This window comes from Alnus glutinosa, chromosome 10 (genome assembly GCF_958979055.1).
Source record: "Alnus glutinosa chromosome 10, dhAlnGlut1.1, whole genome shotgun sequence".
In the NCBI taxonomy this organism is placed as follows: domain Eukaryota; kingdom Viridiplantae; phylum Streptophyta; class Magnoliopsida; order Fagales; family Betulaceae; genus Alnus; species Alnus glutinosa.
Window position 1 is genome coordinate 12,208,110 of NC_084895.1, and position 144,179 is coordinate 12,352,288.

Genomic DNA, 144,179 nt, shown 5'->3' on the forward strand with positions numbered 1-144,179 from the left:
CAGCTTCCAGATATCTTATTTATGTTTAACTGATGTCTCAGTTTTTTATGCATTTATTCTTTTGCCTTTATATAACTGCGAGTTTTTCTTGATATCTGCAAAGTTTCCCAGTGGCATCCATATTAGATAGTTATTTTTCTCATACGATGAAAAATATGCACTATCCAAGGCTCCCATAAGGTATTTTTTTCTCCCTTCTGACTTTTAGCTTCTGAAAATTTTAAATGAGAGAGATTTTTTACTAAGATGGTCAAATTGACCAACTCGCTAGTTGAACCTAGAACCCATAAATTCTGGCATTCCTTCTAGGTTGCAACACCAATTGATAAAAAGCATTAAAAACTGTATAAATATGAATAAATAAAAAGATCCACTACTTACATGCTATAAATCTGTTCTTGAAATTGTCCCTATATAAATAGTCAGTGACCAAATCATTACGGAAACAGACGGTCACTAAAGGACGATGTAAAAGAAAAAGTGTTGCAGCTTAGGGGGAGTGTATTAGATGAGGGTGGCTAAGCCCTAGTAAATAAGGTTTGACTTTTGACTGATCTAACATTGATTTTCTCTCTTCTCTAGAAAATTCGGGTGATTTAAGTCATATCAGTGAAATTCATACCTTTTTGAGAAAGCCTTCACATACACACGCATTGCTTGAGTTAAGTTTACTATTGAAAAATGTCTTTCTGCAGGGAAATTTTTGTGCTTATTGACTCTTAACTCTAAATTATATCTTGGTATATTTTTGAAATGCTAATTGAACTGGGATATCATCTTTATATACATGTGTGTTTTGGAAATTATTTGAGAAATATTTTTTTCTACTATTTTTCCTCTATTTTTTAGATTTTTTAGTGAAGCGTCTGGAAGATGGTTCTGGCTATCTAGACGATAAGCTTGATTCATCCGGACGTCCCTTATCCTTGTCTAGACGGGCGTGTTTTTGCGATGTATTACGTGACACTACGTCCGGAAATCACTTAAGTTCCGTCCGGATGGTGAACCCTGTAGGGTTATATCGCATTCCCCCCGCATCGCAGCCTTCTCATTTCACCTTTTTGGTCCGTTTTGCCGTCTTGTGCGTCATTTCTGTGCTTTTTATGCGTATTTCTCACGTGCACATGTCATCTTTGCAATTTATCTCCACCCCATGTATGTTTTTATACTCTTTTACTAATTTATTTTAAGTTTTTATGCTTAAAATAGTTTGTTTTTGGGTTTCTATTATTTTGAGTTTAATATATATTATTGCTCAAAATTCTTTATTATTTAGGTTGAGATTTTGCATATTTGGTTCTTGATATTGTTTGAGTTGTGTTTCTTGTTGTTGTAATTTTTGGGATAGTCCATTTTACAGCTGTTATAATGCCCAAATGTTTTTAGTACTAACAGGAATTAATTCTTTCATGGATTTGTTTCTATGATTTTTTTTAGCCCAGGAATTATGTCTTCAGATGACTCTCCTCCCCGAGTCAGGCAAAGAACTAAAAAGTCAGTTGCTGATAAGTTGCACCGCATGCAATCGCGGCAGGTCCTATCGGAGCAGAATCTTCTCCGCGCAAATCTGAGGGATCCCGTTCTACTCCCCATTGTTCAGATGCTTCTAAAGAACCAATAGGAGTACCTATACAATTGTGCCTGCCTGGCATTTCCCAGACTGGTACGGGAATTTTATGGCAACATGATCATCATCCAGGATGATGACAGAGGACTGATTATGCAGACTATAGTCAGAGGTCAGCCAATTCAGATTGATCAACAGCTTATCAGTGCTGCCGTTGGAGTTCTTATTTTACTAGTCTCAGGCGTTCCTTTTACTAGACACCCAGCATTGACTTTTTGCATGACTTCTTCGAGACGAGACCACAGAGAGAGGACAAGTCCCACTCACAGATCAACATCAGTGCTTTTGCTCCTATGTACCGATTTTTAGCAAAGGTTGTCATGACAAACCTTTGGCCTCAAGCTTGTCGAAGTGAGCTTACTCTCAAGAAGGCCACCCTTCTCTATGCCATTGTGATGCGGACTCCTTTTTGCTTGTGCAAGCACATCTTGCACACTATGCTCGAGGTTCGAGATGAGAAGAACACGAGTATGTCTTTTGGGTGTTTAATCACTCAAAACTGTCTGCAGGTCATGACAGATATTTCAGACTCTAAGCCCAAATCACGGATTCCAGATCCTCTTGGCATTCAGACCCTCATGAAGTCAAATGCACAGTTGTGGCATGAGGCTCAAGGCGGTGTTCCTCAGCCTCCACCAGTTCCCCCACCAGCAGCTGCATCATCATCACAGGCTGTGCCTCCTACATTTGATATAGAAGCTGCATTTACTCAGCTTATGTCATCCATGGGAGCTCTCCAGCTTGAAGTTAATCTTATAGGAGAGTGTGTTGAACAGTGTCAGATTGACATCAGGAAGTGCCTGCAGTATCATCACCCCAAGCCTGATGATAAGGACTGATTTTTTTATTTATTATTGTTTGTATTCGAACAATTTTAAATTTGTGCTGACATTTTGTGTAATTCATTAAACACTTTTGGTTTTAATTAATACTATGTTTACCCTTTGTCATTGTGTGACAAAAAGGGGGAGTATTTTTTTTGGTATTATTTTGGTATTTAGACCGGGAATGTATTTTCAAACTGGTCAAGTGGTTTTGTCCCAGAATGACCAAAGGGGGAGTTTGTTAGTATTTTATATTGGCTACATTCTGGATAACCAAAAACACTTTATGTAATGGTTGCAAATTAACATGATGGTCGGTTCTCAATTCAAAATCTTCATGTATTCAGACAGTGTTCAAATCAAAGCATGTGACTGATCAAAACCTTCTAAAAGATGTCCATGAAAATCCTAGAGGGCCCTAGGCTTGTAAATTGTACAAAATTCGGTGTTGAATTCTCTTAGCTTTGAGAAGGTGTTTAGGGAGAATCAAAGATTCACTAGCTCTCAAGCCGTTGCCGGTGTGTGCTCAACAGTTCGTGTGAAGTCTATCTTAAGGTCAGCCCTAAGGTAAAGGAATCCATCAAAAACCCCTTTAAGTGGAAGATCTGGTTGGGAAGCGTTCACGATAGGCTTTGTGTTAGAGTTAATGGTATGACTACTGCATAAGGGTATATGAGTACAAGTGTCTTGTAACTAGCTTTGTTTTTGGATAGTGGAGTTCCTGAGTTTGGCTGCCCCGGAGTAATTTTTCTCTTCATAGAGTTTCCACTTCGTAACAAATATCTTGTATTATTTAAATTCCGCATTTAAGATATTTGGTTGCACACAAACACACACACTTGGTTAAATTAGAAGTCATTATTTATTTTCATACAATATTTGGCACTCATTAAATACCCTCAAACTTACATTTTGCTAGTCCCTTAGCAAAACAAAATGAAAAACAAAAATCAAAGCATGAAACATAAGTCCGCTGTCGTGGGAGAGACGATTGCATTTAGCATATGCAACAAGCCTTTTTCCTAGGACTCCCTAGTGGACGAGTGAAGTCTAGTGAAGGTTTGCCAAAAATGATACCCACAAACATTTTAAAGCACTATGTTGTTGACAAACAATGACTTTTACACAAACACATGGTTCATATATCATGAGTAGGTTTAACAAGATGAACATCACAATTACATCAGACATCACAAATCATGTAACTCTCAGCTAGAAAATTAGGACATCACATGCTCCAATAAGTGCAAAGTGATATATTAACACAGACTCATGAGGTTTCAACTTTTCTCAAAGTTTGTGTACCAAAAAATTCATAGAAATCTTATCAGATGAAAACAACCAAGGCTTAAATCAAAATGTGCATTTTTTTTATATTCTTTTATTATTTTTTTGTGTAGGCTGTGCAATGCTTGACTCTCTTAAGCTTTCTAATTAACTTATGTAAATTCCTAAGGGCTTAATTACTCAAGTCAAAAAGGCTACGAAGCCAAACTAGCCATATAATCAACCAAATTGATTTTTTCATCTTTTTATGTGAACACTCAATGCTTAATGAGGCAAGAGACTTGGTTACTCAATGAAAACTCAAACCGGTAATTTTTTTTTATTATTGTTAATTTAATTTAAGCCTAGGTTCCATCAACAAATCATCTTACAAATCTTATGATACACATTCCTTAATTCAAATCTCAGACCTCATAAATCCTATGCTAATGTGCTTGTGATAAATAATTCAAACAAGTGAAGTCTCTCTCATCCAATAGATGAGTCAAAAGATTCAGATTCCTAATGGCATACAGTGTTCAAGATGTTAAATAAACCAATGATATGCAAACTACAGTAAGATGTAATCACGCTCAATCAACAAAATATCAATTTTTTTTTCTTTTTTTACAAACAGACTATTTTTTCATACCCCTAAACTTGAATCACACATTGTCCACAATGTGTAGTATAGAAATACATTACCAGGAGTAAGGAAACATCAAAGTGTGAAAAAGACCAGGGCGTCCCCCAAACTTAAACACGAGAACACCTATCACAAACTAACATCAATATTTTCTTACAGAAACACAAATCACAAGGTCAATTGCTTTTAGAAACAAAAGAAAAAGACACAAATGAAATGAAAAACGACTAAAAGAAAATGTACGGAAAATAAAATGGAAAAGAAAAGTTACCGCACTTTCCCCGATCATTGGGATGTCCAACTAATCTCTTCCACCCTTTCTTCTTTAGAATTTGATAGCCCTCTTGCAGAATGTTTCGCCATCTCAAGTAGCCTACTTGCTTGCTTCGAAGGATCTTCTTAGGAAGATGATTCCTAGATTTGTAACCTTGTGTGCATAGATCCTTGACAAATTATCATAAGATGGCACTTTGAGACATTGAAGAACTGAAGCTTGGGGCTCATGAAGTGTCTCAAAAGGGATGGTGATGAAGGAATGAGCTTCAGTACTCATTTCCTTGTCATTGGACAAATTTAGAGTTGAATTTGCTCCAGGTGCTCAATAGACTCCAAGTGCTCCTCCTTCTCTTCCTCCTCATTGTTATCCACAATTTTCTCACTCTCAAGGATGATTGTGGCAGGGACATGCTTATATCAGAATTGCTAGCATCATCATCATCAATCATGCTCGTGTAATGTGTAATGAATGGGCATTTGTGTGCACAATGAGAAGGATTAAAACAACAAGAACATGACTTAGGTGGTGCAATAGTGTGAGAAAACGGGGCATGGCCAAACCTAGCTGCCATGAGTTGGTTTGCTCTCCCAGCTAAGTCATCGATGTGAGAAGTTAGAAAATGTTCCCCACCCTAGTGGAATCATGTTACACCCAATCAACAGAATAGTTATTTCAGTCCGAGTTGTAAAAATTGGAATTTGATTCAAATCCCAAGCCGGAGAAATTGGTGTTCATATTTGCTCATACGAAAAATTATAGAATTGTCCCTAGGATGGACAATGACTAGAACTATGATAAGGATTGGAGCAATATGAACATGGTCCATGTGAGTGAAAATTTTGAGGGTAGTTGGTAAGAGCCGCCGCCCTACAATTATGTGAAGCATGTTGTAAAGAGAAATTATTGAAATCGTTAAATGGAAAATTCATGCTTCACCCTCACTCATTAGCATGCAAATATCCCACAAACTGGACCAATATATATCTTTTTTTTTTTTTACTAAAATTTAACTTAAAAAGAAAATGCAAATGGGGTAAACAGAATTATCCAAGGTGCACCCAGGTTAGTTCTCAGGAAAGTGAAGGGGGTTACAAGGACACTCTTAAACCCCAAGACTTTCCTAGCCAGAACTTGCCTAAACATTACATTCTTGGATAGCGCCGTAAGCCCACACTAGCAATTTTTTTTTTTTTACAAGATAAAATAATAAAAAAAAAATAAAAATTAGCACAGAAGCATAAACAAATACACCAAAAATTAAAAACTAAAACTTAAAAACTAACAAAATGGACTAAAAATAATTTTTTGGCAAAGTTCTATTGATCTGCCGCAAGTGGTGTCGTTTGCGTTGGTAGACTCAAGCCCAATTTCTTGGATTATCTCACCAAAGCTGCAAAACAATGATAGAAACTCCTTTTTTTTTTTGTTAGACAATAAAGCAAAAATAAAAATAAACAAAAATTGCAAGAAGAACAATAAAACAAAAATCTATCTAAACTAGTAAAAAAATAAAATCAATTTAAACAAAAAATCTATTTTCACAAACAAAACAATTCCTCGGCAACGGCGCCAAAAACTTGTTGTGAATTTTTAGTACTCATAAGCACACGAATCGTTTGCAATATAGTGTGCGTGCAAGTGTGAGGTCAAATCACAGGGAATTGCATTCCAATTTTTGAGGTTTTTATGAATAAAATAAAATAAAATAAAGTAAAACAAAAGAAAATGTACTAAGGTTTTGGAATCCATACCCACCAAATCGTAGCAAAAATTAATTAAATCATTCAATGAATCCGTTCTTTGCACAAATCACAAAAGATATCTAGTTTAAATCAGATCATCAAATGTATTTGTAGAACGAAACACAATGAATATCCAACGTTTTGATAAATAAAAACCCAAGCAATCAATTAAATGAAACTATCCTAAATCATCACATGTATCCGGAAATCACAACAAATATCTAGGAATCATCTCAATAATTGACTTGAAGTAAAACAATTAGAAATAAAAAACGCATAAAATCAGATAATATAAACTTACATGAAAATGTTGTTGCTAATCAATGGGGAGGCTTGATCCTCAACCTTAGTTGAGAATTTAGCTACATATGATAAAAAAACACCGAACAAACTTGTAATGAAAACATAAAAATAAAATAAACTAAAGAAATGAAAAATATAGAAAGACAAAAATTAAACTAAATTACAAAAGAAAGAAAAGAGCTAAAAACATGCTCTTGAAAAATGATGTGTATATACAATGTTCTGAATGAAAGAGTGGTGCCTATAATTGGGTTTTTTTAACAAAACATTAGATTAAATCCTGTATTTTCAAAATGGCACCTCTACCCTTCAAAACCCTAATAGGAAAAAAGAATGCTTGGGTTTAGGGTGTCAGTGGCCGTCAGGAGAAGAAATTCGAGTCTGTCTACGCCTGCGCGATTGCGCTCGAGCGACTTGTAAGTGCGCTCGAGCAACATCGCGGTGACTCGCGCAATGCATGCGTGTCTCTACTGAAAATGACTCTCTCTCATTCTTTTATTCCCAGTCGTTGAAAATGTGTTTCCATGCACTCAATTTCGATCTTGACATCCAGCCTTGCTAGCATATATGGGCTCTAAAAATTTCTTTTCTGCTTCTGTGCAATTTCATAGAAAATACTGTTATTTTCTCTCAATAATCTGCAAAATACTAAAACACCAAAACCAACCAAAAACGTTAGAAAATAGCAAAGGTAAAGGTTTAGCAAATGCAAATTATGGGGTTCAAATATACAATATTTAGCACTCATCAATAGACATAACAATCCCATAAATCATGGTATAATATTTTTCACCATGGGCGGCATAACGGCATAAATATAAATAATTTCTATTTTATCCTTTAATAAAATTTGGCAGAATAACGACATTAGTATGACTAATGCTTAGAAATATTTTTATAATTTTGGGCAGCGTAACAACGCTTTTATAAAATACTTAAATTTATTTGGGCATTATAACAGCATATTTATTAATTAAATACACCATTTTGAAAATCTTGTTTAAATAAAACATTAAACATTTAAATAAACCAATAACTTATAAATCACAAAAACTAAATCATGCTTTAAGAACTTACCCAAAAACATCACAAAATAAGATTGGGATATTTTTAAGAGGACTCCGACCAGGTCCGGCCGAAACAATGAGGAAGAGAAAAGTTATTTTCTTTTCTTTCTATGGGCTCGCCAAGAGAGACAAAGAGGAAGGGAAAAAAGTTGATGTTTCTTCAAGGAGGAAGTGAGTTTGTTTCTACTTGTTTATGAGCTACTGGTTGTGGGAGAGACAAAGGAGAAGAGAGTTCTTTGCTTTCTATTTTTCTGTTTTCTTGTAGAGAGCTTGGAGTTCTTTCTTTGCTGTTCGAGAGAGAAATAGAGAGAAAGAGACGAGAGAAAAAGAGGGTCTTTTGGAGGACTTCTCCTTTCCTTTTTCTATTGCAAGTCGAGACAGAGAAGGAAGAGGAGATCTTACTGTGATTTAAAAGAAAAAGAGGAAGAGAGCTTTTTTGGTTTCTCTTTTGGGTCGGCCATGAAAAGAAACAGAGAAAGGAGAGAGTTTGAGAGAATTGTCTCCTATTTTCTGTTAAAGGGGTACATGCTGTGTAGCATAGAGAGAACGATAGAGCTTGTTGTTTTTCTCCAAATAGAGAACGAGAATAGGAGAGTTTCTGCAGAAAATAATAGAGAAAGAAGAAGAAGTGTGCTGAACGTGAGGGGTTGCACTTTTATATATAGTGCTATGGATGATTTAGATCAGTTTGAGTCATACCTGATCAATGGCTGAGGATCTTATTCATGGGCAGCAAGTTGGGTGTCGATGAGCTGTGTGGTGAGTTATTGCAATAACAAAAATCTGCTATCTCTAATGAACTATCGGTTAAGTTTCCATTTAACCAAAAGTTTTCTCTTAATTAAGTTAAGTGGTTTAACTAATTTAGATTGATTTAGCCTTCATAATATTTAGGAGTTAGATACTGATGAAATGGGTTCATGCATGGAGAGAAAATCATCAAATGGGTAGTGATGGTTTTGATAAAAATCGGATGACAGTTGTTCGGTGAAGTTTTGTTCTCCACAATTATTTGTTGATCGAGCGTCATACCGTGGGGATCAAACATCAAGTAGATCGAGTGCCTATTTATGGGGGATCGATCTCCTTGTGGATCGATTTCCATATTGTGGGGTTCGATTGACAATCTCCAGATTAGTTATTTGTAATATTGTATCTTAAAGTTTAAAGCCCGTTAAACTTATCTAATCAATTTGGAACCGTAAACGTGCCTCAAATATTTATAATATTTTTATATTTTTGAATTTACTACCTGTATTATTATTTAATTTTAAATTCTAATTTAAAAAACTTATTATATTCAGGATTTAAAATCTGGGGTTCTACATTCCTCCCCCTTTAACGGAATTTCGTCCTCGAAATTCGTAAACTATGCCACGCATAAAGTTTATACTAAAAGAAACTTAAAGTACTTCTAATTTTTTATTTATCTCAATCGAGAGGGACATATTTTAAATGTAGTAATTAATCACATAGGTTATCCTAACCTTTCACATATAGAAATACTCTAAGGAAGAAAAAGGATGTAAGAAAAATAAATCATAGAACCTTAACCACCACGGTCTTTCATCTGACTTTTACCATCCATGTCATTTCTATTTCTCTGCTACAATGTAAAGGTCTTCTCTTGACAGGAATCCTTATTACTTATATGTTCGTGATGTAACATGACCTAAACTATCACACTATCAAAATATACCTCAGAAATTGTCTTTAATTCTCTTTCATTCTAAACTTCAAAATTTTAAATCATGCTATACATAGAGTTCATATTAAGCAAGAATTTCAACCTAAGAGTTATTTACCTTAATCATCCTCGGGTTGGCCATATATATTCATAAATTTGTCTTGGACTCAAACCTATACTATATCATAGGTACTTTGGTCTATGCAGTTTTAGTTTTCGATTATCTTTTCGATCCTTGATATCTCCAATTGGATGTGAGGCTTATAATTAAATCCTACTAAACAGTTTTTTTTTAGTCAAAGTGAATTCCAAAATGGGTTTAATTTCACATATTGTTTTCCAATCTTTGGCTTATACTTATAAAATCAACATTTAATTATTTTAAAGTCTCAAACTCAACCCATATAAATCAATTAGTAAATTCTCAGTTAAAACTTGTTAATATACTATAACAGTTCATCTAAAATGACACTACGGAATATGAAATTCTCAGGTTTTATTATTACTTTTAAACAATCAATTCTTTGGTTGTAATAAAATTCCTACTTCAAACTTTAGTTGGTGATTCTTTTTCTTTTTAAATGAAATCAGAACCATCTACTTGTATTATTCTCCCTGAGTGTCATACATTAGGTTCTAGCAACATAAATTAAGATACCTGAGTGATTATTAGTCCATACCTTCAAACATCACAGTCCTCTTTGTGAGCTCACTATGTTTCTTCGATCACATTTTCTTATGTTTCTTTCTATCTCTTAATATTCAAAATCTTATGAAACTATCAATCCTTCAAACATTTATTTCTTTATCTAGGTACAACACTTTATATAGTACCATGATCTATTTTATGGGTTCGACTCATCAACTAAGGTATGTATGGGTACTAACCTTATATGGTACCATGATCTTTTCCTTGTTGCACCATAAACACTATCCTCCTCAAGAGATAAGTAATTAGATTCTTAATATTGGTCCAATTTAACCTTGCCATTGATTAAATATTTGAGTATTATGGGACATCTCTCTATGCTACTGTATCTTCTACGAGAGTAGCTACTACTATATTCAATCTTAACGATTGAGTACTTTATATTAAAAACTTCATGTAATCAGTGCAAATGAATGAATGTGAAATTCCTAAATCATAAGTAGTATGCCTAATGCTATCGATTTAAAGAATGATACCTGACACTACATCTGTATATTCCTCTTCTTCTTCAGCACCACTAGGGGTAAGTGATTTTACTTGTGCTTGGCCAGGATTTTGTTGTTAAAATCCACCTCCTTTCAGCCTTGATTCTCTACCAAGATTCATAGGGCAAGTTCTCGAAAAATGACCAAACTTACCACACTTGTAACAGTTCAGGCTTCCTATTCTACAATCTCTTGTATGCGGTTTTCCACACGTGTTACAAGGAGGTCTTTGATTTCCTAGTGTGGGTGGATAACTATTGCCTACGGTTGGCTTGGAATCATTTTCTATTGCTGGCCTTTTTGCCGGATACGATGTTTACTGCTTTGATTGCCCTTTCAGGTCGTAGGCTGCTGCCGATTCACGAATTCCCCTCTTCGCAAGATACGTTACTTCCACTAGCCTGGCATAGCCCTTGATCTCGTGGCATAGACTCTCTCTTTGATTCGAGGACTGAGACCATTCTTGAAGTGCTCCGCTTTCGACTCCTAGTCCAGAATTAGGTTAGAGGCGAACCTAGCTAGTTCCATGAATTGGGTGGAGTATTGTCCCACCATCATGCTACCTTGGACTAAGTTTTGGAATTCGATAGTTCTCAGTTGCCTTTGAGCTCTAGGAAAGAATCACCTATTATACTCTATTTGAAAAGCTCCTAGGTAATGGCAGTTTCGTTTCCAGGTTTCGACAGCAACACCTTCCTTGAGGTCCACCATCTTCTGGCTTCTTTTGTCAACTTCAGTCCAATATAACGAACCTTCTATTTGTTGGTATAGCCAAGAGTGTCGAATAATACCTCAATATCCATGAGCCACGCCTCTGCTATAATGGGTCCTTCTACACCTTCAAATGACTGGAAATGGTGACTAGAGAAGTCATGAATTGAGCAGCCTAAATGCTTAGCTCGCTCTTGGTGTCAGCCATGAACTAGGCCAAGGCTGGGTGCACTCCATCGTAGTACGGTGGAGGTGGAGGTGGCAGTTCATCATCACCATTTTCATAGTGAGGTGCCTTTTGGTTAATATCACACAATGGGCGGTGTCTATGCGGCATGGTTCTATACCAAAGCAATGATTATTCCATATTTTTAACAAGTTATAAAAACATAATCAAAGACTATATTAGTAACTGTTTTATATATACTTATTCCTACTTTATTTTATATTCGCAATACATTATATATATGCTTCATACAAGGGCAAACTACAGACTTTACCCAAAAATCATATGTTTAAGGTTCCTTTAATTTTTTTTTTTTTTTTTTTTTTGCTTGACGTGATTTATTATGCTTTCAGACATATTTGTTGTGAACTAAAGTTAATAAACTCAATTTATATATAGTTTCAAACAAAAAGACTTTTATACCCTAAAGCTCTTGTGTCATTTTCAGTTCCTATTCTATGTTGGTCAAGTCTTAAAGTCCTCAGAGCAAAATGCTATGATACCATACTATAACACTCCACCTTTTACAAAAAGGTGTAAGTGTGGTTATATCTAAGAAGCCACGTGACATTACTACATCAGAGACGATAAAATCTCACAGTGGAATATATTTTTTCTAAATCCTTAAAAATTAATAACACATCAAAGCTGACTGAATTAACTCAAAATAAATAACTATGAACAAGGTGTTCTTACATAATAAATACACACTAAATCGATAACATATGTGCCACATGCGGCACTAATACTACGTAATCCATAGTGTTAATACTTTACAACCACAAGAGGAAAATATTACATATTAAAAGTAAAGTTTAAAGGATAAGTTTGGCATATATAAAAGATAGACTAAACTAAGTAGTCCATCATGAAACAGAGGCAATAGTTAGCCTCATCCATAAATATCGAGATTGGCATAATGATTCTAACAGTCTTGACCTTCCTCCTGTCCTGCATAATCATTTATGTGATTGTGGTGATACTGTAATTGAGTGAGTCAACTGTTTCGATAATATAATAATTATTGATTTATTTAGAAGCACATAATGCTCATTGTATGATGGCAGTTTTATATTCAAGTCTTATTTATTTTCTTCTTACACTCCTCTCGTTAGAGCCTTAGTTCGGTTAACGTATTACCTTGGAACCTAAGCTCCTTCAACTATAAAGCCTACTTGTTCGTTGCTGGAAGCCTACTGTCCCAGCCAACTAAAAGCCTAAGGTCCTTCTTGTTATTATTAAATCTTTCACGGAAGCCTAAGGTCCCACAGATAGCCTATGGTACCAGCTTTGTTATTAATAGGTTCATTAGTCACAATATGCAATATCCATTCACAAACATACAATTAAACAAATATATAATTATCATATTATGGAAATCAGTATCACCCTCAGTAAGAAATGTATACTTACAATTTCTTGCTTCCAAAGGGTTTCCACACACCGCAGTACATATGATACTGCATTAGTACAAGATACTAAGAAATCTATTTTAATACTTTTATCGCTTCTGATTTCTAAATAACTTAACATTGTTTCTTAAATGTCGTTTGGACATTATAACTCATATAAAATTAGGTCGGTTGCATGATTATATATTTTCATGTGGGCATTATTACCGTATTTATTAATTAATGCTTAAAATACTTATAAAGTAACAAACATTATAGTAATAGCATTAGTTTGCTAAAAGTACAATATTCTTTTTATGAAAATAGACATAACAATCTCATAAATAACAAGTATAATATTTTTAAAACACATGGGCGGCATAACGGCATAAATATAAATAATTTCTATTTTATCCTTTTATAAAATTTGGCAAATAACGACATTAGTATAACTAATGCTTACAAACATTTTTATAATTTTGGACAGCGTAACGGTGCTTTTATAAAATACTTAATTTTATTTTAGCATTATAACGGCGTATTTATTAATTAAATACATCATTTTGAAAAATCCTATTTAAACAAAACATTAAACATTTAAATAACCCAATAACTTATAAATCACAAAAACAAAATCATGCCTTAAGAACTTACCCAAAAATATCACAAAAATAAGATTGGGATATTTTTAAGAGGACTCCAACCAGGTCCAGCTGAAACAGTAAGGAAGAGAAAAGTTATTTTCTTCTCTTTCTATGGGCTGGCCGAGAGAGACAGAGAGGAAGGGAAAAAGGTTGATGTTTCTTCATGGAGGAAGTGAGTTGGTTTCTACTTGTTTATGAGCTGCTGGCCGTGGGAGAGACAAAGGAGAAGAGAATTCTTTGCTTTCCATTTTTCTGTTTTCTTGTAGAGAGCTTGGAGTTCTTTCTTTGCTATTCGAGAGAGAAACAGAGAGAAAGAGAAGAGAGAGGAAGAGGGTCTTTTGAAGGACTTCTCTTTTCCTTTTCCTGTTGCAAGTCGAGACAGAGAAGGAAGAAGAGATCTTGCTGTGATTTAAAAGAGAAAGAGGAAGAGAGCTTTTCTGGTTTTTCTTTTGGGTCGGCCATGAAAAGAAACAGAGGAAGGAGATAGTTCGAGAGAATTGTCTCCTATTTTCTGTTAAAGGGGTACATGCCATGTAGCATAGAGAGAAGGAGAGCTTGTTGTTTTTCTCCAAACAAAGAAAGAGAAGAGGAGAGTTTCTGCAGAAAATAATAGAGAAAGAAGAAGTGTGATGAACGTGAGGGTTGCACTTCTATATATAGTGCTATGGATGACTTAGATCAGTTTGAGTCATACATGATCAATGGCAGAGGATCCTATTTGTGGGCAGCAAGTTGGGTGTCGATGAGCTGTCTGGTGAGTTATTGCAATAACAAAAATCTGCTATCTCTAATGAACTATTGGTTAAGTTTCCATTTAACCAAAAGTTTTCTCCTAATTAAGTTAAGTGGTTTAACTAATTTAGTTTGCTTTAGCCTTCATAACATTTAGGAGTTAAATACTAACGAAATGGGTTCATGGATGGAGAGAAAATCATCAAATGGGTAAATGATGATTTTGATAAAAATTGGATGACAGCTGTTCAGTGAAGTTTTGTTTTTTGCAATTATATGTTGATCGAGTGTCATACCGTGGGGATTGAGCGCTCATTTATGGGGGATTAATCGTCGTGTGGATCAATTGCCATACTGTGGGGATTGATTGTTGATCTCCAGATTAGTTATTTGTAATATTGTATCTTAAAATTTAAAGCCCGTTGAACTTATTTAATCAATTTGGAACTGTAAACTTGACTCAAATATTGATGAATATTTATTCCTATAAATATTCATATTTTTGGATTTACTACCTGTATTATTATTTAGTCCTAAATTCTAGTTTAAGATACTTATATTCAAGATTTAATATATGGGGCTCTATAGAAATTGGTTGGAATCTGACCATTGCTGCCGAATTCTTGCCTCCCTCGCTGGAATTTCGGTGAAAGCGACGGAATCCTGTCGGCCAACAACAGAATTTTGTCACCGATGGTTTTTCGTCGTTGATAATTTTTCGTAAGAGCCAAACGACGATAAATATTTTACGTTATAACAAACGGAGCATCAATTTTAAAAACTATATCACTTTTCAAAATATAAAAATAATATAAAATCTTGAGGTAATTACCTTTTTCCCCCATCAACTACCAGCCATTGTCAACATGCCCCCATGAACTGACACCTTGACCAAAAGAGAGCATCCAACTACTAACTTTACACACTTTGCCCCCTTCCGTCAGTTTAATTCGTAAAAAGACATAAATGCCCTCAACTTTTTTAAATATATTAATTTTAATATTTTTTTATTAATTACTGTTGGAGGGCATTTTGGTCTTTAAACCAAAATTAACACCCAAAAATAGAATATTCCGTCCAAATTAACGGAATTTCTTGACGGAAGGGGGCAAAGTGTGTAAAGTTGGTAGTTGGATGCTCTCTTTTGGTCGAGGTGTCAGTTCATGGGGGCATGTTGATAATGACTGGTAATTAATGGGAGGAAAATGTAATTACCCCTAAAATCTTCCATATAGAGCTTACAAGCCTGTTCAAGAATAAGTCAGTTGGGTTTGAGTTTTGCTCATTTCCTCAAGGCCTGAGTCTCTATGGCCCTAATCAGGTCTGCATAATTCCATTTATTTTCTTAAACAACACTCTCTTCTATTTCTTCTTAAATTCGTGACGCGGAGTCTATTGGGTTGTGATCTCTGTACCAACAGAAGTCTTGTGCCCTCAGCATCTCCAATTCTCTGCAAATCCCCCCACACCCCCCCCCCCCCCCCCCCCCCCCCCCCCCCCACTTTTTTACAGGGTTCAATCCAACTAAACAGGTAAATGCTTGTTCAATTTTTGACCTGAATTGTGTAAAGCGGCGTTGTTATGAAACATGGGTTTGACATTTTGCAGGCTCATTGGAGTGCTTACATGACCTATTATTCAATTGAAGCTTGAGGTAGACTCTTTGACGATTCCTTAGTAATTTTGTTGCTTTTGTTTGTTTGATGTTGAATTGATAAATTTGCAAGAGCTTTGTGTTCTTCAATTGCTTAGCATTTCGGCTCTGTTAGATTCTAGTTTAAGAGGGTTTTGAGTTTTGGTCTATTGGGTGGGAAAATCAATGATTCAAAATTGCTCATACTGCGTATGTTTGTTGATTTGATGACTGTGAGTTATAGTGGACCTTGAAAACATTGGATGGACAATCTGTTTTGTAGTTGATCCTTGTCATTGGTGAAAACCCATGTGATGGTTTATGGGACTTACCAAGTTTGTTTCTTGAGAGTTGAGAGCATGGTGGAAATTTTTTTATACGGTGATTAGTTTGATGCCTATTCCTAAAATTCTATGATTGAAACTTCTTTTAGATCAGTCATTGTTTGGCAAGGGTTTCTGTCTTTTGTGGGAGAGAGTTGCTGCTATGTCTAATAGAGGAGTGGAAGAAGAAATTTTACTTTCTACTAGCCTTCTTCCACTGCTATCGAAAAACGGGTAGCTTTTAATTTTCACATCCAATACTTGTACCACAAATGTGTTTATCAATAGGTTTTCCTACATTCCTTAGTTAAAATGGGGTGGCCAATTAGGTGTTTTGATATTTGGTTTTATTTTGCTGGAGGTGGGCTGTAACCAAGATTGTTTTTTGTTTCTATGCGTCCTGATGCCGATATATATGGTAAAGAGTTTCTTGACAGTGCTAAGGCTGTGAATATTGTTCATTGGAGATCTTTTTCACTGAATCATTTTGCTGATCTAGCACAGTTTGCCGCATTTGCCTACGCCTACTGCATCTAGTCTGGATCCCTTGTTCATAAAACTAATTGGGCTGACAATCCAAATGTACCAAATATTTGTTGCTTCATTTTGCCAAAACCATCATATATTAGCTTTTAGTGTTGTTGGATTTTTAGATTTTACTCCTTCTGGTGGACCAAAAAAGGTAAAACTAAAAAGTAAAAGGAATAAAGTATTATTCTTCATTCTTTTTTCAATATTTGGCATGTACTGGGAGTTTGTTAATATAGGTTTTTCTTATCCTCAGCAGCTGCTTATTGCATGACCATGTTGCTTTTAGGGACCAGATACTTCTTGTTGTTGAGCGTACACATAATTGTTTTGTCAATAAACCTATAGAATGTAGCCAATGGTCCTAGGATCAAATGGCATCTCCTCCCCACAGAGGGGGTGAAAGGTGAATTCATGGGTTCATTCCCATGCAGGTGCTTAGTTATATATTTACCTAGCAAGAAATAAACCTACAGAATTTAGTCTTATTTTGTTGTCTTGGTCTATAAAAAGAAAGCCTCTTAATTTGGACTCTTTTCCTGAAAATGCAAATGCTTTCTGCAAAAATGTATTACGTCCTTGGGCACACTAGTTACACTATAGAGGTTCTCAGAGCAAAAAAAATAAGATAATAAGGTTATTGTTATCATTTGTACATATATGAACTTAGTCGAAAGGTGGTTTGGATATTTGTTACATTTAGCTGGTCTTTATTAAGGGCACATAAAAACAACAACAACAACAACAACAAAAAACTAAACTTGAAGAACATTGGTCATATCAGTTTGTGAAGAAGATAATCGTTAATTTTCATCTAGTTATTGAAGCATAAGGGCTCTAAGATTGATCAATATTACCATTTGTCCATGTGGGAGGTCTTTGAGCTCAACCCATGTTAGGGGAAGGTTTTGCTATGGGAAGGCTGCACCTGATGTGTAACCCACCATAACAATTTGTTTAAAGTCTCCCCAATAATAAGGATTATGCATTATATCATAGTGATTTGGTATTGTTCTGGTAATGAGCCAACCTTTTGATAGTTACCAGCACTCGGGCTTTTCAGGCATTGTCGATGACCATATAATTTATATGAATGGAGCTATCAACTACCAGCACTCGGAGTTTTCAGGCATTGTTGATGACCATGTAATTTATATGAATGGAGGTATCAGTTACTAGCACTTGGGGTTTTCAGGCATTGTCCAAAATACCCGTGTTTTATTTAGGAAAAAGAAAAAAAATGCAAGAATTTTTAGGTGTTGGTCAAAATTTAATGGAATTTACAAAAATACCCATGCCTGAATCTTTTAATTTTTTATAATTTTTTAAAAAATAAAAAATAAACACATGGGTATTTTGAGAATTTTGACAGGGTTTAATGAAAAATTCTAATTAAGGTTGAAAATTTCATTAAATTGTGACCAACACCTAAATCCTTTAAAAAAAAAAATTTATTTTTTTCTTTTTTTACCTAAAAGAAGCACGGGTATTTTGGAAATTTTGACAGGATTTATCAGAAAATTTTAACTAAGAGTTGAAATTAAAAAAATTTAAAAATTTTTAAAAAAAAAAAAAAAAAAAATGAAAGATGAATACTTTAAATTGACACTTTTTGAAGTTTAAGTACTTAATTACAAAAGTGATGAAAAATAATTTTTTTTTTTCTGAACATTATGATGTTTCTCATTAAACTCTCTTCAAAAGACTATTGATTATCTTCTCTTCGCTTAAGCTTGTAAATGGAATACAGTTTGAACTGTTACATAACATCTAGCTCTCCTTGAAGGGAACATATCTTTGATGACATGATTATACTTGGTCTCTGTTCTATGATAGTTGATGTTGCTGAATCTTGAGAAAGCAGCAAATTTATCAGACCAACCAACTGTTATATTCTAGGATGCCATATATTATTATGTCTCAAGCCATCAGAATATATACGACTCATGGATATTCCTGGCTGAAACAATGGCGTGTTTCGATTTCTTTTGAATTCACTGTTTCCTGGTATTTTGAATTTTCAAATGCTTCTGCAACTAGCTACATAATCAGTTTTTGGTCAAGTCAATTTATGTTAGCATCCTTGAAATGCATGGTGCAGCGAGGAAGATGAGTAGAAAAAAAAAAGGAAAACTTCACTTGTAATTTCTGATCTTTTATTCATTTTGCAATTAAGTACTCAAATTTTAAAATGTGTCAATTTAGGGTATTTATTTTTCATTTTTTTTTTTCAATTTCAACCCATCGTTAGAATTTTTCGTTAAATCTTATAAAAATTCTTGAAATACCCCTATGTTGTTTTTATAAAAAAATTTATATCAGGCATGGGTATTTTTGTAAATTTCATTAAATTTTGGTCAACACAAAAATCTTTGCATTTTTTTTTTCTAGAGAAAAAGGGGGTTGGGCGGAGAGAATTTTGAAAGAAAGACATTGAAAGATGAATACTCTAAATTGACATATTGTTAAAGTCTGGACATCTTTTTTTCAAAAGTAATGAAAGATCAGGAGTTATAAGTAAAGTTTTCAGATTTTATTTATTTATTTATTTATTTTAAGATTACAAAAAGGAGCAAAGAAAAGTGATAATGGCAAATATTATAGTCTTTTAGATGTCAGCACAACCCACTTGTATATGTTGCAATCTTTTACCAACATGCAATTGAGTTTGTACGTTTATGTGTTTCCATTTGTTGAAATTCCATTCAAGTTTTGAAATATAAGTAGAGAGGTTCTGTTCACCCATGTAAGTGGCAATGAAAATTTTCATAACTGCATCAAGTGTTGTTTCTTGTTTCTTGTCCCTCTTTTTTACCAAAGTCTCTTGAGGTCTATTGCTAGCTATTTGGATATTAAATATGTTTGGAGTTTTTATAGAATTTATCTGCTCAAATAAATCTCGAAAAATTTGCTCAATTTATTGGAGTAGGTAACCTCATAAATGCTTTACAATAACAAATTACGGAAGATCCTAATCCTTATTCCTACAACTTTGGTGCCAGATCTTGTCTGGTAAGGACGAGTGGGCACAAGAGTGATTAAATTTCTTTGCGATGTGACATTTGCCAGGGTACATCCAAGACTTTGTATGAAAGTGGGTAGAATATTATTAGACCACGCTTTCCCGCTTTAAAGTAAAGTCCTTAACCCTTGCAACTTTTGACTTTCATGTGAAATTATTCGATATCTCCCACGAATAAGTTTCATATTGATTTTTTTTTAAAAAAAATTAAATACATGTAACATTTTTTTGTATATATATATATATATATAAACTTAACTTCTAACGTTTGATTTTTTTATAAGTACTTAAATTTTTTAAAAATGCAAATTTAAAGTATTCATCTTTCAATTTTAACACTTCGTTAGAATTTTCAGTTAAATCATTTTAAAAGTCTCAAAATACTTTCTTTTTTTAAAAAAAAGAAAAAGACGAAAAAAATTGCAAGGCTTTAGGTGTTTGTCAGAATTTAACGGAATTTACAAAAATATTCATACCAGAATCTTTGAAAATTTTTAAAATTATTTTTATATTTTATTTTTAAAAAAAACATATGGGTATTTTGAGAATTTTGACAGGATTTAACGAAAAATTATAATGGAGGGTTAAAATTGAAAAGAAAAATGATAGATGGATATCTTAAATTAATATGTTTTAAAATTTGAATACTTAATTGCAAAAATAATAAAAAATTAAGGGTTATAAGTGAAGTTTTTCTTTTATATATGTAACATTCTTCTCTTTACATGATCTCTCTTGCTATTATTTTGTCAAACCCTCATTGGACAGAAAATATAGTTTTTTTTTTCATAGATAAATAACATAGTTGTGGTAATTGGAAGTTGCTTCTGTGAAGGTAGTTTGTCTTTATGAGTTTAGATCGCTCTAGAAAAATGCAAAGCTGAGCTTTCTGGCCTTCCCAATTTGGATCCCTTTCCCTTCTTTTCTTTTTCTATTTTATTTTTATTTGGATTGTACAATTTTGGAATTAGATAAGGCTTAGGAGGTGCTATAAGAAAACCAGATTTAATTTCACTTTTTTCTCTATTTCTCATAAAGAAAACTTGGAATTAAATCTAAACTGTTAAACAGACTACAATATATATGCTGTAATTTTATTTTACAGCACCTCCAATTTTTTTGCTATGTTTGATATCCTGAGAAGAAAAAAAGAAAGATTTATAAATATAAAAAATCGGAGGAGACTGATTATATTACCTTTATTTTTATTTAGCACCAATGGTTTTTGTTGAATAGACCTGAAAAAGAGATTTTATTTTATTGCATTTAATAATGTGCATGCTGTCTTATTATTTAAATTTTTTAAATAATGTGATAATATATACTTACTATGCGAAAACATTTTCACCATTGCAAATGGAGAGGTTGCTTATCCAATTTTCTGGTATTGTTTGACTCAACTGCCCAATAAAGGCTCAAATAAATGAAGGTAATACTATTTATTGACTTTTTTTGTTTTTTTGTTTTTTTTTTTAAAAAAACTTCGGAGAACATATATTTTCCATCCCTGGTAAGTTGTAACGTTGTTGTCCTATTCATTTCCTTTGAAAAAAAGAAATAAAAAGAAAAGGTTGTTGTCGAATTCACTACCTTTTCTGGTTTTTACTTTTACCCTTTGAAGATTTACAACTGTACAACCCCAACCCTTTTACCTCTCGAATTTATTCGGACCAAAAACACCTCTCGCTCCTTGTTCCCACCATCAAAACTAAGCCCATTTTAGTCTTTTCGTCAAAATAGACCCCTCTGCTATTCTTAAAATATCCTCTCTCTCTCTCTCTCTCTCTCTCTCTCTCTCTTTAATGAAACCTAAAAAGGCTGAAACGCTCTCTTGGTGGTCTTTGGAGCCATCGAACTAAATTTCGGGCCGAGCCGATCTTGACCGTCCTTTCCTCCAATCTAACGGCTCCTACTAGTCGGCGTAGTTGTTAGTGGTTACCCATTTCTCTTCCCCCTAGTGGTTTTTATCATAAACCCTAGCCGAGAGCGCCACCTCAGTCCCCTCTCTCTCTCTCTCTCCCACAAGAAGTTCGTGAACCCCCATAACTCTCCGATCTTTTTTTCTCTCTCGCGCGCGCTTAGATCTTGTTCTCAGATATTTATTTCTTTTATCTTTTTGATTTTCAAATCTTTTTTTTTTTTTTCTGTATTTATTTCTTTTCTTAATTTGACTTTGTCTCTCTCTCGTTGTTTCTGAATCTGAGTTGATCGCTATGGTATTGCTTTCTTTTTCTTTCTTTTTGTGCTTTTTTTAAAAAAAATTTATTGTAAGGTATTTTTGTATAACTATTTGGCTCTGGATCCGAGTCGGGTCGGTCCAAGTCTGGAACTCGTAGGAAATGGCGAGTCTACAGGCGTTTCTGTTTCCGAGAATTTCGTACACGTTTTCCTTGGGTTATGAAATCAGTGTTTGCTAAGAAGTCAGGCTCGGGTTTGGTTGTGGTTGGGGCTGAGTCGACTCGGAGGTTAACTCGGGGGCTCGGTGAGTTGAGGGGTAGAAGGAGTCGATCGACGAGGCGTGCCGAGTTTTCGGTCGGAAACCGTCCGGCAATGCCGTCGGTGGGGATGAGGCGGACTACAAGGGTGTTCGGGGTGGTGAAGGGGGTAGACGGCGGCGCCAGGGTTCTCCGTTCAGGACGGCGACTGTGGCCGGAGTCTGGCGACGACTGGTTCAAGCTTGTGAGGAACCCTGGGAACGGCGACGGCCTCGGGTGCAAGAAGCCCGGCTGGGCTAACGGAGGCGGCAAAAGAGTCGTGTCATTCCACGCAGGTGCAGATGATCGCAAAACAGAGGTTCCTACTCTGAGGAAAAATACGATGAAGGTGAGCGATGGCGTGGACAAGTTGTTTGGGATTGTGTATAAAAGGAAGAGGAAGAGAAATGTTGCTACAAGTGATGGCGGGTTTTTCTCTGGGGATTCGGATAGAATGTATGGGATTCGATTTGCTCGGCGGCAGCGAAGGAAGGTTGATGGTTGTGGGGGGTTGGTGGTGCCTCTGGCACGTCCGGTTCTTGTTGTTTGTGGTGGTGGCGAGGTTGTAGGATGTTTTTTGTATTCGGTTTTGAGTTACATGAGGAAGGCCAAGCTGAGCCTGACTCAGCTTTCTGCATTCTTGTGCTCGGGCCCAATTGCTGGTGTTTACAACTCGTGCGGAATTCAGTTTTTTCGGGTAAGTAGTTCTGGTATGATACATAAGTAACTGCATTCTTTGTTGGGTAATTAGTTATTCAATTGTTAGACAAGTACTTGGATTTTTCATGAAAATAGTAACTCCATTCTTGTTAGTGTGGAAGTTGGGTCGAATTATGAACTGAAAATTTGAAATTAAACACTTTAATTTATTATTATTATTATTATTATTATTATTATTTTGTTGGGTAAAATCTTGACCGTAACTGAGGTGTATGGGGATTTTAGTGTTTTTTTTTTTTTCAATGTGTAATATGAGTAAAATTGATGGGAATTTGTATTGGATGATGTTATTTTTCTTTTTGTAATATGAAGTTATGTTTATTTGATCTGTGTTTGGAATGTTCTTTCAGGACCCTCCTATCAGTAGTGGCACTGGGATCTGCAATTTTTTTGGGGCCAAGCAGTATATACCCTTGTTTTCTGTGGATTTTTCTGCAGTTCCTCTGTCTTTTATGTACATGCATTACAGGATGCTTCTGAGGTTTAAGTGTAGGCCATTTGTTGTAAATAATTCGATTGATGGGGATACAGATGGTGATATGATGACCGACAGTGAAGACGACGAGAGTGAAGAACACCGTGTATGCATTCCTTCTGAGAGAGATCTGTCTGAATGCATTACCTCAGTCGTAGATCCTTCTGAATGCAAAAACATGGTACATGAAGTTCTTAGTACAGAGAACAGGGCACTCTTACACCCGTCTGTTAGAGCTTCGAAATTAGCTGGTCGGACGCAATACAGGAATGCATTAAATTATCGTGGTATTCGGAAGAGAAGGAGTTCGCTGAGGAGAAGGAGAGCTAGAAATCCTTCACTAGCCCCAGTCTCTGATGCAGCCAGTAATAGGAGAAATGGCATGCCTTTCTCTTCTGCGGTGACTAATAGGAAGCTAAGGAGTTCAGTTCAGATGAGCTCTTCAAAACAAATCAAAGACGTCAGTTCTACCTTATTCGCATCAAGGCAGGACGTCGACTCATCTTGCTGCTCTGCGAATATATTGGTTATTGAGGCAGACAAGTGTTACCGGGAAGAAGGTGCCAATGTCATTTTAGAAGTCTATGCTTCAAGGGAGTGGCTTCTTGCAGTCAAGAAAGATGGATTAACAAGATGTACCCTAAAGGCTGAAAAAATTATGAGGCCGTGTTCTTGCAACCGATTCACCCATGCAATTATGTGGAATTTGGATAATGGTTGGAAGCTAGAGTTTCCAAATCGACAGGACTGGCAACTTTTCAAGGATCTTTACAAGGAATGTTCAGATCGAAATATGCTGGCTCCAGCTGTTAAGAACATCCCGGTCCCTGGAGTTCTTGAAGTCTTAGACTATTGGAATGGCAATACTACTCCCTTTCGTAGACCTGATTCATATATCTCTGTAAAAGATGATGAGGTGTCTAGAGCTATGGCGAGGAGCACGGCAAGTTACGACATGGATTCTGAAGATGAGAAGTGGCTACAGAAATTCAATAAGGAGAATTTTACAGAGAATGAGCTTCATCAGCATGTTTCTGAGAATACTTTTGAGTTGATGGTTGATGCATTTGAGAAGGCTTATTATTTTAGTCCAGATGATCTCCCTGATGAGAAGGCAGCTGCTAATCTTTGCCCAGATATGGGTAGGAGTGTAGTAGAAGCCGTGTATAATTATTGGGTGAAGAAACGGAAGCAAAAACGAACAATGCTGGTTAGGTTTTTCCAGGTAAAGCACTATTATGTTTCAGATATCTCATTTCATGCTGGCAATGTGTTCATTTTTAGTTTTCTGCGGCACATTTGCCTTGGTCAGGTTATTTATTTTGGGTATCAGTTATACTGTTTGTTGTTAGATATGAGAAGAATATTACAGTTGTATTGGAACAAGAGTTCTGTTTGTACCGTTCTATGGTAGTAGAATGTTGTGCTATTGTATGATGGTAGAAAGTTATACGTGTATATTGGCAACTATATCTAAATAAATTTCATCATGTTTCAGCTCCTTAAAGGCAGTGTTTCCTTATGATCTCATATTTCTCACTGACTTGCTCTCTCCCCTTTTTTTTTTGGGGGGGGGGGGGGGGGGGGGGGGGGGGAGGGGGAGTGGCATTGAAGTGTGATTCAATTTAGTAAATTTATGCAGCAATCCTAACAAAGGTTCACTTTTTGGGTTGGATCAAAGTTGAGCTTCTGATCGCAGAATGCAATTATTTTATCCTTTTTTTTGTGGAATGCTTAAACGAGGAAACATAAAAATGGAGAATCTTTGATAAAAGACGAACCTTAACCATAACTGCCTCATTCGGATCCTGTTCTTTTGATCTGCTTGACTGGTGTGGTGTCATGAACATGGTCCAGTCTGTAGCGAATGGATGTTGCATAAGCCAGCTGAGTACTTTCACTTGAAGAAGTCAAGAAATCTAGAAGAGCTGAAAGATATTCTATTGTGTATCAAGCAGGGGCATTTGGAATTCTTATGTTAGTGTAATTCAAGAGAGATCCTCTGCCCCTTTACTTGCCCTACCCTTTATTTTTCTTCTTAAATCTTCTCTCTGTGGTGTACACATGCCAATTTAAGCTCGTAATAATATTTCAAATTGCTGTTCACTTGGTTATCTGATCAGTGTGGATGATATTTCTAACAGGGTCATCAAGCAAAGAGGCCTCCGGTGATCCCCAAGCCATTATTACGGAAGAGGAGATCATTCAAACGACAGCCAAGCCAATTTGGAAGAGGCAAACCACCAAGTGTCTTGCAAGGTAAGTTATACAATTTTAACATTCCACTATTTCGGTAAATTTGTCTTTCTATGAAGGTCAAAAGAGAAAATCTGGGTGTCAAGTGAGGTTTAATTTTGTTTATAATTAAATATCATTCCAAGGTGAAGATCAATTAGTGAGGTTTTGGGCCGATACAATAAGAACTGCTTGCTTATGTCACGATATGAGATAAAAGTTAGGAATCAACTTATGTAATAGAGTCGATCCCCTAAGGTATTGAGGAGCGGTGTAGAATCAGATCTCAAAGATAGTAAGTCTTTTATTTCTTATGAAAGAAAGAGTCTTTTTCAAAGATTCTATAGAAATTTATATATGAAACCGAGTGACCTTTTAGAAGATTCTAATGATAATGAAAATGCCTATGCTTTATTCTTCTGAAGGTGGGAAAAAAGATAAAACTAAAACTGATTAAATTATTAATCAAAATTAAAGTTTGAAACTCATGTAATTAATATCTTTTGGTTAACTCGAGAAAAAAAATGAGATAATAGATCTATGAGAAATCTCATTCAATTCGATATAGATCTATGAGAAATCTTATTCAATTAGGTATGGTAGATTAAAAATTGGGACACCAAAAGAATTGACTGCTGAGTCGTATGAGTAGGAAACTCTCAAGTACGGTTCTAAGGGAAGGAATTTAACTGCCTATTCCTTATTATTTATTTATTTGATATATATGCTGCTGAGAACTTTTTATAGGTACACAATTTTCTGTTATAAATTAGCATGCTTTCGCTTTATGACTTATCAAAAAAAAAGAAAAGCATGCTTTCGCTTCATGAGGTTTGTTAAATTTAAGAAAAAAGGCATAAGAAACTTTTGGTTAATGAATTTGTTCAAACGTTTTGAAGTTGTAATTGATTGTTGTCAGAAATTGTCTCACAAGAGTGTATCAAGTGCTTTGGAAATTTAACTACAATTATCAACTTTGATCTAATAGTCTGAAACACTTCATGGTGACTTGCGGAACTCTTTTATCCTCAGAGGGAAACAAATATAGCAAGGCATCATTATCACGTTCTTGAGTTTGGTCTAGTTTTGATTGTCATAGTTGTTTTGGCTTGTTTTATTTATTTCATTTCTCCAATTTTGATTTTGATTAAGCTATATTATAAGGTGTTGAATTAATCTAAAGGTCAAAAGAGGTACCTTGGTGGATTTTAGCTGCAAACTGTTTCCCAAAATCTTCAGTCCTCTCTGTCCAGATATCTTGTTTAAATCTTTCCTGCCAATATGCTCTTGATGCAAATTTGTGATTAGCATGGATGAAATTACCGCATTGAAACTTGGTAATGAAAATCGTGTTTTACTGAGTATTAACAAATGTATTTCATCTTCTATTGATGTACAGCAATTGCAGCTGAACAAGATGCTTTTGAAGAAAAGAATGCAATGCTTAAAGTTGAAGAAGCTAATGCCTCAGCAAAAAATTGCATGGACTTGGCCATTCGCAAACGAAAAAGGGCTCAGTTTCTTGTGGAGAATGCAGATTTAGCAACTTACAGAGCCATGATGGCGATTCGAATTGCTGAAGCAGCCCGAGTTGGCGAATCACCAGATGCTACTAGCAGTTATTTTCTTGACTGACGGGGTGTAGGTGTTCCTGATGCTTAAACAAAATGGCGGATTTTTTTTTCTTTCTTCTTTTAATTACAGGAAGGATTGCAGCCCCATGGCTGTTTTTGAAGTCGTCAGGAAGACTGCCCATGAAAGATTGTAACTTTGTATAGGTTTTGATTGGATGTACATTCTGTATTGTCATATGTTCACACCAAAACATGTATAAGCAGGTTTAGTGGATTTCCTTAGGGAGAAAATGAAAAAAGAAATACAGGAAGAAAAAAAAAAAACATTAGAGCCTTGGGCCATGCTGGAGAGTTCCTGTTCAAGAATGTGCATAATTTAACTTAGAATAATGCTAAAAACCACATTTATATTTCACAATTATCCCATCTTATTGCATATTATCAATCCCCCCATAGATCAGTCTTAAAGGAGGAGAAAAAAAAAAAATCTATGGGTGCGGTGCATACCAATAGGATGGGTAAAGTGTTTCCTGGTCGTTTAGATTGCAGTGGTTCTTGGTGGGTTTGGTTTCTGAATAGGTTTCTTTGTACCAAGTCTTACTGGGTAAGCAAAAAGGGTGCCCTTCAAATTAATGGTTCTTTTTTTTTTTTTTTTGGTGTTGATTTAGGTTATGTCGAGGTATGAATATAAAATTATATAAATTAATTATAATTTAACTTATTTAATTAAACATGTAAGACTTATAATTTTAATCCGTTCAACTTCATGTAGAGTTCGTGTCTAATTTGAAGGTTGTATAAAAAATTAATGGCTTAATGGCTTTTGTGGCACGTCGGATTTTGGGTGTGTTAAGACATGTGAGAAAGATTATTTAAGTTAAACCTAACTGACCTATTGAACCTTCCTTCTATGCGTGCAGGCCCAATATGTAAGTTTACAATGTGAAAGGAGATGCAATGAGTTGTGATTTGTTAAAGCCGGGAGTCAATTGAAGTTTTGTTGGATATATTAGAGTTAAAGGAGGTGAGAGCTCCAATTAAGTTTTCTGTGGTTTGCTCCAATGCATTATCCATGGTTTAAAATGTGTCACGTGGCTCATTATTAATCTAATGGCTCATAATCATATGATAAATACGCTTTTTGCCCAATTTTCAGCTTCTTCCTTTTTAAACCAACTTTGCTTTTTCCTCACTAATAATATGAAATTCACCATACATACCACTCTTCTCTAAAACAAAAGTATCAATTTCTTAAGAAGCTCTAATGAAAACTTACTACTAACCTTCATTTGCATTCTTAGAAAAAAGCATTTGTCCAAGAGAAAATTGGGGGAAAAAAAAATTTTCTTGATATATATATATTTTAAATAAGAGTTTATGGGCACTAACACATCAATCTCGTGAGATGAGGGTGTAATATATAATACTTCTTAAAAAAAAGAAGAGAGGTTAAAATAGAAGATAAGTGTAGTAGGGATTGGATGAAGATGGCTCTCCTTCTAAGTTAGGCCGGTTTGAGTTTGAGTTTGAGTCAAAATTATTTATGAAGGATGTGACACATCTTGAATTATGCATGTGAATAAGAGGAATGTTTTATATCACATTTTTATCTTATTATACTTATGTGGCAATCCTAACCATTTTTTACTACTTTTTTTTTTAATATAATAATGCTAGAAACTATATTTTTATTCAACAACTATTCTACAATGGTAGCATGACAGTTCCAACCAATCTTTAGATTAGTCATATATATATATATATATATATATATATATATATATATATATATATATATATATATATATATATATATATATTGTATTTTGGGAATGTTTTAAATGCAATGTATTAAAGAGCATCGAATGAAGAGTCTCACATGGAAAAAAAACAGAAAGTGTAGTATTGGCATTCATAAGGCCCAACACATTTTAAGCATTTAAAGTAATACTTGAATATATGCACTTTAAGTATTCAGTTTTGGATGGTTAGGATTATTCGATTCGGTGGTCTGATCTAGACCATAAGATGCTGCTTAGGTAGATTCAGTAGTTGGATTTATTGGTTCATCACTAATGCAAAACTGTAAGGTCAAATCAACTTTGGTCTAACGGTTGAGATTAAATAATTACGATATAATAATAATTATTAAATAATCATTGATAGTTATTTAATCTAATGATCAGAATTAAGTTCATGTTGAAATAGCAGTTTATATAATGCAGTCTAGTTATTAAAAACAGAACAAATATCTCTTATTTTGTTTCTCTTTTATACCTTTTGTACTTTAAATTTCGAGTCTATGTTTCTTGCTATAATAGAAAATTTGAGAGTATTCGGTTTTAGTTTTGTTTGTGCATGCAAAACGCAACTAAACAACAGAGAATTCTTGGACTCCATTGTATCCTGAAAAAATATTTGTTGTAACCCTCTGCATACTATATCTGGTGGGGATAAATAATTTCTTAAGGAAAACAATGTTGTAACGCACATTAATTGGAAGCATTTCGTTTCTGCTTTTTATTACTTTCATCTAACAATTATTTCTTTTTCCTAACTTTCAGTATTTTGGTAAATAATCTAAGAAGTTTTGCTTACCTTTTGAGGGAAAAAAAAAAAAAAAAAAAAAAAAAAAAAAAAAAAAAAAAAAAAAAAAGCCAAGCCGTTTGCATGGGAATTGGTAAAATTAATCGATAATTTATATAGCTAGCAAAGGTGCAAATTCGGACCCAAAAAAAAGAAGAAAAAAAAAAAACATTTATATTTTGTTTAATGTCCTTGGCATAGGTTTGTCTACAAATTAAGGTAATCTCTAGAATTAAATATGAAGATAAAACTTAAATAGATCTCTTTCTTCTTCTAATACTCTCATGCAGCAAGATTGTGCATGATGAACATACGTGTAAGAAAATCTTCCAAGACAGTGACCCACATTCTTCAGAGGCCAAACTCTTATCTTTGATGGGGGTCTTGTTGTTTTTACCTGGGCCATTGCAAAATGGGTCACGTAGTCAGCAACCTCCTCCTCGTAGTATTTGCACGTCATCTACTTGCTACCATTTTCCACATACTGCGTACTTGCTGACGCGTGGAGGAAAGGAATATGTGGAAGTTAGCCCCCTTATCCATTTGATGGTGACATGGCTGCAACTTTGGCACTGCATCACTTGGTTTTATTAGTACTCGCGCATTCTCAACGGCTTTTATATATTCTTTTATTTTTTATATATAGAAAAAATATCAAAAAAATACTTGCAATAGATATTTTATCGATTTTTTAAGCATCGAGAATGTTACAGTTTTATCAAATGTGTAAAAGAAATTGAAAGAATTTTTTTATTCATTATTTTAATATAAAATATTTCTCTTTCTTCTCTTATCTCTCGCTTCTTTGCTTTTCACGGAGATTGCGTTGAAATTTTAAAAAAAATATGAGAATAAGTAAGAATTTATATTTGTAAAGAAATAATATTTAATTGATATAAAGAAAATTATTGTGAAATTTATTTGGATAAAGAAGTAGATATTAATTTTGTTTTCTAAATTTAAAGAATTTTTTTTTTTTTTTTTTTTTTTTTAAAAAAAGGGTACTGTAAATGCTTATTACATATGTAAGTCGTAAGAGGTCTGAGTATTTATACAATGTAGGGCAAGATTGGATTGAGGTTCAGACTTGGGTGGAAAATACTACAATGGTGGGCGGGCCCATCTTGATTTGTTTTTTTTAATAGGTTATAACTACAAAAGGTGAGTATATATGATTTGTTTTTTTTTTTCTTTGTAAAATAATAGCTCAAAGTTTATAAATATTAAGCATTTCATCAAAGAAAATACTTTTCTTGAAATGACGACATCCTATAAGTTAAGAGATATTGATTCTTTGGAAACTTTATATATGTTATGAGGGCCAAAATAATTATCATCCATTATTTCAACGGATGTCCAAATTGGTAAATGAATGTCTTTGTTTTCTAAAAGGCCACCAATATTTACTGGAATAACCAATAGAGAGTGGCGCCTAGCCGTTGAGAGCGCCTTGAGATTCAGTGCAATACCTCTAATCTAAGCTGTTCATTTAAAATGAACAGTCCAAAATATGACAAGACATAAAGAGAGAGAAGGGGGTGGCATGTAAGCTATAGATAAAGTGGCTATTGGAGCCGAATCACCCCCTTTGGCCAGTGGCCACTCCCGTTTTATGTGTTGTCTCATTCATCTAAAATGAACTGCCTAAATTTGAGGTATTGCAGTAGATCTCAATCCTATCAAAAGAGTCTAATTGTCCTCTTCTCAGCTACTTAGGAAACAACGACTCATATGGAAAAATATTCTGACTCAATCCCCCAACACATAGAGAAGACAAAAACTTGGACAATTTCATGCAAAACCTTTCAACTGGTCTCCAAACTCTGTAATACCCATTTCTGTCACCACCTTACCCTTCAGCCTCACCAAAGTCTCCTACATAAACCATGCACAAAAGCACCTCCAATATCACCAAGCCACATATTCTTTCATACCCATCACCTCCAAATTCAGCTACAGAGTCTATCTGCAAGTAGTTGTTCAAGAGTTGCATGCTTATAAACTGATAAACAATGTTCTGAATTTATATCATATACTACTTTTTTAGTTCTTCAGCTCCATTGCATCAATAGGTGCTAACTAGTGTATATAGGGGTGCCAAGTACATCATTATGGCGGCTGCTTTGGCTGGAGATGAGCTTGTAAGGTCCATGATCAGCCGGAGAGCGAGTTTCCGGTCGGCTAGCAAGGGCAATTGGGCCTCGACGAGCTTCAGCGAGGTTTGGTCGGGGCAGCCTGACGTGTTTCAAAATGTTAGTGTTTTTGGGCCTTCTCAACCCAAAAGCTAGCTCAAAGGTTGAGGCTTTCCCCCCACTTATAAACCCAACACCAGCCCCTTCCACATCCGATGTGGGATAACCCCAACAATCTCCCCCTCACACATCGGGCCTGGGTCGGAGAGAGAGACAACCCGTTTCTCCCGCAGAAGGGCCTGAGACTTGTTGGTAAACCTGGGCTCTGATACCAAGTGTTAGTGTTTTTGGGCCTTCTCAACCCAAAAGCTAGCTCAAACCAAAGCTAGCTCAAAGGTTGAGGCTTTCCCCCCACTTATAAACCCAACACCAGCCCCTTCCACATCCGATGTGGGATAACCCCAACACAAAAGAGTGGCAGGGAAGATGATGAGGAGGAGCTGAAGTGGGCGGCATTAGAGCGACTTCCGACGTATGATAGGCTGAGGAAGGGATTTCTGAAGCAGGCCTTGGATAATGGGAGGGTTGGTTATGAAGAGGTTGAAGTCACCAATCTTCAAATGCAGGACAAGAAGCATCTCATGGAGAGTATACTCAAGGTTGTTGAAGAAGATAATGAGAAGTTCCTTCGTAGGCTTAGAGAAAGGACTGATAGGTGAGACTCTTTCTCAAGTGTATGCTGTAGTTTTGGTTACCAAATGTTTTCATATGTGCCTTTTTTTCTTCTTCTTTTGATTGGTTGTGTTAGATTTGATCTTTGTTATCTTCTTATGATCTTTTGATTGTTTTCTTCAGGGTGGGAATTGATATTCCTAAGATTGAAGTCCTGTTTGAGGATTTATCAATTGAAGGAGACGCATATGTTGGAACCAGGGCACTCCCAACTCTGCTGAACTCAACCTTGAATTCAATTGAGGTATTTTGTTCTGTTTCTCTCTCTGCCTCTGCCTCTGCCCTCTGCCTCTTCTTCTTCTTCTTCTTCTTCGATGCTTTGGAAATAGTTTCTAAGAATGATTTCATGGCCTGGTATACATAATGACACAATAAACAAAGTCCTTTTTCATATCAATTATATCTCTGGTATTATTTCAGCTTTTAGTTGTCAATGTGTTGAAGAGGAAATCTTCCACTTGTTTCTATCAATGCTTCACAAAGGAAAGTTGCTGCAATTTGTTGTAGAGCTTGGTGTATGTACTGAATTTTTTTTTTTTTTTTTTTTGGTTTTTAATTTGTGGCGGTAATAGGCGGTTCTTGGGTTAATCAAGCTTTTCCCATCAACGAAAAGGGCTGTCAAAATTCTACGCCAAGTGAGTGGAATAGTGAAGCCATCAAGGTATTGGATTTTTTGCAAAACTTTGAGTTTAATGAAGCAATACGTGAAAGAAAAATATTCTTCACGAAATATGATTATGGTATATTCTTTGTTGATTAATTTTTGGCTTTTCTCCAGAATGACGCTGCTTCTGGGACCTCCTGGAGCTGGGAAAACGACATTGTTGCAGGCCCTTGCTGGGAAGAGGAACAAGGATCTCAGGGTGTGTAATCTTCCTCCCCTCTCATCAGGACTGTGCATTTGGAATAGCGATTACGCAAATTAAAAGCGCGATTTTAAACAAAATCGCAGAAAATGCATAGTTTGAGAGTAGGTTTTTAAAAAATTGTGATTTGAAAACGTAGAAAAATCTTTATTTTCAAATCACAAGTAATAATATGCGTTTTTAAATGCTAAATTGACATTTTAAAGGTTAAATTACGATTTTACTAAACATTTAACTGCGTTTTCAAATCACACGTTTTAAAATTACTATTTTTAGATTGCATGTTTTGAAATTGCAGACCCAAACGGACCCATGTTTGCCAAAAAATTTGATATCTTGAATGACTCAATTTACAATACACTATGTGGTTTGCTCAATTCTATTTGAATAAAGCAACAAGAAGGTAATGCTGGATTTTGTAGTGTCTAAAAAGCTGATGAAGTATTATTGTTTGCTTATCCTTTTCCCATGTTGTCATTGATCTCTGTTTTTTTTGACATATTCTTGGGACTGTTTCTTAATTTTATAATTACTGTTGGCTTCACAAGCTCTTCTCTTAAAAGACTCACGAAGACAGAAGTAGAGTAATATTACTTTTCACACTTATTTCACATCAGCAAACGTGATGTGTTTCAATTGGCTTCTTTTTGTGACTGACATAAAAATCTATTTAAAGCACATCACGTCATCGAATATGAAATGAGTGTGAAGAGTAAGATTGCTCCCATAAATAATGGCTAAATCGTGAACATTTCAAGTATTGATTTGTACTAACCCGATTGAAGTCCTAAATTTGTCACTAACAACTTGTATAAACAGGGATCAGGACGAATTACATACTGTGGACATGAATTTTCAGAGTTTGTTCCTCAAAGAACATGCGCTTACATTAGCCAACATGATCTTCACCACGGCGAAATGACGGTCAGAGAGATGTTGGATTTTTCGGGACGTAGCTTGGGAGTCGGAACCAGGTATGAGCTGCTGACAGAATTATCAAGACGAGAAAAAGCAGCAGGAATCAAACCAGATCCTGAGATTGATGCGTTCATGAAAGCCACAGCAATGGCAGGCCAAGAAGCAAGTCTTGTTACCGACTACGTTCTCAAGGTATGTTGCCTCCATGTCTACTAGGTAACAAGACTCCTAAACCTAATAAAACATTGAAATTAAGTTGGTTTAATTAAGCCGCTACTCTTCTGGACTTGTATTAAACGAACTACCGAATGAAGCATTTTGTATTTACATCTTGATCACCTCGTCCGGACCTATCTCCGAATGAGGCTCATTGGGCACCTCTCATCTGGACGTGTTCCGAATGCCACTCCGAACGGGACTCTTTGGAACGCTTTCATAAGTCCTCTTAAGAAGCTCATTCGGACGAGATTTGGACCTCGTGTGGACGCCAGTGTTTGTACATGTTTTCTTCATAAATTTGAACACAGTCAGACAAATTTTCTTATCTAACTTATTCATAGTTTGTATAACAGATTCTTGGATTGGATATCTGTGCTGACATTATGGTGGGTGATGATCATATGAGAAGGGGTATATCTGGTGGACAAAAGAAGCGTGTTACTACAGGTACTTGAAAGATAGACAAAAAGGATTACATATAAATATTAGGGGTAATTACATTTTTCTCCCATCAACTACCAGTCATTGTCAACATGGATCCATGAACTGACACATCGACCAAAAGAGAGCATCTAATTACCAACTTTACATACTTTGCTCCCTTCCGCCAGTTTAATTCGTGAAAAGACTTAAATACCCTAACTCAAATTCAAAAATGACATAAATACCCTCAACTTTTTTAAACATATTAATTTTAATATTTTTTTTTATTAATTACTGTTTGAGGGCATTTTGGTCTTTAAACCAAAATTAATGCCCAAAAATGAAATATTCCGTCCAAGTTAACGGGATTCCCTGACGGAGGGGGGGCAAAGTATGTAAAGTTGGTAGTTGGATGCTCTCTTTTGGTCAAGGTGTCAGTTCATAGGGGCATGTTGACAATGACTGGTAGTTGATGGGGAGAAAAGGTAATTACTCCTAAATATTAAGTGGCAGTATTTTTTTTTCCCCTTGACCAAACAATTCTTTCAATTTAGGGCCAATTTGGGTTTGTGATTTGTAACAGATATATTAGTTAATGGGCCGCCTTAGTAGTTTAATGGGCCTTGGGCCTTATTAGTTAGTGGCTTATTAGTTTAGTAGCCTTTAGGTGGGTTTATATAAACAAGACCCACCTAAAGGCCACTAACTAATACGGCCCAAGGTCCATTAAACTACTAAGGTAGCCCATTAACTAATATATCTGTTACATGATTTCAAAATGTGCGATTTCAAAATAAAATTCTTAAAAATACAGTTAAGCATCTAGTATTTTAACATTTAAAATCGTGCCTTGCTTGCATGTGATTTGAAAGTAAAGATTTTTTCAACGTCTTCAAATCATTATTTAAAATTAAAAAAAAAAAAAAAAACTCAAACAAATATTTTTTGTGACTTAAAACCAAATCGCATTTTCTAGTAGGAATAACATTTACACTGAATGCAGGAGAAATGTTGGTTGGACCAGCAAAGGCTCTTTTCATGGATGAAATATCAACTGGTCTGGACAGTTCGACAACATTCCAAATTGTCAGGTTTATGAGGCAGATGGTTCATATCATGGAGGTGACAATGATAATTTCTCTTCTGCAACCTGCGCCTGAAACCTTTGATCTCTTTGATGACATTATATTACTTTCAGAGGGTCAGATTGTCTACCAAGGCCCTCGTGAGAATGTTCTTGAATTTTTTGAAAATGTAGGCTTCAAGTGCCCGGAAAGGGAAGGAATTGCAGACTTTTTGCAGGAAGTTACTTCCAAAAAAGACCAGGAGCAGTACTTTTACAGGAAGAATGAACCTTATCGATGATATATCAGTGTGCCTGAGTTTGTAGATTGCTTCCATAACTTTCACATTGGCCAGAAACTTTCTGCAGAGCTTAAAGTTCCTTATGATCGATCCAAAATCCATCCTGCTGCATTAGTGAAAGATAAATATGGAATCTCCAACTGGGAGCTCTTCAAGGCATGCTTTGCAAGAGAGTGGCTGTTGATGAAGAGAAACTCTTTCATATATATATTCAAGACAACCCAGATTACCATCATGTCAGTTATTACCATGGCAGTGTTCTTGAGAACAGAAATGAAGCATGGTAGAATAGAAGATGGAGGAAAGTTTTATGGTGCACTTTTCTTCAGTCTCATTAACGTGATGTTCAATGGAGTGGCAGAACTTGCATTGACTATTTTCAGGCTTCCTGTGTTTTTCAAGCAGAGGGATTTCTTGTTCTATCCAGCATGGGCTTTTGGGTTACCAATTTGGCTCCTCAGGATTCCCCTCTCTTTGATGGAGTCAGGAATATGGATCTGCCTTACATATTACACTATTGGGTTTGCACCTGCTGCTAGTAGGTATATGCCTGCATTTACGTTCTTTCAGATAAATTAGTACAGTTCATACATATAGCTAGTGAAATATTTAATTTTAACGGGAGGTAAACTGTGGAGTCAGGGTTCGAACTCAAGACTTTTAGCTCTGATACCATGTTAAATTTACTAGTTATCATAAAAATTTAAATTGATAGGAAATAGTAAATTTAATAATTTAATCAATACTTTAACACAAAGTATCAAGCCGTTTTAATCGAGCATAAAGGTTGCCTACTTCGTGACTCGACTGCAAAGCTGCAATCCATTCGATCTCATACTTAACGAACTGAGTTTGATCCCATACTCGACGTAGTGGTTGGCTTTGATACCAAATGATATAAATCTCAAGTAGTACTCACTTTTAAAAACCGGCTTACAAGAAGAGGGTGCTCAAAAATATATACACAAGATTAAAATTGCATTTAAACCATGTGTGAGACTTAAAGATCGTAACATCCTGTTACTTACTTGCATTCTGAGTTACACATATTTATTATTTATGTTAACTAACACAATTTTCTTATAGGTTTTTCCGCCAATTATTGGCATTCTTCAGTGTCCACCAGATGGCCCTATCTCTCTTCCGATTTATTGCAGCACTAGGAAGAACACAAGTCGTGGCAAATACACTTGGTACCTTTACATTGCTGCTGGTTTTTGTCCTTGGTGGATTCATTGTTGCTAAAGGTAAGAATTTTATGTTTTTAGTTTTCTCTACGTCCCGTTAAATTACCATTTATCCCAAAAGTTATGACACCAAGATGATTTCGTATATATATATTCAGAAATGGTCAGCTCCTCATGCACTAATTTCTTCTCTTTGTGTAGATGACATTAAACCATGGATGATATGGGGCTACTATGTTTCTCCTATGATGTATGGACAGAATGCCATAGCCATCAACGAATTTCTGGACGAAAGATGGAGTGCAATAAGATCTCAAAAAACATTTGCAAAATGTCACTTTGTTTCCTTTTAAAACAACCTCATTTCATTACCTTAATTCTTTTTCTTTGTTACAGCCAAATCCCGACCCAAATACTCCTGAACCCACCGTGGGAAAGGTTCTGCTCGGGGCCAGGGGCATGTTTAAAGAGGATTATTGGTACTGGATTTGTGTTGGGGCACTCCTTGGGTTTTTCTGCTTTTCAATATCTGTTTTATGTTGGCTCTCACCTTCTTAAATCGTAAGCAATCATTTCCCACAGTAATCTCCATTTCAGTTTCTGCAATGAGATTTTGGAATTTCTATTGCATGCTTTGAAAATCAACCGCAGCTTTAGGAGATTCTAAATCTGTTAGTGTGGAGGATGATGATCAGAGGAAGAGTAGAAAGCAGTCTTCTAATGGACAGCATAGAGTGAGGGTCACGGAAATGAGTACAGCTTCAACTGCTCCGTTGTTTGAAGGTTCCAAAACTTACAGTTCTTCTCTCTCTGAAATCATGTAAACAGTTACTTAGGGCCCGAGCGCATTTGCGGTTTTAAATAGTGCAATTAAAAAATAGTAATTTTAAAATGTGTAATTTAAAAACGCAATTAGACTTTTGGTAAAATCACAATTTCGTTCTTAAAATTGCAATTTAACTTTTAAAATAGCGTGTTTTTAAAAACGCACCCCCTTACCATAATTTGAAAACGCAGTTTTTTTCTACGTTTTTAAAACCCACTCTCAAATAATATACTTTTTGTGATTTAGTTTAAAATCGCATTTTGGCTTGCAAAAATCGCACTCCCAAACGCATTCTTAAAGGGAAAACAAATGGCTTACATTGTTATTGAGGATAAGATTTGAATACTTACAGGAATTGATATGGCAGTGAAGAACACTCCAGACAACTCAATTGGTACTGTTGCAGAGCAGGCACCTGCTAGAAGAGGAATGGTGTTGCCATTTCAGCCCTTATCACTTGCATTTTTAATCATGTGAATTACTACGTTGATATGCCTGCTGTAAGTCCCTTTTCCCTTTATCTCTCTTTCCATTTTGCAAAATCACCTTATGGCAGTGAAATAGTTTGTATAAAGAGAAATGCTACAAGAATTCCCTCTTTTACACTTCCAAGTTCTTACTTGTTAAGGTGATAGTTGCCACGTTAGGGAGTAAGTATTTGAGAGTGTAAAAGAGAGAATTCATGTAGCATTTCTCTTGTATAAATGGTTTATTTACTTTCAAAAGAATGATCATTGAGAACCCCTTCTATCATTCATCCTAAACATCTAGAAAGTGGACTAACAGATTGTCAAATTTCTGCTTTCTTTTTTCTTTTTTCTTTTTTCTTTTTTCTTTTTTCTTTTTTATAAAAAAATATTTGGAAAATTTCATGCACTTAAAACCTCTTTAGTTTTCAAATTCAGATGCTGAACACTAGTTTTTGACTTTTTGTCATCAGGAAATGAAGAGCCAAGGAATTGAAGAGAGTCGTCTCCAACTGTTACGAGATGTTAGTGGTGCTTTCAGACCTGGTATTCTAACAGCATTGGTTAGTGTAAGTGGTGCTGGAAAGACCACATTGATGGATGTGCTTGCCGGAAGGAAAACTGGTGGCTACATTGAAGGAAGTATCAGCATATCTGGTTACCCGAAGAACCAAGCAACTTTTGCTCAGGTTAGTGGTTACTGTGAACAGAATGATATCCATTCACCCCATGTTACTGTTTATGAATCTCTTTTGTACTCTGCCTGGCTGGGACTTGCTAAGGATGTTGATAAGGAAACACAAAAGGCATGTTTCTTTCTCCAAAATCTAATCTCTTTATCATTGAACATGCCTTTCCTTTATGAACTTATATTCTATTTTGATAAGTTAACTTATCCCAAAAAACTAGATAACATGTTTTGGGTCGTGGTTATGATATATCTTGTTAAATCACCATTTATCTCAAAAAGCTTAGTTGATAGGAATGGTGAATTTAATCATTTAATTTATATTTTAATACTCCCGTTCACGTGTGGGCTCAAACTCCTTTCAACAAGTAAGGCCGAACACGTAGAATATTTAACTAAAATATGGGGTAAACTGTGAAGTCAGGGTTCAAAATCATGACATCTACCCTCATATCATGTTAAATCACCACTTATCCCAAAGCTTAGGCTGATAAGAATGTGTCAAAATAATTTCACATAGTTTTGTCCATAAAACTTGGGGTCAATGGCACGATTCACTTTCCCCATTTCAGTTTAGGGCAATTTTCTCCATCTAATATCAGCTCCAAATATTTTGGTGTCTCAAGGCAAGAGTAAAATGAGAGTTTCTTTATCTTTCCAAGTCTTTTTATGTTTAGATGAAAAATTGTTTATCCATTGTGAATGTCTACTTGGGCATTCACCATGTAAGTCTAGCAACTTAGAGCTTTACCAATGGTGTTACTGACCTCAGCTTTTTGTGGTATAGATGTTTGTTGAGGAAGTCATGGAGTTGGTTGAGCTTAACCCAGTGAGACTTACCATAGCTGTGGAATTGGTTGCTAATCCCTCCATCATCTTCATGGATGAGCCAACATCAGGCCTTGATGCTAGAGCTGCAGCAATTGTTATGCGCACAGTGAGAAATACAGTGGGTACAGGGCGAACTGTTGTCTGCACAATTCACCAGCCAAGCATCGATATTTTTGAAGCTTTTGATGAGGTATTTGAGATAATATCAGCATTTTGCATTTGGGACCTGTTTCTCTGATTCTCCTAAAGCCAACCTAACACTTTCTCCATTTAACATAAAAATTCCCACAGCTGCTGTTGATGAAGAGAGGTGGACAAGTCATTTATGCAGGACCCCTTGGTCGCCATTCTCACAAGCTTGTAGAGTACTTTGAGGTGTCACTTTTTAAGCTTATATGCTTATAAATAGATGACCAATTTATGAAAGTAACTCTTAAGAAGTCTCGGTTAGAAACTAAATTCCATAACCAACGCAGGGCTATAAAAATAGTAACCGTTACGAATCTTAGGGTCTATTTAGGTTTGAAATTTCAAAACGTGCGGTTTAAAAATAGTGATTTGAAAACATGTATGTGAAAACGCAACTTTTGAAAATGCAGTTAAACGTTTGGTAAAATCGCAATTTGACCTTTAAATTTGTGCGTTTTAAAAAAACTCACCCCTTTGCCCATGATTCGAAAACACAGATTTTTCTAAGTTTTCAAATAGCAACTTTTTTAAAAAAACGTACTCCAAAACGATACATTATTCACAAACTATTATCTATGAATATTGAAGGGTATCCCGCATGTTACTAAGATCAATGATGGTTATAATCCTGCTACATGGATGCTAGAAGTCAGTTCTCCTGCAGTTGAGGCTCAACTTGATGTGGATTTTGCTGAAATTTATGCCAACTCTGAACTGTACAAGTAAGAAGAACATGAGACATTCTCATGGAATTCCTGCCAAATTTTACTTTCATCTTTCAACTAAAATAAGTTTTCATGTATTGATTCCTTTATGCAGGAGGAATCAAGATCTTATCAAAGAGCTTAGCACTCCAGAACCGGGATCCAAGGACCTTTACTTCCCCACTAAATATTCTCAATCCTTTATTACTCAATGCAAGGCTTGTTTCTGGAAGCAATATTGGTCCTATTGGAGGAACCCTCAATACAATACCATCCGGTTCTTCATGACAATAGTTATTGGTGCTCTATTTGGTATAATTTTCTGGAATAAAGGAGAGAAGACGTAAGTGTTAAAATTCTTATTTTCCTATCTTTTAATTTTTTAGATGAATTATTTTCCTATCTTTATCTATAACATTTTACTAGGCATCTTATGGTTATGACTAGTACAACACGCGGGACACGTGAAATATAAAACTGAAATGGGAGGTGAATGATGGAGATAGGTTCGATTTCAAGATCTCTGTTTTTTATATATGTTAAATCATCACTTATCCCAAAAGCTTAAGTTAATACGAAGTAATAAATTTAATTATTTCATTTATATTTTAACAGAAAACCACGCCATTGACCTCTTGGAGTCATATAATGATCAATGGACACTAATAGATATTATGTAGACTATTTCTCTGCTTTTTCATTGATGAATTTATATAAAGCTAATTGCAAACTATTATGTCAAAAGGCACAGGGAACAAGATCTACTGAATCTGTTGGGAGCTATGTATGCTGCTGTTCTTTTCCTTGGAGGCACCAACACTTCTGCAGTGCAGTCTGTTGTGGCAATTGAAAGAACAGTTTTCTACCGTGAAAGAGCGGCCGGAATGTACTCAGCCTTGCCTTATGCACTTGCTCAGGTAAAAGAAGATAAAATCATTTTATTATGCAAGAAGAATGAAAGAAAAAACTATAATAATCTGATTTGCAGTAGAAATGATTAGGATTTGTATCTTATTCTCTACAGGTGGCTGTAGAGACGATTTACGTTGCTATCCAAACTTTTATCTACAGTCTTATCCTTTACTCAATGATCGGATTCCAATGGCAAGCTGATAAATTCTTGTGGTTTTACTACTTCATATTGATGTGCTTCATGTACTTCACATTGTATGGGATGATGATTGTAGCTCTCACTCCCAGCTACCAAATTGCTGCCATTGTTATGTCCTTCTTCCTAAGCTTCTGGAACCTGTTCTCTGGTTTCCTCATCACAAGAACAATAAGTATAAGCAAGCCATGACCCAAAATATAGCATGATATGTGGCACAAAAGCATTTTTGTTTAGTGATTTAAATATTCATGTGGCTCCAAATGCATCATTAAAGATCATGATATGATTTCAAGTCCTTTATACAAGTTAAAATGCTATTTAGTAGACTATATGACTAACATACAACTGGGATAACGTGACAGTAAAAATTAACATTTGCTGATCTAAAAACTGATTTTAACTGTTACATTATTCCAGTTGTATAGTAGTTGTATATAAATTTAGTCTATAGAATTACTCAAAACCGCATTAAAATCTAACGCTTGACATCTGCAGCAAATTCCAATATGGTGGAGGTGGTATTACTGGGCTTCTCCAGTGGCATGGACACTCTATGGCCTTGTTACCTCCCAGGTGGGCGACAATACTTCTCAAATGGAGGTACCAGGAGAAGATTCATTACAGTTAAGTATTAGCTTAAGGAGCACCTGGGGTTTGAATATGACTTCCTCGGAGCGGTGGCTGCCGCCCATGTCGGCTTTGCCCTCCTTTTCTTCTTTGTCTTTGCATATGGCATCAAGTTCCTCAACTTTCAAAGGAGATAAGGAAAAGCTTGAAGAATGATAAGATTTTGCAGGCAAAGTTGTGCTCGAGTACCGTGCAGAAAAAGAGAGAGTTGCTTGTATTTTTACCAAATTTGTAAATTTTTATCTTGTAAAATGTTTATTGGATGTTATCATTTGTTGTTAAATCTTCCGTTTTAATAAATTAAATTTCCACATTTTCAACTCCTACTTGGACAAGGAGGAATAACAAGAATGGCAGCTCCCCACAAATAACATCTGCATAATTTGAAAAGGAAGCTAGAGTTTGAAATAATTAATTAACATATTCAACTATCTCCAACTTGGATCGATCAAATTCTTTCTAGTAATATTACTATGCACACCAATTTATTATACTCATTTTACACTGTCTAACGTGGTATATTTTAGAGCATTCCTAGTAGCCTCACCAAATTTTACTCTCACCAAAATAGCTAAAAATCAATTTTCTCTATTCTGGTGAGCTGCTTTTTTAAAATTCTCCCAGCAGCATCACTATTTTAACTATTCACTATCATTATTCTATTTAAATAATTTTTTTTCAGATTTCTTTATTTTTTCTCTATTTAATTTTTTAATACAATAAACCACCATACACCTTCGTCTTGAGATTAAATCATTGCTAAAAAATTCACAGAAGTTTTCATTTGCTTCTGAACCAAATTCAAGGAAAAAAGAAAGAAACGATAAATGAAAGAACCACAAAGTTTATGTCAGGGACAAAGAAACCTTTATGTCCATGAAAGAAGGACATCATCGTGTGAGAGAGATGGGAGATGAGAAAAGAGAAACAAAATTGATGAGAAAGTTGGTGAGTGAATATTAATCATCAAAATTGGTGAGTATTTTCATTCACAAAAACTTTTTGGTTAAAGTGGTGAGGCTACTGGGAGTGATTTTTTAGTGTTTTCATTAAATTGGCTCATCAAAATAGCTAAATAGTTATTTTGGTGAGGCTACTAAGAATGCTTTAAGTGATTTTTTTTTTTTAAAATAAATAAATAAAAAGTAGTTGACATAAAAAGTCACTTAAAACACGTTAGTCAATATAAAATGGGTGTGAATAGTAACATTACTGAATTCTTTTAGGTCATTAAATCATGGTTTCTATGATTCTCCTATTGGACATCGGATCTGACCTAACACAAACTAAATTATGCAGGCATTTAGAAATCCCCAAATTTCCCATCACATATAACCATAAACCAATATTGTTCCACGTTCAGTTTGTCCACTTCAAACTGTAATGTCTCAATTACTTGATAACAACTATGAAGCACTAAATATTTTGTGGTTATGGTGAAAAGTTTACAATATCCTTTTGATTGTGTAATTTGCTTGTTTCCAACAACTTTGGTTCCTTATCTGATGAGACTTCAACTTCATCCCTGGAACATTTTGTCCATTGAGACGCTGCCCAAAAACCTTTCCTTCTCAGTACAAAAGGCTTGCCCCAAGTAACCCATAAAAGGCAGCTTAAGCAAACAAAGCCCATGTAAACAATAGCCAAAACTACTACCCTTTTTCTTTTTTTTCTTTTTTTCTTTTCTTTTTTTTCTTTTAATCAACAAGGAAAAATTTCCTGAGAAATAAAAAACAAGGGGTGAGCTCCGCAACAAGACCTCTATACAAAATGGCTAGGTCCGTTGGTTCTTGAATAACAATCCAAGAGAAAGGGCTACCTCGAGAGGCGGTTGTTGAGGCAGATCAAAAGCTAGCCTGCTTGTACTGCAATAGCAACAATGTGACTTGGAGACCCCAGCAGGATGAAGAGCGCTGTATAGACTAGATTTGGAGCCACAGAAGGAGGTCCTCAACCCGATGTCCCACCGGAGGAGTGGCCTGCAGCTGAAGCTCAAGGACATTCTTTATTTATGTCTTTACAGCAAAAAGAAAGGCTTGAACAAGGAAGACCGCCAAAAAATACAGAGAAAATTCAAAACCACCATAGATTTGCAGCTCAGAAGAAGAGGGGGAGATGGCAAGTAGGTGTGTGAGGCCCACGCTCGGGGGAGGAGTGCTGGAGGTGGGGAGGAAGGTCGGGGAAGACAGGGGCCGGGCATCGGAGAAGACCCAAAGGGGCATCGGAGGTATAAATAATCATATTAACATATGATTATTTATACCTCCTCACTTGGTCCACCATAATGGATCTCTCAAATAAACAATGGGACCTAAAAAGCAAAGAAAAAAGCCCAAATATCAGTCCTTTATCTCTCTATTCTACGTCTTTTATATCATCTTCCTCCTTTTCTTCATCTTTGTGATTCTTTTTATTTTTTGGGGGGAACCATAGAAACTGTTCTAATTTGCCCTCACAATCGTGTAATATAAAGATCCGAACCATGCATTCATATAATCCCCGCATGGAATCTAAGGCAGTCATGTGTAAACGGCCTCCACAGCCCAAGAATCCCAGAACTTTTGACAGTCTGAAGCCTTCCTTTGTTGTAAGATTGAATGAACAAATACTTTCAAATTAATATGATCCATATTTCTTCTACCTTTAGTGAAGCCAATAGAAAAAAAGAAGTCATCAACCCAAATCAACTCACTGAGAAGATCTGTAAGAAAAAAAACATAGGAACCAATTTTTTTTCTGCAATTTTTAATTTAAGAAGGGAGAATTCTCATCAGTAGCTGCAAAGCCATATCTTCAGAAAATTGATTTGAATAAATGCTGTGGAGTCAATATCTTCAATTCTTTGCAGCCAAATCATTAGAAGCAAAACATATTATATATAACAGAAACAAAGTTTTGAGGTAAACATCTGTTTTACATGAGTATTGAACTATTAAGAGAAACACAAAAAAAAAAAAAAAAAAAAAAAAAAAAAAAAAAAAAACTATATATTAAAATCATCGAACGAGTTTGGGGAACACAAAACTACATAGCATCCAAAAACATGTTATATGTGGACAGCTACCTTTCATCAGGTCTAAGAGGAGCATTTGCCAGGTCTTGAATCTCCTTCTTGCTCTTTACCAAATTCGACTTCCTTGTATTAAAATCTACTTTGTCAAAGTCCTCTGCAACACCCATGTAGCCATACAGAATATGTTCCTCCACCTTGTCTCCCTGCATCCTGGCATCCCAACTGTTGCTGCTTTTCGCATTGCTGGATATGAATCGCTCAAAATCTACTCTCCCATGCTTATTCTCTGCAAAATACTTATGAAGTCTCTCTGCATCAGCCAGCCCAGTGAAAGTGCCCAAGAACTTTACAACCATAACACTTTGATCTGCAGGCCTTCCCCGGCACACCTTGATTCTTCCCCTTACAAAACCTTTCCCTGCCATAATAAGTTGAGTCATTGAAATGAAGTGCATTAAAACAACAAATGATTATTCTGGCCTTGTATTTAAGAGATTAAATGAACCAAATTTTTTTCATATATAAATGATAGTTATACTACTGACAAACAGCTGAATATTGCGACTCATTCAAATAATGCACACTACAAAAGAAAGCAAATGTATTTTTCGATGGTTAAAATTAAACAAAGAGGCTACTCTAACATGCATAGATTAATACCTACTCAGATTTAATTTTCAACAAATTGTATTTTACATTATTGATCATACAAAGTCAAAGTCACTCACTTCTTATAAAAGCCTCAATCTCTTCGATTGTGACAACCTTCCATTTCTCCGAATTATTTTCTGACATAGAAATGTTGTGGATGATAATGACAGGAGGCCAGAGTATCAAATCCTCCTTCTGAGCCAAAGCATCAGCATTAGGCAAGACCTGAGGAACCCATGTTACTGTATCCTGGGGGACAACTGTATTCCACCCCAACAAAACACATATTGCTTTGTGAAGACCCAAGTGCTGTGCTCTCAGCCCAGCCTTGTGAGACATAAAGGCATGTGTTACCAAGCGTTGAGTGTCCATGAACTCCTTTGAGAAGCTGTAACAGCACAGATATGTAAACAAATGCTAACAGAGTGCATTATTAATTATAAAATTGCCAAGAAAAACATGACACACCAAATTAAATTATACCAATAAGTGCAAAACAGAGAAGAAACATTATGGGTGCTTCATCTATAAACACTGCTCCAGAGAGCAACTCTAATTAGTTACTATATATAGAATTCCAAATAATTATTATAAGCATTAGTATATAACATAGAATAAACAAGCTTTGTATCTTAGTCAACAAGATAGTTCAGAGCAGATATCAAGAATGAAAACCAAATCCAATGACCATACAATGAAACTTGAAGCCTATGTGTTCCATAGCACCACTAAAGGAAAATGCAAAAGAAGGAAAAAAGTTAGCAAACAAATTCTTCAAACATGCTTGCAGATGACAACTGAACAATAATTCCACTGCCAGTGGAGATTGTAGCTTATCAAATCAATGACGTTAACAACAGGTTCTTCTTAAAAAATAATAATATAACAATAAAAGCAAAGCATATTAGCACTTCCAAAATCATTCTTGCCATATTTGGACCAGCTGCATAATCAATCGTGAAATGTGGTCTCTCATCAAGTCCAGGTCTCATAGCCCATAATTGGATAAAGAGAATTTCAGATACTTGGTGACTTCACTTTGGCCCATTAATCCCCACTGATTCTTTTAATCTCACCCTCTCTAATCTGCCAACACTATACTTGCACTGTAGAATAAATCTGTGCCCACTACAGAGTCTCAAACTAAAAATTAATTCATTTTCTGAATCTCCCAGTGACATAATAATCGCCAATGTAGACATAATCCAAGATCACACTTCTCATGAGTGCAGCTCTCTATTTTAAATGCATTGCACCCAAAGCATTGCAGATGAAAAGATCACCAGTTGATATATAATCAGTTCTTTAGAAAATTCCTCGTGCCTTTCAGGAACCATGCGTAGAAAGAGATCAGTTATTGCTTTGTCAACCTATCTACTGATCCACAGACTTGTTACCTTTCTATCTCTGACATTGATTCTCTGTTTGCTCAGACATGATTGATAAGTAATAATCAAGTCTTATTAAAAACATAAGGCGCCCTCAACAATCTCAAAATATGCCATAAATGCCACCGAACTTTGGAGGTCATGATGGTTTACTCGGGCATATCAAATTCTCCATGATACTAATTCTTAGTGAAATCGTAAGTCTTGCATATGAAGCTACATCCATGAGAATGAGGCTTTTTATCATTGTTTTAGTACTGATTCATTGGTTCCCCATGAGTGCTCATCTTAGAGGCAGACTGCAAAAGGCTACTACACCCACATTTGGACCAATCCCAGCAAAATATATCAGCTGTTAAACCCCCCACCACCCCCCCCCCCCCCCCCCCCCCCAAAAAAAAAAAAAAAGGAAAGAAAATGAAAAACTCATGCAATCTTTGGAGTTTAAATCTGGAACATCGATCATATGAACCATAGTGTTCTATCAGGGACTCCAAAGAAATCCATTTTCCTTTTTCTTTTTTCTTTTTTTTTTCTTTTTTAAAAATGTCCATATGAGCTTACCAAATTGGAATTATAGTTTGTAGAAACATACAAACCCACCCTTCTGATTGTCTTTACCACCATGCAAAAATGGCTATGATAATAAATACTAAATGCTAATATTACGACACACAATGAGATTTAAAGACTACACCTACATGCATAAATAATCAGACTTAGAGACTACAACCAATCCATCCACACAAGTTCCTTTAACATCATGCTAAAAAGGCTTATTAGCTATAACTACTAGTACCATACAGCTGTTGCTGAAATTTAGTGTAGAATGTCACTTACTAATCTTCATTTCTCAAGTGGCCAATTTTTCTCGAACAGTACCAAGGTTAACCAACTCTTTTGAGACTCAAAATGTTCCATGTAAACGCTATCACACCACATATCAAACAGTACATGACTAAGCATATTCTCCCAAAAACCTTTATTCAAATTTTCTGTTGTTTCTATGGTCTTTTTTTTTCCTTCCGTTTACTATTTTGTAATAATATTATTCTGTATAGCAGCCTCAGAGTCATAAATTTGAAATGCTTACTCTGCAATCTGTTCGTCTCACAGCAAACCAAATTTGCAGCTTGATCATTACCTGTAGCACTACAACCCTTGGTCGATCATTAGATAGTGTGGTTTCCCTAAATATCCAGTTTAGGTCAATAAATTTGTCATGATTGGCAAATGAACAACTGAGGAAACCGACTATATAAAGTTAACTCTGACCAGCACCCTACTTCCAATTAATAGCCCTGTTCAGCTGTTCCCAACTATTTACTCAGTGAAACAGCAAGGATGGAAGACGAACAGCTGCAATCATCTATCTGATATTCACCCTAATTCAATAATATAAAAGGCCCATTGAATGAGGTTTGTGAAGTCACTTCTATAAAATTTGAGTTTACCAAAACTACCTATGACAGTACATGGAATCGATACACTAAACCATCCATCTCCAAACACTATCCATAACCCTATATATATCTATATTAAATCAGCTATCGGTTTGAAATTGCAGGAAGCCAAGTAAAAAATTCCAAACAAATCCAAAACCAGAAAATCTTGAGGGTTAGTGCATACTCAATTGACTGCATTGGCTAAAGTACTGGGGAATTCCTGAATCAAAAAATGAAAACAGGGTGTTCCACGTTTCACTAAAAATATAACGGAAAAGAAAACAGACCTTCTCCCACATACGATGCAAAACAAACTACCAGCTTTTCCTTGTTCCTTGTAACGTCTTTGAACAGCTGGATTCCCATTCAATTGTTTAGAGTACTTTAGGAAGGCTTCATGTACCAGTAATTTGAACTCCTCAGAGTCCTCAGCTGGCTCAGACTCTAAGGGATCTGCGCAATCTTCCGAAGGGTCATCATAATCTTCATGTACATCCTCCTGATAATCATCATTTCTTTTCCAAACTTTGGGCTGTTTGTGAAGACCACTTCTTCTATCAAAATGGTGCAAGTCCTGCGAGCTCAAAGAACCAATTTTTGGATGATCCCTTGTATATCGACCACCATGTTTATACAATCTAACTGAATGCGTTTGTCTATGTGCAAAAGAATCTTGAGATGATAACCTATCATCAGTCAGAAAATCTTGTCGATACTCTAGCCTATCATGTATCCTCCTAGACTTTCTGTATTCATTAGGGTCAAATCCCACAGCTTCAGACGAATACAAAACACTCGTATCTTCATCAATCCACTCTTCACCACTATCGTATAGATCCTGAAGCTCTCCCCGTGCATTCCATTTTGACATGAGTCTTGTAGAATCACGCGCACCTAATCCTTCCATGACACTGTACATTCTTTTAAGCACCCTATCTGATGGTTCACATACGCGAAGCTCCTCCATTCTCTGTGTCCTTAAAGAATGTCTATTCATATCTGTATCATATATAGAAACAGGAGGACTGTGCAGCCTTTCCTTCTGAAACTTTGGACCGGCATCTTTTCCAAAACCATAATCTGATCTCAAATGTGATATTTGATGATCCTGTGATACCCCAAAATGTGAATTTTTGTAATCTTGTGACACTCTCCTTCCAAACTCAACATGATTAGATCCAGAACCAAAAAACTCCCCACCTGGATTTGATGCGTTTGATGTTCCATTCATATCAAGGTAGTCTGAAATCGCTTGCTTTTGTAAAGTAGGATGCTCCAATATAATACCCTTTCGGGGATTTCCATAAGAATCCTCAGTATTACCGTCAACCCTGTTTACAACAGGGTGCATAAGGCCAGGTCTTGACAAATCTCTACGATCATAATCAATTTTTGCATTATCATAGTCAAGTGGAGCACGTGACGGCATTATTCTGTATAAGTCATCAGATGGATATTCACGATCATCATTTACCATTCCCCGTAGTTTGGGATATGGATACTCCTCACACTCGACCCTGCTTGGACTATATGCACCTCTCTGGTAATATGTTAGATTCCTATGTCCAGCTTCAGGGCCCCCGACGGAATCTGTAAGTGGACTTTGCCCATATTCATTAAAACCTACAGGATCTATAAGTTTTCCACTGCTCCTTGAAAATACATCTGAATGAGGCAAGTGCACGCCATCCCGATAAGAACCCAAAAACTCATTCCTCAACATCCTTGAAGAGGAACTTTTCAAATCCTTTAGAGGGGAGGCGCTTGCAAAATCTTTGGAGTGAGATGCTGACCCAGTGGGATATGCCATATCCCTTGATTGAAACATGGGTTTCTCTTTATCTTTGTAGGAATCCATGATTGGTAACTTATCCACAGCTATAGGGTCCCGATATTGAAGTCTTTCCTCAAACTGGCGTATATCTACACCTTGTGATGAGGATGATATGCGCCCACGAGTTTCTCCATAACTTGAGTTGGGACCCAGATCCTGAGGCAACCGATATGATACCCGAGTAACACCATCTTCCACTGCCATTGATTTCTGAGCCAACATCCCATGTCCACCAACAGCTGACAATCTGCTTTCACTAAATTCAATATCTTTGCCAATTCTATGACTGCTATTCTGATATCCATAAACATTTTTTGACTTCAAGCTATCATCACCGACCTTAAAATCATTGTGCCCGGACAACTCATATCTTCGCCTCAACTCCATCGGCAGCGCATAATCCCTGTGCATAACAATATCACCCTCATCCAATTGAGCCCTTTTCCGCACTTGTTCAAAAGGGGGTGACCTTGATCGCATCCGATCACTCCTGTCCCCACTACCACCGCCCACATGCCAACCATAGTCCCTCCTTTCAGTAGAAGAACTCCTTCTACTCGCACCCACAACCCGCCTGGACCCATCTAACCTATTAGGACTCAGACTCTGTCGGGAACGTGGAGACCTATCCAACGCATCACGGCGAGTATCATTATAAGGGTTAGAACCCCTTTTGAATCGATGTTCATCACGTAGCTTAGAAGCTGGAGATAGTGTAGAATAATCTTCACGCCTTCTTGATTGCATCCTTAGTTATACTAATCAATACACTGCTCATCCGCTAAAATATAACGCTTGGATATTTTTAATTCTATCCAAAACTTAAGATCAATTTCTGAAGAACTTAGAGAAACCCAAATCCATAAACACACAGCCAATGTGTTTCAAGCTATAGAAGGACAGTATCTGAAACCCTAACCCTAGAAATGCCCACAAAGATTGCAAACACAGATCAAACAAAGAAAACCCAGAAAAGGGTTTTGATTTCCATTGCAGTAAGAGTGAGGGATCAGAGGAATTTCAAACCTTTTGGTATGAATCGTGAGAACCCATGGTGGGTTTTGTACGAATCTTTTTTTGTCGCCCCTAATGCTTCGATTTCTCAAAATTCGAGTATCAGAGAATACGGGAAAGCCTATCTCATATATCTGATAAGTGTTTTGCTATGAGATAGAAGCGGGTTTTTTTTGGTTACTTTTCCACCGGCGATGCTTTGCTTCTTTCAGTGGCTTCCTCGGTGCGCATCTGATACCATGCTGCAAAGGATTTCCTATTGGGTCTTAATAAATAGCTTTTGTTAGTTTAGATCTGAACCGTTAATTGCTATTTAATTATTTATAATTGCTTTGATTTTATTTTCCATCAGGACTCATGATCCGGTAACCCTAAATAGATAGAGTTCTTTTCAGATTTTTTTTTTCTTTTAAAAAAAAAATTTAAGAAATTAAACTATTTTTTGTTTTGTTATTTAAATATACTTCATTTTTTTTTATAACATTTAAATATACTTCATAAAAGCATTCTTTATCTTATATCATTTAGCTTTCTTTATTTTTTTTTTTTATATCATTTAAATATTTTTTTAAAATTAAATGCATGAAAAAAGAGAGAAAATAAAAAGTCTTTTTATATTAAATAATATCAAGGAAAGTAACAGTATTACCCTAGATGATTTTCTTGGTTTAGGTAATTTTTCATACATTTAATTTAAGAAAGAAATATAATGAGTTTTATTACTCATCTTATATGGGATTAGTGTTTTCCTAAAGCAACTTTACCGGGTTTCAACTACTTATTTCCTCTTTATAATTAACTAGCTTGTAACCCGTGCTATGCGCGGGATTCTTCCTTATAATTTAGTTTCACAATAATAATAATAATAAAATGAAAAAAGAGAAGCATAAAAAATATAGATAAAAATTGAAAATTGAAAAACACTAATATAATATAATAGGGACAAAAATTTCTTATAAACTGGTTTATAGGAAATTTTCTACGACTCACAATTAAAAAAGACACGTATCCTTTAAACATGTGAGAAGCACATGTTTTTTTTATTAATGCTATGTTCATACATGCTATTTAAATAACATATGCTTCTCACATGCCAAATGACACGTGTCAATCTTATATGTGGATTGTAAGAAATTTCCTACAAACCGGTTTGTAAGAAATTTCTGTCCATATAATAATAGTATTATCTTTTTTGTGTTACACAAAGTAATAAAAAACTTCTCAATAAACATAATACGCTAAAAAATCATCATACCCCGTACAAAAAACAACCATAGGAAACTCTCTCTCACCATCATTTTCTTGAATTTAGTGTAAAATTTACAAAAGATAAAATAAGCAATTTGAATGAAAAATAATGAATAAATTAGAGTTTTCTTTTCCATATACTTTTCCGGTTCATATGAAACCTTGAAAATCAATATTGTCTATCAATTAAGTACGTTAACAATGTGCATAATACAGGGAAAAGAAAATCAGTGAACAACGTAAATTAAAAAATCATCATACCTCGTACTCAAAACAACAAAAATAAAAAAATAAAAAATATAAATTATCAATGCAAAAATAAGGATAGAAAATCAAATCAGAAAAACAGAAGCACATAAAATAAATACAAACATATTATTTACAATTCTATTGAACACAACTCCAACAAAATTGAAAGGCAAATTATAAAAAATAAAAAAAAAATAAAAAAAAGCTATAGCAATATTACAAACAAAAAGGTTCCAACAATAGCAAAAAGTTTGCTCTTTTTGCTTTGAGCATCACTCTCCGGTAATGTAAACAACATTGCAATTTTGCATAGCCACAAACCATTACTTCTCCATATATTTATTTGAGAAAGTGAGAGATATTAGAGTGACTTTTGACATTTCCCAAAGAAAAAAAAAAAAAAAAAAAAACTGACATTTGACTCTTTGAGGTTTAATTTGTAACGAACATTTAGTGGGAGGGGAAGCGGTGTTAGAGTAAAAGATTTTACTTAAAGGAAGAGAAAGATGTAGAAATTAGTGAGGATTTAATGACAAAAAAAATTGACGTTTCTATTCATTTTTTATTCAATATAAGATAGTTAATTAGTGATATTAAATGCACAATTTATTTTACTTGAAATACACAGATCGGTTTAGTTTTACTTAAATTACCAGTTTTTTACTCAAATGGCCAGTTCAATATTTAAAAAGTATGGATTCATGTTACGTGTCCTAATTCTATGCCAACTCTAAGTTGGAACTCAGCTTTTATATATATATGGTATATAAAACATTTAAATGAATTAATACATAAGACCCTTATTTTTAGTTTAATTCATATAAATTAAAACATGTTAAAATATTTGTTCTCATAGGTGTAGTTTAGAATGAAAATAAGTATGAAGAAGAAAAATAGCAAGAAGAAAATCACGATTTTGATTATCAAAATATAAATTAGTAGGGATGTTTTTTAATGTTGGTGTGATACCTATTATATTTCAATCCTATATAATTTTGAACATTCGAAAAAAAAAATGAACAAAAAAAAAAAATCTCATAAACATTCACAAACAAAATGGAAACATACTTAGATTTCAACCAAAAATATAAAAATACCAAAGAGTCATACTTATATCATTAATTGAGAGAGAGATGCTACTTGTATCATTAATAGAGAGAGTTTAGATTTCAACCAAAAATATAAAAATAACAAAAAGTCCTACTTATATCATTAATTGAGAGAGAGACTATTTGTATCATTAATAGAGAGAGAGAGAGAGAGAGAGGGAGAGATTAAATAGACTGGTTCAATTTTATTTAAAAGACCGGTTTAGCATTTAAAGGACCGATTTTGTCACTAAAAAGTATGGGTTCATGCCACGTGTCACTATTCTATGACATTCTAAGGAAAAACTCGGCTTTGATAGTTAATTAGTGATATTAAATGCACAATTTATTTTACTTGAAATACACAGATCGGTTTAGTTTTACTTAAATTACCAGTTTTTTACTCAAATGGCCGGTTCAATATTTAAAAAGTATGGATTCATGTTACGTGTCCTAATTCTAGGCCAACTCTAAGTTGGAACTCAGCTTTTATATATATATATGGTATATAAAACATTTAAATGAATTAATACATAAGACCCTTATTTTTAGTTTAATTCATATAAATTAAAACATGTTAAAATATTTGTTCTCATAGGTGTACGTAGTTTAGAATGAAAATAAGTATGAAGAAGAAAAATAGCAAGAAGAAAACCACGATTTTGATTATCAAAATATAAAATAGAAAATTAGTAGGAATGTTTTTTAATGTTGGTGTGATATCTATTATATTTCAATCCTATATAATTCTGAACATTCGAAAAAACAAATGAACAAAAAAAAAATCTCATAAACATTCACAAACAAAATGGAAACATATTTAGATTTCTACCAAAAATATAAAAAATACCAAAGAGTCATACTTATATCATTAATTGAGAGAGAGATGCTACTTGTACCATTAATAGAGAGTTTAGATTTCAACCAAAAATATAAAAATAACAAAAAGTCCTACTTATATCATTAAATGATATAGAGACTATTTGTATCATATTAATAGAGAGAGAGAGAGAGAGAGGGAGAGATTAAATAGACCGGTTCAATTTTATTTAAAAGACCGGTTCAGCATTTAAAGGACCGGTTTAGTCACTAAAAAGTATGGGTTCATGCCACGTTTCACTATTCTATGGCATTCTAAGGAAAAACTTGGCTTTTATATATATATATATATGATGGGTTAAGGTTTCATCCGCTTGGACTTAATTCTATATGCTTTCTTGGCATGAAACAAGATCCTCTCCATTTTAACTGAAATGAAAAATAATATTTTTATGGTTTATATTTTATATTGTTGTATTTAATAAAAAAAAAATGCTAGAAGTACTAAATTTCTTACGGAGAGAATGAACCAAAATTATGCAGAGCTTATTCATTGGTACCTGAAGCATTTCTCTTTATTTACTTGTTTTAATCATTTCCAATAAATAAGCTCCACATCATTTTGGTATTACTCTCTTAGTAAAAGATTTGGTACACCTAGCATTTTTCATTTAATAATATAGATGAAATCATTTAAAAAATTTAAGGTTAAATATTATTTAACCCCTTAAACTAACCATCGTTTGTAATGTAGTATCATGAACTCACAACTCACGTGATGTGGTCCTCTAAACTACCAAATTTATATAATGTAGACATTCGGTTAGGAGATTCCGTCTTCTTGGATGCCATGCACGTGACCACTTGGGCCAGAATTTTCCCATTATGCCCTTGTTGGAATTTAAAAAAGGAGGGGGGTGGGGGGAGGGTGAAATCATATTTAACTTCTAAGTTTTCATTTTATTTAAATTTAGTCATTGGGTTTTCAATTTTAATAATAAATTCACTAAGTTTTACTCAAGTTTTAAATTGGTCCTTCTCTCACTTTACCATTAAAGTTAATGATTTTCTATTTGTCACATGTGTTTCATTTGACGTGCTAGGGTCTATCCAGTGTCAAAGTTAATGGTATTTTCTCTAACCCTACAAATTTAGAAGATTAAGATGACAAATAATATGGTTTTTGTCTTTTTAGTTGAGGTTTTTTTTTTTTTTTTTTTTTTTTTTTTTTTTTTTTTTAATTTTTTTATTTTATTTTATGGATGATTTAGAGCTTAATTATATGACATTTGATATTATGTATTGATGATATGAACGCTAGCGTGGCAATTGAGACATACGTGACATATGACTAACCATTCATTTTGACGAAAAAAATATAAAAGGACCTATTTCAAATCTGGGTAAAACCTAAAGATCATATTCTTTAAATTAGAAACTCAAGTTCTTTAAATTCAGCCACCCCTTTGGAGGACGGGTTGGCTTGTGAGCCACCCCCAGAGGTGGCGTCTTCCTCTTCTAGGGTGGATCGCCGCCACCCCAAGCGCATGGGGCTGGCTATGTGCCACCCTCGGCCCTAACCACCAAAAAATCAACACACATTCGGTTATCCTCCACCAAAACAAAAATACCCATAATGAAACTCTAAATCAAATCCATCAATTGGAATCTAAGCAACATCAAGCAAATTGTTACGTGCCTAACCACGTAAAGGATAAGTAGAATAGTTCAATGAACCCTAAACCTTCCAAAATAACTACTAGAGTTGATAATTAGTTTCTTTGATTCTTCTATTAATCAAGCAACATGCTATATATAACCTTACAATGCTAAAAGATAAACAAAATTGATGATAACTACATAAATACCTATAACAACGATGAAGGTAAACCTTTTAGACTTCTACTAATATACTAATAGTTAAGGATATACAATATCCTTTATTCTCTACTAATAAATTATAATAGGTAAACACTTATAATAACTCCTATTACAGTTATTTGTTTATTGCTGGTGGGACTCCTTTTCTCATCCATCACTCCCATGTTTGGTACTGATGCAATGGCGCTAGAGGAATTGTGGCGGCGTGGAATGGAACCATGTACTGGTTTGCAGTGGTTGATGGCACGTTTGGAAGATTAGATTCGATGATTTCTAGATCTACGGCTACGGTGGGCTGCTCATGGTTGACGAGGGAACCATGACGGCTGTTCGATGTGGTGCTTTTTAGGGCTTATGTGGAACGAATGACCGTTCTGTGGTGTCCGGTGCATCTAGGATGGTGAAGATATAGCTGTCTGACGGCACGAAACTGTAGAATCAACAGTGCTACTGAGCGAATTTGTGGGTGGGCGTATGCTGGGATGATGGTTGTTAGGTGTTTGTGGTTGGCTAGGATGTAACATGACGATGGTCACCTGATAGCATGTGTTGAAAACGTTTGTTACTAGAAACAAACATCTCACGCGTTTTCGAAGCATTTCTTGGTGAATAGAATTCAACTGCGACATTTGAAGTTCCAAACGACGGTTGTCCATGGTGGAAGCAACGTGGTGTTTGGCTATGATTCCAATTGTTATGTGCCTAACCATGTAACGGATAATTAGAATAGTTCAAGGAACTCTAAACCTCCCAAAACAACTACTATAGTTGATAATCAACTTCTTTGATTCTTCTTTTAATCAAGCAACATGCTATATATAGCCTTATGATACCAAAGATAAATATAATTGATGATGACTATATTAATACGTATAACAAGGATAAAGGTAACTCTTATGAAATTCTACTAATAGACTAACACTTAAGGATATTCTCTACTAATAAACTCTAATAGGTAAACTCTTATAATAACTCCTATTACAATGGCTTGTTTATTGCTGGTGGGATTCTTCTTCTTCCCATCTATCATTCCCATGTTTGGTACGTAACATAAAACCCAATACAAATAAACCAAGATTCAAAACCCATAAGCTAGGGACAAATATAATCTACATTGAAGAAATTCAATTTGCTTCAACCGATCTCTCTCTCTCTCTCAACTCTCTTTTTCTCTCTTTCGGTCTCACTCTCTCATTCTCTGCTTTATCTCATGCTCTCAATCTCTATGTTGTAGAAACAGAAAAGAAAAGAAAAGAAAAGAAAAGGAAAGGTTGAGAGAGAAGGAAAACAGGGAAAGAAAAAAGAAGAGGGAAGAGAATAAACTTGCTTAGTAAGTTGATAGCATATCCTGTCTATGGTTTTGTCATGAATGCTGGTAACTTAAATGCTCACTAATACTTATCTGACAAAACGTGTAACACCCAAACCCAAAAGGGCCTTGTCTGTTAGCCTTAAAGCCTCAGAGGTGCAAGGTTACTTATTAGGACGCCAGAACACTTGTAAACCACTAAAAATAATATTTTTGCAGAAGTATAAGTTCTTAATAACATAATAACACAACTGAATAAGTTAAGTGATCCAATTTTTTTTTTTGTCTGTGCCTGATGCACTTGCTTTAACATAGTTTGACAGAATATAAATGCAATAAAAGTAACATAGTGGATGATATGATGACCCCTAAAAGCCTAAGCATTCCGACCACCTACCCATCTGCCTCAAAACCTGAAAAGATGAAGAAAGTAAGGGGTGAGCGTAAAGCTCAGTAAGTAATATACTTCCCAACTGAATTAAAATGGTTGATTGAGGGGAGACAAATAGCAACATAAGTAAAAAGTAGTCTTCATAAGAAGAAAAAAATATGTGTAACACTGAAATAAGATGTAAACTTCTTAATAATTTGAACATCATATCCTTTGTAGTTTTTACCCATCTGGCCTTGCATACAAATTATACAATTAAGCCTCATATGGATGGGGGTTGTGCAATCCAACCTTCGAGGATCAGGCAATACCGTGGATGCAGATATGCCTTAGCCAGCTGATTAACTTCTTGGTGCACTCAGCATGGCAACTTAATGATGGCCCTACCTTCACGTAACCATAACTTTAGTATGGTGCACTCCATCCTAGTCCGGTACCGTACTATTAACTTTTCCTTAGGCCAAATGTCTTATAACCTTCATTTACATAATGTAGTTCCACCTTACACATGCTTATTCTTCACTTCCTTAAACTTTCAATAATCATATAACTTAGCATGTGAAAATTGTACCACTTCTTTACGTAAATCTTTCTTATTAGGGAAAGTTTCCTTAAATGGAAACTCTCCTTATTTAGAAACTTTCCATAAAATGTAAACTTTTCTTAATTTGGGAAAAACTATTAAAATAGAAGCTTTCCTCATTTAAAATCATCATTTCGATACTAAGCAGTTGTACTTACTTTTGAGTGACAACTTAGTTATAAATCTTTCTGATGCCATGAGCTTTTAAATCATATGATGACAGTTAAAAAGGGAACATATATCATTGACAAATTGTGATAAATGCCATAACAAGTACATGTCATTGAAATATTTAAGATAATAATGAAACATTACTTTGCAGGGTAATTAAACTTTTAAAGTAATCTATCATAATATGTATAATACGAAAGTGATAATCTTTAAAATTAAAATGTATTTGGAAGGGGTAAGAAATACCACTTACCTTGCTACTGTGGTAAAGGTAGGCGATAATCTGCTAAGACCTGAACAATAAGGTTCATCTAGGTTAGCTCAGAGCTAGATACTTAAAGACCCTAATTTACCTTCCTGACCTTTCCCCCCTATTAAAGGAGATTTTTTTTTTTTTTTTTTTTTTGGACTAGGTTTGAAATTAAGTTATTATTTCTAAAAATATATTTCATTTTAATCTCACTTATTTTATTAATATTTTTGTGTTCTTTGAATAAAGGAAGGAGGGGTTAGTTTTGGAATTTCACCAAGAAAATTTATATAAATCTTTTCTTTCAAAAGAATCTCAAAATTATTTTTATGGGGGCTTGGGTCAAGAATGGTCCATTTGGACATCCTCCTAACTATGTTAAGTACTAAGGCTCATAACTCACTAAATGGGTCTAAACTAGTGTTATTCACTTAGCCTACTTGGCTCATTGGCCCAAAACACATCTAAAGCTATTCACTTAATAAGTTTTTCGATCAATCACCCACTGAAACATACCATGGACTTACATTTTATTTTATTAATTTTTTTTTTCCAGATTTAAATCAAAGCCTTTCTTGATGCCATATATGAGAAATAACATATTTTTATAAAATAGTTTTAATATCACTCAAAGTGTGGTTTAGAAATATTTTACAATTCAAAAGAACCATTTTGTAGAATTTTTTTTTTTTGCTATAAATTTTATGACCTAGTTTAAAATCTATACTCATTATTCATTTTCAAAATTATTTTTCACATCATTATACAACTATAGACTTTTGGTATAGGATTTTATGTCATTTTCATGAAAAACGTTATTAAAGGGTCATCATGAAGTTTTCATTAGGGCAATGTGGTGTTTATATGTTCATACACTTGGCTATACAAAACTATTGGTCATCTAAGACAAGATAGATGTGATTTAAGAAAATAATGCATAAGGTACATATGTTTGGTTATAATACATGCTTTTATGAGGTCTTCTTAACAAGTGTTTTCATGGTATAAAAAGAAATTTAACATTATATGGATTAAGGTTATCTAGTAAAATAGCATAGTCACATTTTTATGGTTTAAAGAAAGATTTATACTATTTAAGCAAAATTTCTCATCTAGGTTTAAGCATGACATTATATAGTTTTAAATACTCAAGTAAAATATGACATACAAGTTAAAGCATAACATAAATGATAGTTTGAAAGAGGAGATGATGGATTACTTACAAAGTTAAGGTAAATTACACTAGAACTCAAAAGTCTTCTCTAATGAAAAATGAGTAGGATAAGCTCTTGGGAGTGGATGAGAGTGTGAGGAAAATGAAAGAGTAGATAAGGTGAGAAAGGAGGAGTGGGTCGTGTGAAATGGGATATTGAATGGCGAGGAACAAGCTTCGTTACTTCGGGGGAAGTAAAAAAGAAGCCATGGTCCTCTAAATATAGAAAAATTTCTCCTATTAACTAGTCTAAGTTTACTTTTCTTTTTACCAAGATGGTCATATGCATGGAGTGATTTGTGATACCAAGGAAATTTAATTAACAAGGGTTATCTTTAATAAAACATGATTGAAGGTAGTTAATATACATAATTAAAAAAGGTCATGTTACATTATAATCATTAGATTTTATTTCATATAGTTCTATATGGCATATGTTATGGATTAATCAATAATTTTTGAAATCAATTATTTTTCCATAATCTCCTTTAGAGGGCTTGATTAAGTTTAGTAGGTCTAATGACATTGGTTCCTAAGTTTAAATTCAAGGCCTTGGTAAAAAATTTTCTAATTATAACTATGAGGGTGTTACAAAACGCACACACACTAATAGCAAAACACATGGCCACATGTTTATCCTTTTCTTTTCTTTTTTTTTTTTAATCCTATTTTTAAACCTTTCACTTCCTTTGTTTATAGACTTACTCTACAAGTTTCTCTTTTGGAATCCAAGTTTTGACACTCATTTTTAATTAATTAAAAACGTGGCCCACAGTCTCACTCTTACAATTAGAATTAAATCCACATAACTTTAATTAATTATGTTGGTACCCCAGTCTCCATTTACTTATTTCTTTCTTATTTTCCTTTTAAACCCCTATATCACTTTTATTAACTTATTGTATAAAATTATTTATTTAATTAACTCATTATCACAATGATCTTTATTATTATTATTATTTTCATTTAAACTCATAACTTAGACTCTTTATTATTTTAACTATAGTTTATTCCATACTTAACATTATCACACCAATAATATTATTATTTTAATCAATTCACTGAATATTTGTCTATTTATTATTTAAATCACTCAGCAATATTATTAGAACTTAATATAATTTCCTTATTAATAAAATCAGGGCTTATAAATTATCATCCACCAATTAATATTTATTTATAGAAATATTCATATAATCTCATAAATTTCTCAAGAATTATTTATATATGATTTATTAAATCAATCTTAATATCAAAATAAGACCGATCTCATAAATAGGGAATTTGAGAATTTGAGCATACCTTACTATATGTACTCTGTATAGTTAACCATAATTTTTCCAGCATTGAGATCAGCAATCATAAAAAAAGCGTCTTCCGAAAGATTGATGTTTCCGTGGCATCCTGGTGGGCAATAATCAACGATCAGAACCAAAATGAAATTGTTCTTGCAAGGTGGTGGTGCTACGCGGTTTGTCGCACCAATACATGCTACTGAGTATAATTTCCCACATGCTGCCCCATTTTCCCACATGCTATCACTTGCTGCGGCTATATAAATGCCTCTTTCCTCATATCCATAACATGCAGAGGCTGCGCGCCAAATATAATGAAATTGATCGAAACAAATCAATCTTTCTTATAAATGAACTAGTAGTAGTTAAGACATACATGGCTTTTAATTACTTCATATCTAAACTAAACTAAACTTGAGTTAATGCCCAACAGACAATTCTAGAGGTGCAAGTTATTAGAAAATAAGGGGAAGACAGAAACAGAGAAGAGAAGAAAGACAGAAACGCAGATAACTTTAAGAACTACATTGTTAATTACTGATTTCACTTACATGGCTTGATTACAAAATAGTCTAATATATATAATAGACTTAGGAAAGGGTGCTTGCTGTAGTGAAATGGGCTTGCTGAAATCTGATGTCTTGCTACAATGGTTATAGATAACTTGCTGTAGAGGTGCGTATCCTCTAATACAAGTTGCATGTGTTAATAGTAAATTTCAGAATTTTACAGGCAAACTAACGTGACATGTGAAAGGAATTAATGTACATTTTTGAATTTACCCTAAACCAAACAGATCATGTTTTCAGAACAAAATTAAACACGGCCAGTAAAGAATCAAAATATACTTACGAACATAAGGAGGTTTGTAGAAGGTGGCAATCCCTGTGGCAGCATCTGAAATTGAGGCAAAACATATGATGATGCATACTACAATAAGAAATCGAATATTTGTTCCCATTCTGTTTTCCTTAGAAATGCCTAAATTAAGATACATATACATATAGTTTCATAAAACAGAAGGTTGACTCCATTTCATTTTATAGAGGAATCCTAATTAACAAGTATATTAATTAATTAATTAATTAATATATACAACCCAATTCTCACATGAAGGGGTTAGCTAGCTCTGCCTAATCCTATCCTATCATGTTATTTTATACTACTTCTTCAGTTGAACATCATTATTGGACCGTTTCCAAGACAAGGGCTATCATAATTTGAAATTTTCATTTGTCATAATTATTGCTTGTGCATTATAGAAAGAAATTCACTACCAAAATATGAAATATACTCAAATACACCAAAAACCTCAGACTTTAACAAAAGAGAATTGCCCCATCTACAAAAGACAAAACAACTAATTCTCTACAGCTCTATGGAAAAAGAAAAATTTCTTCTTTTCTTCTATAAGTAATGTTATTTAAGATGCTACTATACGACCGTTATACAATTGGTTTCGTTTGGCAGTGAAAATTAATCAATCGTTTTTCTTTTTTTTTTTTTTTATAAATGTTTATCCAAGGGTTGATTTTCACTTCCATATTTGTCTACTAAGACCTTATTTGAAATTGTGTTAAGGAGTTTAAAAATTACTTTTAGTACGAAAAAAGTTGTGCCAGACAAAAATTGGTCTATTTGGTAAAACAAGCTTAAAAAAATCAATTTTTTGCTCTAAAAAAAAAAAAAAAAATGGAAACTGCATTTTAAAAACTACCAAAATTTTGTAGGAAGGGGTTTTCTACCATGATCATGTTATATTATAATACTTCCTTAGTTGAACACAATTATTAGACTGTTTCCAAAAACAAAGACTACGAAAATTTGAAATTTTATTTAATACTATTGGGAATTATATTTTTATATATATATATATATATATATATAGTATTAGACCGTTTCCAAAAGCAAAGACTACCAAATTTGAAATTTTATTTAATACTATTGGGAATTATATATATATAGAAAAAAAACAAACAATATATATCTTGACATGGGCTCACATGAGCTATATATATATATATATATATATATATATACTTTTGTTTCAATCAAAAATATTCAAAGCGATTTAGGGTTCGTTTGGGTTTGCGATTTCAAAAAGTGCGATTTAAAATAACGATTTTAAAATGTGCGATTTGAAAAAAGTGATTTTTAAAAACGCAGTTAAGCGTTTGGCAAAATCGCAGTTTGGCCTTTAAAATCGCGAATTTACCTTTAAAATTCTGCGTTTTCAAAAAAGCACCATTTTATCTGCGATTTGAAAAAGCAGATTTTCTGCGTTTTCAAATCGCAATTTTTAAAAATGCAGTTCCCAAACGATCAATGTTCTGCGATTTGGTTTAAAATCGCACTTATTTTCTACGAAATCGCAATCCCAAACGCACCCTTATTCAAAATGTACTAGCTAGGTTGTGGTGTTTGGTTTGCGCACACCATCATTTCTATATCGAGAGGCTGGCAAACGAGATTGACAATTTTGACAGGATGCAGCCTGCCTTCTCATTCAGTGATACACATAGAACATACACGTACAGTTGCATATATATATATATATATATATATGCATTTTCGTGGTGTGAATCAAAGATTAGTGCAGTAGTATTACTACTATGTGAAATATGCAAGTGAGCAATTTGAAATCGATCACTCACTTTTTAAAAATTAATATTTACTCATTTAATTTTTTGCGAATTTAAAATTAGTCTTTTCGTGATTTTTCTGTTCATTTTCACAATTTTTATTAGCACCATGTCAGTCTTTTTGCTACATTACCTTAAAATATTATATTTTTAATAATTTTATATAAAAATAAAAAATAAAATGAAAAAGTGGGGGTCGTTAGTAGCCACTACCTTGGGTAGGGGGATGGCCGCGCGCAACCCAAATCTATTCCTCCACCCAAAGAGGCTAGGGTTCTCAAAGAAAGCCATGGGGCCCTGGTTTAACAGCGACCCCACTTGAGGAATCTTCCCAATGAGTTTGTTGTGCCGGAGATTTAAGCTCACCACCACTAGAGAACCTGGCCCGTCGCCTCGTCGGTCTGCGAAATGAAACTGGCAATGCTATTTGACAAAATATCATATTGGCAGCATTTGATTAACAGAGCCATAGCCACAAGACCAACTAGTGAAGCTAGAACCAACCGTTTGATCCAGATTCCACTTCACTCAATCGTCCAAATTTCGCCCTTAATTGACGCGGATCCGCATGTCGACGCAAGTGAAACGATGGCGTCTGAGCAGGAGGATTGGCTTGTAGGCCTTGAAACAAATGATCTCCAGCTCCACAAGCTCGATGGGGCAACCATTGATCTTGATCAGCCTGTGCCTGCGCTTGCAGTGGGTCACTCGCACAGAACTCTCTCTCGCTCGCAAAAGCAAAAATGGCTACAACTGCGGCTGAGTCGCCATAGTGCTTCGAGCGCAGGAAGACGGCGGTGGCTGCACCGTCGCACACCGCACAAGCCGAGATTCCACGATTCCAGAAGCCACTCGGGCCCTCCCTAGTGCCTGGGAAGTCCAAGCGCTTGGCCACGACACGTCGACACCGGTGGCCACGATGACGGAGTTGGCAGCAACGGTGTTGGAATTGGTGAATATCTTGAAAGGGGTGGTGGAGAAATCGACCTTGTTGACGGTCTCGGTTAGAATCAGGGTGCCAAAGCAGAGGGACTGGCTGGGAAGTTCTTCAGGAAAGCCTGGGAAGTTCTCGACCTCGAAGGTGGTAGTTCTCCGCCACCCCAGAGGTGGCGCCGGCCACCTTTAGGGCTGGCTGCCTGGCCCTCCTCAAGTGGCAGCCACCAACAATGTCCTTTGAAAAAAAAAAAAAAAAGAATTCTTTTTAAATAAAATTAATAAAAATATAATATTTTAAGGTGATATGATAAAAAGACTGACTTGAAAGTAAAAGTTATGAAAGTGGACAGAAAAGTCACTGAATGACTAATTTTAAATTCACGAAAAATTGGAGTAAATATTGATTTTTGAAAAGTGATGGATCGATTTCAAATCCCGCTCCAACTCATGGATTTATTATACATTTATCCTTCAAAAAAATTTTGCAAATTTTTTGATCAATAAGGAAAAAGGACATGGCGGCCGGTGGGTGCTGTTCAGTGGCATTCTTGAAATCCGGAGGATGAAAGGAAGTAAAGGAGTGAGGCGTGAGGAAAAATACCTAACTTTCCAAACGGCCATTCCTTTTGTGGTAAAGCTTTACTTCTTTTAAGTTCGTTTACCAGTGAGCGCCACCAACTGCATACTGTGGGGCTTACAAGCAGAAGTTTTGGAAGACAGCTCGTCCGACCATGTAAGTAATTATTTGTTATTTATTTATTTATTTTTCAATCAAGTTTGATGTTTGCATAAATGTCGACCTTTGTTTGAAGAGGATCTACGGGATTGGCTTAAGCGGGCATGGCTTTAATTTTAGTGGCATGTTTATCCGTTCTAAGGTTTGAGTCTAGTTTGATGCAAAGAATTTCTTGGGGCTACGTTCACGTGCAAATTCGGAGTCTTACTCGATTCGCGAAGAGTGTACTTTGTAAGGGTTTAAAGTTTGACTGACAGGAGTGGGTACACGAAGTAACCCTACATTGATGGGTTCTCGTCATAATAAAAATAGATAAATAAATTTACTTGATGGTGTTTTAGAATCTAGTTACCGGTTTCACATTTTTGGAGAATGATAGAGGTAGAAAAGGAGTGATGGAGTGAAGTAATGTTAGAGAAATAATATTTTTATATCTATTGTATATATTTTATACATCTTTTTTCTAAATCAACTATTGAATCTATAGGACCTACAAGAATCCACATGTAGGTTCGACAGATCTAATGATTGATTTAAAAAAAATATATATGAGAGATGTACAAAAAATATATATGTAACATGTCTCGTAATGTTATATGTAAAGTTTTTATTTTCTTTTTTCTTTAAAAGTGAAGTAGCTTTTAAAATCATTATTGGATCAAAAAAATTCAATAGTGATTCAACACAAATTTAGTGATAATTTTAAAAAGCACACCATCTTTAAGAGTGCACGTTGGATGCCTTATTCAACTTAATTCTTTTCTTTTTATTTTTTGAATTTATATTTGGAACATATCAAAATTTTTTTACACCCAACTCAATTTGTTTTTCAACCAAACTCAAAAACAAAAATTAAAGAAAGAAAAAGAAAAAGAAAACCAAAACAATAAAAATATAAGTTCAGACCAAGGGTAGCAGAATCACCTCCAGGCGTTTTTTTGGGTGACCTTTATAAGTTTTGGGGTAAGAGAACCACCCCCAACACTTGGGGCTGGGGTGGTTTTCAAACCTCCTCCCCCCCACCCCCCTTTTTCTCAGTTTTAGGTTTTTAATTATTTTATTATCATTATTTTCAGTTTTAGTTTTACTTTTGTCAAATATATTTAATTTAATTCACCTTTCCAAACATATATTTCTAATTTTATTTTTTTACTTTCTAAACCATTTAAACATTATTTCATTTGTTTTTTTTCTTCAACATTCACAATTTTTAAAACAATACAAACTAGTTGCACACCAAAACAAATACTTGTGTATAGCATCATATATATATATATAATAGGAGAATCACTCAGAACATTGCATGATATTGTGACAAGTGGCGTCTTAAAATGCTGCCAAGTATTCATTTTAAGTTAAACGGTGAGTTTAGGTTTGTGTTAAAATGTGATAGTAAACTCAATCCCTATTTTTTCTCTCAAAAAAGAAAAAAACTGAACCCTATTTTTGTGTTAAATATGGGTAACCAACTCATTTATGCATCAGTTATTTTTTCCTACAAACTAACTAAAACTAAAACGTAGTATTTCATAATATATATATATAAGATAAGTGGCATTCTATTTAACTGACAAGGGTACCTCCTTTTTGTTAAGATTGGGTTTAAGTTAGTTAAATTATTTCGTGAAATGTGCATCGAGTGAAACATCAAACGTTTTTATTCTGAAAAAAAAAAACGCTGATATAATTAAAAACAACCGCTGCGAAGCCCCTTTATTATAATAGCCTCTCTTTTAGTAAGAATGTGGAGGTCACGCACATTGAAATTCTGGCATCCCGGAGAAAGAAATAGCAATTTGAGGTTTTGCCTCCTTGGAGCCCTTTCATGAAAGGAAGGGGTCGTCGACTATTGAACTATGTGCACTGTGAGTGATTGAAGTATTTGGTTGAGGTGTTCTTTATTTGAATGTTTTGTAATTTTTTTTTTTTATTATTCATTTTATTTGTGTGATTTGCAGAATTTTAGGCATTTTTGGTAAGTACTTTTTATATTTTTATTATTTGATTATTATGTAGCAAAGGAACATAAATACTTTTGAAACACCAAAAGAGATGTTGATCATTCCATGTTAAACTACTCCTATGGAGATGAAGATTTTAACGTCTTTATATTTTAATTCATTTGAATGTTTTATGGGATTTTTTTTACCAATTGGTATGATTTACTAGGATTTTTAGGCATTAATTTCTGAAATTTCTTTTTCTTTTGAAAGCAAAAGAAGTTGAAAAATTATTTGATTGTTGAGCAGAAAATGAACAGCTTGGATTTCATAGTGCCAAATGCTAAGTGCCTCTTTTAAGTATAAAACGTTTCATTAGAATTGTTGCTAATTAATGGTTAACTGTTTATTCAGTTTTTAAGCCAACTGAATGTTTGAACATCACATGCGTCTGTATATTTCTTTTGTTTGCTTAAGTCAAGTCATATAAAACTAGATAAAGCAAAAATAAACTCTGTTCTATCTTAATCGAACAGTTTCTTTTTTTTATTTTGTTTTGTTTTTCAAGAACTTTTGGGCTTCTTCTTCTGCAAAGTTGTAGTGACCTGTCTCTAATTGAGAACAAACTTTATATCAATTTCAAGGAAAATTTAGATTATAAAATCACATTTCCTATTTATGGCTCTCTAATTATGCATTTTAATTTTTAATTTTTGAATTTGATATTGTAATCAGATTTAATTAGAATGCTTCCAAGTGTTCATTTTAAGTTAAACGGTAAGTTTAAGTTTGTGTTAAAATGTGATAGTAAACTCAATCCCTATTTGCATGGTAAATAAAAATTGAATCTCTATTTTTTCTCTCTCAAAAAAGAAAAATAACCCTATTTTGGTAAAAACAGCATCTACACATTTCCGAAATCACTGGTGGCGTCTCCTTCAAAAATGGTTGCTAATGTGCATGAACAGACCTCCATTGACGGGTGGCACAAGGGTCTTGGACATCCATCACTCAAAACAGTTCAAAATCTTGTTAACAATTTTTCTCTTCCGGTTGTACCAAATAAATTCTCTTCGTTATGTAGTTCTTGTTCTATCAATAAAGCCCATCAACAACCTTTTCATGTCACTAGTTTTCAAAGTCATGCTCCTCTTGAAATTATTTACACTGATGTTTGGGGACCAGCTCATTATACCGGAATTGATGGATCTCGTTATTACCTTCTTTTTGTTGATCATTATACCAAATACATGTGGTTTTATCCTATGGCTACCAAATTTGGTGTGTTTAGTATTTTTCCGCATTTCAAAAACCTCGTTGAAACATGTTTCCAAACCAAAATCAAAAGTCTTATTCACAACATATAAATATTAATGTAAAATAATATAAAAATCACCGGTTTCGTCATTGACTGGCAGGATTCCGACCACTTTCACTGAATTCCGGCTACTATTGTCGGAATTCGGATAGTTTCGTCGGAATCTGGGTTGGTTGAATTCCAACAAAAGTGGCCGGAATCTGGCCAAAACGGCCGAAAGCCAACCATTTTGGCCGGGATCTACCCATTTTGTCCAGATCCAACTAAATGGCCAGAATATGACCATTCTGGTCGTCGGAATCTGGGTTGACCGAATTCCGGCGAAGGTGGCCGGAATCTGGCGACAGTGATCGAATGTTGTCGAATTCCGGTGGTGGTCAACTGCTTGGACGTGAAGGTCGACTGTGTCGTTTAAAAAATGGTCGAATGCGTCTGTCATCTAAGGAAAATGATTTACACTTTTAAAAAGCATAAATCATTTTCCAAAATTTACTACACATTTCTTATCAAAAGGAAATCATTTTTTGGTTGACTATTATTTTTGCCCCCACCAAACACTAGAAAATGCCGAAATTATTTTCCAAAAACAATTTTAAACTGAAACAAACGGAGCATAAGTTGAAACTCAATTCCAGTTATTACCCCCAAACAGATGGCCAACAAAAGTGGTCAATCGATGTTTGTCAACACTCAACCAAAACAATGGGCCAAATGGCTTCTATGGGCAGAATATTGGTTCAAGACCACCTATCATACATCGAAAAATAACCCCCTTCGAAATACGTATAGGGGCGACCACCCCCAACCCTTGTTGGGTATGAAGCTGGGACCACAACAGTCACTCAGGTCGACAACACTTTGGCAGCATATATGGGACAATATCCTTCAGACACTCAAACAACACCTTGCGCTCAAAACCACATGAAACAACAGGTGGACCAACATCGAATTGAATGAGAATTCAAGGAAGGTGACATAATTTTCCTCCGTCTACAACCAAACCGCCAAAGCTCGATAGCCTCTCGACAGTCCATAAAGATTGCCCCACAATTTTATGGGCCCTTCCAAGTACTCCAAAGAGTGGGCAACGTAGCTTACCGACTCAATCATCCCCCCCAGGCTCTACTGTCTCCTTTCTAAAACGAGTCATGGGCTGAACCTAAATCTAGGCATGTGCCTTAGCATCCTTTGAGGGACAAGGCGAACTTGAGGTAACATCCTTTCGCGTCCTTGAGAGTCTACAATTCAAAAGGAAAATGCTCTAGTTTCCATTTTTTTTTTTTTCAAAAAATGATCCTGAAAATGTATCCCCATCCAATGAGATGATAATATATTTTTCAAAATAGTAAATTTCATTCATGATTGACACATTATTTAAAAATCAACTTTTAAAAGAAAACCAAAATTGATAAGTGCAGCACTTCTCAATCCAAAAGCAGGATGGCACCTTCAGCCAATCCAATAGATTAAATTACCCCCGAAAGACGCTACCTGGGAAGAAGCGCACTCCCTCCACAATATATCGCTTTCCTGATTTTCAAACTTGAAAACAAGGTAGGGAAGCAGAGATGGATAACAAGTATCCAACATGGAAGGCGGCAATCCTCAAGGAATTAGTTTCCATCAATAAAATGCAAACGGCTACTTTCCTCACATAACCCATTTCCAAAATAGCAAGACAATAAGATGAATTACATTTCCTTGTACAACGTCAATCTGTTTCATATAAATGTAACCCCAAGGCTACAAGAAGAGATATAATACATTGCCACTCTAAAATACAATTCTCAATCACTTTTGCCCACGTGTCAACTTTTATTTTTATTTATTTTTTTTTTTTTAGAAAAAAAAAACCCTAATGCTATCTAGAGAGCCACTTTGCCACATAAACAAGGTGATCAAGAGTTGTGTCTTGAAGTGGCAAAAAATCATTTCTCCTACAAGAAAGATCATCCAATGAAATATGAATCTAAATCTCTTATTTTATTCCTAAGTTACTGCGTGATTTCTATCGGATCCTATTCTGCTGCTTACTTGATGTACACAATGATCCCAACATCGTTGTGTATAAACAGTGTGGGCATCTGATCAATATATATATATATATATATATATATATATATTTTAAAGCGATCCGGGTTGGTAAAATAACTGAATATTTCTTTGTGAAGGAGATGGACCGCCAAAGATTCACCAAGGAAAAATTATGATACGGAAATGACGGTTAAGATTTAATAAGGAGTATTTCTTTGTGAAGGAGATGGACGGTCAAGGATTCAATAAGGAAATGAACGGTTAAGATTCAATAAGGCAAAAGGACCCGGTGGGTGACCACTTGATGGTGTATGGGAATCTAATCAGTGTCACACTAATTTTAGGAGAATGATAAGCGGAAGAAAGGGAGCGAAGGAAATGGACGGTTAGGATTGAAAAAGGAAAAAAGGTCACCAAAATTAATCACTTGATGGTGTTTCGGAATCTAATCGGTGTCAATAAGAGGACGGAAGGGATCGACTGAAGGAGTCCGGCGCTCAGTTCTTTTTGGGGTATAGCTTTCCTTCTTTTAAGTTCTTCTACGGGCGATCGCTACTGCACGTTGGGACTTATCAGCGGCAGTTTTGGGATACAGCTCGTCCAACCTTGCAACTGTAAGTAATTATTTGTTATTTGTTTGAATTTTTTTTAAAAAAAATCAAATTTTATGTTTGCATCAATGTGAACCTTTGTTTGAAGTTAATTTTGTTTTTAAGTCGTGTAATAATAAAACTGCACCTTTGTTTGTTTCAATGTATTTTTTTTTTATATATATATTTTTTAAAGTTCGATGCAGTAACAAATTTGGAAAAAAAGAAGAAAAGAAAAAGAAAAGCATTTATAAGAAAGAAAGTTCTAAGGGTAACAAACTAACAAATGGGAAGTACGTAGTTTCTACTTTGGCCTCATTTAAATTGAAAAAGATAATTAAGATGTGAGGTTTTTTTATGGCGATTTGGCATGGGTTTTGTGAGCGTATTATGGGAGGTTTGGTTCCCAAATGGTTTGATGGTGGTCCCGTGGAAGTGTTGATTTCGGCCGTGGCTTCTTGGGATCAATTCCAGTTTCAATCGGCAAGTATGGAGCGTTTTTGGTTCCTTTACTGATGAGTGATGAACATGGCTCGTCGTTAGAATTTTTTAGCGAGAAAAGAATTTGTCGGCAAAAGTTAGTCCTGGTAAACTTTGTTTAGGTGCATGTATTTATTATCTTCGGCAACAAAAGAAATGCTTTGGTGCACAGTAATAATTTGAGAACTAAGGAAGTTATGGTTAAACAGATTACATGAAAAATTTGTACTCAAATCCTTGTTAAGGAATCTTTTAAGAAACTAGATAAATGTAAAGAGCTTATAACTAGTTGTTATTTACAGAAGTTGTTAGTATAAATTTGTTGTTTTCACGTAGTAATGACTGAATAAGTTGTTCTGGATAGTGTCTTTTGTTTGAGGGTTTTGAGCCGGTGTTTATTAGCTTGAAGAGGTAAAAGTAAAAGCAAAAAAGATAGAATACATTGGTCTCTGACGCAAGCAAAGTCCAGAAGAAAAGGTGATTCTTGCTCCGGGAGGCAAGCATACTGATTCCCCTTTATTTTCCTTTTTATATTCTCTATTTATTGTCTTTTGCGGCTTTGCCTCAGTGGTATGAGTTCAGCTTAGAAATAGAAGAGAAAAGGACACATTTTCTCTAATTACAATTTTATTGTCAATATTTTTTAAACTATTAATTGTATTAATGTTCTACTTAAATTATAAAAAAAAAATGTTAATATTCCTCCTAATGATAAAAATACTTTTTATAAAATTAGAAAAATTCTTATAGTTATATATATAAAAAAAATAACAAAATAATTTAAAAAATTAAAGAACAAAAAAAAATAAAAAACCGCTTTTTCATTTTTTTTTTGTTTTAAATTTTTAAAAAATATTATTTTTTTTTTTATATAATTTTCAGTTTTTTTTTTTTTTTTTTTAAAAAAAATATTTCAGTTTATATATATATATATATAATTTCAATTTTTTCGTTTTTATATTTTTATTCTTAAAAATTTTCATCTCTTTCGTTCTTTTTCATCCCATTCCACATGCAGATCTTGGATAAAACAATCTGACATTAAGGCATGCCATATCCTCCTACTAAAACTACATCCAAAGAACATATGATCTCTAGATTCCTATCGAGCATGGCAGAACAAGCAGTCCATAGGGCCATCAAACCCCCAACAACACATCCTATCTTTAGTCTGTAAAGCATCCCTACATACCAACCAGAGAATGAAGGACTGTCTAGGTATAGCCAGAGGATACCAAACCATGTTATACCACTCAACAACAGGAAGTTTAATCCTTAGCTGCTCCCAAGTTTCTGCACATGAGTACACACCTTTATTGGATTTCCATAGAGGAATGTCTGTGTCACCAATATCTACTTCCGGGAGTCTACTTTGAATCTCCACAAGACTTTCAGATCTAGTACTTGGCCAAATTGGCACATGTTGTTGCCAAATGGGCCACTTCTCATCTGTGTTATGGAAGCATTCTCAGCTCCCTTGCTTTTCTTTCCTCTGTTAGAATCAAGAGTGGGAAAGACCCACTTTGATCCCCTTTTCCTCCATCTAGTTGTATCTCATAAAAAAAGAGTCCTAATATTAGTTAGCGCATGTTGTCTTCTAAGTAATATGAGTGGTAAAAGGTAAGAATAAGATGAACTTCAATTCAATTTAATACTCGACCAAAAATTATTGGATCCTATGAAAAGATTGTAGCGGCATGGCATTATACCAAATATTTAAATTAAAACTAATTAATGAAATTTACAATTACGATTTTGCCTAAACGGTACATATAAGTATATTGATATAGTCTGAAAAACGAAGAAGCATTTTGTATGAAGAGCTAGAAAATCCAAAACACATGATATAGCTATAAGATATTGGCATCATATATAAATACTTACTGGATGGTGCGAAATATATATGTACCATATGGATATGTATATGTATATGTATATGTTTTCCAATTAAGTTTCACCTAACATGCTTCATAATTTGACAGATTAAAAGCAATAGCATGGCAACAAATAATCTCTCAAGCTCGATTGTTCTTCAACTTCTTACAAATGAAAATTATGAGAATTGGAAAGCTTGGATGAAAAACTATTTGTTGGCTCATGATCTCTGGGACATTGTCGAAGCAACCACGGAACCTCCTAAACCAGAAGATGATGTAGTTGAATTTAAGGCTTGGAGAAAAAATAATGCTGCAGCCTTACATGCAATCCAAATTTCATGCGGGTTGGACATACTGCCTGAGATTAGGGAAATCGATTCTGCCAAAATTGTTTGGGATAAATTGGCTACAATGTACGGGCCAGGCAACTCATCAAGCATCACAGCTGACCCCTTATCAAACATCCAAGGTAACTCTCTCTCTCTCTCTCTCTCTCTCTCTCTCTCTTAGGCCAAATGGGTATACCTTTCCCTCTCTCTAAACATTAGGGCTTATTGTTGTAAAATAATTTGATGGTGCAAAAATTATGGTAGATAAATAAATAGTATTAATTTTAAAATTAACAATAAGTTAAATATAATGTAAGATATTAGAATGAAGAGTAATGAATGATTTCACAATGTTATAGAATCACGCAAAAACGTTATTCTTAAAGGTTGACTTCATGCTCCCAAGAATATTCAACTTTGTGCGATTGGGTCTGGTAATACGCGGCTTTTCATGATTAAGACTATAGCGTTACCTTTGTTACAAACACACTTCCATACATGAAGGCGAAGATTAACAACCTTTCAATTGTTACTCACCGGATAATTGAATCAGAATTTTTAGAGCAAAGCGTGTAATAGAAAGATCAAAGAAGAGGAATTAGTCTATATGGAATGCTCTCTGGTGGGTCTTTTATAGGCGAAAATATTGGCTTACAAAGTAAGTTGATGACAATGGTCATAAAATGGCTAAAAAATATTGGGATGAAGAAAAATTGGATCGCATTTCACGCATGCGAGACAAGACAGGGCAAGGTGAGGCATGGCATGAGTGTTATATAGATATGACCCAATGTGTAGACTAAGCCCAATATCTAAAGATACTTAGGGAGGTCCATAAGTGTATATAAAGCCAATGAGAAACTCATTTCTAAGAGCACCCGCAGTTGATACCCTATAAGTAGTTCTGTTGCCTAAAATAGGAAAAATTTAAAACAAGTCACAAAAAATCAAGCCACAGCAGTTATCCTATTTTAGAGGATTATCCTTGGAAAGTTACAGTGCTTTTCAATACATTGAGTAACACTGTAGCTATCCAATCCAATATTTTAATAAATAAAAAACATGTCTCTCTCTGACTCTCTCTTCTTCACGCCTTCACGCAACCCGCCTCTCTTCTTCTTCGTTCAGCCTTGGTATCCCATCCAATAGCAGCTTGTCGTTGATAGGTTATGAGAGCAACAACCACCGAATTAACGAGAACCCATTATCACAAATTGCATTTAGGATCGTTCAGAACAATTTGAAGCAAATGGGCATTGACAGACGAACACAGCTATCTATGCAGAAAAATTAGCGAGAACCCATGATTGAAACCAGAACAGGATTGATTCAAAACACTTATGAGCAAATGGGCATCAACAGAAGTGGGAAAGAACCAACTAGAAAAGCAAAATTAGAGTTACATTATTGAAAGAATACCCTCTCTCAAGAGCTTCTCGAACCTCGACAACAGCTTTGCTAGCCTCATCGGGTTCGGATCCGGAGCGGCGTCGATCGCTGAGGCCAAGCATAGAGTTGCTCCGATTTGCGCGTTTGAATCCTGCTTCGTGAAGAGCGTGTCGGCCAGGGGCTTCAGGTTGAGAGATAGAGATAGAGATAGAGATAGAGATAGAGATAGAGATAGAGAGAGAGAGAGAGAGAGAGAGAGAGAGAGAGGAGAAGAGCCAAAAGATGCAGAGTAGCAAAGACAAATGGAGAGAAAGAAGAAACTAGAAAGACGGAGAAGAGAGAGAACAAACAGTTTTTTGGAATTAAAAAAAATATTATTTTAATGATATAGGGAAGATTAAGGAAATCTGTTGCGAGGTGTTTTTGCATATGGAAAGAAAAAGTGGTTTGATTCCCTAAATTTTCCTAAATTAAGGAAAATGGATTGGTATCTGCTACTAGTGCTCTAACCAATGTTGGACAAGGGGAGAAATTGTTTGGAACTCATAGACACTCCAATAATCCCGGACATATTATTCATCTAAAAAATAATCCTTCGCATGTTACAAACATTATAATAGGAAGAAACTTGAGAAAGCATGCATCATTGTAGTACCCATTGGTTTTAACCACACTTAGGCGAAATAAGTAGGAACGTAATGAATTATGGTGGAGTTCAACTCTGTTAACCAAATTCATAAGTTGATAAAACTTATTATCCACATATATAGCTTCCTTTATATTAGGGTCGTTCTATAGCGAGTTGACACTTTAGATAGACCATGCACCTCCTGGGTTTCATGAGTGCTTTAAAGACTAACCTTATTCTCATAAGAAGCAATATCCATCAAGAGTACGTGTAGAATACCCCTTATCCCAATGGGTATGGACTATGAACCCATTAAGAGCTTTAAGCTCATCCCTAATAATTATGCATCTGTACAAACTCATACAATAAGGATGGACTTATAACTAATAAACATAGAATAAATGACAGTACCTCATGAAAACGCCTGCAACTTCATTTTACCCATTAAACCTCATTTATGAGATCTTCAATTATGGAGGTATAGTGTCCATCGCAATGTCATAGTGTGGATGCCTCCGTCCTATCCCCCTTGATGTTTTATTGACTAGTCTTTAGCCAATGCATGGCTTGGTCAAAGGATCGGTCAAGTTCCTTTCTGACCTTACAAAGTCTACGGATATTATACCATTCTCAATTAGTTGCCTTACAATGTTATGCCTTAATCGGATATGTTGACTTTTCCTGTTATAGATCTTGCTCTATTCTCAAGCTATAGCATCCTGACAATTTCAATGAATATACACAAGTAGAACTGGGTTACTATATAAAAGTAAATCAACCAGTAAACTCCTTAACCACTCATCTTCGAATCCAACTTTTTCTAAGGCAACTAACTCAACTTCCATGGTGGATCTCGTTACGCAAGTATGCTTTGAGAACTTCTAAGAGATGGCCCCTCTGGTTAATTTGAACACATCCACTAGTGTGCTTTAGTTCATTTGAATCAAAAATTCTATTCGCATCACAATATCTTTCTAATACAATAGGACAATCAAAAATTAATTGTACCCTTTAAATATCTCAATAATCTAGAGATACATCCCAATGCTCAATATCCACAATATGACAATCAAAAAAATAATTGTGCCCTTTAAATATCTCAATAATCTAGAGATAGTATCCCAATGCTCAATACTATAATTATGAGTATATTTACTTAATCTACTAGTAGCGTATGCAATATCAAGACGTGTACAGTTTGTTAAAAACATTAAACTACCAATAATTTGTTCATAGTTCACTTGTAAGATACTATCACCATGGTTCTTAACCAAGTGCACCTTTGAATCATATGGTGTGGACATAGGTGAAAAATCAAATTGCTCATAAGAATTTAATGCCTAGAATGACATTATCTTCACCCATATCTTTCAAATCAAATTTAGTGGAAAGAGATATGTTAGTAATATGCACAACCTCAAGGATAATTCCAAAAATGAGTAAGCAATGAGCATATAAACAAATAATGACTACAATTTTATCAAAGTTGCTATAAATGTATTTATCCGCACCATTAATCAAAGGAAAAATTATAATATAGCTCTCCAAACTACCAGTCATTTTACGGATATCCTTCAAAACTACTAATGCTTGGACTTTAGCCTCCCAAACTATCAAAAAGTTTCAAAAATGCCGAATTTGACAAAAAATGCCTATAATACCCCTGCCACGTGTCATTTTTTAATTAAAAAAACTAAAAAAACTAAAAAAATAAAATTTTATTTTTACTTTTTCTTTAAAAAAAAATTGTTTTTTGGACAGATTGTAGTCGTCCACTTCCACAGTTATTTGTTGTAAGTCGTTGGATTGATAAGGTTATAAATCAGTATGAATTTATTGGTTAGTAAATCCAAAAAACGTAATACCCCATGTTTACGATATAATTTTTTTTTCATAATCTGGTGTATATATCAAATATAATATGTAGTTTTTTTTTCCTACCATTTTAGATGTGTAAAAGCATAACTCTTTAGTCTATTTTATAAAAACCTTGATTAAATTGAATGAAAACATAATCTGGATCGCAAATTTTGGATAAAGATTTTATTAAAATTAGTCCGATAGATTCGGTATGCCATATTTATTAAATAAAATTTGTTTTAGAGGGTAATTTGTTAACTCGCTGATATGATAAAAATTGTGTTAATAATTTTTTTTTTTTTACAAAAAGAGTGATTTTTAAAATGAGTTCATATTTTTATTTTGAGAAAAGATAAAAAAAAAGTAAAATAAAATTTTAATCATCTGAGATTATTCTCAATTTAAAAAATAAAATTTTAGTTTTTTTAGTTTTTTAATTTTTAATTTTTAATTTTAATTTTAATTTTATTTTTTTGTAATTATTTTAATTTTTTTAATTGAAAAATGACATGTGGCAGTGGTATTATAGGCATTTTTTTTTTGGTCAAATTGGGCATTTTTAAAACTTTTTGATAGTTTTGGAGGCCAAAGTCCAAACGTTGGTAGTTCAAGGAGTTATCCGTAAAACGAATGATAATTTGGGGGGTTAAATTATAATTTTTCCTTTATATCACATCTATCATTTCTTACTATTACCTCTAATTCCCACTCTCTTACTAAACAAGGCCATATAGTTGGGCTTGTGTCAAAAGTAAAACGACCGATTTCAATATGTCTATATTTTTCACCTGCAATGACTCCTCAATTTTCTTTAAATCATTTTTTTTTTTGTTTTTTGGTGTTTGTTGTTTTTTGTTTTTGTTTACATACCCAATTAATCAATTCAAGGGTCATATTTCATAGCAATTACCCTAAGAAACCTATGTTTAGGAACTAGACAAAACTTTAGGATTTTCTTATGCAATTTTGAATTATGATCAATGAAATAAGCGATAAGACAAATGAAATTCAGATTTTGCAATGATGACAATGTATTGGTGGCGAGGCAAACCCTTTGATGCTCAACAAATCCCTTAACTTACTATTCTCCGCCATGTATGATTTCCAAATATCTCTTGCCACAGTAAAATGGGATGACAGTTTGAATCTAGCTATGTTCCAAATCATTAACAAATTTATGAAACCCCTCAATCTCCACATACCTAAAATCCAACTCATATTTTGTAAAATACTAGGCAAATAGGGTCCTTATTCTGTCAGGGTCATACTTCACAAATCCTATTGGGTTGCTAAAGGTACCATCTGCCTCCTCCTGAAACCTGTTTTATTTTTATCTAATCTCTCAAGTCTTAACGGATAGTTTTTGTAACCTAGTTGTATGTGGGATAACATGGCCGAAGTACCATGTTTTTTATAGTGACACCTAAATTATTTGGAACACTACTTGCAAGCTCTAGGGTCCTTAGGGGTCACAACTCCTAAAATTCTATTGTTTTCGGATAGAAATTTATTACCAACTAGTTTTTATTAGTTTTATACAAACCAGCTTTTAGGAATAATATGTGTCATTTAAGCTTGTGAGAAATACACGTTATTAAAAACACATCTATTTCTTGCATGCTAAAAACACATGTCACTCTTACAAACAAACCAAGTACGGTGAAGACGAGCCGATCTCGCACAAGTGCTATTCGCCTGAGCTCAACTCGTTTACTGGCCTAATTGCACGGGTCAATAAAAAAACTTAGTTACACCATTGATATCTCCTTGTGTTATGTGTGCATAAGCACTATATTTAAATATATAATAGAATAATTATGTCCTTATTAGTAATTTGCACATAAAATTGCAGGAAAAAAAGTGGCATCCAAACACTCAATTGCCAAGGAAAAAGTAATTTTGAACAAATTTTAAAAATTGCGTTTTAAAAATATTATTTTTAAAATTATACTTTTTGAAATTGTAATTCCAAATAGACTCTAAGAATTTGAAAGTGATACAAGAGATGTGCAGTGCATGGAGAATATGAAATGGGGGGATGCAAAATAAATATGAAATGGTTTTTACAAACGACGTGGTTGCGGTAGTAAATGCCAAAACGTCGTTGTATTAACTTGACAAAACAGGGAAATTGAAAAAATAAAAATAAAAAAAAATTAAAATTAATAATTCATGGACTGTTGGTATCAGAAACAAACTCATTTTAGTCTACATGGCTAATGGCTTGGCAGGGGAAGGCAGTATAAACAACGACCTCCTTCAGCATGAGCCCTTACGTACGGCCATCAACAATGGTGACTGGGTTTCTGCTAACGATTTCCTTAGCCGCCACGAAAATGCAAAGAGTGCAAAAATTTCAGTCAATGGACGTTCTGTTCTTCACGTGGCTGTGTTTTCAGGACATACGGAAATTGTGGAGAAGTTAGTGGAGTTAATGTCCGCAGAGGAATTAGCAATAAAAGATGATTATGGTTTGACAGCTCTAGCCCAGGCTGCTATTCTACAAAATACTCGGATGGTAGGTTGCATGATTGCGAAGAACACTCATTTGCTTAACATCCCAGACAATTTGAATCGTATTCCACTTGTAAGGGCTCTGGAGTATGGAAACATTGAAGTGGCTCGCTATCTCTACTCTGTCTCTCTGCCATTTCAAACATTAAGCGACATCGATGCTTCCATGGTTCTTACCCAGTTGATAAATCTCAATAATTTTGGTAACGTCTAAATATTCGTTCTTCTTTTGTCCGATGCTTTGAAATATTGAGTAATTTTTGTTTTTGTTAAATCAATCTCTCTCTCTCTCTCTACCGTACAACACAATAGATGTTGCTCTGCACTTGCTCCAGCGTTGCCCAGCTTCTGCTGTTGTTCCGAACAACCATCTATATAATACCCCTTTGGCCGCGTTGGCTTGGAAATCTGCAGCATTTCCGAGTGGGAACCAGCTCGTGTTTTGGAAAAAATGGATCTACGCATGTATGTATCATTTCTCTTCTTTCTTATTTACTTCTCTCTTTTTTCCAGGGTCACCTATATATAAATTAGGAAAATGCTAAAAATACTACTACGTAGGTCCCACTCTAATGTGTCTTGGGGATGTGCACTAGTAGTGCATGAATCATTTCCCTATAAATTAACATTACTGCCTGGTTTCTATCTTTTGCTCATCTCTAGTCTATCTCCATATAAGAAATGAACAACTAAATTCACCATTGAATATGTGAGACCAAATAATGTTGTCCAATAGATTCAATGATGAATTTACAAGAAGAGATAGGCAAAAAATGAGTAAGAGATGGATGTGTAACATCTCTTATAAATTAAAATGCCAAGTTTGCAAGTCTAGTCCATGAGTACTGACCTCCGAATTTGTCTTTTAGACTAATTAGTAAGCTGCATAATATAAATTTATGGACAAAAAAAAAAAAAATACAATTTAGCTCCCCAAACTACCACATTTTCTTCGGATGGTCCTTCAAACTACCAAAACCTTTGAAAAAGGCCCATTTTGGCGAAATATCTCCATAATACCCCTGTCACGTGTAATTTTTCAATTAAAAAAAAAATAAAAAAAAAATTCAAGCTCACGGTCGTTAATTTCTCTGTCAGAAACCAATAGAGGTCTTCCACAACGATGATAAACTTGCTCGTCGTTTGTAACAAAACAGAATTCAAATTGGAATCATTCATAACCTTTGAAAGATCAATATCATAGACATCGAATGATAGAAAATTAGCCATGTTCACGTTCGGAGAGGCGGGGACGAGTTTGTTGAGCTGTAGGTGTGCATCGTGTCCAACGACAATGCTAGAAAGAAGCAGTACGTTCTTCGGTCGATCTTAATATTTTTTAAAAATAAAAAAATAAAAAATAAAATTTCAATTTTTTCTAAAAAAAAATTTTCAATTATTTTTTAATGGAAAAATAACACATGGCAGGGATATTATGGAAATATTTCGTCAAAAGGAGCATTTTTTAAAGGTTTTGGTAGTTTGGAGGTCAGAGTGCAAGCTTTGGTAGTTTGGGGGTCATCCAGAGAAAGGGTGGTAGTTTGGGGGGCTAAAGGAGTACTCGAGAATTTACAACCTAGAAGCTCTTGTTCACCACAAGGTTGGATGCCATGGAGTGGCGATTTTGCAAAAAATGAAAACGCTTTATTATGGGGAAATTGAAAATTCTGAGCGAGGTTCTAATTTGCCCTAGAGGGTAGCCTGGAGTAGCTAAATCCTCATAGAACACATTTTGCCTAAGGAAGTAGGCTCGACCACTCCCTGATTTTCTCCTTTTTTTTTTTTTTTTTTCTCTCTCTCTCTCTCTCTAAAAACATTAGAATCTTTTTAACTTATTGTATTAAGGGTGTTTTATCATTGGGAGACATTGACAATTTTTTGGTAATTTAGGGGAAACATTGTCTCAATTGAAAGTTGGGAGGGATATAGTCAATTGGGTTGCAGTTTTAAGGGTGTATGTAAACTTTTCTTGTGACGTTCCACATTGCATGGGTGTGGAAATGAGGATGTTATATATATATATATATATATATATATATATATATATATATATTCGTACCCTTTTTGACACATCTTACTTTAAAGCCCTGATGACCATGAACCTATCAGAACTCTACAATTAAGCGTGCTTTTGTGAGAGTAGTACTATGATGAGTGACTTTTTAGGATGTTTGGTTCGAGGAGCCAAAAGCGGACAATAATATGTCGTTGAAGGTGGGTATCAGAGCCATTACTTAGCCTGAAATAGAGGAAACGTGCACGATTTCATGAGGTTTGCCAGCGGGGACGCTGGGTCCCAAGAATGGGTGATTGTAGCGTTCCACATTGCCTAGTTATGAGAATGAGGATATTCTTATACGTATATTCCTACTCACTTTGACAAAAGCCATTTTAAGGCCCTGATAGCCATGAACCTATCAGGACTTCGCAGTTAAGCGTGTTTCTACGAGAGTAGTACCAGGTTGGTTGACCTACTGTGAAGTTTGGTTCGGAGGAGCTAAAAGTGGATAATATTGTGTCGTTGGGGGTGGGTCATTACATTTCCCTTCTTTTTATTCACTTTTTTTTTTTGGTTTCAAGCATTTCTTCTCAAAGTTTGGTGTAAGCAACTTGCAAGTTATCCTCAACATGAGAAACATCTCGAGATTACTCTACCAAATCAGGTAAGGCAGTCACTTTGGACTTACCACCACTCTTCATAGAGGTGGTTAAAGCCATAAAATTCTCATTCTTGTCAACGGGCTTTTCTATGTCATTAGAATCTGAGTCAAATATCCCCATAGGCTGAACACCCATGGCATTGGATGCTTTGAGGCTTCTTTGCCTTCTTGGTCTTATCATTTTTTCCTTGGGAGGCTCCATTGGAGTCATCGTTGAATTTATAATAAATCTTTGAAGACTTGTTCCTACTCTTTCCCTTTTTAGTCCTATGTAACCTTCTAAATTTGTTAGCAAGTAAGGCTAGTTCCTCATCCTCAGAGAGTCTTCTTCAGAGGATTAACTTGCCTCTTTCCTAACACTCTTTCAGGCCATGTTCTTTCTTTAGGTTGAGGCACGGAGAGTTCATAATAAAAGGTAGGGTTTTACCCAACCTACATTACGAACCTCAAACACGTAGTGAATAACCACAAAACAACTAGTAGTTTAAATATAAAAATAAAACAATTGCAGTTATGAGAATCAAGCCATCAAAGCATGCATCAACAATAATCACACAACATGATATTTTGTTGACAAAGAGAACTTTCAATAATGAAAAATCTCTCTGAGGCAGTCAAACCTAGGAATCACTCCACCAATAGAAGAAATAACTACAACAGGTGGTAAAACTTACAACCCTATAATTCTACTACACAGTTTGTTGGATGACCTCCTCCTCACGTAGTCTCTACTCCAACAAATCCCATGTTGGCCAATCTTATGAGACTGCCTCCTTACCAATCCCCACCGGTAGATTTTGTTGTGTTTTTGAACTCACAGCACGTTCCTCCTTTGTTCAATCACAGCACGCTAATCCTTTGGCTTGAATGTTCTTCAAAGAGTTTCCATAAATATAAACTCTTGTTCTTTACTCAAGAACTTGTATCAAGTTCTTGGGACTTGTCTCTCAATACTCTCAATATAGTCTCTAATTTCTTGTGTCAAAGAGAAGTACCAAAGGCTGAGGCAAAGCAGTCTTTAAATAGCAATATGTTATCCTATAGTGGCGGGTACGAACATATACTTAAGGTGTTCGTACACAACTAGGTTTTCATAACCCTATCTGCCTTTCATATTCGGACATCTATCTCTGGTGTTCGGATATTTATGTTAGGGAACAATAAAATTTCCTGAACTGTTGGTGTCCAGACATCTTTCAACGAGAGAGTTAATGTCCACTTTAGTGTCCAGACTTCTCAGCTTCCCTGAAACAGTCCGTGTTCGAATATCGATCTTTGGTGTCTGAACATCTTTTCTTGTACTCGTCTTTTCATAGCAATTCTTCAACGTGTTTGACTATATACCAAAGTACAATTCTACCCCAATCTCCAAAAGTATAAAAGCATGTTTTGGACACCGAATGAACCAATCATAAAAGCTAACACATAGGTTTGAAAAGATCAAACCAGCACTTCAACCATTAGGGTCTAGGTCTTTACTCTCCTCTATGGCAGTCACTTTAGGTCTAAACCATATATATATATATATTTTTCTTGACAATTCCATGTTCAAGAAGTTTCTCACCAAGGTTAAAGCATGAATTAATAACATCATTCAATTTAGCATAAAATTTATCAAAGGTTTCATCATCCCTCATTATAATTTATTCAAATCTAGAAGTCAAAATTTGAAGTTTTGATACCTTCATGAGTGACTTCTAGAATGTCCCATGCCTCATTGGCAGTTTTACACAAGGAAATTCTCTTGAATTCATCTTGTGAAAGAGCCATAAATGTGATGTCCTGGTGGTTGTAGAGCAAAACTGTAAGCGGAAACTTTCAGTTTCCACGTGAGGTTATGATATTAGAGATGAACAATGGAATATATATATATATATATATATTTCTATAAAACAACACTAGGAATACCTTACATAACACATAAGAGCTGATTGAAATTCTTGAACAGATAAATATTCAGATGGTTTTAATTACATGTAAATGTATTCAAGAGGCATTGAATAAAAGTATGTGTCACATGTGGCACTTAAGCATACATGATTGATATAAACTGAGTTATTTATCATATTACATACACTAAAGGAAATAAACATAAACATAACTATATAAAACTAGCTCCTCTGAGACTAACAAAAGACACACAACTGATGTTCTAGTAAACATCAAAGTGGGCAAAGGGACCCTTGCCCTCAACCTTGAGACCTGCATCAAGGTTTATGTAAATATGAAATGATCATATTTACATAAGCAAACAAGTGAGTCTTCGGTTTTCATAGTATAAAATATAGTTGGTTTATTAAAGCACTTTCAATAACAAAGATAGTGAATATATATGCATATGCAACGTAGTGACCAATTAGTTTGAGTAAAGTCTTATATTTATGTTTATTCACAGTTCTCATACCAAGGGTACATACAAGCCCATTTTAGTGTATTAGATTTGTAAGCCGTTAGTTCCCATCATATAAATCTAATTGGTTTTTGGGACTTGTAGGTGTTACTCATTACTCCCCATAATCTAAACATTAAGATCAATGGTTAAACGTGCAAGTAAGAGGCTAGAACGCTTAAACATAAATCCTAAAGTAAGAACGTATTATAAGGACAATTACTCAAAATTGTCTAAACATCAAGACCAATGGTTAAATGTGATAGCAAGAGGCTACAACGCTTAAACATAAATCTTAACGTAAAGATATATCGTAAGGACAATAAAAGTAACAATGATCAATTCATGCTATTCATGAGAACATAAAGTAAACACAATCAAATCATGAAAATCTTAAGGATAATTAGGGGATAGTAAAAGAAAAAACGATCACTCATGTTATTCATGAGGATTATAAATGCAAAGACAGTAGTTGTAAAGATAATAAATGTAAGAAGCAATATATGTTTTACACATATCTTTCCTTGTTAATTTTTTAAGCTTATTGGGTCCTTAAATAACTTTTTAAAGTAAAAGAACACAATTTAAATAGTACGAGGGAATGCAAAGTGAATCATAGAATATTTACTCAAAAGCTAACATTCAAACCATATCTTGTGAGTTTTTGGACTGGATAGGGTAAAATTAATTTCAACGCTTTTTCGACCATATTAAAGAAACATTTTTTTGCATAGAAGACATACCAAAAAATTCTAGGAAGACAAGTATCACTTTGGAACTCATTTCTTGCACTTTTACTCAAGCTTTTCTCATTTACGAAAACCCACTTTGGCAGTGTATAGTGATAAAGAAGGCATCCTATTTATACAAACTTCAAAGGCCAAGATCTAAGGATCAAAAGTTGATCCAAAGGCTAGAGATTAAGTTTGAAAGGCTTGGTCTTTTTAGTCTTTGGAAGTCTTAGTCTTAAGCCTTTAGTCTTTTAACATAAAAATTCTAACCTCAATAGGCTTTAACTTGACTAACCGAAAAGGACAACTATTTTATTACTGATTTTGATTTATATTAGGACAAAAATACTCCTTGCCAGCCCCAAAATCGTAAGATGATGTGGTATCACCACAAGCTACCAAGTGGCAGTGAGTCAAAGGCATTCTCGGTAAATTTTGGATTTCTGGAATCCTACCGAAAATAGATTTTTTTGAAATTTTGTAGGTGGATATAGGACTATGAGACAAACATTCTAGACTTATGTTTGACTCAATTGAAGTTCGTTTGACCCTGTTTCTATCTATTTGAAGTTTTAGGCTCAAAAGTCAACTTTTTCTTTGAAAGAGTTTAAAACTTGATCAGAAAGTTCCTAAATTTCTGGGACATTATTAATATAATTATAAAAGCTTAATGAAATTAATTTTTTAATATTATCATTGAGTTATATAATAAATTTAGTAGACTTAAATTCCTTGGGTTTTACAATAAAGGTAATGGGTTGAGTTGATGTCCGGATGCAAACTTTGAATGACTAAAGCACACTACAAGCGACACCCCTACGGTTGCTAGGGCGTTGGACAATACACAAAACGTCTTGTGTCCTAACCCAATTGTCGAATGAACCGCCTTACTCCTCGATGACATAATGTGGTAAGATACCCTATCATAACGATTCCCCGATTTTCAACTTTAAGAACAAGGTTGAGGCATGGTTCTATCAACCGCCAACCACAAGCATGAACATGGAAGGGAAAGCTCACAACAGCCATACACATGTAAAAGCAAGAATGTAGCAGGCACCAACCACACCAATTAAAATCAAGACTCTAGCTATATCCCTAACATAATAATTTGTCACATTCGGGCATCCCCTATTAAAATAGTAGCGAACCATGGGGAAGGTATGCCAATCCATTCAAATCAATTGGAATTTTTATTGTTCTACCAATTTCATATTTTATTTATTTTCCTATTGATTATTATATAATTATGAGGAATTGATGTAGGACAAGATTTCCATCTTGTTCCCAGGAGGCTCTTATTACCGAAAGAGTCTGACTTGACATCGGAATTATTGCCAAATGGGCTCATTCAAGAACAATCTTACCGTCGGGCAAAGAGCTATGCTAAAGGATTAGTAGCAAGCCAAGATGAAGTGGTTTTATGGTTGGTACTAAACCTTAGGTTCGGACGTGTAAACTACCTTAAGGGGGACATGCTATATCGGCGGTACCAAGTGGACACGGGGACAATTACTATCCGGCATTGGAAGTGCATGAGGACAGGGCTATTAGTCAAGTCGATGCAAAGTGGGAAGCTTGAGGCCGAGATAGATATAGTGTTTCGAGGTCGAGACAACAAGGACATCCTGAGAGTATTCTGAGACCGAGACGACAAGAACATCCTGAGGCCGAGACGGCTAGAATATTCTGAGAGTATTTCAAAGTCGAGACAACTAGAATATTCCAAGATCGAGACAGCCTGAGTATCCTGACTAATATAATTAGAAGATTGCCTAGTAATAAAGATTGCTATACTGACGTAGCTAGGAGATCTTCTGAGTTGTCAATTGCCCATCAAGGAAAAGACCAAGAAGGAAGGAAGAGATTATTGACAAATCTCCTGATTCATCTTTTAAAGGAATCCCATATTTATATTTACGTTGTCGTCAAGTAATATTATAATTATTATATTTTTCCTAATATGGTAATCCTTTGGCACCAAGTATTTCCCATTAATTTGGAAATATTCCTTGGCACCAAGTATTTCCATAATATGCTTATTGTGTTTATTTCCAGTCTTAAGATATTTTATTTCCCTTTGGAAGCATTAAGGTTTTACTAAAAGTATGAGATGTTTGTAATAGAATAGGAGTGATGGCTTTGATTATCAATAAGAATTCGGTTTTTCCCCTTCAACGTGTTTATTGAATTTTGTGCTTTGAGAACAGAGCTTCTCAAACAATCGCGTCAATCGCTTTCACTACGTCAATTGGTATCAAAGCCTTGACAACCGCTCCGACAACGAAGAGTGGGGAGTGCAGGCCTATAGGGCAAAAGTCCATGCTCAAGGCCAAGGGTTTGATGATTTTGAACGCTCATTGTGGGAGATGCAACAAACTCTTGCTAGACTTAGGTTTGACGCAAAAGGTATTACTATCACAATCGGAATTGCGTCAACGAGATGCCTCGTGGCCGACCAGTTGTTGGTCATGTTCCTACACCAGAAGCTGTTACTTCTATCATGAAGAAGGAGTTGCGATTGGCATAGCAATTCACTCCATCACAACCATCCAGCTCGGTAACAAGGCTAGTAGCAGCCCATTCACCTGCCTCAGCGAAAATTATCGCCTGCCAACCGAGTTTCAGGAGGCAGAAGTGGCAATCATGTCCTAACTGACCCAATTGAACCACCTCAAAGCAACGACGCTGACGACGATATCCCCACCAGCTTACACAAATACTGCTTGCAGTGGAGGAGGTAGTGGTTCCCATCGAAGACAGCAAAGAAATAAAAGAAAATCATCAAGAAGAGGATTTTGGAGGAAACACTGCAGAAGGAGGCGAGGAGGACAAAATGCAAAAAGGCACCATCGTCATAATTACGACAAAAGAGAATGCAAATCCAAGTGGAGAAGATGGCGAGAGTCATACTAAAATTCATGGTGACTATGTTAGAGGTGAGTTTTCTAAATCTACTAAAGATGATCATGTTACTTATATTTTGCAACAATAGTCACTTGCACCACAACAAAGAGACACCACACAAACTGTGTCCCTTGAGCATACATGGTTTACCGAGGGTGCAAAATAGGCTCGGACGTCTTTCTCACTTCAAAAAGCAGAAAAAGATGTTGCAGATGCAGTTCAATTACAAACTTAGCACAACCAACGTGAACGAAAACTCGTGGTTGAGTTTTTTCGAAGTGGGGAGAAGAATGGTTGACAGAATGCGCAAGACCTTCCTTTCATGGTTGATGTGGGCGCTGTCAGGAGATAAGAAAAATTACAATCCCAACCTTAAGAGCCATCTGCCAAGCCAATTGAAGATTGTCCACCACCTTTTGAACAACACGAACAATTGATGCAAATCAATAAGGCAATAGAGGAATATGGCAAATATCTGCTCAAGTATCAAATCCTGGAGGAACAACCATGTTTCCAAGAAAACTCGAGGACGAGTTTTATGTTAGTGGGGGTGCTTGATGTAAGACAAGATTTCCATCTTGTTCCCGAGAGGCTCTTATTACCGAGAAGTTTGACTTGACATCGGGATTATTGTCAAACGGGCTTATTCAAGAACAATCTTACCATCGGGCAAAGAGCTATGCCGAAGGATTAGTAGTAAGCCGAGATGAAGTGGTTTTATGGTCGGTACCGAGCCTTAGGTTCCAATGCGTAAACTACCTTAAGGGGGACATGCTATATCGGCAGTATCAAGTGGACATGAGGATAGCTACTATCTGGCACTGGAACTATAAGAAGAAAGGGCTATTAGCCGAGTCGATGCAAAGTGGGAAGCTTAAGGCCGAGATGGATATAGTGTTCTAAGGTCGAGATGGCAAGGACATCCCGAGAGTATTCCGAGACCGAGACGACAAGAACATCCCGAGGCTGAGATAGCTAGAATATCCTGAGAGTATTCTGAAGCCGAGACGACTAGAATATTCCGAGATTGAGACGGCCCGAGTATCCCGACTAATATAATTAGAAGATTGCCTAGTAATAAAGATTTCTGTATTGACGTAGCTAGGAGATCTTTTGAATTGTCAACTGCCATCAAGGAAAAAAGCAAGAAGGAAGAGATTTTTGACAAATCTCTTGATTCCTCTTTTAGAGGAATCCCATATTTATATTTATGTTATCGTCAAGTAATATTATAGTTATTATATTTTTCCTAATATGGTAATCATTTGGCACCAAGTATTTTCCATTAATTTGGAAATATTCTTTGGCACCAAGTATTTCCATAATATGCTTATTTGTGTTTATGTCCAGTCTTAGAAGATTTTATTTCCTTTTGAAACCATTAGGGTTTTACTATAAGTATGAGATGTTTGTAATAGAATAGGAGTTGATGGTTTTTATTATCAATAAGAATTTAGTTTTTCCCCTTCAACGTGTTTGTTGAATTTGTCCTTTGAGAACACAGCTTCTCAATCACATCAATCGCTTTCGCTATGTCAGGGACAAAATTTCTATGATGAATATGAACTTAAAAGAAATTTATATTTCAATTGGTACATTGCATTTGCTTGTTTTCTTTATGGTTTATAGAATGACAAAGAGATATATAGTATTCATTCGTCATTTTTGTTGAAAGGTTTACCCATTCGATCAGCACATCCCATCACTGAAATTCAGATAGACATCCACAAGCAAAATAAACAGAAAAATGATCAAGTAAAGACTAGTGGATCAGGTATGTCATCCCCTAAACTCCCTTTCTTAAGGATTTTTATGCAACACTGAAAATCTTCGGGTTCCTTTAATGTATGTGGTACATGAGCACAATAATACTTGAATGTCACACTTAATCAAACAGAGTTTCCAATAGCATACATGATGAACAAATACTTCGATTTTCAATTTGTGCTAATAATTTTCTAACTTGTTTATGTGAGTGGGTTTCGTTTTCACTTTGCAGTGCTTTGCCTATTGTGTTGGCCAGCTTCGAATCTCCTAAAGCTCTTGGGTATATACGTCCGCTCGATTCATTTCATATCTTTGTGATAAATATCGTTAAACTTTCTTATATTCTTTTTCAATTTGTTTTTCTTTTTGCTGATCAATCAATTATTTTTCTTTTAATTTAGTTGACTTAATGACATATTGATTATTGACTTAGGAATCAAGCAAATATATGAAATGAAGTTGCTCCATCACCAAGCTCGTCAACTTCTACTTCAATTGTGCAGTCAAGTAAAGCAAATGGATGTCTATTATGTTAATAAAGCCATCTTCCAAGCCATCAAGGGAGGGGTTATTGAGTTTATTGTTGAGCTAGTGAAAGTAGATCACCAGCTTCTGTATACCTTTGATGAAATGGCAAGAAACATATTTTATTATGCTGTCCTACATCGCCAGGCTAAAATTTTTAGCCTTATATACTGGCTTGATGGGAAAAATTCAATTTCAAATGCTGTGGATACATCACGAAACACTATCTTGCACATGGCAGGGATGTTAGAACCTTCCACTAAACGTGATCGCATTGCAGGCGAAGCTTTGAAGATGCAAAGTGAACTTCAATGGTTTAAGGTCAAATCTCTTGGTCTATATTTTTCTCTGCTTAGTGCTTACACTTAAATAATTTCGATGTTTCAAGTTATTTTAAATCAAATGAAATTACTAGCCTGTAAAATAAGGGAACTTTTCCCTTTTCATGGATCGAATTTGTAAGGCATCCCACCCTTATCAAAAGGAGAGAATTCACGAGAAGTTTCATTAGACCATAATAGTCGATAATAAGTAGCCTCCCAATAGATTACGATTTCTTAATTTAAGAATTGTTGTAGTCTATTAGTTCTCCTTTTGAAGACATAATTTCACAAAGATAATGAACAATTTAGTGGGTACCTTGTAACAGATTAAAAGCCCTTGAGTTAACTTGATAAAGTTCAACTAATTAATTCAATTAAAGAGTGCAAACTAAATTGTTATTTTCTTTTTGCATATTTGCAAAACAAGGATTTCTAATCGTATATGACTTTAACAAGTTATTATAGTTCACAGTTGTAAAAGTCCATAATACATTTCTTTAAGAGATATTTATTATTTAGAAATAAGAGATTTAATGGACTGAAAGAGATGCCACAAAAGGGAGCATGAATTCATTATACTATATATTGCTTTGATTTCTATTTTCTAAGATTTTAGTCAATAAATGCAGGAGGTGGAGAGAATTTGCCCTCCTATAGATAAAGAATTTCGAAATAATATGATGATGACAGCCAGAGAACTTTTTACTCATAACCACAAGGACATGGTGAAGGAAGGAGAGAAATGGATGAAGGACACAGCAAGTTCTTGTACAGTGGTAGGAGCTCTCATTATTACCATTATGTTTACCGCAGCATTCACTGTTCCAGGTGGTAACAATCAAAATACTGGGTTCCCAATGTTCAAAGATAAAAAATTATTTACTGTCTTTATCATATCAGATGCATTATCACTCTTTTCTTCGTCAACTTCAGTATTAGTCTTTCTGGGAATCCTTACATCGCGTTATGCAGAAGAAGATTTTCTACGATCCTTGCCTACAAAGATGATAACAGGACTTTCTACTCTTTTCTTCTCTATTGCAACTATGATGATCGCCTTTTGTGCTGGTCTTTTCATTATGCTTCCCGAAAAATCATGGATGGTCATTCCGGTCATTTGCCTTGCTAGTGTTACGGTCATCCTATTCGGTTTTATGCAGTTTCCCATTCTTTTCGACATGATCAAGTCAACATATGGACCAGGTATCTTCGATAGGAAAATGAAACGTTTGTTTTAAGTAATTTATTTTGATAGTTGGGTTACTAAAGATAATACGAGTTTAGAATGAACAATTTGTGATCATTCAGCTGGTGATGTATTAAGCATATATTGGTTTAACTCTCCGGTAATTGATTAATCATATATCCTTCTTAGTTTTGTTTTTCTTTTTATATTTATATTTCCATTGAATTTAAAAACTTCTACCTGCAAATCTCAAATGTAACAAATGGATCGAGTACATATCTATTCCTTTTCAAGGAGGATAAGTTCCAAGAGCAATCATATTTATCATTGAATTTAATTAGGGATGTTAAAACAGTTTCTGGTTTGGTCACGCAAGCTTCTGAAAAATTACTGTTGTCCTTTTCCTACAAAAGAGTAACCTTGGTAAGGATACTTTCTAGGGGTGCCAACTGGTCCCACTCCGATGCTTAAGTCAATTATTTGGATAATCTGTATAAATGCCTCAATCACAATAATTTTAGCTAGGGAAATACATGAAGGTTGGTTTGTATTTATAGTGAAGGGCAGAGTCGGTTTTCCTAAAACATGGCGGGAATTGGCTCTTTGATCGTGGGTCTTCATTTTCGGAATGTGGGTCTTCGCATCTTCTGGGACATGGGCTTCCAAGTGTCGGATGGGTGTGTCTCCTTGTATCTATATCATGTGCACCCATGTTCTGGGGCATGATTGCCCAGGATGTGGGCCGGAACGTGTTTGAGACATGTCCCATGTTAATGTTTGATTGGCTGCATTCTGTTGACAAAAATCACTATTATGTAATGTTGCTACTTTCATAGGGATGCCGTTTAGTTCAGAGTCTTCAAGATATTCAGAGTTTGTTTCTCTGATATAGAAAGAGCCTCATTATGACAAGATCAGTGTCACAAGCATCAAGAAGGAATTTCCAGACTCCAAAAAGACGCTGCAATGTCTATAGCTCAGCAATTGTCGGATCCTGAGTTTATCGTCCTAACCGCCTAGTGAAACGCTTGGACACTCATCAAGTCAGTAACATAAGTAATGATGCTTTTTAACAGGGATTCCACTATTCAGAGTGCTTCAGAAAATTCTGCACAGTTTGCAAGACAGAAAATGCGATTACCTGTCAGTCGTCCGGACGACGTGTCTTTCCGTTTGGACACCCAGCTGTCCAAAGCTCTAGCCGTCCAGAAGACGTGTCATACCGTCCGGACGCCCTCAAACTAAAGCATCATTCGTCCGGATGACGTGGACTTCCGTTCGGACCCTCCACTGTATCGAGAAGCTTCTGTTCCAGCTTTCATCCGTCCGAACGACTCAACAGCCCGTCCAGATGCTTTTCAGTATTCAACCAAGCTTCATATTCTTTCCAAAATCAAATATGGGAAGATTACTGCAACCGTTCGGACGACGTGGATTCCTGTACGGACGCGCTTCTCTTTAAGGCAAGAATCGCAATTCAAATACAACCGTTTGGACGTCGGTCAGCATGGTCCGGACGCGCGTTCAACAGATATGGAAACTGCGTATTCAACTTCAATCGTCTGGACGCCTGCCTATCATGGTCCAGATGCGCGCTTAACAGATATGGAAATTACGTGTTTTGAAGATTAATCGTCCGGACGACCTTCCTCATGGTTCGGATGCGCTAAGCCTTAATAAGGAAAATGCTTGTTGTGGACGTACGACCGTTCGGACAATAGTACCTCACCGTCCGAACGCCGCTCTCAAACAGGAAAGATTTTCAACGAAACTCTTAGAAATTTTGGTTGCACAGTTGTCCGTCCGGACGACCCATGTCCAACGTCCGGACGGCGCTCGGATTTATCAAAGCAGTCGCCCTGTTGAACCCTTAGCCTATAAATAGAGGCCCCTGGGCATTGAGAACTAGTACTGAATTCCACTAGTGCTCAGAGAGTTATTTTGTGAGGTCATTGAGCTAATTTGTTCTTGTTAGTATTTTGGCCTCATTCTGTTTGGACAAAATCACTTATGTGTAAAGATGCTGTAAACAGGGAAGATTGATAGAAGATTTCAGATTCCCTGTCAGCCGTCTGGACGACGTGTCATCCTGTCTGGACACCCATCTGTCCACTGATCATCCGTCCGGACGACCTTTCATTCCGTCCGGACGCCAGACAGACCAGCATCATCCTTCCGGACGAAGTGTTCTTTCTGTCCTGACCCTCCACTGTATCAAGAAGCTTCTGTTCTAGCTTGCATCCGTTCGGACGTCTCAGCAGCCCGTCCGGACGCCCATCAGTAATTGATCAGCTTCAGATTCTTTCCAAGTTCAGAATAAGGGAAGATTGATACACCGTCCGGACGATGTGGTTTCCCGTCCAGACGCACTCATAAATAAGGCAAGAATTGCAATTCAAATATCACCTTCCGGACGTCAGTCAGCCTTGGTCCAGACGCGCGTGCAACTAATATGGAAATTGCCGATTCGACTTCAACCATCTGAACGCCTTCCCCTCATGGTCCGGACACACACATTGCAGATATAGAAATTGCGTGTTGAAGAATTGCCGTCCGGACGTTCTTCCCCCATGGTCCGGACGCGTGAAGCCTTATATGGAAATTACTTGCAGCAGACATGCGACCGTCTGGACGTTAGTGTCTTATCGTCCAGACGCGGCTCTTAAACAGGAAAGATTTTCAGCGAAATTTTCGAAAAATCCTATCTCACTGTTGCCTGTCCGGACGGTGTCTCTTAAACAAGAAAGATTTTCAGCAAAATTTTGGAAAAATCCTGTCTCACTGTTGCCCGTCCGGACGGCCCAGGTTCACATTCCGGACTGTGTCCGTACATTTTTCAGCAGTCGCCCATTTTGCACCTCAGCCTATAAATAGAGGCCCATGGGCATTGAGAATTGTAAGAATTCGATATTGAATTCCACAAGTGCTCAGAGATGTAACTTTTCCTCTGAAGCTATTGCAAGTGTGCTGTTCCTGCGCTACATCTGAAGTCTATCTTAGAGGTTGGCTCTAAGATAAATGATTCCATTGAAGACCCCTTTAGGTAGGAGACCTGGTTGGGAAGCGTTCGTGTTGGGTTACACGTTAGAGAGCAAGGTACGACCACTGCATCGGGTATATGTGAGTGCTACTATCTTGTATCTAGCTTTGTCTTCTGAATAGTGGAATTCCTGGATTTGGCTACCCTGGAGTGGTTTTTCTCTTGATTGAGTTTTCACTTCGTCAACAAAAATCTACGTGTTGTTTTAATTTCCGCATTGTTATTTTTGTTGCACACTTTGCACACACTTGTTGTTTATTTAGAAGTCAATTTCATTTTTCAGTTCTCTCTGAAGCCGTTGCTGTGTGTGCTGCGCTTAAACTGAAGTCTATCTTAGGGGTTGGCCCCAAGGTAAAGGATTCCATTGAAGACCTCTTCAAGTAGGAGACATGGTTGGGAGGCGTTCATGTTGGGTTATACGTTAGAGAGCAAGGTACGACCACTACATCAGGGGTATGGGAGTGTTACTGCTTTGTATCTAGCTTTGTCTTCTGAATAGTGGATATCCTAGGTTTGGCTGCCCCGGAGTAGTTTTTCTCTTAATTGAGTTTCCACTTCGTCAACAAAATATTTGTCTCCTTTAATTCTGCATTTAATATTTTGTTGTACACTGTTCACACACACTGTTAATTAGAAGTCCAATATTTTTCATCCGGGATATCTCGAAGCCTCGATCTTCTTATGACTTTTCATGGGTTGTTTCCTGCTGGGCTTGGTTAGTTTATACGATGGATCAGGCGGTTCAACCCATGGGCTCGGGCGAGGAGCCTAGTCGATGGGCCCGATTAAAGGCCTTCTTTAGGGCTGTGATTAATCAATGGGTCGAGTTGGGCTTCCAGGCACGTTTACTAATTAGTGGGAATATTTCCAAACAATTACCCCCCAATCCCTCTTATACAAGATGGTTTTCGTTTAAAGGAATTTTATTTTATAAAAATGGATTTTTTTCGAGCTTTGTCAATCAATCGGTTGGCTTGTCAATTACTTTGAGCTTCGTGAGTAGGCTTGTCAATCAGTCAGTCGGTCAATTTGTCAGTTACCTCGGGCTTTAAACCGTTGAATGCCTCAGTTTTTGACTTCGTGTGGCATCCGCGTATGAGCTGTCATCTTTGTATGACGCATCGATTCTCGGTTTACTCGGCCAAGCTATCATCTTTGTACGACGCTTCGATTCCTAGTTTTTGCGTGGCTTCTGTGTGACACTTAGAATCCAGAGTCTCGATATGCATCATTGATTAAAAGCTCCAGCTTTTGGTTTTCCAGGGAAGGCTCTATATAAACCTTCCTATTCCTCTCATTTTGTTTCATCTCTCTCAAACTCTCTCAACTCTTTTGGTGCTCCTTGTCTCTAGCGATTTCTCCCTTTTCCTACCACTTTTTCTTCAATTCAATGATAGAATGGCTTCCAGTTATGACTTCGACAACGACAGCGCCGGGGAGCATCCTTCGGTTTTGATTCCACAAGAGAGTAGGTTGAAAGCGAAAGTGACATCGGTCGACGAAGGTCGTCTTCACCACAACTGAAAAACAAAATTGACTTCTAAAAATAAAGTGTGTGCATAAGTGTCAACAAAAATTAAAGCACAACGGAAAATAAATGACACAGAGATTTTTGTTGACGAAGTGGAAGCTCAGTTAAGAGAAAAACCACTCCGGAGCAGCCAAACCCAAGAATTTCACTATTCAGAAGACAAAGCTAGATACAAGACCGTAACACTCACATATACCCAATGCAGTGGTCGTATCTTGATCTCTGACGTGTAACCCAAAACGAACGCTTCCCAACCAGGTTCACCTACCTGAAGGGGTCTTCAATGGAACTCCTTACCTTAGAGCCGACCTCTAAGATAGACTTTGATTTAAGCGTGGCAACAACACACTTAATAATGCTTCAGAGGGATTGATAACTTCTCTGAGCTTCTAATAGAATTCACACCGAATTCTTGCAGTTCTCAATGCCTAGGGGCTTCTATTTATAGGCTAAGGTGCAGAATGGGCGACTGCAGTAATATGTACGGACGCCGTCTGGACGGTGACTCTGGGCCGTCTGGACGGGCAACAGTGCGACAGGATTTTCCAAAAATTTCTCTGAAAATCTTTCCCGTATAAGAACATCGACCAGATGGGATGGCTCGATCATCCGGACGGACGCACGTCCGCGGTAAGTAATTTCCATACAAGGCTTTTGGGCGTCCGGACCATGGGGGAGGAACGTCCGGACGGCTGATCTTCAACACTCAATTTCCATAACTGATGTGCGAGCGTCCGGACCATGAGAGACAGACGTCCGGACGGTTGAAGTCGAATCGGCAGTTACCATATACGATGCACCAGCGTCCGGACCAAAACTATCAGAAGTCCGGACTGTCAATTTTGAACTGCGATTCTTACCTTATGGAGACACGCGTCCGGACGGGATACCACATCGTCCGGACGGTTGATTGATCTTCCCTTTCTTGGAACTTGGAAAGAATCAGTGAACCGTTCGAGAACTGATAGGCGTTCGGACGTGCTGCTGAAGCGTCCGAACGGAGCAAGCTGGAACAGAAACTTCTCAATACAGTGTAGGGGTCCGGAAGGAATGAGCACGTAGTCCGGACGGATGATGCTTATCTGTCTGGTGTCCAGACGGGATGACATGTCGTCCAGACGGATAGAACAGTGGACAGAGGGAGTCCGGACGGGATGACACATCATCCGGACGGCTGACAGGGAATCTTGAAATTCTTCTGACTTGCAGGTAGAATCACTCTGAAAGTGGAATCCCTTTGTATAACATCTTTTACATATAAGTGATTTTGCCCAAACACTGAATATGGCCAAAATACTAACAACAACTATGACATTCCTCCTTCTGTCTGACTACACTTCCAAGATCCGGCCACTCATACCATCAATTGTGGCGAGGTGGAGATATTTGAAAGGATGCTGATGGTGGGGCTTCGGCTCCCATTTCTAGCTTTCGCTCGGGAGCTGGTAACCTTCTTAGGAGTTACTCCGACGCAAATTGTGCCAAACGGTTGGAGGTATCTCTTTGCCACCTTTATTCTATGGCAAACTGGGATTGATGAACGGATGACAATTTCAGAATTCTTCAATATCTTTTGGCCAGCCTTCAAGCGGAATGGGACGGTGGAGTTCTCGGTTCGGGTGTAGCCGATTTTTATCTACCTCGGTTGGGCTTACTCCGACTACAAACATTGGCGGCAGCAAACTTTTTGAGTCCTGGATAACTTAGCCGAGCTGCAAGTTGATGGGGGATGCTATAAAGGCAGGGGATGGCGGCACCCGAGGCAACGGCTAGAGGATCAAAACGGCGGCTGGCTAAGAGGAAAACTCGTACACTTGAGGCAGGAGGGGGCAATGAGGCCGCAAAAAGGCCCAAACTTGCTGATATGAACCGGCAGTTGTGGGATCTCATAGCTAATTTGGAGGCTTGTTACGTCCACTCGAGGATCACATTCCGAATCCTCTTGTGTCCTCTGAAAAGGATTTTTCAGATCGGGAGGAGGTTGCCCATGTGGACTCTGACTTTGTGCTTGTCTCGAATGACTCCGAGTCTGAAGATCCAAAAATCGTGCCTTTGGCTAGAAAGGCGAGGGTAACTCTCTCTCCTTCCCCTTTGTTTGATTGGAAGTTTTTCTTTACTACACCATCTTTTGGAGCAAAGATTTTTGCAGGTCCCTCGAATCTAGTAGCGTTTCTTATCGAGGAGATGCCCGGGGTCTCAGAGGTTCAGACCACAACTCTGGAAACTGTACATACCTCGGTCATAGAGGAGTTGAGAGTGTTTCCAGAGATCTTGTGAACTTGCAAACTTCGGCTATAGAAGAACCGGGGGTCGGAAACATTGAGGGATCTCCCACCAAATGTGGAGATGGAGGAACCGAGGAATGTTCCATCGAACTTAGGGGTAGAAGAATTGAAGGGTCCTCTGCTGAGCTTGGAGGAAGAAGAAGCGAGGGACTTCATAGACTTTAGGAGTGGAAGGTCCGAGGGATCCCCCATTGATCCCAGAGGTGGAGGGTCCGAGAGCATCGAATTTCAGGACAGGGGGAGGAGGCTTTACCGGCAGGGTCTCATCCTTTTTCTCTGTTAGGAGGTGGGCTTTCGGGATTTGTAAGCTCTGTTGGGACGAGTAATTCCGGGAGGGGGTTGCCGATCCAATCCTTGGTGGACGGCATACGAGGGGACCCAATGGAGGCTAAAAGGGCTGTCATCCCAGATAACTTTCTCCAAGGAAAACATATTTGGCCGATGTTCTCTTGAGATATATTCAGTGACATCCTTGTTCACCAACAGGTTGCGGTGATAAATAAATACACTTCTCATTTTAACAAGTGTGTGCGAAAAGTGTGCAACAAAATATCAAAATGAGAAATTAAAAGAGACAGATATTTTGTTGACGAAGTGGAAACTCAGTTAAGAGAAAAACTACTCTGGGGTAGCCAAACCTAAGATACCCACTATTCAGAAGACAAGACTAGTTACAAAGTAGTAGGACTCGAATATAACCTTATGCAGTGGTCGTACCTTGAACTCTGACATGTAACCCAATACAAATGCCTCCCAACCAGGTCTCCTACCTGAAAGGGTTTTCAATGAAATCCTTTACCTTAGGGCCAATCCCTAAGATAGACTTCAATTTAGCTCAGCAACAGCATACAACAGCAATGACTTAAGAGAGACTAACTTAGCACAATAACTCTAAAATATAACTCTTTAAGCATTACGGAATTCAATACCGAATTCTTACAATTCTCAGGCTTAGGGGCCTCTATTTATAGGCTGCAGGTTCAAATGAATGTTTGGCTTGAAATACCTAGGAGCCGTCCAGACGGTAGACATAAGTGTCTGGATGGACAATTGTGTGATCGATTTTCCAAATTTCGCAGAAATTCTTTCCTGAATTGAGCCGTATCCAGACAGTGTTGCCTTGTCGTCTAGACGGTTGCACTTTAGCTGCACATTATTTTTATATCAAGGCTTGGTGCATCCAGACCATAGGATCTGTCGTCCAGATAGTTGATTTAATGCACAAAATTTCCATATATGATGCTCGCTCATTTGGACCATGAAGACTGACATCCGGACGTTTGAATTTTGAATGCACGGCTTGCCTTATGAATGAGCGCGTCTAAACGGTTGCAGCTATCTTCCCAAATCTGTGTTTTGGAAAGAAATCCCATAGCTGATAGAACACTGAGTGGTGTCCAGATGTGCTACTGAAACATCCGGACGGATGCAAGATGGAACAAAAAGTTCTCGTCGTCCGGAAGGTTCGAATGAAAAGTTCTCGTCGTCCAGACGGATGATGCTTAGATAGTTGAGCGTCTGGATGGTATATCACGTCGTCCAGACGGTTGCAAGGGAACTGAATTTAACTACCTTGAAATCTTCATAGAGTCTTCTTGAAGCACATAACAGAAGTGTAGATTCTGGATAAAGTAGCTTCCCTGTATAAAAGCATCATTACATAGAAGTGACTTTGTCCAACAGAATGAAGCCAATTACACACCAACAAACTTCCCCTTTGGCCATTTTGGGACAAAAATACTTGATTGGTTCAGAATTACAATCCCGGTCCAAATCAAAATTACTCCCCCTTTTTGTCACAATTGGACAAAGGGTAAAACAAAGTAAAGGGAAAAATCACATAGAAATTACTCCCCCTAAATGTCTCAGAAGGACAAGGGTAAATAGAGTAATAATATCCAAGAGTTTATAATGTTTAGCTGATTATCCAAATAAAAGAACAGCCAAAGTGTCTCAAAATACACCCAAGCAAAAAAAATCAAGATGCATCAGCCATAGGTGCATCATCCTCATCATCACTCTTGGACAGTTGATGATGCTTGAGACACTTTGTGACGACCTTTTTTTTTTTTTTTTTTTTTTTTTTTTTTTTTTGTAAACATACAAACGGATCTTCACAGTGACGCGACTAGATGTTGCTCAGCCAACATATGGCACATGCCCCATAACATGCACCTGATAATCAGAGTTATATCTAACAACGGAATATAATAATCAATGTGCAGCAGAATACATATCATAAGGGGAAATACAACTAATACATAACAGTTAATTACAACAAGAGCCATTTACAAGTCTATCTATTTAAGACTTATAAAACATATTACATTGACTATATACTAAAATACAGGCTCAACAAATTATAACAAAACTAAGAGCTTAACATATGTAAATTAAAGGGCTTCAATGTGTAACATTCAGCACTTATCATGAACTTCACGCCTTATTAAGAAAGTCTTCACACACACATGCATTGCATGAGTTGAGTAATCTATTCTAATTTTCTGTCTATAGGAAAATTTTGTGTTGATTGAACTCTGAACTCTCTTTTATATCTCTGCATAGTTTTGAGATGCTATTTAACTATTTTATCAGTTGACTATACATGCATGCTCTGAAAAAACATTTTTATGCAATTTTTCCTTCAGTTTCTATTTTTTAGTGTAAAGCATCCGAAGAGTCTCTCTTTACGTCTGGACGGATGCGGCTCAGGTGTCCGGACGGTAAGGTTACATGTACGGATGCGCGCGGCCTGTTGCATTCTTATGTGGCAACGCGCGTCCGGACGGGTTAGTGAGCTGTCCAGACGAGGACCCCACAGGTTAAAAATCAAGTTTTAACCTAGCCACCTCATATCTATTTTGTCCCCACTCGATTTCTCTTCATTTTTTTTGGATTCTAGTGCGTGTTTCTCGTGGGTTTTTGCATTATCTCAACCTATTTTGTCCATTTGTGCATTTTTCTCTTCCCTCCAGGTACTTTCTCAATTCTTGTTATTCTTTTCAATGTTTTGATAACTGTTAGAATATTGAATATATTGGGAAATGTTTTTGATTGCATCTGCTGTGTTTGGACTTTATGTTTCGGTATTATTTTGGATTGTATTGTGATATTTGCTGGTTGTAACTTTTGGAAAAGTTCATTTTACTGCTGTTATAATGTCGGATTTTCTTTTGGAACTAACAAGAATCTAATCTTTTTGAGATTATTTTTGGCAAATCTTGTTGGTTATTTTTGCAGAAACATGTCTGCTGGTAGTCCACAACGCAGAGTCCGACAGAGGACAGATGGGGATTTGGCAGCCCCGAGAGCCAAAATTATGAATAGAACTTTCATTTCTAAATGGAACGTTGTTCATGCAGATATTATGGTGGCTCCTCTGGATATTATCCACAACATTATCTAGACCTACCACTGGGGCTACCTCCACAACTGTGCCTATGTAGTCCTCATCAAATTGGTCCGACTTTTTTATGCCAATCTTGAGGTCGTGCAAGATGATGGCTGCGGGTTGGTTCTTCAGTCCTCTATGGACAAACATATTATTATGGTTGATCCTCAAGTTATCAGCCAGATCATTGGGGTACCCATGCTCTAGCTGCCTACCAGCCCATATAATGAGGTCGTCTTGCCTCCTTCTCTGGATGATCTCAAAGAATTTTTCCAGGCTATCCCTCAGGGTGAGAAGCGTGCCACTTCCATCAGGATCAGTGCCCTGTCTGCTCCACACCGCATGCTCTCCAAGATCATCCTGCACAATATATGGCCTGTTACTAGGCGCAATGACCTCATTCTGAAGAAGGCACAATTTGTTTATGTCGTCTGCTTATGCTTGCCCTTCTGCCTATGCAAGCATATATTGGGAGTTATCCTAGAGGCTCGTGATGAGGGCAATACTGGTCTTCCTTTTGGCTGTCTGCTCACTCAGATCATTTTGTAGTCAGGCATCAGTGTCACTGGCGAGCCCAAGATGAAGATTCAGAACCCCATCAGGAAGTAGACGCTGATGAAGTCCAATGCCCAACTGAGGCGAGATGATCAGGATGATGAACCACAACCCCATCCTATCCATGTAGTTGTACCTGATATGGCATCCTCTTCTCCGACTGCTCCTCCACCCCCACAACAGGATGGCGGCTATGCTAAGATATTTGGAGGCTTTGATTGCACTACAGGGTGGTATGAGCTCTATGTAGCTAGCACTTTCATCTTTGCAGTAGGAGGTTCACTCGATCAACCTCCATGTGGAGCAGAGCCAGCTGGAGATCCAGAAGTGTGTAATGTCCAAGAAAATATTTAATGGGTTTATTAAGACTAAATAAAAATAAGTCTATCTAGCGTGGTAAAATAAAACAAAGTGTTTTATTTTTATCCTATGGACTTGTAAATAGTAGCCATGAAAAGAAAATATAATTGATATTTTTAAAGTTCAAAGAAAATAAAATATAAAATAAAATAGAAAAGTAGATGAATTAGAAATAGAAATAGAAAAGAAAATAAGTTAGGAAAGAAATAGAAATAATAGAATAAAAATAATAAAAGATAAATGAAGTGAGAGAAACTAACCAAATAAATTTGAGATTAAATAATGAATTGGAAAACAAAACTGTCGACCAATGAAAGAGCAAAAGGAGGGTGTACAAAATGTCTAAGCTAAAAGATAAACTAAAAGACAAATAAAACATAAAAGAATAAAAGAAGTAAAAGAACGAAAAAAAATAAAAAATGAAATGATAGATGTGGGGAAACCTGTGCCCCACGTTCATAAAAAGAAAAAGTGAAGGGCATTCGCCCTTCACACCAAAAAATGGCCACACGGCCATTAAAATTAAGAAAGGCCGAATGGCCAAGGCTCCAGGAGCCTTTTTTTTTTAAGTTTCCCACTTTCTTCCTTGGGTTTTTATGGAAAACATGTGATCTATGAAGATCTAACTGTCCAAACTCAAATTCGACTTCGGAAACGTGATCTATGCGTAAGGATCTACATTTTCACCGATCGTTTTGAGATAAAGCACTAAACTCGTGTTTTTGAGATTTTGAGTTAAAATCTTAAAATGTGAGTTTAATCTAGTGTTTTCTTTTGGTAATGAGTTACTTGGAACATGTCGAGGCTACCCAAACCATGGGTTTTGGTTTGGTGAATTTTTGGTGAGTTTTCTCATACTCTAACTTTTAGATATTTAATTTTAATTGAGTTTTTATGTGATTAACCCTTAGTAAATGCTATTGGGTTGATAATATTGTGTTTGTGTAGTGTTTTATAAATTATGATTTAAATATTAGAAACCCTAATTTTATGGGTTAAATTAATTTAGGGTTTTGAAGTATTTAAAACCTAGATTGTTAATTTGTAGATTATATGTGGTTATAGTGATGATTAATCCCAAATTAGCTATGGGTTTTGTAAAAATAAGTATTTATGGGTTAGATTCTAATGTCAGTAAAAATAAATAATTATGGGTATTTAGTTTAAATAGTATTTGTGAGGTTAACCCTAAGATTTTCTTATGGGTTAATGTTATTTTAAATATGGTAGTGTTTTATGTAAAAGTTTAATGAGTATAATTTGAGGGTTAATATTATAGAGAAAATGTTAGTGAGAAATAATTTAGAGATTAGTGAATATAATTTTAGGGCTAATATTATTATAAGTGTTAATGAAAATAATTTATTGTTTAGTGAAATTAATTGCGGATTAGTAATTAATATTATGAGTAAATAGCTAAATAGTGATTTTAATATCTAACCCTTAGTAAATACTTTTGGTTAGTATTGTTTGAGTTTAGTTAGTGTCTAAGACTTATGGGTAGACGTTTGGAACCCTTAAAAATATGATGGGTTTTTCAATGGTTTTGCCTTGAGCTATTCAAGTGCTAATTAGGGTGTTAATTATTTAAAGTGTTAAATAGTGCAATGTGCTATTCTACAGTGATACATTGCAAGGTGGTGTCTAGGAGACCTAGTGCTTAATATCCGCTCAGCTAAGGTGAGTATTCTACTCACTGAGAAGTATTATTTTCATATATGATGAATTGCAAAACATATATTGTTTTACAAACATGAACCAACTGTATGTTGATTATGAACTGTTTTGGACGATTTGAGTACTTTTGAGTATATTAAAATTATGATGATGTTTTGAAGTATGCATATGATATGTGATTTTAGAGTGAGTATAAGTTGGAGATTTAAGTTATGCAAATTGTCTAAGAAATGATATGTTGGACTGTTTATGTTTTTATAAAGAAAGCATGTGTTAAAGACATGATTCATGAAACGAAAGGTATATTGTTTTAAGGCATGAGGCATAAGCATATGAACGCTAAACGTGCATCGAAGTGAGGTTCACAGCCCACGAGAAATTATACATGGGTTAGATTCCCATGAGGTGCCTACTTGGGTTAGATTCCCTTGAGGTCCTCGACCATGGGTTAGATTCCCATGAGGTGCCTACTTGGGTTAGATTCCCTTGAGGTACTAGTACTTACTTGGGTTAGATTCCCTTGAAGTACTCACGAGGCACTATACTTGGGTTAAATTCCCTTGAGGTCCTCGACCATGGGTTAGATTCTCAAGAGGTGCTTACTTGGGTTAGATTCCCTTGAGGTACTAGTGGTTACTTGGGTTAGATTCCCTTCAAGCACTATACTTGGGTTAAATACCCAAGGCATAAAACAATGAGCATGAGCATGTATAACATTGTTTTTATGAGTGATATTTTTATACTATGAGTAGTTTTACTAGACGTATTAGTATGCATAAGAGTCTCAATGGAAAAGAACTTATGTATATTTCTATCGGATGGTTACATGATTTAAATGTCATTGTTTTCTAAGTCTCACTAAATCAAAAGTAATATAGTAGGTGAGGATGTATGTAGTTGTTTCTAACAATGTAACTTCTACGTATAAGCTCAACTGTGTAGTATGCTTTAACTGTTTTCTATTAGTCGGTGTTTGATATATCAACTATGGGGGTTTTCAATCAAAAGTTTATAAAATTGGTGGTTGTTATAGTGTACGGGTGACTAGAAAAGAAAAGTTGGTTCTTTACGAAAACTCAATGAATAGTATACCTCTGAGGTCTTAGTGTATTTATTTATGCTAAGACGGTGGGCTCATAATTCCACCTGTGCAGATGCGGCGACCCCTGCAACCATGCAGACATTGATGCTATGGTTGCAGGTTCTGCGAATATAGATAATGACTTGTCCACCTAGCATATGGGATGCTATGATTGGAGCACATCGCAATAGTTATAAGTCACAGACTCATAAGTAGTCCGCATTTGGGTATTTTATTTATGGCTCGAGTCATATGTGGCATATGTATGTATTTGTATTTTCTTGTATTTTACAGGTTTTGGAAGAAAATTCATCAAATTCCAAGCTTATAACGAAGTTGACAAACTCACTTTTGGATAGATTCAAGTCCAAATCAATTTTGAAATTAAGGAAAGAGAAGTTGGCAAAAATTCGTTATTTTTGAAAAGAATCTAGAATAAGCACGTCTCAGTAATTTAATCATAACTTTTGACTCAAGTATCAGATTGCAACGAAATTAGTGGCATTGGAAATATAATACAAAATGAAACAAATATGTCAGAAACATATTTTTCCTAATTTAGATTTTTACCATGCCAAAATCACTCCGCAATAAATCACCGCAAATTTATATGAATTTTGGAATCCTTTTCCTACTTGGATGGAAAATTCAGAAAGAGGAAAAGACTTGTAATTATTCTATTTGGACTAGAAGACCTATTTATAATTGTTCTATGATTTCTAAAGCTTCTAGAGATTCTCTAATCCCTATAAATATGCCTCTAACCTTTGAAGAAAAAGACACAAGTTTTGAGGAAGAATCAAAAGCTACATCAAGAAGGAGGTTCTTTCTAGTTTTTATTTTCTTTCTTCCTTTATTTATTTTCTGTATGTATATAATTTTAGTTTATATTAGTTGTAACTAATACTTTAGTTAGGGCTTGATTGAAGCCCTAATCATGTCTCTTTAAGTTTTTCAATTTACTTTGCTACAATTTATATATTGATGCTTAACTTTATTAATTAAATTAAAGGATTGGATTATGTTAGCATTGAAGTGTTAAAACTGATATTAATGCAGCTGATGATTTTCTTGTAATATTTGTATTCTTTGGAAAATTGTTGAAAAATGAAAATGACTTCTAAAATAAAGCAAATGTGTGTGTGCACAATGTAATAACAAAATAATGCGGAAAATAAATAACACAAGATTTTTGTTAACGAAGTGGAAACTCAAGATGAGAAAAACCACTCTGGGGCAGCCAAGCTCAGGATATCCACTATTCAGAAGACAAGACTAGTTACAAGATAATAGCACTCATATACCCCTGATGCAGTAGTCGTACCTTGCACTCTAACGTGTAGCCTAACACGAACACCTCCAAACCAGGTCTCCTACTTGAAGGGGTCTTCAATGGAATCCTTTACCTTATGGCCAGCCCCTAAGATAGACTTCAAGTTAAGCGCAGCAATAGCACACACAACAACAGATTCAGAGAGAACAACTCAGCTCAATATCCTCACAATATAACTCTCTAAGCACTAGTGAAATTCAATACCAAATTCTTGCAGTTCTCAAGCTCAGGGGCCTCTGTTTATAGGCTGAGGGTTCAAATGGGCGACTAGCTTGATAAATTGCACCGTCCGGATGGACAACTGTGCGACCGAAATTCTGAAAATTTTGCTGAAAATCTTTCTTGTTTGAGAGCCGCGTCCGGATGGTGTTGCCCTGTCGTTTGGACGGTCGCATGTCTGCTGCAAGTAATTTCCATATTAAGGCTTCGCGTGTTTGAACCGGAGGAGTGGTCGTCTGGACGGTTGATCTGCTACACGCAATTTCCAAATCTGTTGTACGCGTGTCCGAACCACGCTTGACTTGTGTCTGGACGGTCGAATTTGAATTACGAACTTGCCTTATGGATGAGCGCATCCGGACGGGAATTCACGTGGTCTAGACGGTTGTATCAATCTTTCCTTATTTGATTTTGGAAAGAAAAACTGAAACTTGGTTGAGCACTGAGAGTCGTCCGGACGGGCTGCTGGAACTTTCGGACGGATGCAAGCTGGAGCAGTTCGAAGCTTCTCGACACAGAGGAAGGTCCGGACGGAAAACCACGTCATCCGGACGGATGATGCTTTGAATACTTTGGCGTCCAGACGGGAATTCCACATCGTTCGGACAATAGTGCTTTGGACAGCTGGGCGTCCAGACGGTATGCCACGTCGTCCGGACGGTTGACAGGGAATCAAATTTTCTGATTGTACAGAATTTCCTGGAAGCGCTATGAATAGTGGAATCCCTGTTAAAAAGTTTATTTTACATACAAGTGATTTTGTCCAATAGAATGTGGCAAATCACAAACTAACAAACTCCCCCTTTAGCCATTCTGGGACAAAAATCACATGACCGATTTGAAAATACATTCCCAGTTCAAAAAATGAAAATTACTCCCCCTTTTTGTCACAAAGGGACAAAGGGTAAAACATAGTAATAAACACAAAAATACCAAAAATTACTCCCCTAACTATCTTAGAAGGATCAGGGTAAATAGAGTAATATAATCCAAGACAGCTGGAGGACAGGAACTCCTATGAATTGACTGATGATCTGGGGATCAACAATGATGATATGTCTTGCAATAGTGGATTGAAGCACCAGCCCGCGGTCATCGTCCTGCAACACCTCAAGGTTGGCATAGAAAAGACGAACAAGTCGAGTGTAAACAACACAGGCGCAGCTGTGAAGATATCCCCATGATATGTTTGGATAATGTCGTGGATACTATCCAGAGGAACCACCATGATGTCGGAACGGACCACATTTCTCTCAGCAATGACTGTGCAGTCCATAAATTTGGCTCTGAGGGCTGCCTTATCTCCCGCTGTCCTCTGGCGGACTCTGCGCTGTGGACTGCATGTAGACATGATTCTGTAAAAGGAACCAACAAGATTTGCCAAAAAAAATAATCCAAAAAAAAAATGTTCTTGTTAGGTCACAGAAAAACAACATTATAATGGCAGTAAAAGTAACTTTTCAAAAATACGGTAAGTTCTACAAAAGGTATGCCTTACTCTACACACTTGATGCAAATTGCTTGGTTTTGAACACACTAAAGAATTATATGCTGAAGACCACGAATTTTGTGAGGAATATCGAGCTTGTGAGAAAATCGCCGCTGGTAAGTTCTTTAGACTTGATGGATTCCTATTTCGAGAAAATAAGCTATGCGTGCCTAATTGTTCTATGAGGGAGTTATTAGTGCAGGAATCACATGGTGGGGGATTAATGGGACATTTTGGAGTTGCAAAGAGTTTGGCTATTTTGCAGGAACACTTCTATTGGCCTCACATGAAACGAGATGTCGAACGGATTTGTGGTAGATGTGTCACATGTAGGCAAGCTAAATCCAAAGTGCAGCCCAACGGTTCGTATACTCCTTTACCAATTCCTAGTGAGCCTTGGATTGATATTTCAATGGATTTTGTGTTAGGATTGCCTAGGACTAAACATGGAAGAGATTCAGTTTTTGTGGTCGTGGATAGATTTTCTAAAATGGTACATTTTATTCCATGTCACAAAACGGATGATGCTTCGCATGTTGCTGATTTGTTCTTTAGAGAGATTGTGAGATTACATGGCATGCCTAGGACAATTGTTTCGGATAGAGATGCTAAGTTCTTGAGCTATTTTTGGAAGACTTTGTGGTGTAAGCTAGGTACTAAGCTATTGTTTTCCACTGCTTGTCATCCACAAACTGATGGTCAAACTGAAGTAGTAAATAGGACTTTGTCTACTCTATTAAGAGCAATCATTAGAAAGAACATCAAAACATGGGAAGAATGTTTACCACATGTTGAATTTGCATATAATAGAGCCGTTCATTCTGCTATCAAATTTTCGCCATTTGAAATTGTGTATGGGTTTAATCCTTTAACTCCATTGGATTTGTCTCCTTTACCTTTGACGGAGCACATTAACTTAGATGGCAAAAAGAAAGTTGACTTTGTGAAGCAGATTCATGAGAAAGCAAGACTCAACATTGAGCAAAGAACGGAACAATATGCCACACAAGCCAACAAGGGACGTCACAACCTGGTTTTTTGAACCCGGAGATTGGGTTTGGCTGCATATGAGAAAAGAAAGATTCCCGGTGAAAAGACGTTCCAAATTGCTCCCAAGAGGAGATGGCCCTTTTCAAGTCCTCGAGCGTATCAATGACAACGCTTACAAGCTAGATTTACCTGGTGAGTACAATGTCAGTACCACTTTTAATGTTACTGATTTGAGTCCTTTTGATGTAGGTGATGATTTGAGGGCAAATCCTTTTCAAGAGGAGGGGAATGATGGAGATCAAGGCACCGCTTTGAAGGATCTCGTTCAAGTACCAATTGGGCCGGTTACGAGAGCACGAGCAAAGAAGTTCAAGGATGTGCTCAACGGACTCATCCAAGAGTTATGGGCTCAAGCAAATTCGGGGAGGCCCATTGAGCATGATCCACGTGGGCAACAAAGAATTGTCACCTTGATTCAAGTTCTAGAAGGATCCGATCAAGGCTAAGAACTGCTGAGATTGTTCGTTAATTTAGAAGGATCGGATTGCAAGACTTATTTTCTTTACCTACCTAAGATCTTTATTTATTTTCTTTCCTTGCTAGGAATTGATTTGGACTTTATTTTCTTTCCTTGCTAGGAATTGATTTGTTTACTTATTAGGATTAGAACTACTTTCTCCGCAAGTAATTTTCTTGTATAAATAGGTGTACCTACCATGTAATCGAAGAGACATTGATGATTCATAAAACTTGTGAGGTTTTATTCTCTTTGGTTCTTTGAAGAACTACTCGAACTTATCGGGATTTCCCGTGGCGTTCATCTCGACTTATCAAACGGAATTTCCACCACCGTTTGTGGCGTCTTCCTTATACAGAGGTTCTTGTTTGTCATAAACAACGGGTCGAGGTTTTTTCCATTCGAATCTGTCCTTAGAACGGTCTTGGGTTCCCTTTCGTTGTTGGGTCTTGTTATTCTTGACGGGGTTCACATCATTTGGTATCAGAGCTCAGTTTCTAGTTCAGGTTTGCATATCCCTTCACATCACTATTTTGAAATTTTATTTCATTATTCTTAAAAGCCAGTTGCTAATCATCAAAAAAAAAAAAAAATCGTGTCAAAATTTAGATTTGTGATTTTCGCGAATCTTTGCTTTAATTTTTCAGATTTGAAATTTTCAGATTTGAATTCCATTCTTAATTGATTACGCGAATCTTTGCTTTAATTTTTCAGATTTGAAATTTTCAGATTTGAATTCCATTCTTAATTGATTACGCGAATCTTTGCTTTAATTTTCAGATCAATAATTTCAAGATTTGGATTTTCTTTCCATATCTGCAACTTCCATCTTTGAATTACATGTCGCTTTCAATTGTCCTTTGTATAGTTTCATGTGCTTGTTGAAATCTGATCAATCGTTTTTGGCAATTACAATTATTATTGCTGCTTGTGACTAGAAAAAAAAAAAAAATTCATTATTCTGTGCTTCCAAAATTCCAAACTGTCATATTCCTTCTATTTCTAAGCTGAAAATTTCCATATTCCTTGTGTTCAAATCTGAAATTCCTTGAGTAGTTCTAGGTGAATTGTTGCTGGAAATTTTGAGTTGTTTGTTTAGTTTCAAAAGAACTAAGAGAGAATTATCGAGTGGAAAAAGGCAAGAGTGGTGAGAACATCAGAGGGTAAAAGCCATATTATTTTGAGTGAAACACGAGTGGAGAGTGATCCACCTTCTTGAGTGTAAACACGTAAGGGAGTGATTCGTGAGGATCTTTTTTTTCTTTCTAACCTTTGTTTTGCAGCAATCATGTCTCACGATAGTGGTAAGAGCATTGTCGAAGGTGATACAAAATTGGCCGATCCGAAAATGTTTATGGAGGCCATGATGAGTGAGATGAGGCGAGTGATGAAGATGGAGATGGAGCAGGTTCACGAACGGATAGATCAGATGGAGAATAGACGTGAGGAGCAACCACAAAACGGTCGTAATTTTCGTAGAAGGGAAAGAGTTCCACCGAGGGAGGAGGATGAAGAGCGTTATGGGTCTGGTTTTGATGAAGAAGAAGATCGGGGTTCCATTGTTAACAATAGGAGACCTGGAGGAAGATTTAGAGAAGCTAGGAATCGTGAAGATAACAACTTGGGTGGTATTAAGATGAAGATTCCGTCCTTTCAAGGTAGATTTGATCCTGAGGCATATCTTGAATGTGAGAAGAAGATGGAGTTCGTGTTTGATTGTCACAACTACTCCGAGACATGGGGGAGGAATGTCCGGACGGCTGATCTTCAACACGCAATTTCCATAAGTGATGTACGAGCGTCCGGACCATGAGGGGCAGATGTCCGGACGGTTGAAGTTGAATCAGCAATTTCCTTCTTTGATGAATGCGCATCCAGACCAAAGCTGTCAGACGTCTGGACGGTGGTATTTGAACTGTGATTCTTGCCTTAAGGAGACACGCGTCCGGACGGGATACCACATCGTCCGGAAAGTTGATTGATCTTCCCTTTCTTGGAACTTGGAAAGAATCAGAAACCGTTCGAGAATTGAGAGCCGTCTGGATGTGCTGCTGAAACGTTCAGACGGATGCAAGCTGGACAGAACCTTCTCGATATAGTGGAGGGGTCCGGACGGAAAGAGCACGTCGTCTGGATGGATGATGCTAATCTGTCTGGGGTCCAGACGGGATGACATGTCGTTCGGACGGATGGAACAGTGGACAGAGGGCGTCCGGACGGGATGACACGTCGTTTGGACGGCTGACAGGGAACTCGATCTTCTACATTTTTCGCAGTACAGAGTCTTCTGAAAAAGCTCTGATAAGTGGAATCCCTATGTATAGCATCTTTTACACATAAGTGATTTTGTCCAAACAGAATAGGGCCAAAATACTAACAAAGATGCTGATGTGCCCTCGCCTGCTCATATTCTTGTAGGCATACCGGATGTGGCTTCTTCTTTCCAGATTGTTCCGCCACCACAGCAGGTTCTCAGATCATGGAGGCACTGGCAACTATCCAGGGAGGCATGAGTTCCATGCAGCTCTCTATGACATCCATGCAACTCTCTATGACTTCCATGCAGCAGTTTATCTCTACCATGCAGTAGGAGGTTCATTCCATTAACCTCCGTGTAGAGCAGAACCAGCTGGACCTCCGAGAGTGTCTCAAGTTCCATCATCCGTCCAGCAGTGATGACGAGGACGATGCACCGATGGCAGATGCATCCTGATTTTCTTTCTCATTGTAGTTATTAATGTATTTTGAGACATTTTTTTTTCTTTTTCTTTTTGATATTTTGCTACATTTGTTTAAACTCCTGGATACTTTATTACTCTATTTACCCTGGTCCATCTGAGACCTTTAGGGGGAGTAATTTTTTGATGTTTTTGTTCTTTTATTACTCTGTTTTACCCTTTGTCCCTTTGTGGCAAAAAGGGGGAGAAATTTTTATTTTTGGACCGAGATTATATTCTTAACCGGTCAAGTGATTTTTTGTCCTAGAATGACTAAAGGGGGAGTTTGTTAGTTTGTAATTGGCAACATTCTGTTGGACAAAATCCTTCTTTGTAATGATGCTTTTTAACAGGGATTCCTCTATTCAGAATACTTCCAGAAGATTTTATACAATCTACAAGTCAAAAAATCCGGTTCCTCACCAGCTGTCCGGACGATGTGGTATACCGTCCGGACGCTTAGCTGTCCAAAGCACCATCCATCAGGACAACGTGGTATACCGCCTGGACGCTCAGCTGTCCAAAGCACCATCCACTCGGACGATGTGATATACCGTCTGGATGCCCAAGTGTCCATAGCATCATCCGTCCGGACGACGAAAACTTTACATCCGGACCTTCCTCTGTGTCGAGAAGCTTCGAATTGCTCCAGCTTGCATCCGTCCAAATGTTTTAGCAGCACGTCCGGATGACACTCAGTGTTCGACCAAGCTTCTGGATTTCTTTCCAAAACACAGATATGGAAGATTACTGCAACCGTCCGGACAACGTGGATTCCCGTCCAGACGCACTTATCCATAAGGCAAGTATCGCATTCAAAATCCAAACGCACGGTCAGCATATATGAAATTTGCGTGCATCAGATCAATCGTTCGGATGACCATCCTCTTGGTCCAGATGAGCGAAGCCTTTATATGGAAATTACTTGCAGCAGACGTGAGACCGTTCGGACGCAGCTCATATCGGGAAATATTTTTACAAAAATTTTATAAATTCGATCGCACAGTTGTTCGTCCAGATGGCGCCCAGTTTTATCAAGCCAGACGCTTATTTGAACCCTTAGCCTATAAATAGAGGTCCCTAGGCTTGAGAACAACAAGAATTCGGTATTGAATTCCATTAGTGCTTAGAGAGTTAAATTGTAAGATTATTGAGTTGAGTGAGTCTCTCTAAAGCCATTGTTATGTCTGCTGTTGCTGAACTTATCTAAAATCTATCTTAGGGGTTGACCCTAAGGTAAAGGATTCCATTGAAGACCCCTTTAGGTAAGAGACCTAGTTGGGAGGCGTTCATGTTAGGATACACGTTAGAGTGCAAGGTACGACCACTGCATCAGGGGTATGTGAGTGCTATTACTTTGTCACTAGTCTTGTCTTCTGAATAGTGGATATCCTGGGTTTCACTGCCCCGGAGTGGTTTTTCTCATATTGAGTTTTCCACTTTGTTAACAAAAATCTTTTGTTGTTTAAATTCCGCATTGTTATTATTTTGTTAACACTTTGTGCACACACACACACACTTGCTTTGCTCTTATTATGACAATTTTGCATATTTTTGCAATGCTATTTGACTGTTTTATCAGTTGATTATACATGCGTGCTCTGAAGTTAACTTTAGGAAAAATATTTTTCTGCAAATTTTCCTCAAGTTTCAGATTTTCAGTGTGAAGCATCTGAACGAACCTTTTCTTACGTCCGGACAAACGCAGTCTTGCCGTACGCTGACCTAGCAGTAGCCAGGATCTCTACAGGTTTAAGACTTGCGTCTCTTTTTTTGCCATACACACATCTTTTCATTTTTATTGATTTATCATGGCATGTTGTGTGTTTTTCTCATGGATTTCGCCCAAGATTTTAGCATTCTTTGCACATCTCTTCTCATCCCATGATCTTTATTGTGTCTTCTGTTATTCTTTTAAGTTTTTGTGCTTTTAGAATATTGGACTATTTGTTGGGATATTTTCTTGAGATAGAGTGCATGAAAATTCTATTATGTCTGTGTGTTGGGTGAATATTGTTATATCTATGCTATTTGGATTGCTATATTTGCTTGTGTAATTTATGCGTATCCAAATTGCAAGTTTTCATAATACCACATTCTTTTTGGAACTAACAGGAACTAATATTTCCTTGTGGTGTTATATTTGGATAGATTCCTGTTAAATCCTTTCAGGAATATGTTGTCCAGCAACTCTCAGCTCAATATATGACAGATGGATCCTTTGAAAAACTGACAGTTGTTGAAGTCGAATGTTCAAAATTTTCGAAGGTCTTGGGATTTGAGATGAGCTTTTTCCCCCCAGCTCATGCAGAGCCCTTCCGTAGCTTTCCCTCAGATCTGCATCAGTCAGAGGTTCAGTGGTGAATCTCCTCACTTATCTTGCAGACCAGTTGCTTAGAGGATGTCAATATGCAGATAATCAAGTTCACCCCTTGCAAAATCAAGCGACTGAAGGTTTTTTAGTCCATGGTTCTCGGCTTCCTAAGCTAGAAGCCGAAGTAATTCAAATCCAGCCTTTTATACAGATTTCTTTCAGCTACTTGATTTCAGTGGATCAGAAGGATTTGATACTAAGAGGATTTCTGTTCCTCTCTTTTGGGCCACTTGCAAACTTTTCTCTATTTTTTTATTGTTTTAGATTTTAGAAGGTTTTTGTCTGTGGATATTATTACTCTGTTTAACCTTGTACTTCTAAAACATTGAGGGGGAGTAATTGTTGTGTGGTTTTTCTCATTACTCTATTTTACCCTTTGTCCCTTTGTGACAAAAAGGGGGAGTAATTTTTGATTTGGACCGGTCCTTGTATTTTAACCAGTCAAGTGATTTTTGTCACAGAATGGCCAAAGGGGGAGTTTGTTAGTTTTTGTGTTGGCTGCATTTTGTTTGACAAAAATCACTATTATGTAATGTTGCTTCTTTCACAGGGATGCCGTTTAGTTTAGAGTCTTCAAGATATTCAGAGTTTGTTTCTCTAAAGATGGAAAAAGCCGTATTATGACAAGTTCAATGGTACAAGCATGAAGAAGGCTATTTCAGAAGTTCCAGAAAGATTCTGTGCAGAGTTCAAGACAGTATCAGCATCCATCCAGACGACGTGATATTTCGTCCCAACGCTCATCAGTCAGCAACATAGACAAAGATGCTTTTAATAGGGATTTCGCTATTTAGAAGTGATTCAGAAGACTCTGCATTGTTTGTAAGTTAGAAGTTTTCGGTTCCTTGTCAACCATCCGGACGACGTGTCATCCCGTCGGATGCCCATCTGTCCACTATTCCATCCGTCCGGATGCCAGACAGATCAAGCATCATCCGTCCGGACAACGTGCATTTTCGTCCGAACATTCACTGTATCGAGAAGCTACTGTGTCAGCTTGCACCCGTCCGGATGCCTATCAGTGATCCATCAGCTTCAGATTCTTTCCAAGTTCAGAATAAGGGAATATTGATACAACCGTCCAGACGATGTGGTTTCCCGTCCGGACGCGCAATTGTATAAGGCAAGAATTGCAATTCAAATACCACCGTCCGGATGTCAGTCAGCTTTGGCTTGGACGCACGTGCAACTGATATGGAAATTGCCGATTCGACTTCAACCGTCCGGACGCCTGCCCCTCGTGATCCGGACGCGCGCTTATCAGATATGGAAATTGCCTATTAAAGAATTACCGTCCGGACGTTCATCCCCCATGGTCCGGACGCACAAAGCCTTATATGGAAATTACTTACAGCGGACGTGCGACCGTCTGGACGTCAGTATCTCACTGTCCGGACGCGGCTCTTAAACAGGAAAGATTTTCAATGAAATTTTCAGAAAATTCTGTCTCACTGTTGTCCATCCGGACGGCGTCCGTACATATTACTGTAGTCGCCCATTCTGCACCTCAGCCTATAAATAGAGGCCCTTGGGCATTGAGAACTGCAAGAATTCGGTATTGAATTTCTCTAGAGCTTAGAGAATTATTTTGTGAAGATTGTGAGCTGATTTGTTCTCTCTGAAGCCATTGTTGCTGTGTGTGCTGCGCTATAAACTGAAGTCTATCTTAGGGGTCGGCCCTAAGGTAAAGAATTTCATTGAAGACCTCTTCAGGTAGGAGACCTAGTTGGGAGGTGTTCGTGTTGGGTTACACGTTAGAGAGCAAGGTACGACCACTGCATCAGGTATATGTGAGTGTTACTACTTTTTATCTAGCTTTGTCTTCTGAATAGTGGATATCCTGGGTTTGGCTGCCCCGGAATGGTTTTTCTCTTAATTGAGTTTCCACTTCGTCAACAAAATATATGTCTCCTTTAATTCCGCTTTTTGATATTTTGTTGCACACGGTTCACACACACTTGATCAAATTAGAAGTCCATATAATTTTTCAATAGATAATATAATTTGTTATGTTTTAAAATGGCAAAGGTTAGTTCATCAATATTAGTAGTCAATATTAGCAGGAGTACTTATGCTCATATTGTAAACATGAGTACTTAAAAATTGAAACGCCTGAAGAAAAAAAAAAAATCATGAATGTGTTATAGTTTGCATTGTAGATCATATGGTTAACCCCAAACATATTCATTCACCCCAAATATCACTAATTTCAATTCAAACCACATATTGCCTGATAGCACACTTGAAAAATATCACTTTGTTAAGCTAGCTATATTCTTTAATTCTCCAACAAATATTAATAACAACTAATAAATTTTTTTCTAAAAAAAAAAGGTCAATGAATCAACTTAAAAAACAACATTCAAACACATGAAAAATTTCAAATGGCATTCGGCTCATAGAGACAATGGATAAAAATTCAAACATATGAAAATAGCTAAAAAACAACTCAACTTCAAAAACTTCACTTACCCATTGCCCAAAAATAACTCAACTTCAAAAACTTCAGTTACCCATTGTCCAAAAACAAGAAACAAATCTAGGAATCAAAATCCATAAACGATAATCCGGATCTAAGATCTAAACTTTTAAACCTAAAAAAAAAATTACCCATTGTCTACAAAATAGAAGAGAAGAACCCATCACATCCGTATAATACAACAAGCCAAAATTTTCTAAGATCTAAACTTTCAAACCCTAAAAAAAATTACCTATTATCTACAAAATAGAAGAGAAGAACCCATCACGTCCGAAATTTACAGATCTATGAAAAAAATTATTACATCATAGTTAACACAACCGTAAAACAGGTTTCTAAAGTTATCCTCAGTGAAGGAAGTCTTCAAAGGTGTAGGTACTCCACAACGACACATAGGCTCTCCAGAGGTTGCTTCATTCTTCAATGAACACGACATTATTGGTCTTCAGAAAGTCGCCTCCTCCTCTCTCAGGCTCTTGCTGTTTGAAGCTGAAATTGGAGACAAGCTTCAAAAAGAGACATGGAGCTTGTCATTGTTTCGTTTTTTTTTTTTTTTTTTTTAATTTTTTTTTCTTTCATAATCATTTAACCTCAATAGCTAAGGGCAAAAGGGGCATGAAAAATGCTTAAACAGCACGTGACCTGCACATGACCTGTTGATCGTTGGACTTAACACCTCTGACTGGCAGAAGAGGGGAAAACGAGTAACTTTGGTAGTTGAATGCTTTATTTTAGTAAAGTTGATAGTTCATGAGCAATTTCTGCAAAAGTTAATACTTCATGGAAACAAAATGTAATTGCCCCAAAAGTTCAAGATTCTTCAATGCGGAAAGCTTTCTTGATTTTTGTTTGCAGAAATGGTAGCCCCCGATGAAATGCAAGTGTTTTTTGTCAGTTTTCGTCTTTTCACTATTTGGCTTCTTTTTCTTTTTAGAAGTAACTTTTCACTAGGGGTGGGTATCGGGGGAATCAGGGACGGTAGGGGGTTTGCCGCCTTCTTTCCGATATCTCATATTTTGACCGTTACCGTCACCGGTTAATCGATCAAGGTAACGGTCAGTAATCGGTTAGAGGGAGGTTAGACATTCAGATAATGTGAAGCAGAATCTTAACCCATATACATCTAGATTAGATTAAAAGAAATAAGAAGAATAAGAAGAAGATGGCTGGTTGATAAGGTTCTCTCTTCAAATTAGGCCTCAAGTAGTTGATCCACCTCAATCTGCCGCTCTTCCTAGTGTTCCCACACCTTTGCAGACCTGCCAATTCATCATATGGAGATGGACCATTAGAATTTCACCATTTCTTCTGAACAATGCAGAAAGACTTATTAGTTTAAGGGACAAGAAAACAAAATTACCAGCTTGCTTAGGTACAGAGCTCCAACACCCATGACCATATTTAGTGACCATAGGCCTTTCCTTAGCTTCATTGTAGTAGAAGCCAGAAGATGAAAGTTGCATCGAAATTGGAAAGTGGCAAGCTGGCTACAGGGAGGTGGGTTTCGAGCGTGGACAAGGAAATCAAGTTGCTCATGTCCTTAATTGACCGAATGGATTGTTCTCAATTTCTTAACCAGGTTTGGGTTGACACGTGGCCCAAGTTCTTATCAAGAAGTCTCTGGAATGAGTTTACCAAAATGAATATATAAAAGTATAGTTTCTTTTCAAAAAAGAAGGTTGACACTTTTGGTTCCGCAAGAAAGAGGGAAAGGAAGTGTAACATAGATTTTTTTTTTTTTTATTAGATAGGAAGTATAATTACATCTGTAAAATCTCCGTAGAAGTTTTAGTTACTTTAAGACTTGCACGCCGCACAGCTCGTGGAAAGTGGAAATCCTTTAAGACTTGCACGCGTCCAGTGATTGAGTTGACACCCACGCCGCACAGCGTCAAAGTCCAATGGCGTGTCAGTCGTGTTCTCAAGTCAAGCCCTAGACTAAGACATGTTCTCACCGTGTCAGTCGTGTTTTCAAAGCTTAAGCCCTACGCCTAAGACGTGTTCTCACCGTGTCAATCTTAAAAAGTGTGCATAGTTAACTCAATAACCAAAGACACGTAAATAAGAAATAAAGCATAAAAGAATAAAGCCTTCTGTTTAGTTTACCCTTCAACGTCTCGGCAAGAGAATAAGAGAGAATGAGTTTCAGAGTTTGGCGATGGCAACAGCAAGAGAGAATGGAAGAACGAAGAAGGTGTGTTTTTACTATTTGTAAACACAAAATAGTGTCGTTTTTTTATTATTATAGATATATATTATTTTTAAGGATATAAGATTGTCAATTCGGTCGGTGCGAAAACTGACTTCACGGAACTCATTTCGCCTACCGACCGAACCGACGTCAATAGGCGAAATCTGTACCACCTATCAGCCGCCGGTTGTCGGTGTCGGAGCGGTGACGGACGGTGGGCGGCAAGCGGCTGATCTGCACAGAGTGACTTTTCACCATCTGATTTCTCTTGTATGTTGAAAAAAAAAAAAAAGTTAAAAATCTGACGTGGTTGATGCCATCTAAGGAAATAAGAAGACGAGTGTAAAGAGTGGTAAAAGTGTAGCAGCTCTCAAATTATAATAGCTAGATGCTTATCCATTACGAAATCTATAATGGGGATATCAACATCAACCAACTATAACGGTCATTAATGGTCATTAATAGTTATGTACAGTGGCAATAAAGGGAGTTGCTACACAATATTAACTGATACCATTACTTATCTACCAAACCATTCCATTGTAGTTTTGATAGTTTACACCAATTCATGATGTGAGTTAGAGATGAAATTTAAAAATAAAAATTTGAATCACTTGAGGAAAGTTAATTCACATAAGATCTATAGGAGCCTACACAAATTTAATGGTTAATGTTTAAAAGATTAGGATGTATGCTAGTCTTTGAGATTTAATGATTGATTTTTTAAGAAAGAAAATCGTAGAAAGACTAAAATATACTAAATAATGTCTCTAAACTACACTCAATTGATAATATATTCTTAAAACTTTTAATTGGGACAATATTCTCCAAACTATAAAATTTTCTCAATATCACTCCAATGACAAAAATACCCTTAAGAAAAAAAATAAAAAATTTCTAAAAAAAAAAAAAAACCACCCAATAAGCCAAGTTTAAAATTTTTTAATTTTTTTTTTTTTTGAATTTAGAATGTATTTTTGTTGTATTAAAAAATTTATATTGTTATTTTTGCCTTGTTACTGACCTCAAGGACATAAATAATTTTTTTTGATAATTTATGGCCTTACGGGGGGACATTGTCTCAAATCTCAATTAAAAATTTAGAGAAGACATTATTAATTGAAGTGTAATTTGAGGGGAATACACCAACTTTTCTCAAACTTTTTTTAGAGAATGAAAAGAGGACCAAAAGGACTGAAGGAGTACAGATAGGATAAGAGGACCAAAGAGGACCAAAGGGACCCAACCGGCCGGCGTGAGGAAGAATAGCTTACTTTCAAACCGGCCATTCTGCTTAAAAAGAAAAGAAAAAAAAAAACACCCATTCGATCTGTTCGGGGGTACGAGTGAGCGCTATCCACTGCACATTGGGACTTGCAACCGGCAGTTTTCGAAGACAGTTCGTTCAACCATGTAAGTAATTATATGTTATTTGTTTTTTTTTTTTTTAAATCAAGTTTTATGTTTGCATAAAGCTACGCATTTGATTGTTTTAATGCATTCTTTTTTAATTGGTTCCAGTTTGTAGAGGGTAAGAGATTTTGCTGTTATCAATGAGTCTCGTGTGTATGTTATGGTTTTCATACTCGATCTTTGTCAATTGTCATCACCATTGGTTTTGATTCCTTTCAATGTTGTCTAAGTTCTTTTATTTTTATTTTTAATTGTTTATTAATCTTTTTGTTCTGAAAAAGTGCGACCGTCCTGGATAGGATGTCCATGTCCCATTAGATCGATTGGCTACATATGCAAAATAATAATAATAATAATAAAATACATGTGGCAAACCCTTTCCTTGTCAAATCCTAAGAAAAAAATTTCAGTTTCACAATCTTCGATCTATTGAAATACAAAATCACATAAATGAAAAAGCATATGAGAAAAAGGCAAAGGTATAGATATATAATCAAATTAATGTGGGCAAAATTACAAGAGTAATTTTATAATTTATACAACTAGAGCTTGAACGGTTGTTTTTAAAACTTGAAGCAACTTAGTCTTGTCGATCATGAGTAATTGGGATGGGGCTAGAGCCAATAAATCCTACTCAAGCAGTAAAAAAAAGACAAAATTGTATCATTGGTCTTTTTGGTTGGCCTAAATTACAAATCGCTCATCCTGGTATCAAAATTAATTCAGAGATCTTTGTGATTAGCTTAATTTATAAATCGCTCTCTGACGTCAAATTCCATTAAATTTTTTTTATATATTCTGTTAAGCGCCACGTCAACGACAATAAAATGATGACATACGTCAATCATAATAAAAAATATATAAATCTATTAAAAAATAAAATAAATAAAACTTAAAAAATAATAATTTTTTTAAGTTTTATTTATTTATATTTTTAATAGATTTATACTTTTTAGGGTTAAATACATTTTAACCCCCCAAATTACCACCCTTTTTCTGGATGACCCCCCAAACTACTAATGCTTAGATTCTGGCCCCCAAACTACCGCTTTCTGATTTTTTGGCTCCATCCGTCTATTTATGCCGTCAATTCTAACAGAAATTGGCCAAAAACCCGAAAATACCCCTCCCTTAATTGTGGGAATTTCAAAGTATAAGAGGAGTATTTTGAATTTCTGTTTAGAATTGACGGCATAAATGGACGGATGGGGCCAAAAAATCAGAAAGTGGTAGTTTGGGGGGCCAGAATCTAAACATTGATAGTTTGGGGGGCCATCCGGAGAAAGGGTGGTAGTTTGGGGGGCTAAAATGTATTTAACCCTACTTTTTATTATGATCGACATATGTCTCAATCTTATTGGTACTGACGTGACATCAATAATTTTTTAAGTTTTATTTGTTTATATTTTTAATAGATTTATACTTTTTATTATGATCAATATATGTCTTAATCTTAATGGTATTAACGTGACATCTAATGGAATCTGTCAAAATTTTCAACAGAATTTGACTATAGGGAGGGATTTGTAAATTATGCCAATCACAGGGATCTCTGAATTAATTTTTTAATATCAAAGGGAGCAATTTATAATTTAAATCAACTACATAGATCAATGGTATAATTTTGCCTTAAATTTAATACTAGTAGTGGTAGTAGCATTGGCAATTAAAATTGTTAGAGCACTAGTAGCAGATGCCCTATAAGTGGTTCACTTCCCTAAAATAAGGAAAATCTGAAAAAAAAAAATAAAAAAAATAAAAAAAATAAAAGTTACAAAAAAAAAAAGCCACAACAGTTGGCCTATTTTAGGGCTCCATCCTTGGGTAACTTGCTACCCAATACATTTGGTAGTAGCTACCCAACATGTTATTTTAATAATAAAAAAAACAGATCCCCTCTTCTTCACGTCGATTCACTCCTCTTCTTCTTTTTTATCTTTATTTCCTTCTCTTTCTTCCCGCGAATCACAGTAGCCTTTGCACAATATTCTCCTCCATTTTCTCATGAACCAAACAAAATTGCAAACACAATTCCCAAATCTTATTCAAATTTCTCACAAAACACCAAAAACAGATAATAGTCCAATAATTAATTTTCTCGAAAAAACACTACGAACTCCTACAAACTGGTACAATGAAACCTAACCGACGGAAACCCAGCACAATCTTTTATACACAAATAGAAGAAAAAAAAAAAAGAAAAATAAATGGATGTACTACCGGTGCTATACTGTCAGAACAGTACATTGCCACCATAATTTCATTCACATCCCCTCACGATGCTTGCAGGGATTCACTAGTCTCCTCGATCTTCTGATCAACCGCAGTTTCGGATCTCATGTGGGAGAGGTTTTTGCCATAGGATCACTCATCAGACCATTTCTGAATCAGTTTCTCAAGGATTTTCTCGGAAAAATCTTTATGAGAAAATGTTACCAATCAAAACAAACAGAGAAGCAAAGAACTGAAAGTTTCTAGAACTCACTTTTAATCTCGCAAGGGCTGGAATCCGATGAGGTCGGGCGCAGAAAAAGAGGGGATTTATAGGTGGTGGTTGAATCTCAAAAAACTAATCAACAATGCATTTAAATTGGGACAAAGGGAATACTGTATTTCAATGGTTAAACAAATTTAAACCTTGATGCATTTACTTTGTGCACTACACAATATTGCACAATCCAAAACTAAAGCGGGGTGATTATTAACAAAAAAAAATAAAATAAAATAAAAATAAAAATAAAAATAAACTAAAAACCTTCAAAACAACTCTGTTTACAATGCCTAGAAAGATATCAAGACCAAGTTGCTAATTCCATGGTCTAGATGGAGGAGCCTCCTTTATTTACTAAAACTATGGTTTAGTGTCATTTGAGAGAAACGACATTAAAAAAAAGGACATTAAATCTAGTGTTTTTTTTGTTTTCATTTTTTTATTTTTATTTTGTAGTGTCACTATCCCTAGAATCTCATCTTCCAAATTCTCCTCCACACATTACTGTAAATTGGGCCTTTTGAGCACTCAACTTTTTCTTGCAAGCATCTCTCCTTTTCAAAATGGTACGCAGTTTGCACTAAAAAATTTTCATTCGAAGTGCCTATTGACATTAAATGATCTTTTTCTCCACAAGGACTGATGGCCAAACTGCATATTCTCACCACTTCTACATGGAAAATGTGTTTTATCAAATAAATATCCCACCACTTTGTATCTTCATCTATTAATTCTTGAAAAAACTTCACTTATAACCACTGATCTTTTGTCAGTTTTGAAAAAATGTACCCAAACTTTATAAAGTGTCAATTTAAGGTATTTATCCTTCAATTTTTAAGTGAAGGTCTCCCTTAATTCTTTTACACTTTCAAGTATGCCAAGAATCCTGACAAGTGATTGGACTACGTAATGTGGAATTAAAAATCCATTTATCCCCACAAATTAGAATTGAGTCTCCATTTCACACTCTCCACACTAAGAGCATCTCCAATGATCCTTTTAAAAGTCTCCAATTTTGGTCCTCCATTTCAGACTCTCCACACTAAGAGTTAGGGGTGTGCACGGGGCGGGGCAAGGCGGATTTCTGCCCTTTTTGCCCCTGTCCTGCACCCCTGCGTGTGCAAGAAATCCAACCCGTACCTCGAACAAAATGTGATGTGTCCGTGCCGGGTGGGGTGGGGTGATGCGGGGCAGTTTGTGCAGGTTGTGCGCGTTTTCTGCTACTAGCTGCAAAACCACACCACCACAAGCCACGGCTACACGATTCCACGAACACAAACACGGTGAAACACCCCTTACACAGTTACACCACCCACCAACACAAACCCAGAAACCCTAAACACGAACACAAACTAGATCTAACACAGCCTGTCTTCAAAAATCATGGCTCCAAAATGGCTAAATCTCACTGCGTGGTAGACTGGTAGTGGTAGACGAGCAGTTGAAGAAGATGAAGAGCTGAAGAAACAAAGATCGGCGTCAGAGAAAAAGGTTGAGTCCAGAGAGCTCTCCAAAACCCTAATGAAATTGAGTATAGTGGTAGACTGGTAGTGGCAGCAGCGGCGGCATAGTGTGAGACTGAAGGGGTGAAAGGGCTGAAGGGTGAACTGGCGAAGGGGAAGTCTCTAGAAGATGAAATGCCAAAACTGAAAAAAAATAAAAAACTAAAAAAAAAAAAAAAAAAAATGAGGGGGGCGGCGCTTAGGGTTAACTTTAGGGTTTTTTTTTTCACACGGTTTGGGGAGGGGCGGGTCCCCAGGATTTTCCCAAATCCAGACCCACAATCGCACCGCACCGTGTGGTTTGCTTAAAACAAAACTGGAATCCGTTTATTAGGGGCGCGGGTAGGTGTTGTTAAGGGGTGGGGCGTGTAATGTCCAAGACATTTTGTAGTAATTAAAATACGAAATTTGAGTAAATAATTGATTAAAATTAATTTAGTGTCATTAAAATGTAAATGAATATTTTTAGGTCCAAAGAAATAGAAAAGAAAAAAAAAATTATAAAAGAAAATAGAATACAAATGAAATCATAAAGGAAATTAGGAAAGAAAATTTAAAAGAAAAGAAATTAGAAAATAAAATGAAATAATATGTATATGTTTATAGAAAAAAAAAAAAAAAAAAAAAAAAAAAAAAAAAAAGAGGCCTCATGGCCTTTAAAGCAAAAGGGCCATACGGCCATTACCTTTAATAATGGCCAAGTGGCCATTAAAATAATAACAAACGAAAAAAGAAAAGAAAAGAAAAGAAAATTAGTGTAAAAGAAAAGTTGAGGAAAAGAAAAAGAAAAAAAAAGAAAAAGAAAAATTAAATTAAGAAGGCATGTGGGGCGACATGCGCCCCACATACTTGTAAAGTGAAGGGCTGCCTGGCCCTTCACGAAAAAGAAGAATGGAAGGGCCAGAAACAAAAAAACAAGAAAAAAGAAAGAAAAGGGAAGTGTGAGGCGCACATGCGCCTCACTTGAAAACAAAAGGGAAAAGAGCCAGCCTCTTTCCATCAGACCCGAGAGAGAAACAAAATAAAAGGGAGACATTTTCCTTAAGCTTTTTTCACACAAAAACCTTGATCCACGAAGATCCAACAGTTCGATCTTCGATCCGTCTTCGAAAATGTGATCCTTGCACTCAGATCTACGTTTTCACCGATCGTTTTGAGGTAAAACACTAAACTCGTGTTCTTGAAATTTTAGGTTAAAATCTTAAAATGTGAGTTTAATCTAGTGTTTTCTTTAGGTAATGGGTTACTTGGAATTTGCTTGAGGCTGCCAAAACCATGGGTTTTGGTTTGGGGAAATTTGGTAAGTTCTCTAAAGCCTAACTTTCGGGTATTTAATTTTAGCGGTATTTTTATTTGATTAACCCTTAGTAAATGCTATTGGGTTAACAATATTGTGTTTAGGGTAGTATTTTATAATTTTGGGTTTAAGTTTGAAACCCTAATTTGATGGGTTAAAATAATTTAGAGTTTTTAGTGTTTAAAACCTAAATTATTAATTTGTGGATTAATTGTAGTTATTGTGATGATTAATTACAAATTAGTTATGGGTTTTGTAAAAATAAGTATTTATGAGTAAGGTCCTAGTGTTAGTAAAAATAAATAATAATGGGTATTTAGTTTAAATAGTATGTGCGAGGTTAACCCTAAAACTTATGGGTTAATATTATGTTAAATGTGTTAATGAATTATGTTAATAAGTTAATAATTATTGTAAAAGATTAATGAAAATAATTTTAGGGTTAATAATATTGAGAAAATGTTAGTGAAAAATAATCTAGAGATTAATGAATATAATTTTAGGGCTAATATTATTATAAGTATTAGTGAAAATAATTTATGGGTTAGTGAAATTAATTATGAGTTAGTAATTAATATTATGAGTAAATAGTTAAGTAGTTATGTTAATATTTAACCCTTAGTAAATACTTTGGGTTAGTATTGTTTGAGTTTTAGTTAGTATCTAGGACTAATGGGTAGACATTTGGGACCCTTAAAAATATTATGGGTTTTCCAACGGTTTAGCCTTGAGCGATTCAAGTGCTAATTAGGGTGTTAATTATTTAAAGTGCTAAATAATGCAATGTGTTATTTCACAGTGATACATTGCAAGGTGGTGTCTAGGAGACCTAGTGATTAAATCCGCGCAGCCAAGGTGAGTATTCTACTCACTGAGAAGTATTATTTTCTTAAATGATGAATTGCAAAATATATATTGTTGTACAAATCTGAACCAACTGTATGTTGATTATGAATTGTTTTGGATGATTTGAGTACTTTGGAGTATATTGAAATATTGATGATGTTTTGAACTATGAATATGATTGGTGAGTTTAGAGTGAGTATAAAGATTTAAGTTATGTAAATTGTTAAAGAAATGACATGTTGAATTGATTATGTTTTGTAAAGAAAGCATGTGTTAAAGTCATGATTATGAAATTAAATGTATAGTATTTGAGCACGAGCCTTGAGCATGGCACAAACAAGACCGGGGTTCAATTCCCTTAGGCATACGATACGAACAAGACCGGGGTTCAATTCCCTTAGGCATACGATACGAACAAGACCGGGGTTCAATTCCCTTAGGCATACGATAAGAATAAGACCGGGGTTCAATTCCCTTAGGCAAACGTACGACACGCATGCACAGCATTTGTTTCATGATAATTGAATTGTTTTCATGTTTTTGATATATATGGTAGTTTTGCTAGACGTATTAGTATGCATAAGAGTCTCAATGGAAAAGAACTTATGTATATTTATATCGGATGGTTGCATGTTTTAAATGTCATTGTTTTCTAAGTCTTACTAGATCAAAGGTAATATAGTAGATTAGTAGGTGAGGATGTATGTAGTTGTATCCAACAATGGAACTTCTACGTATAAACTCAGCTGCATAGTATGGTTTAAATGTTTTCTATTAGTCAGTGTCTACTATATCAGCTATGGGGGTTTTCAAACAAAAGCTTATAAAATTGGTGGCTGTTATAGTATACGCATGACTAGAAAATAAAGGTTGGTTCTTTGCGAAAACTCAGTGAATAGTATACCTCTGAGGTCTTAGTGTATTTATTTATGCTAAGGCGGTGGGCTCATAATTCCACCTGTACGGATGCGGCAACCCCCGCAACCGTGCAGACATTGATGCTTTGGTTGCAGGTTCTGCGGATATAGATATTGACTCGTCCACCTAGCTTATGGGATATTATGATTGGAGCACATCGCGACAATCATAAGTCACGGACTCATGGGTAGTCCGCATTTTGGGTATTTTATCTATGGCTCGTGTCCTACGTGGCACATGTATTTGTTGAGCCTATATTTTAGAATGTAATTAGTGTAATGTGTTATATAAGCCTTAAATAGATAGACTTGTAAATGGCTCTTGTTTTAATTAACTGTTGTATATTAGATGTATTTCCGCTTATGATATGTGTTTCGCTGCACATTGATTATTATATTCCGCTGTTAAATGTAACTCTGATTATCAGATGCATGTTATAGGACATGTGTCATATGTTGGCTGAGCGACATGTTGTCGTGCCACTGTGAAGATCCGTTTGTACGTTTTCAAAAAAAAAAAAGAAAAAAAAACGGGTCGTCACAGGGCGGGGCAGTTTTGCTGGTCGGGGCAGTTTTGGGCGGGTCCTGCACACCCCTAGTAAGAGCATCTCCAATGGTCCTTTTAAAAGTTTCATAATTGCTATTTGTAGCTATTACAAGACTTTTTAGGCTCAAGCTGACACTCCAAAATAAAAATTTTGTTAAAATTTGCTACAGAAAACTTTTATTTATTTATTTATTTTTATCCCTTTCTCTCTCCCCCTCTCTCTATCTCTCTCTCCCTCAACGAAGCTCTGCAATCCTCCACCTCCACTCTTGCCCAACAAGGTTGACAACTCCCTTTCTCTCTCAATCACCCTCATACCTCGCTCGCCCCTCCAGTTGCTCGTCGCTCGCCAAAGAGCCCGAAGGTGTTCGAGCAAGAAGAGGTCGTTTGATCCTTAATCTCAACCAAATATGCTACCGTATAGACCAACGCCATCACGACGTTGTTGGTGAACTTCTGTTTGGATAACCCAACAAGGTCCAAATCACTTTCGACTCATTTTCCTTTTGTCTCCACTGGAATTTGAGCAACATTTAATTGTTTTCCTTGCATGGCAACTCGAGTAATTGAAAAACACTCATGCTTTAAGTAGATATCACTTGGATGACTGCTTTAACAAGAATCTCTTTTGCAGCTTGCAAAAATAAGTTTTCCTTCCATCCATTGAGCCTTCTTCATACTCTTTCAATTCTTTTATACGTATTATTGAATGTTTGATTTTTTATTTACCCACTAGTGCTGGTAGCCTCAAGTACCGTACCTCTCGTAACTGCATACCTCTCCTCTCACCGTCACCCAATATATATTTTTGGTACAAACATGCGGAATATCCATCCGGCTGGCCCTGGAGCTTTAATGGCTTCATCTTAGACAAAGCTACAGTAATTTCCCTCCCTAGCTGTAAATTCCTTGAGCAGCTGCATATTCATCTCTTCTGAGATACGTGCTTCTACCTTAGAATTAAATACACTTCTCAACAAGGCTCAAAACGCCTTGGCAATATATTTAGAATCCCCTTATCATCAAAATTTTTCCCAATATGATTCATTTTACGTCAATGGCTTGCCTATGCATGAGAATATCTTTTATTCCGATCCCCATGTTGATATCAATTTTGCTTGGCCTTTTGCTTCCACTTCAAATCTTCTAAATTTTCAGGTTCTTCATTTTTTTGCAAAACTTCTTGCCTTTTCTTTCTTTCTTTTTTTCTTTTTTTTTTTGGTTTGAGAGCTTTTTCTATTTCACCATATTTTGTTTTGGAAAATGTTAGATTTACAACACCAATACAACAACTGTACAACAATCCCTCACATGAGGGTGGGTCCCACATACTGGGGCCCACCCTCATGTGAGGGGTTGTTGTACAGTTGTTGTATTGGTGTTGTACAAGAATCAAATCCCTTTTGTTTTAGTCTGGCCCATTAACGTTTGTTGAAACTTGATGTAGATCGGGATGCGTGTAATTTCAAAAGGAAGATAGGGACAGATGTAAGTATTGTCTCGAATTAATAGTCTTTGTGAAGAGCGTTCAGATGAAATGTGATTGAATGAGGGGTGATCGGGGAAGAAGCGATCGGGGATTGAAATAAGGAGAAGCAATCCATGAATCTATAGGTGATCGGGGATGGAAACCCGGAGATGTGATCCCTGAATCTATAGGCGATCGGGGATTGAAACTAGGAAAAGAGATCGTGAATTTGTAGACGATCAGGGATCGAGATTGAATGAAGCGATCCGTGAATTAATCAATAACCAATCAAGAAATCGGATAATGCGACAAAGACAAAATTTGAGAATCTAGTGCATTAATGAAGAAGCTTCGAGAAGAGTGGATTTTTTTTAATAAGAAATTTGTTGGAGAATCTATTATCGATTTCTCAAAATATAAATATGACTTGTTTTAATTGTTATTTTTCTTTTTGGATTAGTTTTTCTTTTGCCCCAAATAATCTTTCTACTATAAATATGCAGCTTGCGTTGTAATAAGGGAGTTGAATTTTGTTTTGATCTATTTATCAATAAAAACTACTTAGAATTGAGTTTTTCTCTTATGTTGCCTCACCTTTAATAGGACCTAGGTTTCGAGAAGTGTTCTGAACCTCTTTTTTATCTCTGTGACCTACGAAGTCAAGCTGTATGAAAACTTGTGTAATTTTCTTTGGGCAATCTCCCAAAAATTTTCACCTTTTGGTGCTTCTTCCTCGGCTGACTTAATTATGTCACCACAATCCTTATCAGTGGTCCATTTGGCCTCAAATTTAAAATTTCTTTTATTCTACTTTTGCCAATTATTTTTAGTAGAAAAAGACACCAAGAGAGTTTCAAATCAGAACTTATACTTGTTAAAACATTAACCTCCAGTTCACTATAAATTTTTCACACTAGTCTTTTGTAGCTAGCTACTACTACCTTGTCTAATCTCTCCTTGGTGAAGTTTGCGTCTTCTCTTCTCTATTATTACTCCATGTGAATTTTAACCCCTCCCTTGTATCCCTAATCAAACAATTGATCGACACTCCTCCAGTGATCTTGTAAATCCCTCCATTTTCCTCTCACTTCTAAGAGCCCTAATGTAATTGTAATTATTATACTATTAATTATTTTTAGTAGAAAAAGACACCAAGAGAGTTTCAAATCAGAACTTATACTTGTTAAAACATTAACCTCCAGTTCACTATAAATTTTTCACACTAGTCTTTTGTAGCTAGCTACTACTACCTTGTCTAATCTTTCCTTGGTGAAGTTTGCGTCTTCTCTTCTCTATTATTACTCCATGTCAATTTTGACCCCTCCCTAGCTTGTATCCCTAATCAAACAATTGATCGACACTCCTCCAGTGATCTTGTAAATCCCTCCATTTTCCTCTCACTTCTAAGAGCCCTAATGTAATTGTAATTATTATACTATTTCATTAAAATTACCAACACACAACCATACCTTGGGATTACAATGTTGCAAATTAATGCGACAGTAAATTTCACGATTCATCTCTTTTAGCCCATTCCGAGTGGCATTAATGCGCCTAAGAGTAATTCTGAATTTCCACCTCCTTAATTCACATATCATTCCATAAGAATGCCACTACCCCACTCCTTTCAATAAGATTCACTGCCAACATATTTCAAATCCTATTTTATTCCTAAAAAATTGTAGCAGAGATTGTTTATATGGGTTTTGTTTTCATTAGAAACAAAACTCTTAAGTATCTTCTATGACGACCCTTTTTTTTTTTTTTTATACAAACATAAACGAGTCTTCACAGTGGCACGACGATGTGTCGCAAAGCTAACATATAGTACATACCCCATAATATGTACTTGATAAATCAGAGTATAACATATATCTAACTATGCAATGGAAAACATAAACCTAATAGCGGAAATCACATCTTAAACATCTATCATAAATTAATCATAATTAAGAGCTAATATTACATCTATCTATTTAAGTCTTTTCTCATATTAAATACATAACATAAATGACTATATACAATAACAAGTGCATAGGCGTCACAAGCCATAAACAAAACCCATAAAACAGAGGACGCCCATGGTCCCGCAATTACAACCGTCGCGGCGAGCTTCAATTATAATATCCCAAGTGCACATCTCGACACCATCAACTACGACTAGAGTACTTGCAGCCGAAGGAACTTCATTTATACGGTTGTGGGGGTTTGCCACATTCGTATAGGTGGAATTATAAACCCACCATCTTAACATAAATAAATACACTAAAGACCTCAGAAGTATACTATTCACTGAGTTTTCGCAAAGAACCAACTTTTCATTTTTAGTCATGCGTACACAATAACAACTATCAATTTTATAAACTTTTGTTTGAAAAACCCTCATAACTGATACAGCAGACACCGACTAATAGAAAACATTTTAAGCATACTATGCAGGTGAGACTTATACGTAGAAAGTTCCATTGTTGGAAATAACTACATACATCATCACCTACTATAATACTTTTGATTCAATGATATTTAGAAAACATTAGCATTTAAATCATGCAACCATCCGATAGAAATATACATAAGCTCTTTTCCATTGAGACTCTTATGCATACTAATACGTTTAGCAAAACTACTCATAGTATAAAAACATCACACTCATAAAAACAATGCTATACATGCTCATGCAGGTTTTTTCATGAAAATTAATCCAAACCTCATGGGATTTAACCCAAGTACCTCATGGAATTAATCCAAGCCTCATGGGAATTAACCTTATACGTAGAAGTTCCATTGTTGGAAATAACTTCATACATCATCATCTACTATAATACTTTTGATTCAGTGATACTTAGAAAACATAGTATTTAAATCATGCAACCATCCGATAGAAATATACATAAGCTCTTTTCCATTGGGACTCTTATGCATACTAATATGTCTAGCAAAACTACTCATAGTATAAAAACATCACACTCATAAAAACAATACTATACATGCTCATGCGGGTTTTTTCATTGAAATTAATCCAAGCCTCATGGGATTTAACCCAAGTACCTCATGGAAATTAATCCAAGCCTCATGGGATTTAACCCAAGTATAGTTTCCCATGGGCTATAAGCCTCACTTCGATGCACATTTAGCGTTCATATGCTTATGCCTCATGCCTTAAAACAATACATTTCATTTCTTGAATTATGCCTTTAACACATGCTTTCAATATAAATCCATAAACAATTTAACACATCAATTCTTCAATCAATATTTCCTTAGTTTAAATTTCAACAACATCTCACAATCAAATCCTTCAATTAAATTCAAATCACACTTTTCAGCTGCCCATCATTTCTCATAAACATCATTGATACTTCAACATAATTGAAACTACTTAAAACATCCAAAACATATTGTCAACATACAGTCGATTTGGATTTATAAAACACATATATATTTTGCAATTCTATAATATATGAAAATAGTAGTTTCTCAGTGAGTAGAATACTCACCTTGGCTGCATTGGACTCTTGACTCAAATATTCTCTTAAATTCTAGTTACATGAACTCTACATTGGAGAACCAATTAAGGTCTCCAATCCAGACACGATCCTGTAAACATTAGTAACGTTAAACTACTCTATTGAACTTATACCCTTACGACACATAAATTACCTGCGTGCTCACACGTTGCATTACTCGCTTCTAAAGCTAGCTAGGTATCCTAACCTATTATTAGGTTAATCATTGGTTATATGTTCTTATTATATCATGCTATTTAATTAGAATATGCATTTACTATTTTATTAGCTTATTATTGTTGTGTCACATTATTATTGCTAATCTTTTTTATAGCTTGTTGCTTATTTACTAAGTTAACAATATATTTTTAACTCATATATATATATATATATATATATATATAAATTGATACACATAAATATCATGTGTGCACAGATAGGTGGAATGGGTACTTAGTCACCTTATTATCATTATTATCTATTAAGGTTTATAATTTGCTTATCCACTGAGGCTAACTAAGTGAATTCGATCTATTTACATATATATGTACATATATGTATAGAAGGCTTGTTAAGTTAAACATAGTCTCATAACACACTTAGGTATTTCATTATACATAGATAAACACATTAATCATATAATTACATTACTAATTGGTTTTGGAACCTATTCTTGTATTTCTATAATATTACTATTTTGTGTATATTGTCTTAGGGTTATTTGGACAATTTATCATTTAACGACATTCTCATTTTAACTATTATACTTAACACTTAATCTTTATTAACTATTAACCATCGAAGTAATTTAAGCTATAAGACCTTAATCTTATAAAACATATTAATCTAATAACTCTTATTAAACTAACTTATAATCACATATTGTAATATACATTCTTTTATTACACTTTGCCTATTTATTTATTAGAGCTTAAGGTATATACATAAACCTCAACGCTTAGTATTATACTTAGAATCAATTTGCTATTAGTTAATTACTCTTATGGACCCTATTATGTCTATTTCAATATCCAAACTTTTATCTATGTTTGTTTGATACAATTCTTGCATTTATTTTATATTTAGTTATTCACTTATTTTATCCACATATTGTTTGCCCCCTATCATATTAATCTTAGGCTTTAGGTTTGTAATTTATTTCGTTTCTTAATCTTTAGATACAATTATTAGTATATTTTATACTTTATCTTTTATTAGCTACAACTATCTAGGTAGTTTAGATTATAGTAAGATACTAATTTAATAACTCTTATTAGATTAGATTATAATTCCATTTGTAACGTATCTGTTTACTAAAGCTTGAAGCATATGCATAGACTTCTAAACTAGGTATTACACCTATTGTTATTAGCTCATATCTCTTAAAAATTCCACATCGATATTAGTTATGTTAATATTTCAATATCTAACTCGCTATCTATGTTTATTTGACTAACTCGATTATTAATTCTTGTATTTCTTTTATATCTATCTATTCACTTATTACATTTTCTCTTTTTATTCTTTTCTTTAATTATTTCCTTTTCCTCTTTATTCTATTTGCTTCATTTTTAGTCAATCATTCCTTATTTTAATTTATGTGAGTCTATTTATTTGATTTTAGCTCTCATCTCATTTGGCCTTACCAATATCATATAACTCTAATTTTAACTTCTACCCATAGTTAGTCGTATAACAAAAGACCCATATATATTAATTTCAACATTAAAACTTCAACTTTTCTCTAACAAACCAACCTAACCAATCAAAACACATCTTCAAAAATACCCATCATTTAGACCTCAAAACAGCCCCAAGATATACCTCTAAGCTTATCAAAATTATTACTCCAAATCAGCCCATCAAAACCCTTTCAACATTACCTTCATACACGGCCACAATGAGAAACTAATCAAACCCTTCCAAAATTCAACCCAATCGGTTCCAATCTCCATGGAATCTAATCCAAATTTCAAGTAGCATCCGTCCGGACGACTCAGCAGCCCGTCCGGATGCCTCTCAGTACTCAACCAAGCTTCATATTCTTTCCAAAATCATTTATGGGAAGATTGCTGCAACCGTCCGGACGACGTGGATTCCCGTCCGGATGCGCTTCTCATTAAGACAAGAATCGCAATTGAAATTCAACCATCAGGACATCTGTCAGCAAGGTCCGAATGCGCGTTCAATAGATATGGAAATTGCTGATTCAATTTCAACCGTTTGGATGCCTGCCTTTCAAGGTCCGGACGCGCGCACAACAGATATGGAAATTGCATTTTGAAGATTAACCGTTTGGACGGTCATCCCCAATGGTCCGGACGAGCGAAGCCTTATATGGAAATTACTTGCAGCGGACGTGTGACTGTTCGGACGACGGTGCCTCACCGTCCAGACGTGGCTCTTAAACAGGAAAGATTTTCAGCAAAAATCTCAAAAATTCTGGTCGCACAGTTGTCCGTCCGATGGCCCATGTCCACCGTCTGGACGGCGATCGCCCATTTGAACCTCAGTCTATAAATAAAGGCCTCTAGGCATTGAGAACTGCAAGAATTTGTGAGATTATTTGAGCTAATTTGTCTCTCAAGCCATTGCAAGTGTACTGTTGCTGTGCTACAACTGAAGTCTATCTTAGGGGTCGGCCCTAAGGTAAAGGATTCCATTGAAGAACCCTTCTGGTAGGAGACCTGGTTGGGAGGTGTTCGTGTTAGGTTACACGTTAGAGAGCAAGGTGCGACTACTGCATCAGGGGTATGTGAGTGCTACTATTTTGTATCTAGTCTTGTCTTCTGAATAGTGGATATCCTAGGTTTGGCTGCCCTGGATTGGTTTTTCTCATCTTGAGTTTCCACTTCGTTAACAAAAATTCTTGTGTTGTTTATTTTTGTTAACACTTTGTGCACACACTTGCTATTTATTTTAGAAGTCAATTTCATTTTTCACATCACTTTTGTCTTGTCTCCTTTGTCAATGAAATTAATAAATCACAAATTTTCTTGAAACTCTTTAAACACTACTTTCCCCATAAGTTTTTGCAAATATTTCATCACTATATGGAACACCTCCTCTTTAATTTGCTTTTCCACACTCCTTTCTTTGCTAGATCTGCTATGTCCTCCTCTGCAACAAAACCTCCGTCTTGCTCCAACTTCGTTTGGGTAATTATTGAACAAAACCTCTACCACACAAAGGAGTTTGGAGACTTTCCTTCACCTTGTTTGCCTCTCCCATTAGAAGCCCTAGAGAGGAGTCTAACAGTAAGCATGCTAAGTCTTGAAAGTGAGTTCTCGAGAGTCCAAGAAAAGATTGGTATTATACAAAATATTATATATTAAAAATAATGAGATTTTTAATTACCATTATGCCTAAACGGTATATCAACATATTCGAAAAAAGAAGAACCATTTTGTATGAATAGAAGATCTGAAACACATGATATAGCAAAGATATTGATATCATAAATACTTACTGGTGCGATTTTTTTAACTTTCTTTCTCTAGAGTATATTAGTTGATCTATTTGAAAACGGGTATCATTTTCTTTTTGTGTTTTGAAAGTAATTTTTATATGGAACTTCAAAAATAAATTGCTTTGTAAATGAAATATATACCATATGGTTTATTTGTGTTCCGAGTTTCATCTAACATGGTTCATGATGTAACAGATTAAGCATGGCAACAAATAGTTTCTCAATCACAATTGTTTTTCAACCTCTTAGAAAGGACAATTATTGGAATTGGAGTACTTCGATGAAAAACTATTTGTTGGCTCAAGATCTTTGGGACATTGTCGAAGCAACCATGGAACCTCCTAAACCAGAAGATGATGTAGTTGAATTTAAAGTTTGGAGAAAAAATAATGCTGCAGCTTTACATGCAATTCAAATTTCATGCGAGGAAGACATCCTATGGGAGATTAGGTTAATCCATAGAGCCAAAATTGTTTTGGATAAATTGGCTTCAATACGGGCCAAGCAACTCATCAAACATCCCAGGTAATCTCCCTTTCTCTCTCTCAACGTTAGGTTTATTGTTGTAAAATAATTTGATGGTGGAAAAATTATTATTAGGTTATGATTAGCCTCATTCTGTTGGACAAAATCACTTGTATATAAATATATTTTTCAACAGGGATTCCACTATTCAAAGCGCTTCAAGAAAATTCTGCACAGTTTTTAAGTCAGAAAATTTGGTTCCCTATCAACCTTCTGAACGACATGTCATCCGGTCTGGACGCCCAGCTGTCCAATGTCCAGCCATCCAGACGACGTGTCATCTCGTTCGGATGCCAAGCTGTCCAATGTCCAACCGTCCGGACGACGTGTCATATCATCTGGACGCCCATCAGACTAAAGCATCATCCGTCCGGACAACGTGGATTCCCGTCCGGACCTTCCTATGTATCGAGAACCTTCAATCTGCTCCAACTTGCATCTATCCGGACGTTTTAGCAGCCCGTCCGGATGACTCCCAGTGGTCGACCAGCTTCAAATTTTCTTTCTAAGTTCATATAAGGGAAGATTGATTCAACCGTCCGGATGCGCTCATTCCCGATGCCAGTCAGCATGGTCCGGATGCGCGTGAATCAGATATGGAAATTGCGTGCATCAAATTAACCGTCCAGATGGCTATCCCCCTAGTCCGGACGCGCGAAGCCTTTATATGAAAATTAGTTGTAGCGGACGTGCGACCGTCTAGACGATAATGCATCACCGTCCAGATGCGGCTCTCAAACAGGAAAGATTTTTAGCGAAATTTTTAGAATTTCAGTCGTACAGTTGGCCGTCCAGACGGCCTATGACCACCGTCCGAACGGTGCCCATATTTATCAAGTCAATCGCCCATTTGAACCCTCAGCCTATAAATAGAGGCCCCTGGGCTTGAGAACTGCAAGAATTCGGTATTGAATTCAATTAGTGCTTAAAGAGCTATATTGTGAGATTATTGAGCTAAGTTGATCTCTCTGAAGCCGTTGTTGTGTGTGTTGTTGTTGCGCTTAACTTGAAGTCTATCTTAGGGGTTAGCCCTAAGGTAAAGGATTCCATTAAAGACCTCTTCAGGTAGAAGGCCTGGTTGGGAGGCGTTCGTGTTAGGCTACACGTTAGAGTGCAAGGTATGACCACTGCATCAATGATATGTGAGTGCTATTATCTTGTAACTAGTACTGTCTTCTGAATAGTGGATATCCTGAGTTTGGCTATCCCGGAATGGTTTTTCTCATCTTAAGTTTCCACTTCGTTAACAAAAATCTTGTGTTATTTATTTTCCGCATTATTTTGTTAACACATTGTGCACACACACACTTGCTTTACTTTTAGAAGTCAATTTCATTTTTCAATTGGTATCAGAGCTTGGTACACTCTGTTTAGATTTATTTCTTGAGTGTTATTATTTGACTTCTATTTGTTATAACATCTCAAACTCTTAATTCGGCTTTTGCCTTTGATGGTTCAAACTATGGCTATTGGAAAGCTCGGATGTGTTTCTTTTTAAAATCTATTGACTGTTGGAGTATTGTTGAAACTGGTTAGACTAAACCAGCGGATGCAACCCTCGAGCGAGTCCCTCAGAAAAACGCACGGCTTTCCAATGAAAAAGTCCTCCATGCTCTGTGCCAAGCACTTTCCCATCTGAATTTGCAAAAACTTCAAATTGCGAATCAACTCAAGAAGCATGGCAAATCTTGGAAACAACATTTGGAGAGTTTTACTCCAAGATGAGTGACTTGAGAAACTCCATGGTGAGTCTTGGGAAGCCTGTCTCGAATGTAAAACTCATTTGAAAGATTCTAAGATCTTTGCCTGAGCAATTCAGGATCAAGGTAACTACCATTGAAGAAAGCAAATATCTAGAAGAAATGAAGATTGAAGAGTTGGTGGGATCTCTTCAAACTTATGAGCTGTCGTTGCCCCCGGTCCAAAAACTAAAGACCATTGCCCTGAAAGCTTTTAAGAAATGGGTTGAAGCCTCATCTGAAGAGGACTCTGAAGAGGAAGAAAAAGCCGTGGCCATGCTGGCCAAAAATTTCAGAAGACTAATGAGAGATGACCGGTTTAAGAAGAAGTTTTCTGAAATGAAGAATGCTCCCAGAGAAGCTGAACCTGATGAAGCAGAAAAGAAGGATCCTAGAGGCCCCATATGTTATGAATGCTTAGGTTTTGGGCATATCCGAACTAATTGTGGGAATCTGAAGAAGGGAAAAGGGAAGGCGTACAATGTGACTCTTGGTGATGAGGCAAAAGCAGAAGCTCCTGAGTCGAAAAAATTTCTGGCCTTTGTAGCTCCGTTTGTTGAGGAAGAAGACTCTTACTACTCGAAGCATAGTGATAATGGGGAAGAGCTCAAGGAGGCTTACAAGACTCTCTACAGTATGAAAAGCTGAGGGAAGGTTGAAAGCAGCATGTCCAGGATCTGAGCAAATTGTAAACTGAGAAGAGTTCCTTGCTGCAGAAAATACAAGAGCTAGAGGAGATGTTGCTAGAGACACAGCTCAAATTAGAAAGAGTCACTGATGAAAAGCTGACTCGCATATTGTCTATTTAGAAGAGCCCGACCGACAAGACTGGTCTCGGGTATGTAGCTCCTCCTTCTGATACTCCCTCTACTTCCAAGACTATTTTTGTTAAACCTGCAGTCCCAAAGCCTCCTCCCATTGCTGAAGATAAAGAGAAGGTCAAGATTAATGATGATCTTCCAGGCACTCAAAAGCCTCATTCCATCAAAAGATCTCCTATATGCTATCACTATGGTCTAAGTGGGCATGTCCGACCCTAGTGCTCCCTCCTGAAAGCACAAAAAGCCAAGGCCAAGAAAGAAGTGCCCCAACAAGCTAATTATGGCACTAGACCTCTGACCCAGCTTCAAGCTCCATGGAATCAAGCACCAAGGTACCGAGCTCCTCAATATCAAGCTCCTTGGTCTCATACACCACGGTACCAGGTATCTCAGCATCAGCAACCTCAGCAGCGATTTGTACCTGCCAATCATAGTGGCAACTCGAAGATCAAATCCAAGAACTCTAAAAGGTCGCAGAAGGTGGAAGATGTTCAGTACTACAAAGAGACACCTATTTGGATGCAGAGCATGATGGAGCGGATAGGGCAACAAATGACTTCCTGCCAGCAACCACCCACAAGAAGGCAGGCTTGGGTAAAGAAGAAGAATTTTGC

General features: G+C 36.0%; 4 protein-coding genes, 3 long non-coding RNA genes and 1 pseudogene across 8 annotated transcripts; 5 read left to right on the plus strand and 3 right to left on the minus strand.

Annotated features, from left to right (window-relative positions):
- Positions 1-15,822: 15,822 nt before the first annotated feature.
- On the plus strand, positions 15,823-18,370 carry LOC133880376 (uncharacterized). Its single transcript, XR_009902253.1, has 3 exons — positions 15,823-15,869; positions 15,946-15,991; positions 17,885-18,370. It is a non-coding gene; the product is annotated as an uncharacterized LOC133880376 (long non-coding RNA).
- Positions 18,371-21,377: 3,007 nt separating this feature from the next.
- On the plus strand, positions 21,378-27,739 carry LOC133879566 (uncharacterized). Its single transcript, XM_062318180.1, has 4 exons — positions 21,378-23,014; positions 23,388-24,737; positions 25,657-25,771; positions 27,147-27,739. The coding sequence occupies exons 1-4, from the start codon at positions 22,241-22,243 to the stop codon at positions 27,380-27,382; spliced, it is 2,475 nt and encodes an 824-aa protein (XP_062174164.1). The 5' UTR covers positions 21,378-22,240; the 3' UTR covers positions 27,383-27,739.
- A 4,279-nt stretch (positions 27,740-32,018) lies between these two features.
- On the plus strand, positions 32,019-43,329 carry LOC133879735 (pleiotropic drug resistance protein 2-like; annotated as a pseudogene).
- A 2,837-nt stretch (positions 43,330-46,166) lies between these two features.
- LOC133879610 (uncharacterized) lies at positions 46,167-52,771 on the minus strand. The gene is made up of 3 exons (XM_062318235.1): positions 49,977-52,771; positions 46,934-47,244; positions 46,167-46,623 (listed from the first exon to the last, which is right to left on the minus strand). The coding sequence occupies exons 1-3, from the start codon at positions 52,268-52,270 to the stop codon at positions 46,253-46,255; spliced, it is 2,976 nt and encodes a 991-aa protein (XP_062174219.1). The 5' UTR covers positions 52,271-52,771; the 3' UTR covers positions 46,167-46,252.
- Positions 52,772-59,319: 6,548 nt separating this feature from the next.
- On the minus strand, positions 59,320-64,051 carry LOC133880429 (uncharacterized). The gene is made up of 4 exons (XR_009902276.1): positions 63,887-64,051; positions 63,042-63,143; positions 60,530-60,569; positions 59,320-59,544 (listed from the first exon to the last, which is right to left on the minus strand). It is a non-coding gene; the product is annotated as an uncharacterized LOC133880429 (long non-coding RNA).
- A 1,427-nt stretch (positions 64,052-65,478) lies between these two features.
- On the minus strand, positions 65,479-67,233 carry LOC133879051 (uncharacterized). The gene is made up of 4 exons (XM_062317601.1): positions 67,214-67,233; positions 66,181-66,722; positions 65,890-66,077; positions 65,479-65,532 (listed from the first exon to the last, which is right to left on the minus strand). Exons 1-4 carry the CDS (start codon positions 67,231-67,233, stop codon positions 65,479-65,481), a joined length of 804 nt encoding a protein of 267 aa, XP_062173585.1.
- A 5,761-nt stretch (positions 67,234-72,994) lies between these two features.
- LOC133880706 (ankyrin repeat-containing protein NPR4-like) lies at positions 72,995-105,989 on the plus strand. Of its 2 annotated transcripts, XM_062319701.1 has the most exons (9): positions 72,995-73,254; positions 75,693-76,056; positions 82,025-82,510; positions 82,620-82,772; positions 92,670-92,768; positions 92,994-93,041; positions 93,195-93,607; positions 94,239-94,812; positions 104,892-105,989. In XM_062319701.1, the coding sequence occupies exons 2-9, from the start codon at positions 75,708-75,710 to the stop codon at positions 104,972-104,974; spliced, it is 2,205 nt and encodes a 734-aa protein (XP_062175685.1). In that variant the 5' UTR covers positions 72,995-73,254; positions 75,693-75,707; the 3' UTR covers positions 104,975-105,989. The 2 variants fall into 2 exon arrangements, with proteins under 2 accessions (XP_062175685.1, XP_062175686.1); XM_062319702.1 differs by lacking the exon at positions 92,670-92,768.
- A 23,436-nt stretch (positions 105,990-129,425) lies between these two features.
- On the plus strand, positions 129,426-131,854 carry LOC133880210 (uncharacterized). Its single transcript, XR_009902213.1, has 4 exons — positions 129,426-129,588; positions 129,666-129,730; positions 130,527-130,582; positions 131,566-131,854. It is a non-coding gene; the product is annotated as an uncharacterized LOC133880210 (long non-coding RNA).
- Positions 131,855-144,179: the final 12,325 nt, after the last annotated feature.

Coding starts and splice junctions, on each gene's coding strand:
- LOC133879566 (XM_062318180.1), top strand. CDS start 22,241: ATGAAATCAGTGTTTGCTAAGAAGTCAGGCTCGGGTTTGGTTGTGGTT. Junction 23,015..23,387: donor GCGGAATTCAGTTTTTTCGG/GTAAGTAGTTCT, acceptor ATGTTCTTTCAG/GACCCTCCTATCAGTAGTGG. Junction 25,772..27,146: donor ACCACCAAGTGTCTTGCAAG/GTAAGTTATACA, acceptor ATTGATGTACAG/CAATTGCAGCTGAACAAGAT.
- LOC133879610 (XM_062318235.1), bottom strand. CDS start 52,270: ATGCAATCAAGAAGGCGTGAAGATTATTCTACACTATCTCCAGCTTCT. Junction 47,245..49,976: donor TGCATCGTATGTGGGAGAAG/GTCTGTTTTCTT, acceptor GTGCTGTTACAG/CTTCTCAAAGGAGTTCATGG. Junction 46,624..46,933: donor GATTGAGGCTTTTATAAGAA/GTGAGTGACTTT, acceptor TTATTATGGCAG/GGAAAGGTTTTGTAAGGGGA.
- LOC133879051 (XM_062317601.1), bottom strand. CDS start 67,233: ATGGCCGTTTGGAAAGTTAG. Junction 66,723..67,213: donor ATGGCCGTTTGGAAAGTTAG/GTATTTTTCCTC, acceptor GCTTTCCTGAAG/AACTTCCCAGCCAGTCCCTC. Junction 65,533..65,889: donor CGGCCATCCCCCTACCCAAG/GTAGTGGCTACT, acceptor CTGAATGAGAAG/GCAGGCTGCATCCTGTCAAA.
- LOC133880706 (XM_062319701.1), top strand. CDS start 75,708: ATGGCAACAAATAATCTCTCAAGCTCGATTGTTCTTCAACTTCTTACA. Junction 76,057..82,024: donor CCCCTTATCAAACATCCAAG/GTAACTCTCTCT, acceptor ATGGCTTGGCAG/GGGAAGGCAGTATAAACAAC. Junction 82,511..82,619: donor GATAAATCTCAATAATTTTG/GTAACGTCTAAA, acceptor ACAACACAATAG/ATGTTGCTCTGCACTTGCTC.